At 46.6% G+C, this 110458-nt stretch overlaps 3 protein-coding genes and 1 long non-coding RNA gene across 14 annotated transcripts; 1 reads left to right on the top strand and 3 right to left on the bottom strand.

The window, feature by feature from the left end:
- Nucleotides 1–3369: 3369 nt before the first annotated feature.
- On the bottom strand, nt 3370–17297 carry LOC116939978 (uncharacterized). 3 transcript variants are annotated; one of them, XR_012941170.1, is made up of 5 exons: nt 17212–17297; nt 12879–12977; nt 9430–9985; nt 8012–8096; nt 3370–3462 (listed from the first exon to the last, which is right to left on the bottom strand). It is a non-coding gene; the product is annotated as an uncharacterized LOC116939978 (long non-coding RNA). The 3 variants fall into 3 exon arrangements; XR_012941169.1 differs by lacking the exon at nt 17212–17297 and adding an exon at nt 14347–14507; XR_004402488.2 differs by lacking the exon at nt 17212–17297 and adding an exon at nt 13309–13404.
- LOC116939976 (uncharacterized) lies at nt 9497–66933 on the top strand. 2 transcript variants are annotated; one of them, XM_076065379.1, is made up of 14 exons: nt 9497–9569; nt 24288–24358; nt 30222–30307; nt 36657–36696; nt 38129–38209; nt 39806–39913; nt 44808–44917; nt 45115–45163; nt 48787–48907; nt 51574–51668; nt 52921–52986; nt 55823–55922; nt 57379–57531; nt 60118–66933. In XM_076065379.1, the coding sequence occupies exons 1-14, from the start codon at nt 9566–9568 to the stop codon at nt 62127–62129; spliced, it is 3096 nt and encodes a 1031-aa protein (XP_075921494.1). In that variant the 5' UTR covers nt 9497–9565; the 3' UTR covers nt 62130–66933. The 2 variants fall into 2 exon arrangements, with proteins under 2 accessions (XP_075921494.1, XP_032804997.2); XM_032949106.2 differs by lacking the exon at nt 9497–9569 and adding an exon at nt 17167–17594.
- A 1967-nt stretch (nt 66934–68900) lies between these two features.
- Nucleotides 68901–98079, bottom strand: LOC116939975 (switch-associated protein 70-like). Its single transcript, XM_032949105.2, has 12 exons — nt 97769–98079; nt 85429–85569; nt 79359–79544; nt 77254–77481; nt 76544–76690; nt 75608–75716; nt 75032–75201; nt 74303–74410; nt 72880–73046; nt 72561–72759; nt 71378–71483; nt 68901–70373 (listed from the first exon to the last, which is right to left on the bottom strand). The coding sequence occupies exons 1-12, from the start codon at nt 97862–97864 to the stop codon at nt 70222–70224; spliced, it is 1809 nt and encodes a 602-aa protein (XP_032804996.2). The 5' UTR covers nt 97865–98079; the 3' UTR covers nt 68901–70221.
- Nucleotides 98080–100210: 2131 nt separating this feature from the next.
- Nucleotides 100211–109436, bottom strand: LOC116939974 (zinc finger protein 76-like). 8 transcript variants are annotated; one of them, XM_076065380.1, is made up of 15 exons: nt 109313–109436; nt 106574–106682; nt 106176–106262; nt 105967–106044; nt 105684–105856; nt 105182–105244; nt 104912–105016; nt 104638–104713; nt 104415–104540; nt 104122–104306; nt 103781–104003; nt 103084–103229; nt 101730–101876; nt 101259–101399; nt 100211–101112 (listed from the first exon to the last, which is right to left on the bottom strand). In XM_076065380.1, exons 1-15 carry the CDS (start codon nt 109316–109318, stop codon nt 101092–101094), a joined length of 1686 nt encoding a protein of 561 aa, XP_075921495.1. In that variant the 5' UTR covers nt 109319–109436; the 3' UTR covers nt 100211–101091. The 8 variants fall into 8 exon arrangements, with proteins under 8 accessions (XP_075921495.1, XP_075921498.1, XP_075921497.1 ...); XM_076065383.1 differs by lacking the exon at nt 109313–109436 and adding an exon at nt 109041–109285; XM_076065382.1 differs by lacking the exon at nt 109313–109436 and adding an exon at nt 109106–109285.
- Between the last annotated feature and the right edge of the window lie 1022 nt (nt 109437–110458).

Genomic DNA, 110458 nt, shown 5'->3' with positions numbered 1-110458 from the left:
CATCGGCTGAGTGAACCGCGGGCTCTAAAAAAAGTTTGAGAAACTCTGCGCTCTTAGGGGGCCTTTAATCTCCACGTTCCAGAGCCACGGGACTTCGGGCGGCAACAGCAGGCGGCGGTAGCGCGCTGCACGTGGCGTCCGCACAGGTGCGGCCACAGCCTGTCAGAGACACCTCCCCTGCCCCATCACCCCAGCTGGGCCGGTCTCTCGCGATTGTCCCAGGGGGTCGTCCCCCCCCCCCTCTCTCTCCGCCGCTGTGCAGTGGGGCACACGAGTCGCCTGGAGGTGCTGTGTCCCCACGCACCGATCGCGTGAGGTCGCGACACACAACAACAACTGCTGCTGTAAGGTGGCGGAGTGTTGGGTGTTGGTGGTGGGGGTGGAACAACCCCGGAAGTTTGGGGCTTCATCTGGACCACCCCCCACACACACACTTTTGGTGACAGGATCGGTGGAGGGGGGGGGTCAGTTGCCGCTGGTGCGCGACAGTGGGTCACGCCGGTGGTGTCTCAAGTGACAAAACCACCGCGGCGACGTCAACAAAATCCGAGTCGAGATTGCGGACAGCGGGCGGGTGGGGTGGGGGGTTGGCAGATCGTCGTCGTCGACGAGGGCGACCGTTCCTGTCGCGAGTTTGTCCTCACCCGTTGGAAGTCGCGGCTTGAGATGAAGCACTCAGCCGCTGGGATTTACTGAGTTTCGCCGGTGCCGGCACTGCCAAGGTACGTTCAAGGTACGTTCAAGTGGATCGCGCTGGCTGGCTGGATAGCTACGGGCGCGGTGATTTCGTGCGCTTGAACCTCCCCCCCGCACCCTCCAACACCCCCAAACCACCAAGACGCTGAGTTCGACTCCCCCGTTCCACGGCGTTCGTTACATAACGTCAGTGGAGCGTGATCTGAACCGCTCCTGGCTGGGTCAGTATTCCACCGCTTCACCCCCCCCCCCCCCCAGATACTTCACTAATCCGCATTGGCCAGTAACGGGTGAAGTATGGTCAAACGAACCCGTCCAGCACTGGATGGACAGACGGTTGTCATTTTTTCGTGGGAGAAACCGCCGGTTGAGATGGGAAGTTTTCGTTCTTTTTGACGAGAGGGTTGTGACGGATTCCCACCGTCATCCCAGTCCGGTGTGTGCAGATTTAACCCAGAGATATAATGTGATCGCATCCTTTGCGCCGAAACTTGTGTTCGTATCCGGCGTAGATTGAGAGCACTGTATCCAACGTGATGAAGCAATACCTACTCTCGTTCTGTACACACCACACGCTACCCCTTAGAGCTCGTTACTCTTTACATAATCAACCGCGAAGTGCAGTTTTAACAGTCGAAGCCGGTGAAACTTACTAGACTTTTACTCTTTAAGTTCTTTCGGTAAAAGTCACGTGGGTAGAACAATCATATATCACGACGTTTCGATAGCAACGCAAGCCATTTGTCCTCAGGTGGAACAATACAGCAGGCGGACTGCTGAATTGTTTTTTATTGCGCAATACCGATGTATACACAGTACGTGATATTTAAGTTGTAGTTTGTGACATCCTAATCGACGTAAATAAAAAAAAAACTTCGTTTATCCAAATATTCGGGGTCATTAACTGGGGGATTCGTTTAGGGGCCGTCCATAAATGACGTCACGCACCTGGGGGGGTGGGGGGGGCAGACGTTTGTGACGATGTGTGACGAGGGGGGAGGGAGTGAGAAATGTGACGTCACATCAAAATGCGCAACTTTAAATAAATATAGACAACACGTTCTACTTAATTAAATAGACTTTTTAATACATGTTTACTCCTACAACATCAGAGTGCAGCGCCACATTAAATATGTACTACAATGACAATAGTTTAAAGCGATTTGAAGCATGTTTTTATATGGGGGGAGGGGCAGAGCTTTGTGACGTCATATTTGAGGGGGGGTCTGACTTTTTGTGATGCCGTGTGACGAGGGGGGGGGGTCAAAAATCGTCCAAAATCGCGTGACGTCATTTATGGACGGCCCCTTATCCGTCGAGCGTGATCAGGGAACGGATAGTGGGAATAATTTGCCGAATAACTCCATGTATCCGTGGTCCCGACCCCTGGATGAACGAATTAACCCGAATAATCGCGTCATGTGTAGCTTAAAGAATTAATGGTGATCATTATAACAATCAAATGTACAACCTTTTGTTAAATATGCTGCTAGATTAAGGCGTCCAAATGACGTGGCGTGGGAGGGGGGGGTGTGCCTGACCATACTTCACCACGCTGGTCAGTGCGGCTTAGTGAATGGGGGGGGGGGCGGGTAGGAGGGGATGTGATATAGCCATAGTCATGTATCGAACTCAGGGGGCCGTGTTCACAACGTACTACTATGCAAAACAAACGACTGCACTGCGACTGTACAAAGTGTAATTTAATAAGTGCGTGAACATTGATTAACAAAGGTTTTGTGCAATTTTCAGCCGATCGATCTTTTTATTATTATTTTTTCTAAAATTCGTTTAATATGAATGTATATGTGGCCTCGACGTGTGTCAACTAAAGCAAGCAGTAAATCTTGAAAAATGCATCCATTACCTCTTGTGAGCGTGTGAGACGCATCGGAGGCAAGTCTACTGCAAAACTTTCTGAACAAAATACGGGAGCAAAACTTTACACCATGACAATGTTGACCAATTAAATCCCATTCGATCATCAACCCGCACGGACCAGCTTGGTGAAGTATGTTAAGCAACCCCCGTGACCAACAAAGCAACACTTGGTGTGGAGCAATCAGTTTCAAGGACAATGCATATATTATAGTATGTTTTTTTGTTTGCATTTTGACTGCAGGTATTGTGGTTAATGCAGCAACATGAATCCTCGTAAAAAAAGGTTTCAGTTTTGTCGCCAGAAAATGGGGAAAACCCCTATTATTACAACACTTCCTGTGGATGCTTTTTGTTTACACGCCTTCATTTAACTCACTCTGTTGTTGTCGTATCCTCAAATCTTGTAACTCAATTTTAACCCACTTCCCAATGTGGTATCGACTGCAAACTTGGTATACTTATGTCATACTGATGACAATACTATATCATAATAAAACAATGTTACATTAGTTTTTACATGTTATGTTTCGGCTTGGCTCTAATTGTCCACGCTCAACTGACGTTGACTGGAATTGGCCACGGCCCCCTTACGTTGTGGCAAGCTTCGGGGCCACTTCCTGGAGTCGTGGAGTTCTGTCATTACGAGTAGGGTACATTTCATTAAAGCGTGTTTTTTTTTAAATATTACTTATTTTAGTATCCAACAGTGGATTGATTGAGAAACGTTTGCGAAAGCTCCACCAGCATGCCGTGTGTATTGTAACGAACAAAGAATGCGCAGCTCGTGGGATGCAGAGATAAGGAGGCATTTATTTCCACATTCAACTGCGGCCCATTTGCTGCCTGGCAGAATGCGACACTTGTTTTTCCTGCTCCTTGGCGAACCTGTGCAACCACAAAGATTAGAATGGCAACCTGAGGAACGAAGACAAGAAAGCGTAACACTGCTTACCGTATTCTCCCGATTCGACAGACGCACCCATTTCCCTGCACTTTAAAGTCAAACGCGTGTGTGTGTGTGGGTGAGTGGATGCGGGTTCGTCCTCTAATCCGGAAGGTGTGTGTGCGTGCGCGTGTGACCAGATTGGTATAGAGTAACTTTATTGACACCCAGGCACACGTTTATGGTGCGTCTTATAATCCCGGAAAATACGGTCGAACCAACTCATCACTGGGGGTGAAATGATTAACAAACCACCCCGATTGTAAGACAAGTCAGTGCGGCTTGGACAGGTGACGTCCCCTAGAATGGATGATGGCCGGTTGGGTCAAGAATCGTAACGCGGGGGCAGCCAAGGAATGGAACGCGTCCGAGAGGAAGGCCCTTGACGGGGAGATGGAGCGATGAAATCAGCTTGCATCCCTGCGCCGGGGTGGACCATTAAAACGCGGGATCGTGAGAGAGGTGGCGGCGGATTTGGGGAATCCTTAATCCAGCAGTGGATTGAGCACGGTTGATGATTATCATGAATCAAGTGAATGCTGTGGCCTCGAGTGGCTAGAGGGATCGTGTGAATGTGTTGACGTGAACGTGATTTCTTGCTCAAATGAGCCAGTGGTGGAAATTCCAAATGTATCTGGGTGCCACAAGGTGGTTTATTTATTGTATTGAACCCGGAGGGATAATGGGCTGAGTCAACAACCTCCAACCAGGATTTGAACTTCCGATTGCGAGCCACCCGGCCAGACTACAAAACACACCCAAACCCATTACATACAGAATACATTAGCAGAGAACCATCCATTCTTACAAATGAGTTCAGATGCACATATCGTGAGCTTAAATAATCAATATGAATCTATTGATCGGTGTTTGCTCTCCTACCCATCCACATTCGTGGCAATCCGGAAAAAAAACACTTCAACATAGTTTAGCGGTGGTTGTTTTGCTGTGAGCATTTTTATTTATATATTTTGTAATGACGCATCTGCATAATTTCTATTTCCTGCCAAATCACATTGCGTAATTACACGTACATCCCTTGCATCGAGTGAATGTTTAGATGACCATACTTCACCGCGCTGGTCAATGCGGGGTGGTAAAGGCGTGGGAACATAGACTTGGGAGAAGAGTACCGAGTTTTTTGTTTGTTGCTAAAATAACATAAACTAACGCTAAATCTACATAACACGTAGGCTTTCGCGACCAATATTATCCACAATAGAGGTTTTTGGGTTAGATCGCGTAAATATAAATGTGTCGCTAAATCCGCCACCACCCGACAGCCAACTAGTAAGGTTTGTCACGTAAACAGAACATGCCAATTCGTCACTAGTACAGCACACCGGTGTGTTGGAGAGTAAATCCACAACATCTACAATTCGAGTACGACGTTTCGCTGGTAATTACAGCCAGCATCATCAGGCGACAGCCAGAGTTATGGAGAAATGTTTTAGTTTCTGTCTTGGAGTGATAATTATTTATTTATATTCACGTGATCTAATCCAAAATCCTCTATTATGGATTAAATCTACATACTCAGAATGCATTTTGTGGAGCTCAGCCCCAGACGGCTCCAGCTGAGACCAAGAGCATGCTATACCGTACAGTGTACCCTATTAAAAGCCACCGATAATAACTCATGGAAACGACATTTAACAAAAACAATAATTAAACCCGTGATGCAATAGCGTTGTGCGCACCTGAACACCGTTCACCACTGCGAGCCGTTCATTACCAACTCACTGGATATAAAGGGGGCAGATACTTTAGTCAGATCATAAACGAAAACTGTCTTTTACGAGCTAAAGAGACATTCATTCTGTTGTATTTAACAGCAGCATGTCTCATCTCGCCGGCCTTATCTCGTTTGGCAGCCAAACTCGTGATTCAGTCCCAATGTGTCACGCGGTGTTTTGTCCGCATCCTGTGCGTCTGTGACGTCGAGATTGCCATCTTTGTCACCTGTTCAGAATCGGAATTTTTAGACTGGAGGAATCCGATGAGCTACAAAGCTCTTTTTTCACACATGTGTTCCAGTCTTTTTCACAGATGCCCACCTCTTGAGGAGCCTCTTAAGAATGTCAAACCCTGGCTCGAGTCTCGCATTCACTTCGTATTCACAAATTAAACCGTTCACGTGTTGGTTTAATTTTTCTCCCCTTTACCGCAACGGTGACAACGCGACGTTCGTTTTTGGCGTGTTAAGAACGGTAGCCATAACCTACAGTCCCTTCGTCAAGTCACTTCCCGCAGCCCGAAGCCTCTCTCCCCCCACTTGCCGTGTCAGACAAACGAGCTGCTTGAGACCGCGCGTCAGCACGCTTGGGTCAGTGCGGGTGGGTGAAGGTTTTGGCCCCAGGATCGGTTCGCCACCGGCCAGGAAATGATCTCTGGCTGCCCGTGGGTCACAGCTCAGTGCAATAAGTCACTACGCCACTTCCTCCCATTGCCCTTCGCTGTCCGTGTGTATATCATCATCACAGCCACGATGAATTCACTGCTAGAGTTTATATGAAGATGGAACGTAGCATGAACAAAAACACCAGGAATTGATATTATCCCCTGATATATACACGTCATTTGTTGTAGTGAGGTTAAATCAGATAATACACCTGTTGGGCTTTTGAGAAGCTTTTATCTTTGACTTTCAAACTTTATTTGAGTACGCCTTGCGTGCGTGACCTCGTCATCAGTTGTGGCTTTTTAACGTTGCCCTCCTTCCACTTGGTCTCTGTCGACCACAAAGGCAAGCAGAGCGAATTTGGGAGTGGGAATTTAACTCGACGATAATTGTCACCAGTGAGTGCATGCTGTCGTGCTCACAGGGATTGCGTCGTTTCCATGAGTTATTATCGGTGTGTTTTAATGGGGTACACTGGACGACATAGCATGTTCTTGGTCTCAGCTGGAGCCATCTGGGGCTGAGCTCCGTAAAATGCATTCTGAGTATGTAGATTTAGTCCGTAATAGAGGGTTTTGGGTTAGATCGTGTGATTATGAATGCCATTATCCCTCTATTTAAGACCGCGAAACAGGAAGATTTCTCCACAACTCTGGCTGCCGCCTGATGATGCTGGTTGTAATTATCGGCGAAACGTTCTACGCGAATTGTGTATGTTGTGGATTTACTCTGTAACACACCGGTGTGCTGTACTAGCAACGAATTGGCATGTTTTATTTACGTGACAAACCTTACTAATTGGCTGTGTCGGACGGCGGCGGGGGTTAACGCGGTCTAACCTCCCCCCCCTCCCCCCTTCTATTGTGGGCAAAGCAGCTTTGTTTACTTGAGCGGTGTGACACCGCGCACCCATAAGTGTGTGCGGAAGAGAGGCCTGACCGGCACTGGAGGAATGCGAACCTCGGGGAGTGGCTGATCCTGCCTCACCAGTTTTTAAATCGCCACCCTGGTTTTGGCTCCGTGAACCACAGTGCACAGTTGCACCGTGACGCAGCCCCTGGAATGAGTTACGTTCGAAAACTGGAATTTTTGCAATCGTGTGCCATGGAGCCATTATTAAAACTGATCGTAAACGCATATACTGCATGTTATTAGCATGTAGAGAACTGTACTGAACTTTAAACATTAGCCGTAGACTCTAACCCTGGGCTGAAAATCACACGTGACACATGATCATATGCCTCTATTCCTGCCGAAGCACGCTGACGTGGACAATAAGGAAACATAAATTAAAATGTACAGACTATTGTAAATCTACTGCTACTACATGTCAATCACGTATGACCATACTTCACCACACTGGTTAGTGTGAGCTGGTGATGTGATGTGCCCAGGACCAGTTCTTGTATCACTTGCCACTGTTGTTAGCTATAACAGGGAATCAAACAGATGGTTGGGTTCAAAGTGCAGTGCGCTAACCATTGAACATATATTACATGTCTCAAATGTTTTTGGAAATATGAGTAGTGTTCAGTAAATAAGTGACCTTCAGTCCAGCGGTAACTTTATTTTACCAGGTAAGGCCCACTGAGCTATGTAGCTTTTTTTCAGAATTGACGTGGCCACAAATGATAGGCCAACGAAGTGGCTTTTCCTGTGGAAATATATAGCAGCCAAATACTCCAAACGAATATTTCTAAATGTGGAGGGGAAAAACCAGAGGGCCCGGAGAAAAATCTACGCGACTACGGAGAGAACATGCAAACTCCAAATATACAGGTGTCAGGGATTGAACGCACGAACCCCCTGTATATCAGGCAAGGGACAGAACATCTTGCCACTGCGGAGTCTGTTTCGTAAACATTTAAGAGGAGGAAGAATGGTCTTCGTGGATATACATTGCAGTGTGACATTGCTACTGAAATAGAATCAGATAATATCAGTGTCCCTCGCACTTTAACACTTTGGGCAGCGCTCATCTGTACATTGTCTCTTGTTGGTTTTTTTGAGTGATTGGTACCAGTTCCTCGTTCTTTGCGGTGAGGCTCTTGCCCTTTCACAGGACACCCATTGATGGTGGGTTTACTCACCAGATTTGGCTCACTTTACTGGCTTGGGAGGAAAGACGTACTGAGAAGACCACGTCTGGTATTTGACCTCGAGATAAAATGGCCTCTTGTCCAACGTTAAACCAAGTTGAGCCATGTCACACGTGAAAATATCCAGAACACACGTATAGTCAGAGATTAATTGCTTGACTCTGCAAACATGCCATGCATTTCTTGACAAAGAATTAGCTATTTTCAGAGCGGAAGTGTGATGAGATGAGTTGATGAGAAGGATGGTAGTACATTAATATGATTATGCATGAAATAAACGATGATGAAAGTGACAATGAGTGAGTGTGATGAATGGGGAGGGAAGTTGGGAAGAGGGATGGAGTTTATGGTGGAGAAGGGACGGGGGAGAAGAGTTTGGGTAAGCGAGGGAGTCTTAAGGGACCAACGAAAAATGTACAGTAAATCTGATCCTTTGTATGTATCTACAACTTGTTTCGCACCGCACATAGACAACCGTGCTAACTGGAGGTGCGGGGGAAGGACAACAAACTGACATACATCTGTCCTGGTGTCAAAGGCTGTCTCAGAAACCTAAACCACCAGCTATGTAACCCTAGCCGGTGGAACATCAAGTTGATTGTCTCCTATTGAAGTTGCCGTTCGCTCGGCCCCCATGTAGCACCCTCCAGACACCGAACAGCGATCCCAATCGACAAACGCTGGCTCCAGAAGCGTGGGGGTCAAAGTCAAGCATCAGTAGAGTGGGTCCTCGAAATAACTTTCGCAGATTTACCGGCTTCCGCATTCAACGGGGGGGGGGGTGTGTGGATGGGGCTTTTTTGGGGGCACTCAGAAATGTAGAAAAAGGCTGAAAACCTTTATCGAATCGCACCCGTAAAGCTCACGAATGTCTCGGACTCGTTATAAACTGCGTCTCCATGCTGCGCAGAAACGCCATGTGCCAGGCGGTGGTCAGATTAGTACAGCACAGTAACCACTGCTTACGATATGTTCATTTTAAGTTACGTTATACCTTAACGTTGTGTTTTACTATAACATGTCGGGAGTACTCAAAGGTAAAAACGACAAGCTGTAAACTGAATCAATTTGGTGTCCGCAAAAATAACGGGGTTTTAATTCTGCTCAGGTTTTTCTCCGCGAGTTTACTGAACAGCTCTCCCGTCTGTGTCTGTCCGGGCCCGGGCCGCGTGTCTCTGCTCAGCTCCACGTGCTGCAAAGCTCCCAGCAGCACGTGGAGTTAAACACCAGACATCTCGCCACGCAACATGCATTGGAATCCGAACTCACACCGGAAAAGCTAAAAGCGGGTTTTGTAAAATAAACAACAACAACAACAACGGGTAAACTGGGGGCAACCTCATTCCTGGTATTTTTAATAAGATGCGCTGAACTTGGCCACTGGGCCATACACCGAGTCCCCTGTTTACCGGTCGGCGTGTCGATGCGAGCGCGGTGGTGATCTCGCGTCCCGGCTCGTTGCCTTGGCAGGTGCGCGGGACATGCTGGTGCCCTGGCGGCGGAGGCACGACCGTCCGGGCGGGATCGCAGACCGCTCTCGCTGACATGAGTAAGGCTGCAACCACCACCACTGCTCGCCACCAATTCCCAGCGCCCCAATGTCCACCGCACGTTTCCACGTTTCATTTGGATTGCGCTTGTACCGGGGGGTCGTGTAACGGAGGCGTTTATATCGTCGGTGCTTCGACTCACGATGTGTAGCATTCGTGGAGGCGTGCGCTCGAAATTGGCTACTTCCGGTGTGTGCCGATGAAATACTCGTGCCACGCATCGGTGGCCCGGCGGGCAGAGTGAGCGGCTCGCAATGGGAAAGTTGCGATTTTAAATCCCGGTTGAGGATCGACTCAGTCTATCATCCCTTCGGGGGTCGATGAATTGAGGATCGCTTTACGTGGGAGTCAATTTCCGCCACTGACTTAGGGCCGCGAAGAGGAGACGAGTGCCACCTGAATGCTGGGAATTGCACTGAGACAGAAAGAGAAACGGGTCGATGAGAGAACGAACACATATTAGGGACATCGCCTTGACCCTTAAGAGAAATGAATGTGGTGTGGTTACGACACATCACTTGCGGGAACGACGGCTGAGACCGATGATGGAATGGCACCCATAAGAGGCAACACGCCGGAGAGGGCGACAACTGCGAAGGTGGAGCGATGCGACCGCGATGGATTGTGGCACAGCAAGCCCGAGAGGGACGGCAAAGATACCGGGGGCCTTCTTCCAGCAGTGGATAGAACATGGCTGCTGCTGCTGATGATGACGATGATGATGATGATTTAATCGTTTTTTTGGGTGTGAAAATGTACAGTGACAAAGACCGTGTGTGGTGTCGTGACACCAATTTTGAAACAGACTTAGGGGTTTTATATTTGTTGCAAATGTAACGCCGCGTTTTAAGCTTCGCAATGAAAAAATACATGGAAGTGACGTTAATGGAGTAACTGTAACGAGTAGTTTCTCTCCCAATTTTTCAATGACTGAAAAGCTATTATTACTGCGTGAAGTGTGTGAGCGATACACTGAATATAAAGATACTGAGATGAATATCTCTACTTAAGCCCTATATGCCAAGGAAGCTGTTTAATATTGCTCCAGTATATCTCACGCTTCTATTATAGCCCAGGGAAGAGAAAGGAGAGAAAAAAAATACATTTGAAGGCAGAGAGAGCGGAATTGGTTTGATGCCAGAAAATGTCAACATGACTCGTTTTCATACACAGTTGAGACATTGCATTTATCCCAGCATATGTATTATGCATGTAAAGAGGCATGCATAGTCTTCAACGATTTTTTTAACATCTAAATTGAAAACTCATTTTTTTAGAACTGATTTTTTGTGTTCAGTTTGTTGTCCTTCCCCCGCACCTCCGATTAACACGGTTGTCTACGTACGGTGCAAAAGAAGTTCAACTTACGTACAACTAATTGAACACCGCAGATTTGAACCTGGGCACCAACCCACGTGATGTGCAGTATTACTTGTCAAAGCACTTGCAAATGATTGCAATACACGAGTAAGGTGTGTACTGACGTTCATTCAACAATATGAAGTTTAATTCTGTTTTTTTATATTTATCCATTTATTTATAAGGTATATATATTTTTAAGTGGTAACCGATTCGTTTTTCTTGGTTCTTTCGGTAAAGTCACGTAGAAGGGAAACAATAAAATCATACAAATATAAAACAATAAAATTATCACGACGTTTCGACTGCAACACAAGCAATCATCATCAGGTTGTGAAAGCCACAGTCGAAACGTCGTGTGAATTTTATCGTTTTATATTTTTATTATTTTATTGTTTCCCTTCTACGTGACTTTACCGAAAGAACCAAGAATATTAATCCCTGCAGTCACGAAAGCTTTAAATCAAAATGGTAACCGATTGTTATTTTAATATTTTAGTTCGATGCAGAATACTCTTTTGTGTGGGTTAGTCGTTTTGTAGGTTACCTCCTGGGATCCACGGATGGACTCTACATCTGCTCTCTGTTCCAAAGCAGATTGCACAAATAATTTCCTGATGCTGCATTGGCAGTGGTGCACAAGCACAATTAACAAACACCTCAATACACACAATCGCTTTTCTTCACATCACATGTATGTACAATAAAAACTTGGATTGCGAGCATAATTCGTTCCGGAAACGTGTTTGCAATCCAAAGCACTCGTATATCAAAGCACTTGTATATCAGTTGTGATCACGTGACGCTCGGCAGACAAAGCGTATACGTACTACTCGTATTGCAAGACCTCGCTCGTTTATCAAATTAATATTTATTTAAAAATTTTGCTCGTCTTGCAAAACACTCGCAGACCAAGTTACTCGCCGCACATAGCCAACCGTGCTAATCGGAGGTGGGAGGGAAGGACAGCAAACTAAACACAAAACATCAGTTCTAAAGAAATTCGTTTTCAATCTAGGGCATTGGTGGAAACGTAGCAGGTTATTTATGTTTTCTTTTAAGGCCACAGTGATGTTGATGAGTGTGCCAAAATAGATTTACTGTCGTTTGAGAAATGCAAACGTCTTTTTTTAATCATTCTCAGAAAAAAACTTTTTTTGGCTAACGCAAGTGCTTTCACTTTCTAAGATGTGATATGAATGTGTCAGTAACACCAGAACGTTTGGCAATGCACACGAGACAATTGAAAGAGCGACACATTTTTTTTTTTAAATCTGGTACCGCGCGTGATTGTCACTGCAGTCATTACGCTTGCATGGCTCGCCAGGGATCCGTAAATACGATTTCACATATTTTGACGTGAGGTTTCCAATTACAGAACGCAGGGTGGCCATTTTACTTGCCGGACAGAGAGAAAGATTACGGTCTTGCGCCGAGACCGGGGCTACGCGAACAATAAAAGGGACTGAGCTATTGAGGTGGCGTGAATTCCTGACACGAGCGTCCCACACTAACCCCGCGATCGCGTAACAAGCTCGTCAAAGTGAGCCCGATGCATCGGCCTGGAATTTCTCTGCGTTGATGCACGCTGTGTCACAGGAAAAGGAATAAAAACAACCTCTGTAGGAATCCAATTTTGTTAGCGCTTCGTGAAAAGTTTGGGGGTCGCTGTGAGAAGAACATTTTTGACAATATATCGACGTAACTGGTGGAATCTGCAGAAAGTAAAGTCTAGACGAATATAAAACAAATTAAATTTAAAGTTTATACATTTGCAACCCTAACTTAATCCACTGCTAAATGAAGGTCTCCCCCCCCCCCCCCGTGCCATGTGGGGTCACGCAGGGTTGTTTGACCGTGCTTCACCACGCTGGTCAATAAGTATTGGTGAAGGTTTAATAAGGCTGTGTCGGTCGTGGTGGGGTTGTGTCCATGCAGAAGTCACTCACCACTCACGTCAGCTGTGGCTGGTAATCGACATCGGGTGGCCCGGTCCAGAGTGCAGTTCGACAATCACTGCACTCATGCTCCTCCATATGCACGTGTAGCTTAATAAACATAATCACATACATTATACACACGTGAATACCCCATGCCAGGTTGCTTAAATGCAGATCATTTATACTGTACACATGCATCATTGATTAGCAGTTGGCTCTCTCTCTGTCTTGGCCTGACAAAGCACAACTCGCAATCAGCTTTTTCAAACTGCAGTGCCCTCGATCCCACCCCCACAAACTCATGGTGCAGCTTTCCGTGATTACTGATCTGTTACATTCATAAGTAAACACAAAGCTGGCAGTAGTGCACGCTGCAACAACAACACACTTGTATTCGACAACAGCGGCGGTGACAACGACCACAATAGCACCATCTTACGGGCGGCAAAGTACGCAGAAAAGGGCTGACGTTTCAGGCAAACGGCCCTTGTTCGGAGCAGCTCTCGGAAATTTTCCGAGAAAGGACCCCAACCTCAAGGGGATGGAACGATAGCTGCGAGAAAGGGAGCTGTCTCCGCTCCGAGGAAGAGTGCTTGCTCATTCATATGCAGATGAAGCCACGGAGAACACCGCTTGTACCTAACGGTCAGCAATCGTGCAATGCTGCACCAGAGGGGGTCGTAAGGACGCGGGTGGAGATGCACGGCTCGCGATGATTATTCCTCATTTGCATTAAACGTGACGCTCGAGGTGAGGCCCCGTATTTAATGTTACAGCGGCGGAGCAGCGGGGAACACAATTAGCTTAGAACCCAGGGACTTAAGTTTGATTCGCGGCCACGGCTAACATCAGTGGTGAATCGTAGCTGAGCCGGTTCTCAACCTGCCCCTCCCCCCCTCCTTCACTAACAGCCTGGTGAAGTATGGTCAAATAACGTCTGTCTGACACGTCCTGCGGAGGTCTGCATCTGGAAGTCGATTTACTAAGTGCCGTACATAATTGTTATTTTTTTTTTAAACTGACAGCCGTGAGAGCATATTACATTTTTCTCAATTAATGTTTTTAGTCTTTAAGCAAATCGGTACTCAAGAAATAAGACGTCCACCTCCTGCAGCCAGTGTTGTTCTTCGCTACAAACATCGACGTTCATTATTTAATTCCGTCTTACGCCGACTGTTCGTTATTTCCAAGCAGCGCCTAAATTCGAGGTGGAGAACGGCCCGTTAACTGCACTGCACGACCCGCGCTCTTCGAAGCTGGGGAAAAACCCCGCGGTAATATCAACAAGCACATCGCTCAAACTTTGAACGCATCAACGGCTCGCCCTAGAATGACGACGACGGTTGAACGTTGGATTGAACCACCGATTTAATGACCGGACCGAGCAACTTACGGACGGCAACAGCAACAACAACAACCGCAACAAAACAAAGTGAAATTGTGTTCGTGGCCCCAGCAAGGAGACGAAGCTTGACACCTGTCGGAGACGTTGCCACAGACAGCCCGGCGGGTGCCATGCATTGCAGAATTTCTCTGCGCGTCTTCGAAGCCTTGAGCAGTCCGAGCTCGTTTGTTCTAGCTCTTAGACACCGTTCTCTGGGCTGTCGGCAGCTATCGTCATGCCATGAAGAAAATAAATAAAAAACACCCCGCTCTCTCCGCTTGCTCCTATTATAGATATGGAATTAAAGCGAACAGAGCATTAAAAAAAATAGTGGCTTTGGCATTTACAGTTTAATTTGAACATATCCAAAAAAATATCGTTTCAGCCTGAAATTACTTTCTTTGAGTGTGATTCGATACCGATGAATGCAAATTGCATCAGCCGTCTCACGACTAGTTGTGTCATAAGCGAAGTAGCAAGTTCTTTAAAATGTGAGGATTCGATAATGTTGTGAGCCTGGTTTATATGTTTCCACCATGAAATATACGCAAGAGATAGCCGACAAAATAGAGTATAGCTCTTCTTTGGAGGTTCACTGCTTTCCAGATAAGTGCGAAATATCCCAATTCTGAAAGGGCCTATCCCTCAATAATAATTACTCACATGTCTAAGGCGCAATCCATTCAGGGATCTCAGTGTGCCATGCACGAAGTTGGGAAATATAAATGCTGTCCTTTATCCTAACCCTACTACTGACAACTAACACTGACTGTAACCTTATAACCTTAAGACAGACCCTCACCTGACCCCAGCTTGATCCTGACCCTAAACCCTAACCCATGAATCCCAACCCAACGCTAACCCTAGTCCTCCCCCTCAACCCTACTCATCCCTAAGCCTAGTCCATGACCTTAACCAAAACTCCTATCCCTAGTTCCTAATTCCACCCATACCTATAACATTACAACCCCAACCCTAACCCTGTTTACCCTAACTCCCAGCCCAGGGGTCGGCCACCGGAATAACAAGAAGCGACATTTTTTTCCTTCGAATTCAGTTTAAAAAAAAATCAATATATATCAAGAGCCGCAATGCACTGTGGTGGTGAATACGAGACAGTGGTGGTCCTTCATAAATAACGGTCACGTAGCAGCAGTCCTTTAAAGAGCCGCAGGTTGGTGACCGCTGCCCAAGCCTTAAACACAGTCATCCCTTATTCTTTGGGTCTTTCGGTAAAGTCACGTAGATAGGTTCCAATTAATACAAATAAAATAAACAAAAACTACGACGTTTCGATCAAAACACAAGCGATCGTCATCCTGATGACGGTCACTTGCGTTTATTTTTATTAATTGGAACCTATCTCCGTGACTTTACCGAAAAACCCAAAGACTATGAATTCCTGCAGTCACGAAAGCTTTAAGTCAAGATTTACAGTCCTCCCTTATCCTGATTCTGGCCAGGAATTATTATTAAACCGGCATCAATATGCCGCACGTGGCAACGGCACTGCCCCTCGGTCACTCGGACACGTGACACGTCCATCCCAGAGAAACAACCGGACCACAACACGTTTCTATTCGAGGATGGAATGAGTCACCAGCACCACTGCCCCCCCCCCACCACCGCCTCCTCGCAGGTAATCCATTGCAATGCATTGAACGGTCACGATTTGGTCACGCTTCGATGAAAGAATCGATACGTAGAGCTCTTTCACTTTGGAGAGAAATGTAGCGCTTCGTGTGGCTGCGGCGGCGACAGTCACAATTAGATCAAAGCACATGAATTCTTAAACACGCGGGTCGATGCCTACATTGTGAACTTAAGAGTCAATATTTCATCGACGCGTCTCTCCACCCCGAATTTCCCACCGATTATCTCGACTTTACTTAGAAATAAATTCGAACCCCTTCACATGACATAGCGCGTGAAGGTTGCCCCGCACCGTGTCGCTCCCGGGGGGGTTTGTTTGACCGTGTTCCGCCACCTTGGTGAGCACGGGTTGATGGAAAGGGGGGGGGGGCACCCAGAACTAATTTGCACGTCGCTCGCCAGTGACGTTAGCCGCGGCCAGGAATCAAAGCCCGGTCGCCGTGTTCATCGTGCGGTGCGCGTCAACCGCTCCACCGTCCACCAGGTGGACTAAAATCTACGTGGTTTGGCAGGGTGAGAAAGCGCGTGGCGGGTTGTTAAAATAGATAGCTGTTTAACGCGTATATATGTAAGCACGTGGCTTTTTTGCACGTGGTGACATACCCACTGCAGTCAGGTTCGTGCGAGTTTGCCGCTACAATGCGCTCGCTCACTTTGCCCGCCTTTCACCAAAAATCCCGCGACGCCGAGTGCAACCTGACTCATCGGGTCACGTCATGCTAATGAGGGGCGAGGGTTGCCTTTGCAATGAGCCTCCGAGCCCTGAAATCAGCCGTCCCAACTCCCAGAGGAGGTGCGAGGTAGAAGTGAGTTAACCCACACGCAGCTCGCCTCACACGTCCGGCCTTTTGCTGAATTTCCACAACAGTTTGGCCTGAAATACAAATGAAGAGCATCTCATCGTGAACGATTAAATATTCAACACATGCCGGCGGTGTTTTTTTTATCATCAACCTTCTTTGTTTCTCACCACCGCCGCGTGCGTTACCTTTTCTTCAACGGGATTCGTTCACATTGGTGGGTAACCCGTCAGCCCTCCAAATGGAACACGAATCTAATTAAATTACGCGCAAAAAAATCTCGCAGGCTCGTGGCCCTCCTGCACACGTGTCAATTCACTACCTACGACCGTGCCTCAATTTCTCGTGGAATATTTTCTGGGGACTGCCCCCCCTTTCCCCCCTCCCCTCCTTTCCCCCCCCCCCCTTCCCCCCAGGAGATCAGAGAGATATTTTCTAGAGCTCAGCCCCAGGCAGCAGCAGCAGCAGCAGCAGCTCCGGTTAAGCCTCCGATGATGACACTTACGGCGTAGAGAGCGGTGGCATCGGGACCTCGGCGTGTGGGCGCGTGCTCGGGCTAGCGCTGGGCGAAGTGGAAGGGGTTACTTCCCCCGCGCTGCACGCTCACCGCGCTCCGCTTGCTGGAGACGCGGCGCTCTACAGGGCGGGGGGGGGGGACGACTCGCGTCGCCGCTCGGCAGTAAGCGCTGTCCCGAGCGCGTCCTCACGGGAGTGCGTGCGTGCACTCGTACGTACGGGCGAGCGGGCACGAACCCACCGGGAGCGATGGCCACCGTTGTGTGCGAGGCCGGCACCTGAATGAAACCGACGGCGGGCAGGAAGCCATGCAAGTCCTTCAGATTGTGCGCGACTTGGTTTCTCCGTCCAAGAAGGAAACGGAGTTTAGCGGTAAGCTCGGCATTCGTCGATTCTTTCACACAGCGTGGGCTCTGCGCGTCTCCGTCACGGCGGTAACGACAAAGCACCGTGGAGACCACGTGTGAATTGATCGTTCATCGTTTTGTTCATTTTCTTATAATCGACCTTAAATATTCGGTCAACTGTCGAAGGGCTTTTCATTTGAAAGTTGCTGTAACGAGGCGCGTTAAGCTACGTGCGTGCTTTGCAGCAGCGTCCATCGCGAGCGGTTTCGACGGCGGTATTTTGAGTGCCTGTGTTTTTGTGGCGACTGCGGGAATGGATTTTGAGGATAAGTTTGGCAGCCCCATTATGCCGCGATGTGAGCGACCAGGTTGTGCGGTGCAAGCGCACGCACGCGTGCACTCTCGTTTGCTTGCGTACGGACGTACGGATGGATGTTTAACTTCTTTTGCGCCGTACGTAGCCAAACGTGCTAATCGGGGGTGCCGGGGGGGGGGGGTGGTGGGGGGAAGGACGGCAAAACTAAACGCAAAAAGCATTCCTAAAGAAACGAGTCTTCAATCGAGATTCATTTAAAAGTGCACCGCCCCAGCGGCTTCCTGTGCACACGCGCGCCGTGTGTGAAGGTCGCGTTGACGCGCACGTCGAGAGGGTGCCGGGGAAAAGGGCAAAGGGAGCGTGGCGCGAGCCTCGTTGCTCTGCAGACGCATTTGGCAAAGGCTGTCACGAGGCTTCGTGTTGGGAGGCAACTCATCCGTAAAAAATATATATAATACTCTTAAAGCTGTACCGAGTGTGTGTGTAGTATAGTGTCCTTAAATGTGACCTCGAGGGCGTATTTGCTGGGATGGATATAGTTAACATTAATCCATTGCTCCCGTGCGACCGTTTAAAGGGGGTGATGCCCCGTGCACATTCGAGAGGCCGAACCTGTGAGGATTTGCAGCCACTAAACAAAACAGTGTTCAATACAGAATGCAATAACAATTTACAGCCGCTCTCTCAATCCATTGCTGTGTTGGGTCATGGGGCTTACTTGACCATACTTCACCATGTGGGTTGGTGAAGGGCAGGGGGGAGACAGAACCGGTTTTAATAATACTCGCCACTGACGTTTGCCATGGCCGGGAATTTAATTCAGGTAGCCGGATTCATAATTCACTGCGCAAACCACTGCATCCTTTACAATAAACTATACACGTGAGTATAATGCATCAGCAAAATAACTTATTCATGTAACAACTATCTGATTAGTGCGGGTTTGTGGATGGGAGTGGGAGCCCAGGACCCGTTGATGTTTGCCGTGGCCAGTAATTGAACCTCAGGTTTCGTAGTGAGCTAACCGCAGCGCCACCACTCCACCACCTCCTCACATTTAAACGCGATGTAAATCCAAACCGCGTTACGTTACAGTTTCGTGAAAGGAACGACGGGTGACGAGGGATGGGACAGACCCGGTGGAGTGTGGGGTAGCTCCCGCTCGCCGCTCTGCGCTCCTCAAACGTTAAGGACTCCCGCGCTGTGATTGCGAAACGTAACGGCGACTGACAGCAGCGCGGTGTCCAAGTGACGTACTGTCCGTCTTCTCGTGATTAACACGCCGAGAAGCTCGGTGTCGTTGGACTCCGGCAGTGGTTTTTGAGAAGCTCATTGAAGTCGTCGTTCGTGTCACAATGCGGCGTGCGGGTTTCCCTGTCGGGGAGCAGACACAGATGATTCTGCTCACGAAGCGCTGCCCTCCCCACCTGTGAGCACGGCGGTGCTTATACCGCTGCAGCTCGCTTCAGGGTCTGGTGGTTTGACTCGGGTGCCCTGCTTTATTTGTCTTTGACACGTCCCTTCACGTGCCGCTCCGTGTGCCACACACACTAAAACTATTTTTCATTTTACCAGGTAAGGCCCACTTAAGCTTTACAGCTCTTTTTTTCAGAAGCGTAGCTCGCCACAAATGATATAGCTCATTGGGGTTGCTTATAATGTGGAAATTTATAGTAGCCAAAGACTCCAAACGCATGCTTCTTAATGTGGAGGGAAAAACTGGAGGACCCGGAGAAAAATCCACGCGACCACGGGGAGAGAGACATGCAAACTCGAAATATCAAAGCGTCAGCGTCGGGATCTAACCCACGACCTCCTGCATACAAGGCGAGGTAGTTAACATCTCCTAGCCACCACGGCGCCTCCCCACACACACACTTACAGCCTCGAGTGCTTGGCCAGATCACATGACACGATCGTCTCTCGCCCTTTGCAACAAATGTCCCAGCTAAGTCTCTTAAAAGATGTCCTTCTTACGAGATACCCTGCAATGTACGCGTCACGTAAATTAGTGCTTGCCAGCGACACGTGTTGAATAAAAGGGCTCAGGAGAGCTGTGGGATTAAAGGGGGGGTGGGGGGTTGGCTTATCCCCCCATAAGACCCCTCACTGCCCACGACTGAACGGGTTACTCGTCTTTGATGCAATGTCGTGCCGTTACGGTACAAGCTGCACCTGATACGCCAACGCACGGACACGTAATGATAGCTGACCGCCAGTCACCGTCACAATGCAGAGACGTCGCACCGGTATTTTGCAAATGCCACGTCGAAGCCCGGCGGCGGGACGTCTTTACTGGCGCGTCGCTATAGCTCGCCCCGCACGAGGTGCGACGTGGATGGAAGAACCGTCGCGGTCGGGGAAAAATTATCGCTCTCGCCCATCCGATAACGTGCCAGTGTGTGATCCCCCGCGCAATGAAACGCAATGAAATCCCAAGCGCGCGTGGCATGTCACGTCTCTCCGTTTCTTTCCTTCGATGTGCTTGGGCATTTGTAAAATGCCCGTCGTTGTTGTTTTGTTGCGAGGTGTGTTCGATCGATGGCCCGATTCGTCCGCTGCGTCACGGACTTTCACAACAAGTGCAGTGTCCAGCCGAGGGGAGTGGGCGGGGGGGGGCGAGGAGGCACCGGGTGTGAATTTTGAGAAATGCGACGTCACATCAAAATGCGCAACTTTAAATAAATACACGCTCTACTGAATTAAATAGACTTTTTAACAAATGTTTTCTCCTACAACATCAGAGTGCAGCGCCGCAATAAATACGCACTACAATGACAATAGTTAAAAGCGATTTGAAGCATGTTTTATTTGTTGTTTTTTTTTGGGGGGGGGGGCAGAGCTTTGTGACGTCATATTTGAGGGGGGGTTCTGATTTTTTTGTGACGCCGCGTGACGAAGAGGAGGGGGGGTGGGGGGGGGGGTCAAAAATCGTCCAAACTCGCGTGACGTCATTTATGGACGTCCCCTCGGTTCGTCCTCACGTTGTGCCGGTGCGGTTGGATGAGTGGCGGGGAAATAAATTCCCAGCCGCGTCGCTCGTCCAGGACGGACCTGGCCATCGTCCTCGAGGGCTGCAGGGATAAACGCCGCGCGGCATTCGGGACGATCTCGTTGTGGAGCGCAGGACGGCGATGCACTTCGAAGTGGGGGGGGGGGGGGCGCGGGGGGGGCAGCGCGATACAAATAAATTCTGTTCTCAATTCGCACGCACGCACGCACGCACGCACGCGTGTTTATACATCGCGGGACAGAATACAACCGGAATATCGAGCAGCAGCAGCGGCAGCGGACTCTCTCCGTGGCGGAGAAACGCATTTAGTCGGGAAAGCGAATGTCTCTGTAGATATGGCGGAGAGGGTGACACATTCATTTTCGTCCCAAATTTGCCGGCGCAAATCAACGGGGGGAGGGGGGGGGGCGGTGTTTATATCGCGGACTCCTGACCAATGACAAAGCGGTCTCAAGGAAGCAGGTGACACGTCAAGGTAGCTGAGAAAGAAATTGAGAATAGCCGAGGTGGGGGTGGGTGAAGGGGGGGGGGCTGGGGGGGGGTTGCCACTGGATAACAATCACGTGGAGGAGGGGGGGGGGGGTCTCCATCCAACGCACAAATGAAACGCGCGTCAGAGTTCACACCGATAAATCTTTCGTTGCTATGGCGATATTTAACTGTGTCTTCGTTGAAAAGGGAGGCGGAGCGCGAAAGGGGGGCTGGGGAAACGTGAGGCTTCTGGAAATGTACGCACACTTCCGTTATACCTCGAGGAGGGAGCCTTGCGGTGCATGGGAAATCTGGACGTCTCATCTGCCAAAGAGCGTCTGTTGCCATGGCTATAACGCATGGGGCGCAGCAGCGACGGCGGCTTAACCCTTTATCTCTCAGAATTAGAAACGCGATAGCAGCGAGAGCTCGGTTTCATTGCGTTCGCCGACCGCTACTGCCGCGGGGGGGGGGGGGGGGGGGTGAGATAAATATTCAGGTAAATATCGATGAGCTCTGGCGTAATTGATTAGGGACTACGGTAAGCTTTGCTGATGGACCGGTGGCGCAGCGGTTAAGCCGCCGCGCTATGAATCTGGTGGAGCTGAGTTCTATTCCTGGCATCAGCTAACTGCACCAACCCAAGCTGACTGGTGTGGTGAAGTGTTGTCTAACAACCCCCCCCCCACCACCTGTGTTTGACAAAGCTTGGTAAGGGAGGTCTTAATCCAGCAGTGAATCGAGAAAGGGCTGTAAAATAGCCTTTCGCTGGATTTCGTTCGGTGCCAGCGAATCCTCACAAATGTGAAACGGGGTTTCTCCCAGTTAAACTTTTCCAAAGGGACAATCCATCTACCTATCTATGTTGAACTCCTTTCGCACCATGCGTAGCCAACCGTGATAATCGGAGGTGCGGGTGGAAGGACAACAAACTAAACACAAAAAGCAGTTCTAAAGAAAATGAGTTTTCAATTGAGATTTAAAAGTGCATGGCTCAAGTGGCTTCCTAATATCGGAAGGAAGAGCGTTCCAGACGGCCGCAGAAGCGCATCTGAAAGCGCGCGGTGCAACGAACGTCTTTGGACAACAAATCACAAATCACTTTGTTATACCTCCTTTCTCTGAGTTGTGCTGCAGAGGGATTTATTAATTATGTGGAGTAAAAAAAATGGTGCTCAATATTTTTAAACAGATTCGGTTACGTGAGATGACGCGTATACAATTATCAGCTGGAGCGCTCAGCCTAGGGACACTTATGACAAGAAAACAACACACGGCAATTCCATAAAATAACTAAATAAATAAACTTTTAATACATTGATAAAACTAACAATCATCAAATATAGTCATACTATTTGCCAGAGCGGGTTAAAAATATCGAAGGTAGAACAATTTGGTCGACCGTATGTTACTAAAAACTAAACTAAAACTTTATTTTACCAGATAAGGCCCACTGAGCTTTATAGCTCTTTTTCCACAGCAACTGGCCACAAGTGATAGCTCAACGAAGTGGCTTATCATCTGGAAATGTATAGCAGCCAAATACTCTTAAACACTAAATCTGGAGGGAATAACCGGAGGAAACGGAGGAAAAATCTACGCAACCACGGGGAGAACACGCAAACTGCAAATTTACAGCAGGCGTCAGGGGCAGGATCGAACCCATGACCTCGTGTATACCAGGCGAGGTAGTTAACATCTCGCCACTGTTGCGTCCCACGGTGGCTTTCCTATTTAATCTCATCCACACTGTGGCCAACCACACACACTGCAGGTCCAAGACCTTCTCTACCTTCATCTTCCCGTGTTCGATTCAAAAATCCCTTCAATCCCTCACCAATTACAACTTTTCATTGTGCCGTTTGTTGCTGACGCTCGACGTTCTGGGCCATTGAGCCTGTGCTCAGCAACTGCGTTTAAAGATAAAAAGTAAAATAAACTGAAAGGTCTTTGCATGTATATTGAACTTCTTTCGCACCGTACCGTAGCCAACCGTGCCAATCAGAGGTGCTTGGAAATATCGGTGTTCATTGTTGAGTTAAGTTTTATTTCGTTTAACCAGCTGACAACTCAAAAAGACTAGGAGGAATCCCATTTGCAAGAGTGGCCTTGGGAAACCATTACGAGAAAGGCAATAACATAAAAAGTACAGCCATGAAGCAAATAAAGAGGTCAAAAAACGCCGTCGTGCAATAATTCTACGGCAGCTTGGGAAGGCCTTCATCCAGCAGCGTATTGTCCGTGGCTGCTGACGATGATTATGACAATGGTGATTGCTTTGCAATGAAAATAAAAGTGAGCAACGAAAAAAAAAGGGGGGACAGCGTTGAAAGACGTCGCGGCACTAAAACCGCAGTTGTACCGATAGGTCAAGGGTCACGTACGGGCAGTGGGGGTCGTTTGCTAGTCGACTGGATAAACATCGTTCATAATGGCCGGCCTCAGGAAGAGAGCGGACGACTGCACTCCTTCGCGTTCGCCGTATATGGTTATACTCGGACGGCGAGAGCCCAATCTTGCTGATGTTTTCCTGTGGCTCAGCGCAGAGGCTCCCTGAATCTGGGTTATTTCTGTAAACCCCGCGGTTATAAATAGGATTGCAACGCAGAGCACGGGTGTGGAACAGACGTCACTGTCGCAAGGCGCTCTACATGGGCATTGTCCGGAAGTCACTGATCAGCTTAAGATCATCGCTACCCGACTGCGTCTAAGTCACTGAACCTGTTACATGTGAGGCCATATGATGAGTGTGCCCCATGAATCTGTCCATTGCCGTCCTTTTGCAAGGTTGTGGCTGCCACCGTAACGCTCGTTGTTGCTGTCGCTGTCTTGTTGATGTTTGTAATTGTAGTGTTTTTCCCTCCTCCTCCTCTGTCTCTCTCTTCTCCTTGCATCGTCTCTCTCTTTATCCGCACCAGCCAGGGACGAGAGAGAGGCAGCAGCTCAGCTGGCTCGAGAGGCTGTCGCTATTGTGGCCAAGTACGACAAGGTAGGAAGCGACGGTGCCTTTGCAAGAAGAAAGTGACATTTCACAAACTGCTTTTGCCTGCCATACATGCTGTTGAATAGTCCTGCACATTCCACCAACTCGCACTCGAGCACAAAGGCAAACAGAGAGATCCTCTTCAGGGTAATTATACGTGCAAAGGGTTATTGCTATATAGCAGAGACGAATGGATTGGTCCTCCCCATCATGCCTTGCATGCCATGTGATATCACCGCACTGCATGCAAACAAATGCACACACGGCCTTGATTTAGGCCGCCAATTCAGGAGTCAAACTTGTGGCGAACATCAGTCGCTCCCTTTTCGCCGGCGACAAATCGCCTCTTCCCGCCCGACGAGACTTCTCGCCGTTTACAGAAGGGCGTGGGAATGAATGTGAAAGGGGTGCCGTTGTTGGCCTGAGTGAGCTGCGCGAGGAAGGCAAGTGCATGGACACTTCCCGGCCAACTTATCGCGGCCGCCACGGCACGCGTTCGGGTGGCGTGGCCAACGGCACTCCCAGAGCTCCGCTGTCAATGTGCTTGCGCACGAAAAATGCGAGCGTTTGTTTCGGGGCCGCGATCACCAATGACACTGCTCACACAAGGCACGGGCCGTAATTGAATTACTTCGGGATGTGCGTGCGTAAGCGTTTAAGCCACGTCGCCGGGATTACATCGCGAGCATCTAATATTCACTCCCGGTGTCATTGCTGCTCGCGTGCAGGGGAAGCTGGAAGGTTGTCGAATATTACTCACTCATCCATTGCACAGACAGAAGCAAACACGTCTCGTCCGCTCAGTTGTCAGCGCATTGGGAGTTTTTTTGGTTTGTTGTTGATGCCTTGTGAGGTAATGGATTTTTTGAAGCGGCTGCCAGTGCTCGTGAAGTTTTGCCCGTGCGAGCTCGTACCGCGTGAGTCATGCAATTGGCAAGGACAAGAGACTATAACTGCCCGAGCCCAGAGGACTTTGTAGCTTCACAGTGTTGTGTTTTAAAGGCAGCCACACTGATTGGTCTCCCATAAAAAAAATGAAATTAATTAATAGCCATTATTACAGCAATTTGGATGTCTATAGCATCCAAATGCAACAGCCTCACAAGACAATAAAGATAACATGAGAGGTGTCCATTATGGGGAACACAACGGTAGAAATGTGCATGCATATATCATTATTCACAGATCCTTTTGTCAATCCACTTCTGGATGAAGGCCTCCTCTCACATCTTTCAGTCGGGCGGATTTTTTCACCACGGTTGGTCATTTGGGTTGGTGAAATTGAGGGGATCAAAAAAGCCAGTCTAGGTATCAATTGCCGCCAATCGACAATCAGCCCCGGTCAGGAATCAAACTGAGGTCGCCTGGGTTTACATCGCGGCATGCTTAACCACTGCACCGCCCCTTCGCTTACATATGCGCCGTGTTACATTTTACGTAAGGGACAGGGCAGTGACGAGCGATAAGAGAAGGGAAAGGCCTTGAACCCGAATGCGAACAGTGGCAGGGAGTTTTGACGTCTTTGCTTGTCCTGGTAAAGTAAAAAAACACCATTGCTACCCACAACTGAGTGGCCCCATCCCTTGAGGCTGGGAGGAGTTGTGTGGGAAACTTTCCGTATGCCACAATTTTACGGTCCAGCTACCATTGCAATTCCCCTGCCCCGCCGCACTGTATTTCACCAACCATGGCAGCCAGCCAACTAGCGAGAATGCATATTGACGATCGTCCGTCAGCAACATTAATGCCCTCATCCGGACTTCCTGTTCTTCATTCGACACACTCCTTTATAAACAGGACAAATTTCCTTTAATGAAGAGACTCGGCGGGGGATAAATGACACGCACGCGCAAATGCCAAGACGTGTACATGTATTATAAATTCGATTTCGGCGGATTTCATTGGATTTAGAGGACTTCATTTTTCTCGCTTTGTCAGTCCATAAAAAAAACACGATGAAGCCAGAATATGACCGAAGTTTGTGTTTAAACCGATGTTGAAATCCACGTTTGCGCATGCAATGTGACGGTGGGACAAATGCAAAGCAAACTCGGATAATAATTCTGTATAATAATGACCTTTACCTGGCAAGAGCCTCACTGCATTTTCAGGAAGGTTTCTGCTGTGGGGCATGTATGGAAAATTACACAAATTGGAAGGAAAGCAGAATAGCCGGAGCAAACCCACGTGTGTTTGGGGTTAACACTTGGAAGCTCCGCACGGATGGATTCAATCCACCTAAACTGTCATCTTTGAGCCACGTCGTATCCCATTGAGTTTGGCCATTTTACAATTCTGTGCAATGCACCAACCCTCACCTGCGCGTGCCGTCGCGACCGGCTCGTCGTTACGTGGAGGGACCGCGTTTTAGAGATTGGCAGGAAATCGCTGCCTGTGTGACAGATGACAGATGGCAGTGCACCTTGTGATTGACTGCATTACATTCCATCGCCTTGCCCACGCACGTGACTGTGACAGAGTGCATCGATTTGGCGATTAATATCAGTTATTTTGCTCACAATGCCCACGTGTGAGAAAAAATATGGTTAAATAAAAATGCAAATAACGTGATATCGTTCAATTTAGGCTCATAAAAAGCCAACAAAGTTGCATAAACGAGACGGTGAAAATGGGTGGAAAACTTAGGATTTTTCAATATCATTGCACTCCCGTATCGCGACAATCCATTGAATCTCCAAGGGTCAGGGTGGTGGGTGGGGAGCGGGAGTTGTCACATGCCTGAAGCACGCGGTCACACGTACACGCACAACTCACATCACGAAACCGACATTCCTTCCACGGTCAAAACTGAATGCACAACCGTGCAAATAGTTTTTTTCGGTGTTACCGTGTTAATTCACTAAATGTAAGTGTGAAGCATTGATACAGCAACACTAATGGGGCAGACGTTTATTTTTTAATCCTAAAATACCTCGACAAGTGTAAAGTTATGCCAACAAGTGATTCATTATCTGTATCGGCGGCGGCGACGGCCGCTCCATCTGAAATGCACTCCCAAGCCAGTGGCCTGGGCTCATTTCCACCGCCCCCTCTCACTTGCCACTAATCCTTGTTGGTTCCTGCATTCTTTTCATTCTTCACCAATAGCTACATCGGATACATCGTGCAGTATTTATATATATTTAGAGAGAGGGGTCTCCCACGAGCAGCACTCTTCTGCCCATACACGACGCATTATCTGTTAAGATGATAAAGTCAAAAGGTGGAACTGTCCCGCCACGGTGCATTCCTCACGCGTCGCTCTGTGTCCCACGGTAAACACTGCGACTGGGGTCGTTGCCGTTTTGCACCGCAGTTTGCTCACTACCGTCCCATCCTTAAACGATTCTTCAATGCAGCTTTATTTTCGCGTTTGCGGGCTCCTGTGTTGAACGGAGGCTACCACAGACGCAACGTCGTCGTCTTGGTCAACGATGACGGCGTGCAAATTCCACCGCGCGACTTCGAATTTTGGAGTCTCAAGCAACGGAGCGATGATTTATAAACCCGGGGCTCACGCCAGCCGTGCAAAAATCAAGACATTCCACGTCCATTCAAAACAAGTCCACGAGGACTGGCCCAATTTGACTAAACTGTAAACATTGTGTGCCAGGGTCAGTGTTCTTCCCTTTAATGAACTCAACAGACTCCGGCACTCCGTGTGCAGATGGAGACAACCGGACCGTAAGTGAATGTGGCGTGGCGTTGACGGGGTGTTCTGTCCGAGCTCTCGCCCCCGCGCCGTTATTTTTAGGGGTGCTCGCGATGCGACCCCTGACACATGAAAGATGTGCGTGCCCACCCAGAAGACGCAGGTCTGGGACGAAGCATGGTGACCTTGTCCGTCACCGCTGCAGCCCGGTTAGGCGAAGGCAGATTTCGCACAGCCCGAGAAATTAAAGCACTCGGGCGTTAGGTTTTTTTTTTTGCAAAGCGTGAAATGAAGTTGGAAAATGCGTTCCGACAGGTTAGTTACCCCAAAAAACCCCACTGGAATTTGATCGGCACAGACATTTTTTTCTTCCCCCCCCCCCCCCTTAAACAGCTTTACAAGATGGTTAAAATGAAGAGTGTGAGCTGAAGACGGCGATGAACAGGCCAGATGTGGGCACAGCTTGCCTTGGTGATTGAATGCCCAAATGCGTTTCATTTATATGATTATTTTTGTTATTTTGAAATTCTGCATTGGTGTCATGGTTAGCACACTGGACTTGCAAATCCAGAATTCGCTGGGTTAAATTTCCCGGCGCTACAGTTTGAAGCAACGGACATGTGTACTCAAATTCCCCAAACCTTCTGGCCAGGTGTGGGAAGAGCGGGCCTAATTCCCTCTCGAAGGGGTTCCTCCCTAGTGGAGACTGTCCTGTCAGCAGTGGCATAAGCAATCAACTGCAAGGCTGCACCTCTACCTGTTTATTATGACTGTAGCGTCATGATTATTATTGAGTGCTGGCTCCTCGTGAGGAGCGAGCGAGCGCGGTGGCTCGGGCGGGAGGTGGAGTCTTTTTTTGGCGAGTGGCCGCTCACACAATGCGGGCACAGTGCAGGTGATAGGGGTCCATTCTTAGTGTGGATCACACAGGTGCCATGGCAACGCTTGGCAGGTATTTATGGTGTGCAGTATTCATTAATTAATACCTTGGGCAAGCGATGACGTGCTTTACAATGCAAGGCATTGTGGCATAAGCCACACGTTGTTCGCTTGGTGTAACTCGAAACGAGGGGCAATGGCAAATCCCTGGACGGATAAAAAAAAAAATCGTTGGTGAATAACAAAAAGTCAAGAAATAACCAAAACATTAGTTGCGTGTAGTTTGGTGGAAATGTTTTTTTTCCTTTCCAAAAATGTAATTTACAGCCCCAGAATTAATATATTTTCATCCTTTTTACAAATCTTTATCCATAAAAAGAACCCAATAAGTTGTACGCTTTCGGCGGTGATTTGCGACACGCAATCACTGGAGTCAACATCGTGATTGTAATTGTTACTTGTGCAAGTAAAAAAATTGAGCACTGGCTGTCCCCGAAACCGTTCTCATGGCGAAATGTCCATCCGGTGATGTTCACAACTCTTAAAGTGGAGCAATTTGGCTTGTTTGAAAATGGCATCTTTGATGTATTCTACACAGGAGAATATGGCATTTCTTCCTCTCTTTGAGATACATTTTTGATTTGCACCCTTTTTTATCTACAAGAAGGATTCTATTTTTAATGACACATCTTTGCATTCTCACCCAAACGTGTACAAATAAAAATTTTGTCTAGATTTTTGTGCTAATTTTTGGAAGCTAATTAAAAGCAGGACACACGCAAACAAAGGGGTCAGAAACATGGGTGCTGCCCCTACAAATGTTTGCTCGCACACTTTCTGGTGGAAGAGCCTCCAACTAGACAGAGCTCGAGAAAGCCTCTGTGGAGGGTATTTGGCCTACTCCTTCACGCTGCGTGGACAGAGGCCGAGGGATTAAAAATAAAACTTGCCCATTGTCTCAACTTGCCACGCGGGGAGAGTAAATCGAACTGGTGACCTCTGGACTGCAAGTTCAGCGTGCTAACCACTACACCACAGCAACATCCAATAAAAATAGAGAACGGGAGAATTAAATAATGAAAATACCCTTCATTACAACAAGTTGAGGCATACCAGCCTCGATTTTAATAAAATATCATCCCAGCCACCTCACGAGTGTTCTGAATACAAAGTGCTCTTTCACACTTTTCCGTTGCTATGAAATGTTTCACATCGTTAGCAATGGATTTGTTGCCGATGGCTATTGGCCGTTCACGCCGTGGGATTCCAGCCGGAAAGCATGGCCCCGGGAAGCAGTGACACCGTGATGACACCGCTGCCTGTTTGTGCGCGTGGCAGGGCCGTGAGGACGGAGTGGAAATCGACCCGTGGGAAGATGCCGACTTCCGGATCTATAGAGTCACCGATCGCTTTGGATTCCTCCAGTGAGACCCTGCCCTCCCTTCTCGCACCCGCAAGGGACTTCTCCCCAATGCGGTCACACGATCACGGTGCAACACAACGAGCTGTTCTGGGTTGTTGTTTTTTTCGCTCTCATATGTTAAGCTCCCCATAATACGGCTGGCTTGTTGCGGATGGGGGTCCAATGTTTTACAAGGAAGGAAGGAAGGATGTTGGGAACGAGGCCAAGAGGCAGAATAAGAAATATGCTGTTTGGTGATTTGAAGGAAGTGGAACCTCGTGGAGCGAAATGAAGAAGAAAGTTCAATATCAAACAGGATGGATGGCTTTTTGAGGCATGGACCTGCAAATGGACAGAGGACTAAATAAGGATGAAGTTTAAAGTCTTCTTCATGCCTCAGGCCTCTAAAGTAGTTTGTATACTAAATGGTAAAATGTTTTATCTGATCTTACATAATGAACTTAGTTTCATCAAGTATTCTACAGTGACATTCTTCTTATCTGAGCTGATGTGGGGAGCACTATTAGCACATCCTATTACCCACAATTATTCGCGAGAATTACTCTCATATCCACACAGCTACCCGTGGGCTATAATATAATAAGTCACGATATGTGGGTTACCGCTCATAATTCATAGATGAGCACGGACAATGGAATCGATGTGTGAACATTACGATTTTATGCTGATTGATTCTGAGCGCAGGTAATTGGGAGCATAGGTAGTTGTAGTCTCACTGAAAGTTTTTTAATCAGCAGGCATAAGCTTTCATCTGGAAACAAAATGTAGTTGTTTATGTATTGTATTGCGTTACCCTGAGTAACCACAGCCAAGATGGAGGGCAGCCAGGCGGTAAACAGGAACTACCAACGATTAGTTGTCCATGCGTTGCAATCCCCTGTATAATAAGACGTTTACAGCCAATTACTGAGTGTTTGTACCTGTTTAGTACTCCACTCTGTGCCATGCAGAGTTACGTAGTACCATCCTCCCAGTATTCTATTGAATCTCAAATTGAGTTGTATCTTCAATGATAGTGAAGGATTTAAACGAATTGAATGGAGAGCCACATATAAGCCTGACCATAACACATACCTGTACTTACATTGCCGATAAACTTACGCATGAAATGTTGGTATTTAAAAAACCAAAATCCCCAAAACATGTTCTGAATATAAAATCCGATTTGCCTACGTCGCCACCACACCAGGAAGGCCTTAAGCCTGTTCCCAGCCACCACCTTGCCAGGGGGCCCCTCTGTGGTGGGCCACTGTAAACACCACGTGTATGAATACCGTCCTCACAAGCTCAATTAACACGCTAATCTGGTTTGTACGTGGGCCCACTGTACGCGTACTTCGACTCGTGAGAGCGGCGCTGCACTCAACATTGTTTTTGTCTTGCAGCCACGTGTGCGTTACGCCCTCGTTGGCGCGTTCATGGGCTTTCCACTTACCGCAGTGTCAAATTTACTGCTTTGGAGGTCGTTGAGACAATGGTTACTCTTTAACTTTCCGTTATATATGTTAGGCTAGTAAGCTAGTCCAGGTTATTCTCATTCTGGGTATGCATTATTGGGGCTTGTCAGGGTTTGTAGCAATGCCAGAGCAACAACCTGGCTTCAAATTGCATTAAACGATGGGCATCTTTGATATTCCTATGTATGCATACCTGTCAACCCCTTATCAGTGCCTACCTTATTACAGACCAATTCAGACCTTAGTGGTCACCCCGTGCCCTTATAAATCTCAACATCCATCCTACAAAGCTCCATCACAAGGGAGAAACACAAACAAATAGACAAAAAAATGTTTTACTCAATTTCCCTGGACAAGAATACGTGTAAACCATATGGGTTGACAGGTATGTTGAACTTCTTTCGCGCCGTACAGAGACAACTGCACTAATCGCAAGTGCTGGGGAAGGACAACAAACAAACTAAACACAAAAAGCAGTTCTAAAGATATGTACTTTCAATCTAGAATAAAATTTTCAAAGTTCCAGTGGCTTCCGAATATTCGTGGCATTGTTTTAGCGCAAGACTTACACAGGGGCACTACGTTTCACAAGCAATTATAGTCTGCAGTAGTTTAACAGTAATTTGCACTTTTGCCATGTACTGCATTACCCAATTGGCCAATTTGCAAGTAATCTGCAAATATGGCACAATTTGTGGACTGTGATGCTAGCACACGTGGCCTACTCTTTTTCGAATGATGTCACAGGATCTGAACTGTCCGCTGTGAAGCAGACTGCATATGACCACGAACCTTTGCGCTCCGAGGCTTCAGGGCTCCCCCATTGTTAGCCGTGATGAAGTCCGGGCTGACCTGAGGCCGAAGTGAACTCAACTCTTCAATTACCCAGCAACCAAATCATTGATGTTGCTCGTAAGGCCCCATAAAATCAGAGGCAGGGGATTATATAGGAATGTGAACATAGGCGTGGGAACCCAAGATAAGGTCCTGGCTCAAAGCCCAAGGGTGACCATAATCCTGGCCTGGTTATCAGAATTGGTATGCACTTCAGTCCGGTGACCTCAGTGCCAGCCAAAAATTGCTCTCATCAGTTAATATCTCGCCTCGTGAAGCATTTCGGAAATGCCTATTCTTGGAGTTGGAAAAGGAATCGTGTCATTCTTACGGATACAGTGGCAATACTTAAAGTGTGTTGAGCAATATGACCGTCGAGAAAGCCACTCCTTGGAGAACACTCTCTCGACTGTTTGAATGAATGTGGGACATGTGGGGCCCAGATTAAAGTTTCGTATTGCTCATTTACTCGCGAGTGATAAAGCCATGCTCAAGTTCGCTAATCAAAAATATGCGAAGGCGAATTCTCGGTATCTGGATGCTACACATTTAGTAAATATGCTGACTTGTACATAGTTAAGTGTAAAGAGACGATATGTACATGGATGTGTTTTTGAACAGGATATTTATACACGTACACACAATGAAACATTTTAGAAATGCACTTCGATGAATGACTCGTTTTCCTGAGGAAGAGCACGGCAGTAGAATATTAAATTACAAATCAAATATATATTAACAAAGAAAACAATAGCTGCCCAATGGTAATCAATGCAACAAATGGTATTTCAGGAAAAATAATTTTTTGAAGGCGATTCAGCAGTGGATCGACAACGGGATGTCAATTATTTATTGTTATACTGTAGTTATATAATAAAGAGATTCACATAAAGCATGTGATTACAACGTTTTTTTAACGCATATAACCAGTTGAGCAAGACAAATGAGTTTCTGATAGGGGATCACAAAAGTCTCCCTGAATCTATGCCAATTAAATCAACGTGCGCGCTTGTTTACCCAACGTGATCTTCATGCAAAGGAATGGGGAGCACTTTTACTGAACAGTTTAAATTGTACGAAAAAAACCCATCAACATTTTAATAGCCATAATTTTCAGGGAAGCCAAAGGCACACAGAATTGGAATTTTAAAACAATCATAGGAAAGAAATTACTTTGGAAGGAACACCACACATATAGTCTGAGGGCATCGCAAGCTGCCATAGCCTGGCTGCCCAAGCACAATAAATATCATGTTTGGCCCTGCCAGAGACAGACTCGATGCCAGAGACAAACCCCAATAGCACTATGCACGTACAAACAAAAATAGTCAACATGATTTCCTGCTCAAATGAGCAGTGAGGGTGCTCAACTCCCATTTACGGCCCTGAGACAGTGGCGGATATTCCACATTCCTATGACGGCGATGGGAATCTGTAAAAGACAACTGCTGTTGACTTCCGCCACAGAGTAGTACCAACTGTATCCACCTTGGAGGGATGATGGGCCGTGTCAACCTCAAACCAGGATTTGAACGCGGAAACCTTTCGGTCGTGAACCGCGTGCTCTAACCGCCAAGCCACCTGGTCCACCAACAAAAAAACTAAAGTCATTAGGCTGGTGTTTGCCACGGTCTCGGCGATTAAGATGCAGGAAATTGGTTATAATTTCCTGTTGGCGTGTGGTAAATCCTGGCGGGATTCGGGTTACCACTGCAGGGCATAATTCAGTTGCCTAAAGAACCTGCCAGGGATAGATCGCATTCTTCTGCAATCTGAGCACGGGGCACGCTTACACTATTACGTTGAGCGGGCCGGCAACACGATAAATTATGCATGGCAGCGCTTTCAAAATAGCGACGACCGCACGCGCGTCAGGATGTGAACCCCATTGCTTCAACGACGACTCTAAGATTTTGTAGGCGACCCGCGGGCTGAGCGGCAACGTTCGCCGCCTCGCGATTGGCAACGCAGCCGCTCGAAACGGCGCCCCAGTGGATCGCGTCCGATGTCTGGGCGGAACCGCAAGTGGACATTTACGCTCCCGTGCCCGTCCCCCTACAATCCCCCCTTTGTGTAGCTCGGTGCGAAACAGAAAATCTTGATTCGTGCGTCGCGCACACACAACACGCTCCGTCCTCGAGTTCGCTGGAAGGTGCCCCCCCCCCTCCACGCCAACCGCTGGTGGAGGAAGGTGCCCCCCAACTAGAGGATAGTTCCACAGATCCTAGAGCAGGGGCCGCCAACCAATCAACGAGAAGAAGAGACACTTTTTTCTTAATGATTCGGTGAAAGAAAACAAAAAAATCGATATTTCAAGAGCCGCAATGCGCATGGATATATACGAGACGGCCTTTCCTGAATGAAATAACTTCGCGAAGCTGTCCTTGAAGAGCTGCGTGCGTCTCCGGAGACACATTGTCCGCCGGCCTCTGTCCTCGAGAGGGGCCTTACTCTTCCACGCAGGGCAGACGCCTTGAAAGAGGCGGGAGTACCCACACTTTATCGCCCCACGGACACACGCGACCTGCCGATCGACTGACTGTGGTGTATTCATCATTAGACCTCCTTTGCCAGTACCAAAATATAATAATAGGGGTTTTCCTCTTTTTTCTGGCAACAAAACTGAAACCTTTTTACGAGGATTCATGTCTGCATTAACCACAATACCTGCAGTCAAAATGCAAACAAAAAACATACTATGATAGTATATGCATTGTCCTTGAAACTGATTGGTCCACACCAAGGGACGGCTTTCTTTTGAGCCTCGACCCAATTGGTGCTCGACCAGATGACGCCAAAAAGCGTCACACAGCTCAAAGACAATGCACTATCAAATTAATGAGGGCTCGGGGTGAGCATCTACATCATTAGACCTCCTTGTCCAGTACCAAAATATAATAATAGGGTTTTTCCCCTTTTTTCTCATTACTTTGATAGTGCATTGTCTTTGAGCTGTACGCCTTTTGGCGTCATCTGGTCGAGCACCAATTGGGTCGAGGCTCAAAAGAAAGCCGTCCCTTGGTGTGGACCAATCAGTTTCAAGGACAATGCATATATTATCATAGTATGTTTTTTTGTTTGCATTTTGACTGCAGGTATTTTGGTTAATGCAGACATAAATCCTTGTAAAAAGGTTTCAGTATTGTTGCCAGAAAAAAAGGGGAAAAACCCTATTATTGTGGTGTATTCGTTCTTACTGCTGCGTGGACCTAGACGGTTCACTGTGATGTATGTAGAGTACGCGTGTATATATAAATATAAACGTGTGTTCACGGCACCAATGCAAGTGCACTTGGTGGTCGCGTTAAAGATGTGAGCGACGTGCCGCTCATTCACGTGGGCACCTGCGCCGCACAATTCTGCGAGCACGTCGTGCTTTGGTTTGACGTGAAACTCCCAACGACAGAAAGGCAGCAGCAGTGCAACGTGACCTGACATGGACCACATGAACTTCACTCGTGCGGCTTGTTCATTTCAATTACAATACAGTATAATAGAACGACACATTTATATTTGCGTGATCTAACCCCCCCCAAAAAAAAACCCTCTTACGGGATAATATCGGTTGCGAAAGGCTACGTGTTGCAATGCAGTACTTGAACTTTGCACCTCCGATTAGCACGGTTGGCTACGTGCGGTGCGAAAGAAGTGCAACGTACATACACACAACATTTCGGATTCTGTCTAAAATAAACCGTGAGCTGTAGGGGGACAAAACGGAATGCATACTTCTTTTATTTTTTGAGTGATGAGACAATCATTAGAAAGGGAGAAGAAAAATATCTTAATGAGCCTGAAACTTAAAAAGGAGTCAACAGAACGGATAGCCGGGTGGGAGGGAGATGCAGAAGATAGAGCCTCATAGAACAGAAGGCGTCTTCTGATCGGCTCTGCTTCCGGAGCATTTGAGAAGTCGTGGAGGAAGAACGACCTCCTTCGTACGGGAGGGATTTATCCACAAACTCCATAAACGATCCCTTTTGAGCCCTGCCTCTCTGAACACTGTGGCAGCCTCCACAGCCAGCAGTGTTAACACGTTCGCCTTGGTTTCTTTTGCAGCAACGAAGACCTACCAGTTCCAGATGCACTGGAGGAGAAGGTAAGTGATTCATCGATGAGATGCAGCCGCACTTTGGCCGGCAGGTGTTAATCTCGGCGAAAGTTGTTTTCAACATGCGCTAGCTTTTTCCCCTCCGGTCATCTCGTTGACACTGGCTCCAGAGTTGAATTGGCTTTGGTCAACACTATCCTGCTTTAAATGGGCACTAGTGAAGTTGCAAAGCATATTTATACAGGATGTTCACACTCACAGGTCAAGCTCCTTGGCTGAGCCCTGCGTACATTTATGCAGCCGTTGTCAAAGCTCAGCCTGTGGGTTTCACGCTGGTCACACTTGTTCACCTGCCGATTGTCACCTATAAATATGGAATAGAATGATAAATACCACGCAAAATGTTTAATAGTAGTACACAGGAAGCTTCCCTCAAAATGACTACCGAAAGACATTTTGTCTCAACAAAGGGAAATAATGACAAGCTCCTTCTAATTATCTTTTGAGTTAAATGAGCTCATCGAGATCTGGGTTTTAAGCTCACTGGCCATCATGGGTACATCTCTGTGATTTGATGATTTGTCAAGAATCCCAGTCATGGTTCGATTCACAAGTTATATATTTTTGAATTATAAGAATGTCCTTGTGGCAGTGAAATACTGTACTCGCATGAACATACATGGATTGTTATCACACTTTACATGTAATCTGGAGGTCGCCGGTTTGTTTTCCGGCACGGCAGTTGAAACAATGGCACAAGTCTTGCTCTCCCCGCCTCTGTCCACCCGGCAGTATAAATGGGCGCGTGGGGTAAAGAGTCTGGGTAACCTTCTTGCGAAAGGCGCCTGGTCAGTGTGGAAGCTAAGACCAAAAACTCCTCCCCCCCCCCCCCCCCACAATAGGGGGCTCTCTGGAGCCTCCTTTACTTGTGGGGGGCGCCGTGGTGGTCAGTGATTAACTCCCTCGCCTGGTATGCGGGAGGTCGTGGGTCCGATCCCGACCCTGACGACGCCTGCTGTATATTTGGAGTTTGCTTGTGTGTCTCTCTCTCCCCGTGGTCGAGTGCATGTTTCTCTGGACTCGCCGGTTTTCCCCTCCACATTTATAAACATGCGTTTAAGAGTTTTTGGCTGCTATAAATTTGCACGTGATAAGCCACTTAATGAGGCTATAATTTGTGACGTGGTCACTTGTGAAAAGAGCTATATAGTTCAGTGGGCCTTACCTGGTAGAATAAAAAAAAATGTTTAATAGTAGTTTCGTTTTCGGCAGGCAGTGGCGTGAGCTCGCAATTGCAGTGCTGCACCTCCATGAGTGTACACACGGATTGTAAACAAACCGAATCTTGCACGCAGATTTTTTTGGGGGGGACGTGTCGAACGCAAGAACCGATTTCGAACCGATCGTTGCGTTCCCCCCACCCCCCCACCCCCCCCCCCACCGTGCTAAACGCCTCGCGCTGCCTCGTTTATTCGTGCAGCAAAAGCTGTTGGAGATCGAGCGGACAAACAAGTGGCTGAAAATGCTCAAGACCTGGGACAAGTACCGGAACAGCGACAAGGTTGTGGCAGAGTCCCCTGCGGGTGGCGCTTTGTTTCTCCACAGCACCGTGGACACTTCCCCCCCCCCTCCCCCCCCCCAAAAAAAACCAGGCGTCTGAGTCCAGCCTCGCTCTTCCTCTCATTGTTTCCACCGTCCGCCCGCGCTCGCTGTTTCGCCGCTCGCCACTGCGTTTCCCCGCTGGCTTCCACGCTCGCCGGCATGCCGCTGTCGCCGCACGCTTATTATTTATGAACGCGTGCGGTGCTGCACCGCCACAGCTGCAAATTGCGGAAAAGGGGTTTCTCGTGTGTGTTTGTGTTCGTATACAATTGTAATTACTTTATTTTTTTTTACGGGAAACGCATTTTATTGCTGTATTATTATTTGCAAGAATGTAACGTATTCCTACCAAAACAGGTGGGGGTTGGCGAATGGTGTATGACAGAATTTAAATATTTGGCAGTGATATAAATGGAGGGGGGAGAAATTGGTTCCATAATAATGTAAATGCTTTTTGCGTACAAACCGTAATATAAATTACAATGGACGCACGTGTGTAATATATTTTTTTCACTCTTTTGAAATATCAATTGAGTGTCATCGCTGCCTGGGTGGCAATCATTCTTTGGTGTCATCCATAGACTGGCTCATTGTGTTCACGGAGCACGGAAACAATGGGACGCCCATGACAATAATACACAATTGGCTTTTCCATTGTCGAGCAGATGACCAGGTCGCCTGGAATGCACCCAATCTCTTCAGATTTTGGAAGCTAAAGCAGAGTTGTACCTGCATGGAGGCGCTTTTCAATGGGCGACCGCATGACTGCATGCATAGCAAACATTATGGGCTGTGGGCCTACGTTGTAAGCAGCGGAGGGCACTCCAGCAAAATACATTGCTGTAGTGTACTCAGCTTTCAACCAACCCACGCTGTCCAGTGTGATGAAGTATAGTCAACATAATCCCCACAAGCCACACTGCGGTAGGAGGCCCTCATCCAGCAGTGGATTGACAAATAAAATGGGATGCAGCTGTGTTGCTACACCCAGCCGAATATAGATGTCTATGCAACCACTTTTTACTTCCCTGTTTTAGCCTATCAAGACGAGCAACTGATGAATAGAAAATAAACTGTCTAGCGTAAGTTGTGCATCTCCAGGATTTCAAGGCACTGAAGTAATCTAAATTAGAAAGTATTCCAGTGTAGAGTATTAAAATGCCCCATTAATTAATAGCCATTCACAGCCCTTTTCCTATCCACTGCTGGATGAAGTCCTCTGCAAGCTTTGTCGCCTATCGGGGTTATGAGACCATGCGCCACAACGCTGGTCAATGTGGGTTAATGAAATACGGAAAAAAGCTGATGCGGTGAAAAGCATTTGAAATTGAACGTCGGTGCTTTGGGCAGTGTTAGCCTTGGCCGGGAATCGAAGCCCCGTTCGCCAGGTTCATAGCGTAGTGCGTGAACCAGTGCGCCTCCGCTCCACCCAGTTGACCACGGGCGAAATGGCCACGTAAATGTAAAAAGTAAAAATAACAAAAACATAACAATCAGCGGTAGAAAAACAGTTTCGTCCGAGCGGCGGAGTAATCGTCGTCTGGTGTTCCGACAGCTGTCCCGGAGGGTGTACAAGGGTGTTCCGCTGCAGCTCAGAGGAAAGTTGTGGTTGCTGCTGCTAGAGGTGACACGTGCTCACTCCGACAACAAAGGCGTCTACGAGGTTTGCTACTGCTCCAAGCGCTGGCCACAAACCCCGTGCTGAAAGCGAGTGCTGTTCATAATAAAAAAAATTATGTGGCGGTGGTGGCGCAGGGCATGTCCGGCTGAGAAGCAGCCACGCCGCGGTGAATTTTGTGTCGCGTTTTAAGTTTTGATTGACAAAACAATGGGATGTTGCCCTGGTGTGATTGTCAACATGCTAGACTAGTATTCCGGAGGTCAGCGTTTTTTTTTTCCATCATCAACAGAGTGAGCGAAGGAACAAAATGTTCCCTCTTCAAAGGCCCACATCCAGATCGGTATTTTAAGCTCACTGAACACTCGGGGATGGATGCATCCCTGTGATTTGATAAACTGTCAAGAATTTTTAGTCACGATGTGATTCACAACTATATGTTTTTCTTTATGATTACGGTATGTCGTTGCGGTGGTGGGATACTTTGCATGAACACTCGACTTGCCATCCAAAGGTCAACACCGATTGGATCTACCGCTACAGCAGTCGAAGCGATGAGGAACTGTTCCTTAAATCCTCCCTGGCCCTGTCCGCCCTGGGGTACAAATGGGTACGCTCCCGTTCGCCGATCGGTGGGTCGTGTGCAGTGGGGTAAAGTGTGGGTACTCCAAACTCTTCCAAGATGATGAGGCCACCGTGGAAGAGTAGGGGCTGTCTCTCGAGAGCTCCCTCTTACTAGCGTTTGCAAGCAGTTGAAGATTCACACCTTTGCTGAACCAAAACAAAATTTTCATACGGCAGCGTGGATGTTTTAAGTTTAAACAAAAATAAAGCTTCACACTTTCATCATATTATAACACAAAATGTGCATTCGGAATACCCCCCCCCCCCCTCCTCCCCCCGTAAGAGAGCAACCCTGCTTTGCCAGAGAGTGGCACGTGGAAGCAGATTTTTCAAAGCAACGTCTTTCCCAAGATCTCTTGGAGTGACACTTGATCCACGTGCTACGGGGCGTACTTTCCCACACGCGCCCCACAATGCGAGATGTCGTTTCGTTGACAACGGTCAACCAAATCTTTTGTAATACTCAACCTGGCACTTGGCTAAACTACAGATAAAACTATTACTATTTAAACACATTTATTTAACCAGGTAAGGCCTACTTAGCAATATAGTTTTTTTTTTTTTTTTAGATGCGACCTGGCCACGAATGAAAGCTCAACGAAGTGGCTTATTGTGTGGAAATTTACAGCAGCCAAATACTCAGAACACGCGTTTCTAAATGTGGTGGGAAAAACCGGAAAAACCGGAGTACCCGGAGAAAAATCCACACGAACACGGGAAGAACACGCAAACTCCATATATACAGGCGTCAGGGTCGGGATCGAACTCACGACCCCCTATGTACCGGGCGATGTAGTTGAGACCAATCAACTACATTTGAGAACCCAGTTTAATCACGCGTGGGCATTACCCACATTCACATCCAGGGCCTCGGCGGTGTCTGCTCAAATTCTACGACCCCTGAGCCACCAGGACACCTTTCTGAAACCTCGTCGTGATTGCTTTGCACACCTGCCAACGTCCATCGGCTTAAACATTGCCGCCTTCCCGTGCGCACGGTGCCTGGTGACAGTTTGTGTTAATATGTGCGGGGATGATAGCGGAGCGACGTCTCTACCGCAGTGGAACTATAGCGGTGCTTAGCACAAATCTCTTGCACCCTTTTTTCTCCTTTCTCATTAATGAAGCTGCAAAATTGCGCTCGCCTGCGAAATACGGTCTAGGTACGCGATTAGGAGATAGATTTTAATTCCCTCCCACCGTCTATAATTCCAACGTGCTTGTAACCTTGCTTGATTGAACAAACGTGTTAATTGTTATCTACGACACCATCAACCAGTGAAGTTTGTCGCTGGCCACTTGTCGTTTTGAGCCTGTGCCCAGCGACTGTGTTTCAAAAAACATAAACAAGATGTGTTTATTTTTTGGGTCGTGTCTCTCTTTAAGCCGTATGTATCTTGAACTTCTTTAGCACCGTACGTAGCCAACCGTGCTAATCGGAGGTGCGGGAGAAGGACAACAAACTAAACACAAAAAGTTGTCTAGAGAAATGAGTTTTCAATTTCGATTTCAAAGTGCATGGTTCCAGTGGCTTCCTAATATCGGAAGGAAGAGCGTTCCAGATGTCCGCAGATGTGCATCTGGAAGCACGCGATGCAGTGACCGTCTGCGAGGATGACCGGGGTTCGTGTGATGATGGTTTATGCTCCTTGATGAGAAGTGGAGGTGCAACGACTTATGCCGACTGCTCAAAAAGAAGGCAGTGCCGGTGACATTGGCGATTGTAGTTATGCCGTAATTGTAGAACCCTCGCTGAAACTGAAAGATATGACTAAAAGTCCAAAAAAATATATTTTCATGATCATTACAACCATCATCAGCCCCTTGTGCATCCATTGCTGGATGAAGGTTTTCCCCACATTACCATCCCTCACAGTTGTACGATGCTCACAATCCATCTCACTTCATGCACGCACACACATGAGCCTATTCCTTTTTTTCCATCATCCTGACACTGACAAAAAGAGTCCCATAGAAATAGTAATTTTAACTTAACATGAAACGTAAACTCACGTACATCAACTGGCATAACAATTGCTTGCCGAGGCCATGGAGTTCAATCGTTGATTGAAAAGCAATGGCCTGTGTTCAGTTACAATTTTTATATTTGCCAAAAGGCATAAAGCAGTCTGTTATCCCATTTAGAAAACCATTTTTTAAATGTTCTTTTATGTTGATACTTACTATCAATGGGTCGCAATCATCAACGATGGGCAGCCGGGGCTCAGTAAAATATTTGGGTTGACTTGCAGAGTCAGTGATCATCAGCGATGATCTAGCCACTGCTGGCTGAAGGTCTCCCCAAGCTGTCGCCATCTCTCGTAGTCTTGCGATGCAACAATCCGCCTTGCTTGTGCACAAGTGCCGATCCCATCGCTCCATCTCCACGGCGGGCGCACCTCTCCAGTATTCTCCCTCCTTTGGCTGCCACTCCATTGTTCGTCTCAACCATCGACCATCATCCTCTTGAGTGGTGTGACTCATCAACGCCGACATTATTTGTTCAACAGTCAACAATACGACGTCTTTGACTTGCATATGTCCCTCCGATCCGTGTGTTCCTTCTGTTTCTTCGTGCAATTTCACGCATGCACATCTCTACGCATCATTGCCTACCTCCAGCTCTTCGTTCGAACGCCAGTGTGTGTCAGATCCACACGTCATAGCTGGGAAAGTTTATTCTCTTTGGCACGTTGGTTATTTTGCTTTTGATTCTCAAGTTCACTTCTCCAAAAGGCACTGCCACTTGCTCTCATCCTCTCTCTTATTTCATTAAGTTTTGATCCCTGTCCACCTTCAACGACTGCTCGTAGGTAAATATACTCTTCAGTGTTTTTTTTTCCATTTGTGTGCCCTCCAACAGACGTATCTCCATTTGTTTGGTCCGCTTTCCGTCCGCCCGAGTCTGGCTTTGCTCGTATATTTATTTTGAGCTCAGATTTACAGCTTTCTTTATTACCTTCTTCCGAGAGACAATGCTGATCAAAATTCAACTGGAAGCTCAGCACATTCTTCAATAACATCTCCTTAAAATGGAAATATATAAGCGTAGCAAATTTCTCGTGTAATAATATTGGCCTACGAAAACCAATCTTTTATCTCATTACTTTATTTCAACGATTTCTTTCTCTCCCTCGTAGGGTTCCAGATGTGATTCGCAGATAGCCAAAATGTGTATATAAAAAGGCAAGATTTATTGTATATGTAATGAAAAAACAAAAGACTGAATATTATATTCTTGGTTCTTTCGGTAAAGTCACGTTGAAGGGAAACAAAATAATAAAATATATAAAACAATAAAATTCTCACGACGTTTCGACTGCAACACAAGCAGTCATCATCAGGTGTATATGTGGATAGCCTCATGAACGAGGCTATCCACATATACAAACACAGAGACAATTTTAACCGAGAAGATGGATTCTGGTTTAGCAATCATTGGAAGGATTTGATAAACCATTTCGGGTCTTAATTGATTGTTCATGCTTACGGTGGCTTTCAGACAGCATACATTAAATTTTCGTCTCCCCCCTCCTCTTTTCCGAACATAGATGGACTCGTCCACGTAAACAAACTGTCAAATCGCTCTCCGTGGTGCTAACGTTTATAAATTAATAAATAAATACAAACCGCCACTTCTTTCAAATGTTCTTGCCGTTGGTTTTCACACCTAATGATGACTGCTTGTGTTGCAGTCTAAACGTCGTGAGAATTTTATTGTTTTATATATATTTTATTATTTTATTGTTTCCCTTCAACGTGACTTTACCGAAAGAACCAAGAATATGAATCACTGCAGTCACGAAAGCTTTAAATCAAAACTTAATATTATGTTTTGACTGGGATAATTGTAGGCACAAGAAGCCTAGGAAGATGCCACATTGAGTTCAGAAGCAATTTGAACAATTTGGATGCAACTCGGAGGAGTATGGAATGCAAACTTCTTCAGCAAATATGTACAGGGCGAAATGGAAGGCCATGACCGCCGATGTTGTTCAAAAAGGACATGGCACATGCAGAGAGACATATATAAAACATTTATTTTTCCCATTCAAGGCGGCGTTGTTGACGAATGTGCCGAGTTGCTCGCTGTTATTTCTGCTGTGCACAGCACTGCCAACGCGGCGGCAGCAGCAGCAGCATCACGACCGAATCTAAATTGAAGACGCATTTCGTTAGAACTGCTTTTTGAGTTTAGTTTGTTGTTCTTCCCCCCGCACGTCCGGTTGACTACGTACGGTGCGAAATAAGTTCACCGATACATGCATGCATGCGTCACTTGTTGAAAATTGACTTGCGCTCGCATCTTTCACAGAGGATGCGGAGGCAGGCACGGGAGCGCTCTCCCGACCTTCGGCAAATTGACCTCGACGTCAACCGGACGTTCCGCAACCACATCATGTTCCGCGAGCGCTACGGGGTCAAGTAAGGCCCAGGGAGAGAGAGAGAGAGATTCGTTCGCCCCCCCAGCAAGCACTGAAATTTTTGTTTTTTCCACCAAGTGGGGGGAGGGGGGGGAGTGCGCCAATACGCTGAGCTTCATTGGGCTCGTGAAAACAATTATCAGCAGCCGCGCATTCTCGGTTTTGATTATTATTGTTCCCCCCCCCCTCCTTTTACAGGCAGCAAGAACTTTTCCACGTGCTGGCGGCGTACTCCGTTTACAATTCGGTGAGTCGGGGCGTGTGTATTTTTCTTTGTTTGGCAGTACTGGGCCGGTTTGGGTTGCCTTCGTTTACAGAAAGAGCTGTAAATGGAATTTAAATTGAACTATAAATAAACATGCAAGGAGCGAGCGATAAAACCTTATGACACCGCATGTATAGAAAGCAGGGAGGTAGGCATGCACACAACCAAGGCATATGATCTATTATTTTTTTATTCGTATTTTTTACGTTTAAGTCCAAATGTCAGCTTTTAGCCCTTGAGTTAATGCTGCAGGCTCTAAGGAGGTAAAATAAGTCTCGATTGACACTTTAAACTGCTGGGAATAATAATTCAATTCTTAGCTCTTTCGGTAAAGTCACATTGAAGGGAAACAATACTGTAGTCACGAAAGCTTTAAATCAAAATAATTCAATTCTAGCCCTTCACTGCTGGATGGAAACCTCTCCATTATGTGTCGGTCATGGAGAGTTTGTTGACCGTGCATTATAATTGTGGTCAGTGCAGGTTGGTAAAGTGTTGGCCTAGCACTGGTTGAGATTTCATTCGCCACTGATGTTGGCCGTGGTTATGAATTGAACTTAAGCCACCACTCCTCCAATTTATTTTAAGAATTATAATAATTCGCAGCTAATTTTATATGTAGGGCCTCATGACAAATATGATTCGTAATTAGTTTCATTTGGGTTAAATCCTGAAGTTATAATACCTACACGATTTAACCCAAAATAAACTAATCATGAATCAGTATTAACAGATATGCCACTGCTGGATGAAGGCCTCTCCACATTATTGTTACGCATGGTGGTTGTTTGGCCTAAGTATTTTACTAAACTGGACCACTGCAAGGTTGGTGATGGTGCGGAGGGGGTACCCTGGTTCATATTATCACTCGCCACTGATGTTAGCCGTGACCACGAATTGAAATTCGGGTCACCACTTCCCCCCCCTCCCCCCGAGTTATTTTGATACGAGCTATAAACACCCTTCTCTTTCACAAGGCAATTAAAGATCAGTTGAGGTCGCCCGTAACCGCGATGTGGGAGCCGACGCAGCGAGCAGTAGTTTACATCGATTGGCAATGCTTCGAGGCAGCGTTGATGCAGCCCGAAGTATCGACCCACGAGCCAACGGGGTGTGCAGAATTGCAGAGGAGTTGGGCAATAACCCACGAAGAGGTGGCCGGGTGCCTCGTGGGTCAGAACGCCGAGTTGGTGCCGCCCGGGGAAGGATCCTGGGTTTCAACCTGGGTCTCCCCAAGTGCAGTGAGCCGATGGTCTCGGCCTCGTTGCCAGCAAACCCATCGGATTTGGTTTTAACCCAGCTCTGAGAATTAAAAAAAACACGAACACTTTTCGACGGGCATGCAACGGACGCTCTTTGCAGGACGTATATAAAAGGTGTGATGCCCCTCTTGCGGACACGAAGAGGCCAAGTCGCGTGATTTCAGAAGCGGCTTCTGGGACATCATCTTCGGGGGGGGGCGGGGGGGGAGTGGGGGGGGAGCATTGACGCAGCAGGCTAGTGCTCTGCTAGCCACGAAAGCTCTGAGCCGACACGTCCACGTCTCGTGACACGTGACACGATGCTCGTTAACATAATTGGGATATAATTGTGGAGGGGGAAAACACAAAATTGTAAAGCAAAAAAAACAGCATGAGAAAGAGTACCCCTTTAATGATCGCTGCATGGCTCTAAACCAAAGGTAGCCCTGTAAACAGATTTAATCTCTCTTCAGCTGCCATGAGCCACTCATAATTGTCTGAAAAAAACGCACGTGCACACAATTACCCGTTCTGCTTTTGCTTATTTTAACGTCGAGTATGGTAGAGCACAACAAAAAAAACAACAAGGGCCGTCTCGATTTATACAGAGTCTACATGTGACCGGGCATGTCAAGATCTTTTCACGTACGTGAGAGACAGCGTCAAAGAAGAAGGATAAATGGGAAGGGGGTGGAGGGGGTGAGAGCGAGGCCACTTGGAAGAGGGGGAGATCTAACGAGCCCGAGGTAGGGTTCGTGGAAGAGCGTGGAAATGGTGGTCTGCGTGAGGAGACGCGAATTTGACGGACGGCGAGGTGGTGGCAATGTGTTTTTTATTTGACCACGTAAGGCCCTCTGAGCTAATATAGCTCTTTCTTTCGTAGAAGCGGCTCGGATATCACAAATTATACCTCCACGAAGTGGGATATCATGTGGATTTTTGTAGCAGCCAAATGCTGTACTCGAAACGCATCTTTGTAAATGTGGAGGGGAAAACCGGAGGACCCAGAGAAATATCCACACCACCACAGGGAGAACACGCAAACTCCAAATATACAGGAGGCGTCAGGGTCGGGATCGAACCCACGACCTCCTGTATACCAGACGAGATAGTTAACATCTCCGAGCCACCGCGGCGCCCCTGAATCAGTACAGCAAGTAGGTTTATGACTGCATTAATTACTGTCAAAATCACAATATGCAAGAATTCAGTACTTTACAAAGTACATAAATACTCGTTTTTTATTGTAACCACATCAATAACTTTCAGTAGATTCCACCAGTCACATTGGCTTGATAGCATTTAGGTGCAAATGACTAACGTTTTGTTATTTGTGCATGAGTACATTAGAGTGAAACGTTGTTATGTCACCATTATGTGCGCAAACCCTCGACCTAACTTCCCATTTTCAAGTCCCAATTTCTTTCAGATGTTTTTGTTAGGTTAACGGCATGAAACAGAATGGGTTGATTAAGAGTGCAGTTAATTGCTGTAGAATCCCATGGCCTGTCCGTGAGGCAATGAGCGGCGGCGTTGTGGAAGGGGACTGCGTGGACAGCCGAAATTTTTTCCCCCCGTTCAGTAAATCCACCACAAAGCTTCGGATTAATTACTTACGCAAACAATCACGCCCGTTGTTTTTGGCGTTCTCCGTGAGCTCGCATTGGTCATGGTGGAAAAGGTCTCACGACGTAGCTTCTCGCCCCGAGCTATAATTTTCTGACACGTGCATTGTCTTTGTACTGTTCGCCTTTTGGCGTTCTCTGGTCTAACAGGTTGAGATTAGGCCATAAAGAAGGCTGTCTTTGGCGTAGGCCAATCAGTTTCAAAGACAATGCCATACATTATCGGAGTACAGTACAACAATGGATTTTGCTGCACTCCCCTCTGCTGCCTACCGTGTGGTCTTGACCCCACGAGTCACTGGCTACACATTTCAGCCTTGCGCTGTCAAAAGCTCTGCATTCGGAACGTTCGCCACATTGCGCTTTTCTCCCCATCAAAGGTCTCTCACTTCAGCTCGCGGCGATCTCAGCTCTGTCAGAATCTAAATTTGTAATTCACCCTGGAGAAATCCGATGAGCCGTGAAGCTCTTTTTCACAGATGTCCAGTCGTTCACAGATCTCTGTCTGGGTGAGTGGTGAAGGAGAGCTAGTTGCGTTGACCTCGTCAATTAGGGGTGCCACGGTGGCTAGGAGACGTTTTTTCCCTCCGCATTGGCCGTTGAGATATAATTTGTGAGAGCCAGTTCGCTTCTGAAAAAGAGCGCTACAGCTCGGTGGGCCTCACCTGTTAAAATAAAAAGTTTGACAGTAAATGGTAACTCGCCTGCCCCCCTCCATCTCTCACCCTTCCCCCGGCAGGACGTGGGCTACTGCCAGGGCATGAGCCAGGTCGGCGCGCTGCTGCTGATGTTCCTTGGGGAGGAGGATGCCTTCTGGGCCCTCGTCCGTCTCATGAGCAGCAACAGGCACACCATGCAGGGTACCACCCCCCCCCACCCCCCTCTCTTTGTCCCCACCCACTGCACCCCGTCACACACAGGAGGGCCCTTCACTGGTTGTTTGCACACGCATGCTGCTGCTGTTGCTGCGTGGCACTCGGTGGCCAATGCGAAGTGGGCGACAAGTAGGGCTTTGCTTTGCGCCACGGATTGGCGTTTGCGTTGGAACATTCGGCAATGCGACGATGCGCTGCCAGCTCACCGCCACCCCAGTGGTTATGTACAGTTTGGTGAGGCGATTCGAATCAGTTGAAGATTTTGCTTACGTTTTGTTTCGTTTTTACTCCCTCCTATCGATACGCATTTCGTTTTGCCTCGTTTCCACGGTAACATTAGCCACGTGATTCAAATGTAATTCGCGGAATTAAAAAAAAAATCATACATTCTCACGCACATGCTTCAAACGCATGTGATGTCGCGGGATGAAGAATCATTTTATTCATCAATGCACAATTTGTTGTGGAAATTAAAGGCAGTTGACTAATAGGCTGAACTGCTGCAGGTTAATGGCGTTTGGATGCTGAACTAATCTAAACTTTTTTTGTCGCATCTTAATTTGCTAATACATCATCGCGCCCTAGAGATTGCTCCAAGCTACCGATGCAGAACACAGCGACCATTTACACAAAGCTTGGGAGTTTAAAAATGCTTTTTATCACACTGCATCTTACTAATGGAAAACTAAATTTTGATTTAAAGCTTTCGTGACTGCAGTAATTCATATTCTTAGTTCTTTCGGTAAAGTCACGTTGAAGGGAAACAACATTATTATTTTGTTGTTTCCCTTCAACGTGACTTTACCGAAAGAACTAAGAAAATGGAAAACTAGTATTTGGTTTTCGTGATTTCTACATAAATATTGCATTGCATAATGCTCATGCAATACAAACATTGAATTAATTAATTAAAGATGTTAACCTTGATTCTAACTGGTAGATATGTTGCAAGCTTCCACTTTTCAGGATCAACACCATGTCCCATGAAGCCTGTGACCTGGAGTAATATGTTTAATTTAAAGCGAGTGGATGATGAACACAAAATTCCTAAATGGACACTGCTGGCTCCTGGTTGAACTCAGATTAAGGGGAGGTGGCCGGGCAGATCAGAGTGCTAATCCTGTGGCAGGTCACCCCGAGCCGGCCTCCATCGAGAGCCTGGGTTTGAATCCAGGCAGCTGCACGTGATTAAACCAGGCTCTGGAGTGTTAACACATTGTATGGCATCAGTCCGGTTTGCCAAATGACTGCACAAATACAATTATATATATTTTTTGTTATGTATTAATTTAATTGGCTTCTACAGGCATGGACAATTAAACTGTGTGATTAACATGCTACAAACCCTCTTTGAACATTTCATCTCATTACATTACATAATGATGTCGATAGCACAGTTGGCATATAATTGCAGAGAAAAACAAGAGACATTAAAGTAAAATCAAGAGGCTCTGGAAATAAATAAATAAATATGACAAGTATCAGGTGCGGTTACACTCCTGCGTGCATTTTGGCCGTTCTGTTGTATAACACTCCGCTGTGTATTCGGGTTGCACCACGGGTTGTTCAGCACAATGTCCGACGTTTCGTGCCCATGGAGCTTCTTCAGGAACGGAAGCTCCCAGGACGCGGAGCGAAAACACCGGACGTCGTGCCGAACAACCCGACAGCACACGCCAGACAGCTCCGAGATGCAGTCCCCCCCCCCGTAGTTAATAAGAAAAACAGTCAGAAGATCTGATGAGTTCGACGACATTTTTCACGTCAACTATACGCAACAGCCACCTCTCGCGTTTTCCCACGCGCGTGTCGGGGCACGTTTGTGTTTCAATCGCAGCAGTTTAGCTCCGTCGCATTCTCGCCACACCTCTCCATCTCCAGGTTGCCATCAAAATATGGGGGGGGGGGAGGGGGGGGTGTACTTTGCACTCCAGGCGGGGTAAAGGTCACCGTGTAACGATTGCCGTAGCAAGTCGTATTGCCCTGTTGTTTCCGTGTATGTATGTCGAACTTAGTCCGCACCGCACGTAGCCAACCGTGGTAATCGGAGGTGCCGGGGGAAGGACGACAAACTAGACACAAAAATCGGTTCTAAAGGAATTAGTTTTCAGACTAGATGATTTAAAATGACATAGCTCCAGTGGGTTTCCGAATGTTAGAAGGAAGAGCGTTTCAGACGGCCGCAGAAGCGCATTTGAAAGCGCGCGATGCAGTGGCCGTCTCTTTTTTTCGATGGTTAGAAAAAAGCCGTTGCTGTGATGATGACCGGAGTTTGTGTGAGGGTTAATGCTCCTTGACGAGATCACCAAGGTATTGTAGTTTATTTGTGGCAAGCACTCTATGTGTAATGAGTGCGTGAGTTATATGTGCAGCACACCCGGGTCTCACTGAATATTTTCTGGGCCGCTTGTAGTCTGGAGTAGGTTGCACATGACTAACTAAGCGACCACAGCCATAGTGAGAGGTAAACTTGATGTGGTGTGCCCGGTGCAAAAGTATTTTCCGAACTCCAGACAGACCCGGCTAAAGGTAAGCCCTAGGTACACTGTACAGTGTATGCAAAGTAGGAATAGCAATAGGATGAAGCAAGCATTTAGAAATACACCCCTCAATTAGCGGTGAATTGCGTTTCTCTCTCTCTCTCTGCGTAGGTCTCTTCATGCCAGGGTTTCCCAAGCTCCTTCGGTTTCAGGAGCACCACGACCGCATCCTGAAGAAGCTCCTGCCCAAGCTCAAGAAGCACCTCGTAAGTCACGTGCAGCCGCCAGCCTGCCGGGCCACGCTCGCTCGCAACTCCATCGGAGCTCCCATCATAGCCTCGCGCGTGTTAACATTTAGCGATTCACCATCCCAAATGATTTATTTTCCACGATTCGGGGCGGGGTGGGGGGAGTAACGATCTGATTCAAGAATCGGTTCTCTCTACCCCACGCTTACCATTCTTGTTTGTATTGTTGCTCTATTTTCTGTATCCGTAGAGTGTTGTCCACCCCCATCGTCCTGAGTGTAACACGAGAATATTCTTCGCATATACTCTGCATAAATTGCAAACGACCTTTGCTCAAGCGCACAGATCAATGCACACGTCACATCGCGAGTGTAAGAATCCTGACTCGTTGCGTCGTCACGTTTGCGGTGGTTGAAAGCTGGCGGAGCACGCAGAATCAGCGACTTAGGGATCCCACTGATCCACCGGAGGGCCATTTGTCTTCCAGTGTTGGGATTTGCCTGTAGTCCGTTCCCCTTGTTGTGGCTACCACTGGAGCCTCGTGCACCTTTGGCAATTGCACAGGAGTGCAATTTGGGACCCTTGATCCTAATTTTAACACGTAGGCTTTTGCGACCAATATGATCCATAATACAGGTTTATTTTTTTGTGTTAGATCGCGCAAATATAAATGTGTCGTTAAACCGGCCACCACCCCGACACCTGTATTATGCAAAATCCTTGTGTTTGCTGCCCATTTCTCACGATGACATAAGGGCCCTGGATTAGGCAGCTTCCACAGGCTGTGGTGAGAGTTGCATAAGTTGCGCGTTCCCGCCAGCTCAGGGTGTAACGATTTGCGCCTCTCGCGATTCCGTTGTCACGAATCGAAGTCGATGGACGAATGCGTCAATTTGTTTACGTTGCCGTGAACACGGCGGCCACGAGCGGCTGCAAGGGAGCCAACGTGGACCCGCGAGAGAAATGAATCGACGGGCATCAATTGTCACCTGGAGGGACGCGCATCCTGCACACAACGATCGATGTTAACCTCGCGCATTGTTACGCCCCCGTCAGCGCAACGCCGCGAACAGGAGGAGGACTTGGAGGCATTTTAAACTTGGCGCACCTCGGGGCCCCGTGCACCGTCGGGGCATCGACTCGCTCTGCCAACGTGCGTGGCCGGCGGTGGGTCGTCACGGCGGCCGCAGCAACCGGGGCGCGCTCGCCGCGGTCCCTCGTGTAAGGGGTTTCTCGTCGTGAGGCTCCTTTCGTCTCTCTGCGCTTGCAGGACTCGGAGGAGATGTACACGACTCTCTACAGCACCAAGTGGTTCCTGCAGTGCTTCCTCGACAGAGTGAGTGCGGCGAAGAACGAAAGGTGGCGGCGGTAGCAGCGACGGTGGTGGCCACGGCGGGAGTTCGGGGACGAGCGTGCTGGCGGGTTCAACGGGGTCGCGGGGAAACACCCGACATGTGTAATCGTTCCGATTACATATGTGTACGTCATCGGTCTGTCTTCAGGTTCCTTTCCGATGACGTACGTGTACGACTGTGTAACGGACGCGTACGACTGTGTAACGTACGTCGTCAGAACGGAATCAGAAGTAAAAGGCCGTGCGGGAGGGCGTATGGCACAGTATGGCGCCGGCTATCTTAGCGCGCGGTCGTGTCGCTACAGTTCTCTGCGGTGAGTGCAATGTCTTTAATATCAACGGCGCTACGCCCCTTTCTAAGTAAAATGAACGCCAACCGCTCGCGCGTTCCGGGATTCAGCGGTGAACGGGATCCCCAACCCTGCAGCTTGCAGACGTCTCGGAATGGGAAAGGGTTACAGCAGCCAGCATTGTCCGTCCACAAACGCCATACAGGGCCCCACGACGCGCACTTGGAAAGACCGCCGACCGCTTGGTGATCGTCGAAATAAATAAACGTGTGAAGTCTTTCTGAAAAACTAGCCGTGGACCAGTTTACAGAGTTCATTTATAAACAGAGTACATCGACTGTATAATATGGGTGGAGTCACGGCGCATTAGTTAGCGCACTGTGCTTTTAAGTCTGGCAACCCAAGGTGGATTTCCGGGCCGCGGCTAATGGCGAGTGGGGCGAGCGATATCGAAGCCGATCGCCCGCCCGATCGGAGTCGCGAAGTAAATACAAACAACCTCCGTGATTAACACGGCGCGGGGAAACCTTCATCCAGAAGTGGACTAAAAAAAGGGCTGTAGATCATTAAACGCTCAATCATTGCATGTGCATATTTATTTCTGACATCTGAACTGGTCCTATGTCTTCGCTTCATTAACCCGCACTGACAGGCACGGTGGACTTGGGCTGAACGACCCCTCAGATCGACGTCGAATGGGGGGGGGAGTTTTCGTCCGACAGTGCATTGTCAAAATGACTTAATTATTATTTAATATTGCTGATATCCAAGCAGAACAAAACACCCAGAACATTTTGTCAGCCACTGATCAGAACTCATAAATATGCAGTCTCGGAGCATTCCTTACGAAGTGACACATCATTTGACCCTTGTATCTTATTACTGACTTGAAATTACAAAACTCGATCGGCTAGAATTTCTCAGCTCAGCATCGTGTATGAACCACGGTGGCAGTCAACACACGAGCGCGCGAACAGAGTATGTACTACTGTACGGTCTGGTCTGGCTCGTTTTGCCCGGTACCCTGCCAATCGTCATCAAACTCTGAATATCACCAGTTGCCAAAACACAAGTGCAGTTTGGGGGTAATTACACCTGGGTGGGCCAATTCTTTTACAGCCTCTAGTCGTGGAGATGGGTGTGGTTGGGGGGGTTGGCATTGTGCCTCAACAGGTTGTTCCAGAGTGCATGTTGTGTCAGGAACGAAAAGCGAGATTACAATGTAGGCTCACAACGTACCAAACAGTGCCATCTTCTGGTCTAACTCTTACATGGACGAAATGCAACAGACAACCGCTCAACATTCAGTCGATGTGGGCACAGGCAAAATATTTTTGAAAAGTTGCTACCCAATCCGACATGGAACAAAAATAATTGTTATAATTGTCAATAAAGGTGAATTTTGCGATAATCCAATGTAATTAATATGTTTTTTCATAATCCATTTTTACCAGCCAAAGTACATTATCTGTTCTCCCGAAATATATACTTCTAGTGGTACCAAATTTTGCTCTGGCCCATGGAACCAGATGCTGTTTTGGGTCTTTGAGTACATTAACCTCAAATTTGAACACCATGTGAGTACAATGCATATTCAGGAGATAAAATGCAATATTACCTCGAAGTCAAGAGATTGAGATGAACGCGGTACAGTGTTTAACGCTAAGGTATGGCGGTTATGCATTAACTAGACTCTATTTCAGCTGCCTGCACCGTTACTTTGAGTTATTTGACGAAAGCTTGCAACGATTGTACAAAGACTCGACCTTGCGAAGCGCTTGAAGTTTATTCGTGAAGATTTTTTTTCTGTCCCCAAAATGCTTCGTTCTTTCAACGCGTCTAAAACAACGACCCCCCACAACGCGGCCTATGGGCGCACGTTGCGGAACGCCGACCCGCAGGTCGCGAGGGTCACCTGACCGCTCCCGCGCCTCCCGTGACCCCTTTCTCGTCAATCTAACTCGGGCCGTGCGTGCAAACCTTCTACGTCTTTCTTTTCGCTCTGTACGCATCGCATTTCTACGCGACGCGCACGGTGACTCTCATTCGTAAATGGATACAAGTGCCCCGTACGTGCGCAGCTTTATCTGTAGAGCGTGCCGATTGTGACCGCGATAAACACGAGAAGCGCTTTTCAAGATAAAGGGGTTGGCCTCTTTTAGGGCGGCGCTGCCGCGGTTGTAATGGGTTCAGCGCGGTTCGATGCGTCGGCGCCGCAGTTGAATCAGTGGTGCAAAAGCTTCCTAGACCGCCTTCCGCCTCCGTCCACCCAGAGGTATAAAATGGGTTCGCCGCGGTTAGTCGATCGTCGGGGTCGCGTGTCGCGAGGCAAAGCGTGGGTACTCCCACCATCTTCCCCACGGTTTCTGGATGGCGTTAAGGAGTCGGCCAACACACCTCCTGCGCAGGGGCTCTCCAGGGCTCTGCCTAATGGAGGCCAATCCTGCCGACAGTGGCGTGAGCAGGAAATCGCAACGCCGCACTTTTACGTTTGATGCAATGCACCTGCCCGCCGCCCCCACAAACAGACCCCGTTCACGCTGGCGCTGCGGCTCTGGGACGCTTATATCCTGGAGGGCGACCGCGTCATGACAGCGATGGCCTACACGACGCTCAAGCTGCACAAGAGTGAGTAGCAGGGCCCCATGGGAAATGTATTTTGTCCGGTCCGACTGCCACTGTCAACCGCGTATTGAAATACAGTAAAATGCCAACCTCGTTCATGATACATGATTCTACGATAAAAAAGAATCTATTCCTCGAGTTTCCTGGCTGGCTGGGCTCCTCTCTACCCCAACAGTAACTGTTGTTGGTGGCTGCGGGCCATTGCCACCAAAACTCGCTGGGTAACTGGCTGAACCGGATATCCCGTGTAACAAACATTGATTTGAAACGACGGAAGGAGCTCAGAAGACATAATAAGGGGTTGGTACCATTTGTTCTCAATAACAAGACTTCATTCTGAAATATTTATATATGGAATTCCCTCCCTTCTATTTTCCAATCTTGCAACAAACGATGACAACTTAGATAGTGCTGTTTGTTGCTGGCCGCTTAAAGTTTTAGGACTTTGAGCCTGCGCTTGGTCACTGTGTTTAAAATATATCCACGTGTCATCTATGACCAGCAAAGCACCGCTACCGCGGTGTTGCACGGAGGGGCGCAGACCATCACAGCTGAGTTTCCATTTTCAGCATTGCTGCACGACATGGCTTTGAGACTTCCCAGTTAATATGCTTTGGCGGACGGGGTCCGTGGCATTCATCCGCGATGACCTCTACGTGTGACCTCGTCCAAGGCAGTAGCCGTCCATCGCACGGCAGATGCGGCTGTATTTTACACCAGCGAAATAATTACGAACATCCCACAGTCGCCAATCTCGTACCACGGACCACATATTTACGCCGTTGCCCGCTTCGCTCATTCTCCGGCGGCATTTCAGATATTAAACAGGCCACTGCCGAAGCTGTCCACTGGCTCACCAACCTTCCACGTGAACATGTAAAACAGTTCAGTTCATTTTTTTGTGGTACAGCCCTGTGAGCCATTCGGCTCTTGAATCGGGGTACAAACACAACAAACAAAAAAACAAAAACACGAACAAGAAAAACATCTTAAATTGACTATGTGACTGTGCAAACAGAAAATCCATGGAAAAAAACAGCAAAATATTCCTGAAAAAAGCACCGTACACCAACGCTGTGTGCAAAAAATCCCAGTGGGATGCAAGTCAAACAACAACCACAAGAAAACTTAGATTAAGGCCATCAGTCTAACTCCGTACTACAACAAAACAAACATGTCCAAACCAAAAAACGTTTTCGAAATCACCAAAAAATAAAGCCATAATTGCAACGTAACAAGGTCATTGTCGGCAGTAATGGTGTTTCACGTGTCTCAATTGCGTTTAATTCATCTCCTGGTCAAATAAATTATATTGACTGTTCAACCCCCACCAGAGAAAAGAAGTAGCAGCAAGCGAGTTATTTTCAATCTCATGCGACACCCCCCCCCCCACCATCCATTTGTTTCCCGCATGCGTCACACTGGCCGCGTGCGTTGCGTGCGTGCCTTTGTTTGCCAGAGCGGCTGATGACCATGGGCATGGAGGACCTCATGGAGTACCTGCAGGACAGCCTGACGCAAGACTTCATGTACGAAGACGACTTTGTCCTGGACCAGCTGCAGCTGTCGGTGACGGAGCTGCGCCGGATGAAACTCGACGTCCCTCCCCCAGGTGACCCCCTTCCCCCTCGACCCGAGCCGCCCCCCCAGCCCGCTACAACCCTTCACACCATCACGCCACCTTCCATTCCTTCACGCTCGCTCTCTCGCTCACTCGCACGCTTGACGTTAAACCAACATCCACCCTCGAGGAGTCGTTCACGTGTCAATTCATATATTAGGGCGCCGCGCTGGAGAGACGTTAACTCCATCAGCAGGTATGCAGGAGGTTGTGGGTTCGACCCTGACCCTGACGCCTGCTGTATATTTAGAGTTTGCGTGTCTGACTCTCTCTTTCTCTCCCCGTGGTCGCGTGGATTATTCTCCTGTTGCTGCCGGTTTTCCCTCCACATTGAGAACCAATGTATTTGGCCTCTATAAATGTCCACGTGATAAGCCACTTCGTTGAGCTATTTTTGTGGCCAGGACACTTGGTAAAATACAAAATTGTTTAGTTTAGTTTTAGTAAAAATTTAAATAGTTTAGTTTTATAGTTTAATTTACCTATTGGACTGCATTGGCAGTGGTGCGTAAACACAAGACTCAACGTAGCCCGCCTTCGCAATCGTTTCACACCGCCTTGTGACTGAATGATGCACATGAAATATTTTCGAAGGTATCCTATCATACATTTTTAAAGAATTCTAATTATACAGCAGTTGCAGCAAGGCCAAGCAAACTATACACACACTCACTGTGAAGTGTGAAGATCTGAAGATCACGGAAGCTTTTCGTCTCTTGGAATGCACTTCACCTTTCACGTCACTCAAACATTCAACGGCACAGCTCAAACCGCCGTCTAATTATCATTCATTAATAGTGTATGGTAACCTTCGTGGACGTTCTGTGTATTTTTCAGTTTAACAGCATATTTGATGACGAGGGTGGTAGGGTTATTAGAAGCACGTCCACCGTGGAGATAGAGCGATGAAATCAGCTCATGTGCAGGTGCTTGGGTGGATCGTTACATCGCAGAAACGTGATAGAGGTGACGACGATTTGGGGAGGCTTTAATCCACCATTAGATTGACCGTGGCTGACGATGACGATGATGACGACGACGACGGCGGCGATGATGAAATAGACTGCGGTAACATTCCTAAACACGAAGGCAGCACAATGCGTTCACGCCATTGCAGGGTTTTCTCAGTGTAACACTCTGGGGCAGGACAACAGCGCCCGGTGGTTTGTGAACACTTCGTCAAACTCACATTCGAGGCGGAAAGATGCCAAGTCGTACGAACCGCCATTCGTCGGCGGTTGACAGCATTACGAGGTCACCGGGTGCATTATTTTTCTTTAATACACACGCATCGATAACAGCTCAATGCTGCGAATTTGCGTCAAGCATTGCCACCTTTACTCCGGTCACTTCGGTGCTTTGCTTTCGCGGTGTCTAAAATTAACCTCACTCGCGCCCTTCTTCTGTTTGCACAAACAGTCAGCAGGCTCTTGACCCTGCCCCGTGTTCTCTGCCGACGTTACAGCTTTGGCTGGTGGTAACGAACCTTTCTCAAAAATCACTCTTCCCTTTCCCGTTCCTCTAACGCTCGTGGGTCTTTCTCCCCCCCCCGCCGCCCCCACAACCGCCGCCCCCACAACCGCCACCCCCACAACCGCCACCCCCCGTGTGGCTTGGGGGGGGGGGGTTCATGGACATGCAATGTCCGAACCTCGCCGCGAGTTTGGCCCGAGCTGACTTTCTCCTCCTCGCATCTCTTCTCCCCCTTTTTGCTCTTCTCGCATGCTGTCTTGACGGCTTGTCCGGCTCCCCTAGTTGGCGGATCGACCGCCCCCAAGGTCACTAGTGTTTAAATCGCAGGAGTCCTTTGCGCGCAAGGTATTCCCAAACGCTTCTCACAAGCTGTTTTTTTTTGTTTTACTTCGGCGGCACAAACTAACATAAATGTATGTTTTATACGTAACGTGCATGATTTTTAGTTTTTTTGTTTCGTTGACATTGTGCTCCATGGTTTGCGCTGAGGTGAAGGGGCAGTTCCACAAATTCGGCAAGCTCAAGTTAAAATGTAACAATAATTTAAATAACACATTAGGGGAATCATTTTGAAGGTAAATATTGAGAGTTTTAGGAAACGGCTCGTTGATGGAATAAGTCGATGAAACCGAACGCACCGGCATCATCACGGTGTGGATAAAAAAAAAATCTTGTCCGAGTACGTCCGACTCTGCGATGTTTTTAATGAGGATTTTTCCCCTTCTCGGAAGAGGTTGACAAGTGATTTCTACACAGTCCTATTTGGTTGACAGACCTGGTGGCCCAAGTGAGAAAAACCAATTAATTCGTAAAATAATGATTACCGACATTGGTAGTTTGAAATGTACAACCGAAATAAACATGGAACTGCTCTTGAATGGGAACGATTCATCTACTGCATGATGAAATCAACATTTACGTATATGACACCATTGTCTGAGGTGTATTTGCCATCTCTGAAATAATTAGCATTCACGATATAACGTCCGCATGACATTTTTTGCTGATAACACTGTTTGTGAAGCACGCCGTAAAAGCGAACGTAAAATTGATTCAAGAGCCTCCAAATCATCTCAACTGCTTTGCCCTCACCATCGTTTGCAGGTAAAGTGGAAGACGGGTCGATTAAGTCGCGTCAGAAGGACGGCACGCAGCCGTCGAGCGACTCGGTGAGACGAGAAGAAAATGGGAAGAGCAAGTCCGTGAAGGCATCGTCTCGACAGCCCCGCAGTCCCTCTGCGCAAAAAGAGGGGCCTTTGGAGAAGAGGTTGAGCAAACAGAAATCCGCGCGTGGAAAACCAAACAAACCGCCTGGTCAGCGCCAGGAGGAGGCCTCGGAGGAAGCGACCGCGAACAAGGCGTCGGCGGGCGACAGGCCACCCAGGGAGCACACGGCGGCGTCGAGAACAAACCGCGACCGGAGCGACGAACGTGCGCCGGAGCCCGCGGCCAAAAAGCCGGCGGAGAGCTTCGTCATGCGATCCTTCCGGCGCCGGAAGCCTAGCGCCACACAGAGGGAGAACGGCGCGCAGGATATGGGGCCAGGAGCAGCAGGAGGAGGAGGAGAACAAGATGCCAAAAACGCCGACTTCGTTGCCCCCAGCTGGAAGAAGCCCGTGGCCGGAAGCGCCGGCACGCGAGGTCCTGGGGCGCGCTCCGGGCCGGAGAACGGCGCGGTCGTGAACGGGAGGCCGCCTGCCGGTGGCGGCGCGTCCACCGCGAGGCAGCCCCTGCACCCCAGGGCGGTGGTGTCCGTCGACTCAATCCGTCGGCAGAAGGAGCAGCGCAAGGATAACGTCTCCTATTACGACAATTTGACGGAGGGCGAGGCGGCCGTTATAGACAAGCGGCGAGCGCGCATTTACTCCAGCGATTGGTCCGTGAACGATGACCTACACGAGGGAGAAGGAGACAGGAAAGAGAACCGGCTGTCTGGACATTACGGGAGAGAGGCCCAGCCCGTGGATGCCAGTCCTGAAAATCATCACGCTCCGCGTAACACGTGGATGCAGAATGGGGATGACCTCTTCCCAGGGAGTTCTCGCAGGAGGCAGCCACCGCCGTATGAGAAAGCACCCTTCGCAGGCAGTGAGAACATGCCAACGAGTCCACGGTTAGCCTCGGGCGACTTAACTCTCCCAGGAGCTCAGTGGAATTCAAATAGTAATTTAGCCGTTCATCAGGAGGGCCCCTTGCAAAGGCCACAGGTGATTTCAAATGGTCCTTCGAGCCCCAGGTCACCTGGAATGTATGGGAAAACAGCTTACGCTGAATACCCAGACAGCACCCTGGCAGGTAACCAGCGAACCAGCAGACCGCCTCCTTCCTATCCACACCAACATCACCAATACCCCCAATACCACAATCCACAGACATCTGTCAGACATCCGCCGGCATATAAGGACGCGCGAGGCGTGCAAGGCGCAGCCAATCAGGTACCCTACAACCACGCCGACATCATTACCCCTGCGGGCTCCACATCCAACCTGCGGCCCCAAGGGCGGCAACTGCCGATCTACCAAACACCGCCGGGTTACCACACCAAGGAGGCGATACCGCGGGATCTGGCGCCGCCACCGCCTTCGGATTCGACCGTCACCTCCGCCGCCGTAGCCGTGGGGGGAACTCGCCAGTCCAAGCAGGACAACATCTCCTCGTACATGGCAGCGGCGGCGGCGTCGGCGTCACGATCGCCACGGGAATTTCCCCTGCCACCGGCGGGCACACTCGCGGACAATCGTCAACCCCCGTCTCTCCGGTACTCACGGCACATGGCGGCACGCTCCCCGACCGGGGGGCCGCCCATGTTCCACCAGCCGCAGCCGCAGCAGCAGCAGCAGCAGCAGCCGCTCGTCGCTCACGGCGCCCGGGGCCAGCGGCCGCGTCTCGCCGACGCCCCGCGGTCTCCCGGCGTCGATCAGCGGGCATGGGGGGGCGGCGGTGGCGGCGCGGGGTTCTACCAGCCTCCGCCAAGCCCGCAGAGGCCACCGCCGTTGCCTTGGGCGCACGAGCAGGGTCGACGCGGCCCGGCACAAAGAAAGGCCGTGCCTGCCCGTAACTCGGCAGAGCCGATCGCCGTCAAGTCCGCGGGCTCTGTTGAATCCCTGCTGATATAGAGCGACGACGTGCAGTTTGCCCGCGGTAGAGGTGTTTTTGTTTTGTTAAAGCAACGTTTGCGGCAAGAGTCGCCACCTTTTTGAGGTACAAAAAGAAAACTGGTACATACCATAGGAAGGGGGTGGTTTTTCTCAATACCGAAAGGGAGAACTATAATACATAAATGCATTGTCTTGAGTGGTGCATTATTACACAGCTGAAGACTTTGCCCGATTTCCCAAGACGACTACCTCAGTAAGAGGATGTCCTGGGAAAACCAGGACAGGAAAACCAGGATAGGTGGCAACCCTCCTGTGTGTATGTGCCTTGCAGAAGTTGTGGCTGCCCTGTGGTCTGTTTGAAAGTGACTTTGTGCTGAGGGATTTCTGCTGCTTCAGATATCAGTTCGTTTGGCTCTGCTGCGGATAACAATGGTGGGGGTTTTTTAAATTCAAATTCGCGGTGACTCATTCGCTTGGAACGACAAACGCAGCGATTGGAGGGAGAGGGTGGGGGTCTATGACGTCATCACGAAAGTGTTAAATATCCCACGAAGCCTGGTGTCCCTGACTAACTTGGGATTAAGAAAAGAGACTCCGAAATTAACCCGTGTTTTAAATTTTTATCTGGACACGTGAATGTCACGTGTGAAACGCGGGTAACACGTGTAAATTGAAGAGTTTATTTTTAAATACTTTTGTAAAATGTTGGAAATAAAATGTAAAAATTTGCATTTTGTTTACATTATAGTTAACCTGTGGTCTGTTTTGGAGAGAGAAAAAACACTTTTTAAACTCTAAAATAATCATTGTTTTAAATTTTGGAATGGGTGTAAAAAGATTGTATTTTTCACGTACTACCTGTGTACACTGGAATTGTGCATAAACTGTATTTATTGTATAATACTATATGCAAATGATAACAATTGTGTCACTTTCTGCTAAAGTTTCTAACTTGCACATCATTTACGGTGCAGCAGTGGCTGAATTTATTTTTGCAAAATAATAAGTTGATTGTACGTATTACCGTCGCTACGTTTGACTCTCGTTAATGGTTATCAGTTACTCCAGGGTTTTTTTTCCAAACTGTTGGATACATTTCCATCATCGGACGTGTTCCATTTCAAAAGAGATGTCTAGAATATTCAACAAGAATGTTTTTTTTTCTATCAAGCCTATGTGCAACCTTCATAATTGTTAAAATATAAAGCGTGTACAATTACAATTGTGTTTGAGTCCGTCAAGATTACCATCAGCAAATGTTTTAAAGCAAGCAAACTCTCTTGACCGGTTTTAACCTTCTGGGTCTCATCAGCAGTGAGACATCTTCATTGTTTCTGAATTGCGAAATGTTATTTTGCAAAATATGACACTCCATTTTTGAGCCACAATTGCATAAAACATCTGAAGTAACATTTCCCTTGACACGGATTTAAATAGCAGCTCAGGGAATTAAGGCGTTATATCCAACTGGCCACAGATTATTTGGACTTTAGGCTAAACAATACTGGAAATATATTGTAGCTCCAGGCAGGCTTCGAGGCACCAGAGCAGAATCCGGATCTTCTGGGACATCAGACCCCTTGCATAAACTAATTTAGCAGAGCATGAGCTAATAATAATTATAATTTACAGCTGCTAGTCAATCCACTGTTAAGATAACACTCGGCACTGATGTAAGTACGGATCTACAATTCCATGATTCACACTCATTGCAAGCGATAGAGCGGGCATGCAGTAAATCTACTTTAATAACCACTTTATATGTCACTGCGTGATTTGTTACAAATCAAATATCCGTGCAAAAATACATGTAGTTTAAGCACACTCAATCAACGGTGTATGCTAGGCTCAACAAACACCCCGCTGCACAATATGGATTTTAAAAAAGTACACGATATACGTACAATTTAACCCACGTGTATTCCTCAAAATTGCTCCACACGCCCAATAAAATATATCCGGGTAAGGCGGCAGCGTTGCACAACTGATCGTCGTGCGGTAATGATGGAGGAGGAGCAAAACTGCACGCGCTCTTTCCCAAAGCCCTCTCGTGGCGAACAGACCTCGACAGTGGCATTGGACTCTTGAACATACTTCTGCGAAATGCAATAGAATTAAGCAGACAACAAATCATGATTCATAATAAAGGTTTTTGGGTTAGATCGCGTTATTGATAAATGTGTCGTAACCCTCCACCACCCGACACGGCCAATCAGCAAAAAAAGTGTCACGTTGACAAAAGACAAATAATTCACTACTTTAGCCCACCGGTGTGTTGAAGAGTGAATCCACAACATTTACAGTTTGAGTACGACGTTTCGCTGGTAATTACATCCAGCATCATCGGGCAATTCGCCAGAATGGTAAAGCCCTCGCTTGCTCTCGGTCTTAAATAGAGCAGCAGGGTGACGTCATCATTTAACTCATTTCAGGTGCAGTGATTTGAGGTGGAGGGGGGGGAGTATTGTAATTATGTAATCGATTAGTAATCAGTCAATGGTTATGATTAGTAATGAGTTGTAGATTAGTAATTAGTTGTAATGTGTGTTAGTGATTATATGCTATGTTAGTAATCCGTTAATTAGTATGTGTTTCCCCTATAAGGAATTGTAATATGTATTATTTAATAATACGCTTCCAGGACGCACTAAGCCTATAGCTGTCAGAGCGATTAAAGTTATTTCTATTCCTCTCAATTTCAATGGATTCTCTAATTAGTCTTTGCAAGTAATAATTAGTTTTACACAACACTTCAACGTTATCAAAATCAATTGAGTGTCCTTGTTGACAAGCATGTTCTGCCACTGCCGACAGTTGTGTTTGAGATAATTTAATATTTCTTTGATGTTCTTTTAGTCTTACGCTGATGTTACGTCCCGTCTGTCCAATATAGCATCTGCCACATAAACAATTAATCCGATATACACCTTCTGTATTATTAAATAATACATATTACAATTCCTTATAGGGGAAACACATACTAATTAACGGATTACTAACATATCATATAATCACTAACACACATTACAACTAATTACTAATCTACAACTCATTACTAATCATAACCATTGACTGATTACTAATCGATTACATAATTACAATACCCCCCCCACCTCAAATCACTGCACCTGAAATTAGTTAAATGATGACGTCACCCTGCTGCTCTATTTAAGACCGGGAGCAAGCGAGGGCTTTACCATTCTGGCGAATTGCCCGATGATGCTGGATGTAATTACCAGCGAAACGTCGTACTCAAACTGTAAGTGTTGTGGATTCACTCTTCAACACACCGGTGGGCTAAAGTAGTGAACTAATTGTCTTTTGTCAACGTGACACTTTTTTTGCTGATTGGCCGTGTCGGGTGGTGGAGGGTTACGACACATTTATAATTAATGCGATCTAACCCAAAAACCTTTATTATGAATAATATTGGTCGCGAAAGCGTGCTACGTGTTAAACTAACAAATCATGATCTTGCCACGTGGAGGCGCTGTAGCTTACGGGGTAGGACTCGAAGCAGATGCATTTGATCTTCAAGTGTCTGAACTAGATTTGAAGCTTTCGTGACTGCAACGATTCATACTCTGTTTTTTTCGCTAAAGTCACGTAGGTAAAAAATAAAAGATAAATAAATGAAAAACAACTAAATTATTTATTTTTTTACCTACGTGACTTTACCGAAAAAAACAAAGAATATGTCTGAACTATTTAAACTAAACTTTATTTTTTTACCAGGTAAGGAACCACTGGGCGATGTAATTATTTGTTAGAAGCGACCTGGCCACAAATGATAGCCCAATGAAGTGGCGTATCAAGTGCAAATGTATAGCAGCCACAAACTCTAAACGCATGTGGATTCTATATGTGGAGGGTAAAACCGGGGGACTCTGAGAACAATCTACGCGACCGCGGGGAGAGAGACACGCGAACCCCAAATCTACAGCAGGCGTCAGGGTCGGGATCGAACCCACGACCTCCTGTACACCAGGCGAGGTAGTTAACATCTCGCCACCACAGCGCCCTGAATAATTTTGCTTGAGGAATGCTGTTTGCATGTGTAAAGTAGTGTAGCTGCCTTGAGGGCGAAGCGTAAAAGACAAAGGTGCGACCCTGCAACTGCTTGCGTACGTCACTGCTGGCACAAGGAGCTTCTCTGAATTGATAAGTTAATTGGTCTACTCTTCCATGCTGGATATACGTCTTAGACGAGGTGGGAGTACCCACACTTGACCCCACCTCACACGCGACCATTACGTTTTGCACGTGTAACACGCAGACCGAAAACATGAAGGCTTCTTCACAATTCCAGCAAATCGCCAGCGAAACGTCGTACTCAAATTGTCAATATTGTGAGTTTACTCTCCCAGCACACCGGTGTGCTGAAGTAGAAACTAATTGGCACTTTTTTGTCGTTTGTCAGCGTGACACTTTTTTTTACTGATTGGCCGTGTCGGGTGGTAGAGAGTTGCGACACATTTATAAATAACGCGATCTAACCCAAAAACCTTTATTATGAATAATATTGGTCGCGAAAGCCTACGTGTTAAACTGGCACTTTTTGTTTACGTGACAAATTTGACTAATTGGCTGTGTCGGGTGGTGGCAGGTTCACGACACATTCATATTTACGCGATCTAAACCCCCCCAAAAAACCCCATTGTGGCATCGCCTCTGGCTGAACGTGACAAGGCGTGCGAGTCGATGGTGGTGGTGCTTGTGGAACAATGCTGAACGAGCTACATCCTGGGACCCTCCCTGGCCCAGTATATCAAAATATAGGAATAGGTTTTACCCTTTCTGGCAATAAAACACCAAACTTAAACCTTTTGCAAGGAATCGTGTCTACATTAACCACACATGCTTGTTGGTGAACATGCCACCAACGAGTCTGTTGAGGTCAGACGGACAAATCTCTGTCTTGTTGACAGCTTGGAGTGTCGTGCGTTCGGTTCGCTCGTCCAGGGTGTCGTTTCTTTCAGAGGTAGGACGGAAGGATATCAAACCAAAACCTTCGGCGTGACCTTGTGTAAGACAGAGGCGTGGGGGGGGGGAGCCCACAGGGCAGCGTTAAACAAACATTACACCGAACACGGAAACAATAACCAACCGGTGGGCTCTATATTTGACTGTCATGAATTTGGCTCTCGTTCGGTGGTTCTTTTAAGGCCCGGGAGCCAGTGGCGACCCCCCCCCCCCCCCTCACAATACACAAAGAGTGAAAACCACCCCGCCATCATCATCATCATCGTGCTGCTGCTGCTGCTGCTGTCAGCACGTAACCTGTTTGTGTGTATCTGTGTGGCGCATTTTCCACAATGAGGTGTCGCAAGCCACTCAAATGGTCCCAAATGTGTGGCGGCCCTCGCACTGCTGATGTCTTATCACTGCTCTAGTGCTAGAAACGGCCGTGTCAACCTCACCCTTGACTTAAGAGTTTAGAAGACTGGGCAACAGGATGCTTATTAGTCGGGGGGGGCTCAGCACTCCCCAAGATCCCCCCCCCCCGCCACCTTTCCTCATTTTCCACTCAAAAGAAAAATCACGCAATTGCCGGCAATGAACCTGACATTTCATACAGGCCACGAGATAAAAGTTGGAATTTAAACGGCACATAACTCGTTTGTGTGTGTGTATATAGTCAGGCGTGGTGCTGGCCACCCAGCCCCTCGTGTGCCGTTCCGGCCTTAACAGGTGCTCGCTAACAGCACCCAAGTCTGTAAAGGCTATATAGTGGGAATCTGTGTGCGTATGAAGTGGTGGGGAGCGGTAGCGTAGCGGTTAGAGCGCTGCGCTACTGAACCTGGCGACCCGGGTTCGATTCCCACTCACGGCCAACACCGGTGACGATCATCAGAACCTTGTCCTGGACCTCCCCTAGGTCGACTCAGCCGAAAATGAGTACCTGGTGCGGTGTGTAGTAAACATCGCCACTGGGGAGACAAAGGCGGCCGGGCGTGATGTGTGCGACCCACCTACTCGCGTACCACAGTGCCGGCCTTCATCACTGCTACCCTGACAGCACTTGCCCCAGAAGTCTGTTAAGAGGCTCTTTGTCTGTGTGTGTATATATATCCGTCGCGCATGTTACACAATGAGGTTGCCACAAAGCCGCTCCCAGAGTAAGAGACGCTCGCACGCACAAAGCATCCCCAACGCTGTACATGACCGACTGCGTCACTTGGAATTTGGACCCGGGCAGCAGCGCACAATGGGGGTGGGAGGCCTACAGCACTTGCGGTACGAATTGGTTTTGTTTTGTTAACATCCACCGCGGAATGTGTGCAGGAGATGGCGCAACACCCCCCACCCCCCCCCCCCGTCTTACAGGGAAATGTCAAACTCCACTTCTTGCCACCCTCACACCACGCAGGTTTTGTCGATAGCAAGAAGGAGTTTTGGGGGCAAGTGATATTAAGAGAGCAGTTTTTAAGAAAATACCAAGGCAAGATTTCCCCCCCCCGCCTCCCTCCCCCCATAGTCTTAAGAGACTGTTGGGGCAAGTGCTGTTGGCGAGTAGCAACCTATGAAGGCCAACACGGCAGAAGAGGGAGGTGGGTGACCGGCGTGACGCGCGGCCGCCGATGTCTTCCCAGTGCTGATGTTTTATACACACTGCACCAGGTACACATTGACTGGGGGGGGATCCCTTGGACTGGTTCAAGTATGTATCGCCAAGGTTGGGCTGTGAGCTGCAATCGAACTCGGGTCGCTGGGTGTGTAGCGCGGTGCGCTAACCATCGCACACCGACCGCTCACCACTATTAAGGCATCACACAAGCAGACGCATGATTTTAAAACTAAAAAAAACAACTTTAATGTACATATACATCATTGGAGTACATAGGGACAAAAACAAAACATTCACAAAAAAGACTGTTGAAATATGTATTAAATGACACCTCTATATAACCTCCAGACCAACGTGGCAGCTTGTTTTATATGTCTAAAAAAAATTTGAGTAACTAAATTAAATCCTACACGTACCACGAAAACCGATCACAAATTATAATTCTCATAAAAGTAATCATTTCACGTGAAGGACAAATGTAACGAGACACTGGGGAATTACAGTTGGACCACAAGTAATTAAATGCGTGCAGACGGCATGAAATGTTAAGCACAGTTCAGACATATCTATCAAAAAAGTACCAACGCTTCTCGGCAGTCAACTCAACAGCATCCGTGAACATAAATAACTGAAGCCGAACCTGATGTTGTCTAGGTGTGTAATTATTCACCCTCTCCCTCCCCCTTCCTCCAAACCTCCAGCGACTTGATAAATTGTTAGGATTCTGGTTCACGATTCAATTCAAGAATAGATTTTTGTCGTCTGGTTTTGACCGTCTCGTTTTCAGTTTCGTTTGCCCCATTAGCCTAAATTTAACAATGGTACACATCACTTGCACATCATAAATGCTAGATAGATGGTTTTCACACGCGAGTCAATGCTTGTGTTGAGCTTAATACAGTATTCTCTCGTTGTTCATGAATTTTGCTATCCGCGATTTTGTCCATCTGCACATTGAAATTCTACACGACTGCATCGAGAGAGATAAAGTGATGAAATGATTCATTGATGAGCGATAAAGTGATGAGAGAGAATGTAATGTGAGAAAGTTACATAAGATAAAGTTACAATATGTTTTCGTCGGCCAATATCATCCGCAAATATTATATTCACGAGCATCTGCGGAAAGTATCCCTCGTAAATAACGAGGGAATACCGTAATCTATATTAATCGGTGAAGAGTTGCAAACTTACATGTCTAAAGAATTAATTTTTTGAAACTCATCTTGAACCACACAAGAGGCCAGTAGCTCTAGACGAGCCTATATCCACTCCGTACACGTTTTTGCGGTTGCGCTGGAAAATAACTATCTAGCGTGTTGCTCCGCACGATGTCCGACGTTTCTGTTTATTTGCCGACAAGCTTCTTTCCGGAACTTAATTTCCCGAAGAAGCTTCCAGCACGTTGAGCGAAATGTCGTAACACCGTGCCGAACACGACGTGCCAAAACCAACCAGACACACCACATCGGAGAGCCCATACCCCCACCCCCCCGCCGGCACGGTCACGCACGTGCTCATCGGGAACGGGGCCACACGACGTCACGGCGCTTTGCCGGATCCCACATGCAGCGCCGACATGCCGTCGGCGACCTGCTGATCCTCCGCCTTCTTCCTTGGCGTCTCCCTGGGAGCCTTCTGCGGTGGGAATGCGCCCAGGCCCCGGTGCGAGCTCATCGCCACGTCCTTGTGCCCTGCACGAGGACAGAGAAATGTGCGGCATGTTAGCAGTTGTTTGCCAAAGTCCATAAGTTAACAATAAGTCACTTAATATCTGACTGTGACATATCCACGCTTGGCCAAATTAACTGCCCACAAGGAGTGTAGTTGTTTGTGTGAAGTGCAAGTATCCTTTTTTTTTATTTAGATGTTCACGTATCCGACCTTTGTTGCATATCCCCAGCGGGTCAGATATGCGACGTTTTACTGTATGAACCCATGACAGCCTCACTGAGTCTCAAGCCTCCTTGCTTTTAGGCGAGTCCTGCTGAGGTTGCTTGGCCAATGTCTCCTATTTTTGTTTATATTTGAATGAATGTATGTTGAATTTCTTTCGCACCGTACATAGCCAACCGTGCTAATCGGAGGTGTGGTGGAAGGACAGATAGCTCACTGCAGAGATAGGTCTTTACATTGAACTTTTCGTAATAAATATGAATCCGGTACGTAATGTAAAAAGATAAAACATTTACGGGTCTTGACAGGGAGGATATAATAGAATGTGATGCTTTCGTGGCCACAAATTTTTCATTTTATTTCACATTCACAGCAGTGCAGCTCTTTTATACAAATTATACCGAACAATACAGGGCAATCCATTTTTAATAGATACCTCAACGAAACCAATAAAGATACACCATAGGGAAAACAACAGTTATTTTCAAATCCTCCTCACCAATCTCACACACATTAAAATGTTAACCCTCTTAAAAGCTTCTTAAGTGCAACCCGCCTTTTGAGTGTGAAAAAACCGAGGGTAATTGGATATCACTGGATCATCTATAAATGGATCGCCACCCTGCAAGAGAGAGGAAGGAGTACATCCGCCAGGGAGACGGAGCGATGAAATCAACGTACGACCACGATGGGGTAGCCTCGGCAGATTGGCGAGGCCATCATCCAGCAGTGGACTGACCGTGGCTGACGATGACGACAATGATGATGATGAATAAAATGGTGGGACTTCACGGCCACTCACCCGGCTGGATGGGGCGGAGAAGCCCGATCTGGCGTTCCTGCTCCATCACGCGCTCCCGCCAGCTCTTGGCGTTGCCGCGAGCATTCTCCAGCCGCGTGGAGGCCAGCTGAAAAACCACACCCCCCCCAAACGCCATGGTAAATGGCAATATTTGCTTTCATATGAGGACACACCAAAATAGCTTCAATGCTACACTTTGGCTTGATAAACAAACCAACATAAATGGCGTTGATGAGACTAATGGGTTCCTAATAAAGTTGTAAAAAAAAAAAACCTCCTCGGTGCATCTGTAATTGCTGTGCAAATTATGTCAGCTGGGTATCTGCTGTACCTGTGTTAATCCCTTGGTTTTAGTAAACTCCCTTCAGGATAATATAAGCTTGTATAAGTTAAAATGATATTGGCAAGAGTATATTTTGCAGAAGGATACACTCTAGAACTACATCTCAGATTCTGTCAAATGATCTCTTATCCACTCTTAATAGTGCTATACTTTGTACCATGTGCAAAGTATAACACTTTAATTCTCAGAGCTTGTATATTTGCCAAATTTCGTGAAAACCCAAATATGGGTTTTTTTATAGTCATTGGCAGTGGTTATTTCCTTAACTGTTCCTGAAGTCTTACACCCCTTTGGTTCTAAATCGTAAAAAGATGTATGTTAATAAATACATATGGTTTGATTAAACAAAGTAGTTGTACTTATGTGCCCGTACTTAATTTGTGTTTCGATGATTTACCCTCTAAAAAAATGTGGCCATGTCTCGCACCCCCAGAAAGGGCATCTTGCACGCCTTGCGGGTGCGTGCACCCCAGATTAAGAACCACTGGTCATTGCTAACCTGGCTGAGACAGGTGGCTGAAACCCGGATTAAATTCCCGGAGCAGTGCCCCCTCAGAGCACCGCCCGCCCACCGAGCCACCCGGCGCCACATCCAAGGTGGTCCCCGTTTCATGAACCGCTTTTACGAATCGCTTCAAGGTTGCCAAAATCCACTTCGGATTCAGTCAGAAGCCTATTTCCCGAGCAGAGCCCACTGAGCTACGCAGCGCTCTTTACCAGGGGGCGACTCGGCCGGCCAGGAGACAACAGAGCGGCGCCTCAAGTCGGACAAAAGCGGCGACCGGCGGGCAAATGGCCTTGGGAAGGCGCAGGGGGATCGGTGCGAGCGACGGCACTCGCCTCGTACTTCTCCACGGCTTCGCGTCGGTCTTGCTCCAGCTGCTCCAGATGCACGACCACCGAGCGCAGCGCCAGCTCCGTGTCGTTGCGCTCCTGCTCCAGCACCCGCCGCTCCTCGCGCGCCTCCACGATGAGCTGCGTCTGCTCCTGCCTCAGCTGCTCCAGCTCCCGCCGCTTCAACCCCTCCTCCTCGAGCAGCCTGCATGCGGGTGTTCACGCGTCTATTTCAAAAAGGCTGCTAGGGTCGGCAATACGACGAGCCGCGCGTGCGGGCAACGCGATCGCCGCGCTGCCGGTAACGCGATCGCCACCGCCGGACCTGGCCTGGTGTAATCGCGCCTGTTCCTCCTCCAGCTTGGCACGTTTCTCCACCTCCAGCGCGGCGCACAGCTGGTCGTACATCTCCTCCAACTCGCGGATGCGCCTCTGGTAGTAATGCGATTCGGCCGTCTTCTGCGCAATCTGCTCCTCCATGTCGACGCGCGCCTGTTCGTGCGAGAGGTGGGGGTGGGGGTGGGGGGGGGGGAGGGCCAGCGTTGGTTTCGTCGCTCGTCACCCCACCGTAGGAAAGAAGGGGATTGTTGTGGCTCCGTACTGCTCCGTGCACAATGGGGAGTTGTTTCTTTTCTCCCCATGGCTATGGCCAAGTCATTGAGAACAGCAGCTGAGATGCACACTTGAATTTGTCACTAAAGTCCATTCATTTTCACTATTACTTAAACATACATCAACTCGTGGCAATTTAATAAATGTACATGGACATATGCATGAACATGTACAGCCCGTTTGTCAATCCACCACTCACGAGGGCCTCCCTATGCCCTGTAGGTCGTGGGGGATATTTGACCATATTTCACCACGTCAGTACAGGGTGGTGATTGTGGGGTACATCGACGTTAGATCATGGTACAGTAAAAAAAAATGTATTTCACTGTACTGTCCCTCTGCTGACAATGCAGTCCCACAGCAGCTTATGCGACTCCTGTATTGTACAGGTGGTTGCCGGTGCAAAACATTGTCCAGGCGAAATCCGGCTTAGCTGCAGGGATCATGTGAACCAATCACATACAACTAATACAAATAACCGATTCTGTTTCGTAAGCCAATAATTGCTGTATCATTACACGGCATATAACAATCACCCTCGCAACGATTTGTGATCCTGGGGGGTCATGATTTGGGGTTATGGTTAAATTTAGGAATCTACTTTTGTTATATTCATCATCTCATTTGCATTGTTTCTTATTTGTCTGGTTTCTACCATACTGTTTTATTTACCATTAATTAGCCTAAAGGCAACAGATGCACATCACTTGCATATAATCTGTACAAAAAAAATCTAAACGAATTAATGCTCACGATCACCGCTCTGCCGCACGCATTGCAAGCGTAAAAATTCATTCAACCAACAAATCGACGCACCAATACATGTCCGCTGTCTCTTCGAGCACGGCACTGGTAACTTTATGATGTATGTTGAACTTCTTTTGCACAGTACGTAGCCAACCGTGCTTATCGGAGGGTACGGCGGGGGAAGGACAACAAACTAAACACAAAAAGCAGTTTTAAATCGAGATTTAAAAGTGCATAACTCCCAGTGGCTTCCCCATATCGGAAGGAAGAGCGTTCCAGACAGCCGCAGAAGCGCGTCTAAAAGCGACGCGCGATGCGATGACCACCGTCTTTGTTCGACAAGTGCCACGAGGCAGAGCGAGGCCGTGAATTAAGTGAACGGCACAAACCAGTTTCTCGCGCTCCAGCTCCCGCTTGTAGTGCTCCTGCATCTCCTCTTGCGAGCGCATCCGCTTGCTCTCCGCCTGCGTCGCACGCTCCTCCGCCTCCAGTCGCTCCTGTCACCCGTCGCGCACGCGCGTGGCGGTATGGATTTAGTCCGTGTTCTTAAAATTGTATTTATGTATGTACGTTGAACGTCTTTCGCACCGTACATTTTCCAACCGTGCTCATTGGATAGCCTGCAACTCCTTCTGTCTGAGTCAGTGGATTTTATTGAGTCTAATTGGTTCCTTTCAGTTATGAAATATCAGTGTGAGGGGCATGCAAATTTTTACCCCCGCAACATCATCAGATCAATCAATCGGTGAACTCAGTAAATATTTGTTATATACACATATGGACTTTCTCCGTACACTGCATCTATAATGATGTTCATAAAATCCCTTTAAGTGACCTATTATCCACAGTAGCAGCAGAGACGGAAGCGACTTGGTTCACAAAAATTAGCAACACATTGTTTCCAGGTCGAAATTATTCCCCTTTGCGCACCTGAAAAATTTGGCTAAGATGCCTATAGTGATACATAAATATCGTTCGAGGGCCATTGCAGAGCACTAGGCCTCAAATCTGCTGCGGGCCGTTGTGAGATGACGTCAAGGGCCGTAGGTTTCCCACCCCCCTTCAACAAGCGAGGCCGCCCCCCCGTTGCGGCACTACGGGGTCCCCCCCCCCTCCACCTGCTCGAGTCGCTTCAGCTCGCGCTGCCTGCTCTCCTGCTGCTGCTGCATGCGGTACAGCTCCTCGCGCTCCGCTTGCTTGTAGGCACGCTCCTCGCGCCACCGCTGCCTCTGCTCATGCGCCACCGAGCGCTTGCCCTCCTGCTGCATCCGCAGGGTGAGCTGGATCACTGCGGGTGGCATCCGACGCACGTCCGAAAATTGAGAGGACAGCTGTGAATATTGGCGTAGCACGGTTGGCATTGCTCTCCCGTACAATTGTTTCACCACCTTCGTAGTCCGGCGTGCCTGGGCATCCCCGGCTCGTGGGCCGCGGTGCTATTGCACCGCCTGCACACTCAATAGTTCCGAAACTTGCTTCGAGTCATTGAAAACATTGGTCCAGAAGACAAAAAGGCTGATGCTCTGCTATGTAATTTAATTCACGTTTTTCACAGTTAGACAGAAACTCCGAAGTCAATTGTTGTGTTTTGATGAGTGGCATTAGCGTTCCCTCGTTTATTTACCTCTGAAGTATCTCAAGTCAAGTCAAGTATTTTCATTTAATTTATTTGGCTATTTTTTTTTATGTTGTACCTGAAAGCCACTCTTGTCGCCTCCGAGCATCCTCTACCCCAACGTCGAAAGATTTGTCGGGGCACCTGATGACAAAAAAACATCTCCTTCCATCTCGCTCTGGGAGGACCTAAAAAACCCGACAAACACAAAGGCAGTGCACTTTAAGCAATACTACCACAGTACACGAGTATTTATTTTACATAGTTTTCAAGGTGGCAGAAAAGTAAAAAAAAACATTGAAATGAAAATAGCAAAGGAAGAAAAAATTAACAAAGTTCAGCACAGACTGACTAAATGGACTGTTTCATTTCTACTGTGTTCAACCACCACACTGTCGGTCGAATTACATTTCCTCTTCTTTCCTCGCACGACTCGAATTTTGAACTCCCTCCAATCATCTCTTTTCTCGAGTTCTCAAAACCTTACTAATTTTAAGAAACATGTTATAGTTTTTGAGCAAAGTATTTTGGACCTTTGCTCAGAAACTACAATAAAAAAAAAACACTTGACCAGTGGCCATATCTGCACCACAAAAGGTATGCTGCTGCCTGCTGCACATTTGATTTTGCATTATCTTAAAGCAACTGAACAGTTCAACCTCTATAGGCACCAGCCCTTCCCCTTTGGGCCCCATTCCTTCCTGGTTAGGCCCTGCCTCTTTCTCTTTGGGCTCTGCTCCTTTCCTTTTTAGGCCCTGCCCCTTTAAGCCCCGCCTCACTCTGCTTAGGCTCCGCCCCTCCCCAGACACAGGATTGGACTTGTTTGGGTAGTGGTTGGTGTTGCGAAAGGGTGAGGGGGGGAGGGGGCAGTGTCTGTGTGCAGCAGAAGGCAGTGGTGGGCAGGGATAGTAGAGGTTGGAATGGGGTGGGCTTAGCGACAAGCTAAATTCCCTCTCCCAGCGGTACATTCGTAGATTAGGCAGGGTTGTGTTTTATGTTAGCTTGTTGCCATTACCTCGACAGAGCAGCCCTTTTCTAGGACGACCTCCCCTTTCTTGTCCTTCATGTCCTCGGCAGTATAGTAAGACAGGATATTGTTCCGCAGTACGAACCACCGCTCGTTCCAGTTCTTCCTCTTGTGCCCCTTCTTCAACAAGTAACCCTTGATGGAAATGGACACAGTGATGCAAAATGTTTAAACGTGCTGAACTGTGAACATATAAGTGTACTTTTATTTTGCTCTATAAACACCTTCATTTGCTAATGGCGCAGCCAAGGGGAAACCACAAAATTTTTTTGAAAATGTGAACAAATTAAACTGCAGTGGTACAACGTGAATTAGTGTGCTGAAAATAACAAGGGGTGGATTCAAGAGGGATCGGCGTATGGATAGATCCTTCACAAAGCTTCCCCTTTTACCAGCTCACATATGGCACGCAAAAATTGTTCCAAACATTTTTGTGTTTAAAGTCAAAGACGAATGTGGTTATGTGGCTCAGAGGCCAGAGCACTGGGCCAACGCTGCTCAGCTCCTGCGGTCAAAACCAGGCATTCACCCGTTACTAAACCGAGTCAAGTGCACGGAGAATTTATGGTCTCAACCTATTCGGTAATGACTGCATAAATGAAATAAGCATTGTATTAACTACACAGCTATGAATTCAGCGTGACAGCATGCCAGTTCATCTTAATAACAATATTACAAACAAACAAAAAAGGCAGCACCTTTTTGGTGATGTTAAGGACCAGCTCGTTGTAAACATCATCTATCGCCAAGGCGAGGGAGGGGAAGTCGAAACCAGCTGGCAGTGGGCTCTGAAAGAGGCGGATGAACTGCCAGACTGAGATGCCCGGCCCTTCCAGGGCCTCATTCTTGCCGACCAATTCTTCAAAGTCCTGCGACCTCCAGTCCAGCCCAATAGCTTCTGCCAGCTTCTTCATCAGGGAGTCCACCTAGTGCATAGGAGCGGGAGAATCGACAGTGTCCTTCCTTAACTGCGCATACACAATCACCTGCGTGTGGAGCTCTGAGTACACGGGGAGCATCGTGGCGTCCAACATGCCAGATGACCATAAGCTTGCGCAGATATGAAAATATGGGTGAATAAAATCCTATTGTGCTTTTGCACAAAAGAACCACAGACTGCAAGTATTTTATTGTTTCATTATCACACTCACGTTCATTAAAGGGTTTAATGGGAGGGGGTGTAAAATATCAGTTGTTATTCCGTTAAGAGTTTGTTGTTGTTGTCGTTGAAATGAACTTATATGTGACCCCATTCCAGTTCTGTAACCTTGCACAAATATTTATCATGCAATAATTCTTCAGTCAACAGATTTTCCATGGGGACAAGATGTTCTCTGGGTTTCAAAAATAATGTAAAAATATAAACAATGTATGTGACAACCGTAGCTTGTGGAATAAACATTCATTTGTGCCAAGAAATCCTCTTTCACAAAATGTCGTTATCCATCATTTACGTGCAGATACACACAGTGTAGTGTATTAGACCGACAAAACAACGTCACAGAAACAGTTCATAACCTCTATAGAAGAAATATTTGCCCATGCTCAACTACGTGTTTATGCGGAATACTCTCTCGCTCCCACTACCCCACCAAGTGGCATTGCTTGGCACGTTTAAAGTAAAAACAAAATGGCTTTCGATAGTCCATGTGCATCTGGGTGCAGATCAGACCATGTTACAACTGCCACTGAAAATTCGATTAGGATTATCAGCACATGTGCCAATCAGTTAAAGGGTTTTCTCCACTCCGTCACTTTCCATGGCAACATCACGTGTCGCGCTGAGGCCGCACAGCGCCCAACCACAGGGAAAGAAAAAAAAACCCCTCAGGACTAAGTCAGCAGCACAAAGAGCCTCAGTAAAGTGGGACAAAAAACGCATTTACATTTTACAGTGCTCTTTGTGAATATCACACGCACACACACACACAAATAATTTTCATTCAAGTCATCTTTCTTCCACCATAGTGTGGTTGCATGGGTTATAGGATTAAATGCCGTAACCTTCGAAACATAGCTTTCTTTTCAATTTCAGTGACATATTTTTAAAAAGAAAGCGATGCCTCTAGTGGGTAAAATGGCAAAGTAGGTTGGCGACTTTTCTGTGCCAAGTTTAGGTATGTGTGGGTGTTTAATGCGTGGTCTGGTTTACTCCCAGGCACTAAAGTCAAGTGGCCAAAAGTAAAAAAAAAAATGTTCTTAATAATATTTTATACAGCACCATCCATTCAAATGACGGGCATGTAAAACGACAGACTGGCAATATGGTAGCCGCAAAACCACTGCCAACAACTGCCCAAGCTCTGTGATCCTATATTAGGATATTTGGTCAACTCCAAAGTTTCAAACCACTGCTAGTTGAAGGCCTTACCATGCCATCTTAGTCATGATGGTTGTTTGACCATACTTCACCAGCTGGACAGTGCAGATTGGAGAAGGGAAGACCCCAGGAGTGGTTCAGATGTCACTCACAACTCACGTTAACCGAGCACAGGAATCCAACTCAGGTGACCAGATTGATAGTGCAGTGTGCATACAACTGCGTCATCGCTACATAACTGTCACTTCATTATGAATCGTTCATTTTCCTTTTTTGCGATTCTCATCTTATTTTCACTAAATTTCCATAATATCCGCAGCAAGGCCAGATAACATTTAGGAAAAAAACATATACTGTATATGTAAAAAGAAAAATCTTATATTCTATTACTGAATGTCTTTTTTTCTTTAATATCTTAAGTGGATATTTGCGAGAGGTGTTAAAATCTACGATGTGGGGCGAGCGTGCCCCCGTCGCTCCCACCTCCTCGGGAACGATGACGAGAGGATACGACTCCTCCGACAGGAAGTTGAAGAGGCACCACAGGTGGAAGGCCTGCCTGTCGTCCAGACGGCTGTTACGCCGCTCCTCCACCGGGTAATTCTTCTTGGCACTGATCATCCAGCACACCTCGTCAAACTGGCTTTTGTCGAACGTGTCAGGCTTCACCTAGAAAAGACCGCGCGACGTGCAGACAATGTTGCACAGTGAGCCAGTCGTCATTTTGTGCAGGAGATGAAATTCGAGATCAAGATATCGTCAGGGCCAAAGCTGGTGATGCCTCCACACCTAAGCAATGCTTATTACCCTCTGCCAGACACAATTGGGCACTGAGAAATACCAAACATGGTAATTGGCTATTAACTGGGCTTAATTGTTCACTCGATATGTTTAATAAATGCTGCTAGGCTGGCTTGGAGTATGGATTAGAAGCATAACACACTGCCACTAAAGTACCAGGGTTTCCTTGCAACATTAATACTACGTTACCTGTCACTTATTTTAAAAAATCATATGAACACGATGGGTTCTTTTAAGGACAATGTGGTGTGCCAAAATAATTGTTGGAAAAACAATCTGGAATGTTTTGGCTGAAATTATGCACCAGCTAGAGTGAGGGAAATAAGTATTTGATCCCCTGCTGATTTTGTACGTTTGCCCACTGACAAAGAAATGATCAGTCTATAATTTAATGGTAGGTTTATTTGAACAGTGAGAGACAGAATAACAACAACAAAATCCAGAAAAACGCATGTAAAAAATGTTATAAATTGATTTGCATTTAAATGAGGGAAATAATTATTTGACCCCTCTGCAAAACATGACTTAGTTCTTGGTGGCAAAACCCTTGTTGGCAATCACAGAGGTCAGACGTTTCTTGTAGTTGGCCACCAGGTTTGCACACATCTCAGGAGGGATTTTGTCCCACTCCTCTTTGCAGATCTTCTCCAAGTCATTAAGGTTTCGAGGCTGAAGTTTGGCAACTCTAACCTTCAGCTCCCTCCACAGATTTTCTATGGGATTAAGGTCTGGAGTCTGGCTAGGCCACTCCAGGACCTTAATGTGCTTCTTCTTGAGCCACTCCTTTGTTGCCTTGGCTGTGTTTTGGGTCATTGTCATGCTGGAATACCCATCCACGACCCATTTTCAATGCCCTGGCTGAGGAAAGGAGGTTCTCACCCAAGATTTGACGGTACATGGCCCCGTCCATCGTCCCTTTGATGCGGTGAACTTGTCCTGTCCCCTCATCAGAAAAACACCCCCAAAGCATAATGTTTCCACCTCTATGTTTGACGGTGGGGATGGTGTTCTTGGGGTCATAGGCAGCATTCCTCCTCCTCCAAACACGGCGAGTTGAGTTGATGCCAAAGAGCTCCATTTTGGTCTCATCTGACCACAACACTTTCACCCTGTTGTCCTCTGAATCATTCAGATGTTCATTGGCAAACTTCAGACGGGCATGTATATGTGCTTTCTTGAGCAGGGGGACCTTGCGGGCACTGCAGGATTTCAGTCCTTCACAGCGTAGTGTGTTAGCAATTGTTTTCTTGGTGACTATGGTCCCAGCTGCCTTGAGATCATTGACAAGATCCTCCCGTGTAGTTCTGGGCTGATTCCTCACCGTTCTCATGATCATTGCAACTCCACGAGGTGAGATCTTGCATGGAGCCCCAGGCTGTGGGAGATTGACAGTTCTTTTGTGTTTCTTCCATTTGCAAATAATCGCACCAACTGTTGTCACCTTCTCACCAAGCTGCTTGGCAATGGTCGTGTAGCCCATTCCAGCCTTGTGTAGGTCTACAATCTTGTTCCTGACATCCTTGGAGAGCTCTTTGGTCTTGGCCATGGTGGAGAGTTTGGAATCTGATTGATTGATTGCTTCTGTGGACAGGTGTCTTTTATACAGGTACCAAGCTGAGATTAGGAGCACTCCCTTTAAGAGTGCTCCTAATCTCAGCTCGTTACCTGTATAAAAGACACCTGGGAGCCAGAAATCTTTCTGATTGAGAGGGGGTCAAATACTTATTTCCCTCATTAAAATGCAAATCAATTCATAACATTTTTGACGTGCATTTTCTTGATTTTTTTGTTGTTATTCTGTCTCTCACTGTTCAAATAAACCTACCGTTAAAATTATAGACTAATCATTTCTTTGTCAGTGGGCAAACGTACAAAATCAGCAGGGGATCAAATACTTTTTTCCCTCACTGTATATACACATTAAAATACATTTACAGAGAACAATAATGAGCCGACCTGATGATATTGGTGTTGGGGGGGGGGGGGGATTACACACCCCTCACACCAACATTTAATCATCACGAGTGGACAAATCTTTGACTGTTTTAGTGGACTAGACAAGGAGAATTAAAGCCACAGACTAAGACTTTGAGTAACGTTCTCAGGCCGGTGTGTCACAGAGAATGTCCGTTCCTCTATACTATGCATCGTAACTCCAAGACGAATTTTTTTTTTACTTTAAACTTTCGTGACTGCAGGAATTCATATTCTTGGTTCTTTTGGTAAAGTCACGTCCGTCTGATGAAGACCGCTTGTGTTGCGATCGAAACGTCATGGTTTTTTTTGCTTTTATTATTTTAAATTTGTTCTTTTGATTTGTATAATTTTTATTTTTTTCCAAGAGGAAAGGTACGAAAGAATGCAATTCTCAACTAATGTGAAGCAACCCATGACTTAGCAGGAACAACTGGTAAGGTGAACCTCAGGCAGCAAGGACGCACATTGAACTGTGCTTCAATTAATTGATGTATTTTAAAAAGGTACCGTGTTTAGCACTGTTGTTTCCTGTTCCATTCTTAACAAGCCAACCATTAAATGCTGTCGAACACAAATGCACAGTCCCGTTGCGAACAGCGAACACACTGCTGGAATTAGGCCTCCCCATGCTGTGGTGATCACGGAGGGTTGTTTTTCCATTGCTTGATGACCATGCTGGCCAATGTGGGTTGGTGAAGGGTTGGGGGGAGAGACACTAAGACCGGTTTTGGATATAACTCGCTACTGATGTCGGCCCATGGTCGGGAATCGAACTCGGCTCACCAATGTCATAGTACATCTGCAAACTACGGCACTTACTGCCCCACCCCAAATACCGCTAATAGTACACGTGGCATACACAAACCTTTTGTTTGTCCGCTGCTAGATGAGGGCCTATCGTCATGGGGGTTGTTTGACCCCACGTCACCATGCTAGTCGTTGCGGATTGAAGGCATAATTCAGTATCACTATTCAATCTTACATAGCAAATTAATGACAACCCTTTTGTTTTTTAGATGTTTTCCTCAGAGTGCGCAACAGATACACAATGTTTACAATGCGGAAATGTAGCCGACGCTGCAATATTTTTGGGCAACGCGCACCAGATACAAACTCAACAAAACTAACGGCTACGTAAAATCCCACACTTACGTGTAGCGGTCAAAGCGATGAATTATTTGCATTTTTTCTTTACCTCCGCTCAATTCAAACGGAGCTCACACTTTATCAGCCAAAGGCACCACACGTGCTTTTTCCACGCTCGAGTGGAGGAAGATGCAAGATTACACATGTGCGTGTACCAATGCCTCTCTGCGGTGCACTGTGCAGCTGTGAGTTATGGGCAACGTTGATTATTAACAGCGATATGGAATGGAAAACCCACATTTTCTACAAGACACCTGCGGAGTTCCGTGTTACCACTCCCAACACAGATGACACAGCTCAGAACCATCATGCAATCATTTACACGCGATAGATTAACTGGGGAGAAAAACCCCCCCCCAAAAAATGCTGCCACCAAAGAAGAGAACTGTATGCCTGATATTCTAAAGCCTGCTGTGTGTAGAAAATGCTAAGCAGATGCAATTTTAACAAAAGCCATTACAAACGTGACATTTGTGCATGACTTGCATGCGTCCTACACCAAGAATTACCAACCCCCGTGCAGGCACATGAAACCTGAAGTTAAGCATTAGCCTTGCAGCCATTTCTGTGAAATGCTTTCACAGAAGAGAAAGGTTGATCCACCAGAATCTGTAGCACTAAGAGATACGATGCAACCCGGATTTTGCTAGCCATCTAAATTCTGCGGCATCTCAAGATTCTGCAATGAAAACAGTACCTTTTCCCCAGCATCGCCATACTCGCAATTTGATTAACTGTCACGATTCTGGCTTGGGATTTGAAGCTAGAATTGTTTGTAAATCTAGGAGACGCTCTTGTATTATATCAAAGGTCATGCTAACCCAATGCATGTAAGATATATGAATGGAAAATAATCGATGAACACGTACACGACTCGATGCATGTATTATGAAATTGAAAAGACAAATGTATGCATTGTTTACACCGCCAAATTTCCATATACTCCAGTATCCCATTAAACCGCTTGTATGAATCTATAAGTCAACAGCTGTTATGAGTACTTTGTAATAGGCGACCACATGTTTGGTAATTTATCAATCAACCAGTGTCGTAAATTGAAAAAAAGGGTATCACCAATAACTCAAGCTGTAAAGTCAATTTCCTTTCCACAAAAATGTTAAGCACACATGACTGGACATCCCAAGAGGAAGGCGATTTTCCGCATGACCTTTGCAAAAACATTTGCGATGACTAAACCGTAGCTTCCTTCCGTCCCACTGGCGATGTCTGCTGACTAACAAGAAAGATGAGTATAGCATTAGATTTCCTGTTCAATTACATTCAACCAAGACGACTGACAATAGATATTTCAATGCATTGGGTCTAAAGCCAAGGTCAGCATATGGAATAACGTTCACTTTTTCTTTTTAAATCAAAAGCAGAGTGGAGCTACATATTCAAACTGAACAAGGATGCACCCATATTGCCCCCCCAATAGCAAATGCCTCCTGCAAGATTTTAGCAGTCGGCATACCCCAACACCGCCTTCCTCTTTATGTGGGTTGATGAAGGGAGGCGTTGGGAGGATTCTCTTGAAAGTGGAATTAATAGCCCAGGCACGTATATGTGAATAGCTGCTCGCATTTGTGAGCGGTCCAACTGGGCGGTGGGGTCAATCACAAAGCAAAGCAAAAAGCACCGCTCTCTCTGCCCGTTTTAACAATTCAACGTTTAGCTGGGCACGAAGCGCCAGAGGTTTGCAACTCCTGCTCTCGGCAAAATAAGGTGAAACTAAAGTGTGGCGAAGAAAATTAAATGATATAAAGCTAGACTTATGTAGGCCAGAAATCAGGGTTAGCTGAAAAGGCTCACGAAATGTTGAATATTTAAGCGAAGTAGAATATGGTGTGTGCGCACTACCAATTCTAAGCGCTTTAATATTCTGTTGTATGGGATTCATTGAAACGTATATATACAATTTTAAATAATCGGTTATATGTTAAGTATTACTTAAATGTATTCTTTGGGTCTTTCGGTAAAGTCATGTAGAGATAGGTTTAAAGAAAATAACAACCTATTTACGTGACTTCACCGAAAGACCCAAAGAATATGAATTCCTGCAGTCACGAAAGCTTTAAGTCAAGATTTATTACTTAAATGTATTGGGTATTACTTGTGTGATTAAAACTTGGAATTAATCATTCATTATTTGCAGTATGTCAGACATCCCATGTAACGGGAAGGGCTCATGCAACAATTAGTCCAGAATCGAGACGTATTACCAGGCCAGGCAGGTGGATCAGCAGTGGAGAAAGCGGCTCGTGATTGCAAGGTTGAAAATTGCTATCCTGGTGGGGGGGGGGGGTGGGGGCGGGGTTGACTCAGCCCATCATCCCTCTAGAGTGAATAAAATTAGTACCACTTTGCAGAGAAATTTACAGTGATTGTCTGATGGGATAGACTTGGACCCATCACAGAAATGTAGAATTTCCACCACTGCCTCAGGGCTCTACACTGGAGACAGGAGATGAGCAACGCCTCAATGCTCATTTCAGCAGGAGATTGCTTTCACTTTTGACCTGCTCTTTATGTTCAACTTATTTTGCACCGTACATAGCCAACCGTGCGGGGGATACAAACAGCATACACCTGCAGGACTGAGGGAGTGGGGGGTGTGGGTGGCTCTTACCTTGTCCAGGATGTAGGTGTTGAGGTATGGCATGTATCCATGGCTGGATACAGGGCCCTGGTCGTCATCTCTGAAGTGCTCCTCCAGCGCCACGGGGTCGTGCGGCACATGCAGCACCGTGCACAGGTTGTGCGACAGCACCTGCGTGGCACAACAACGGCGGTACAGGAGACCGCAACCGTTCATCACGCTCGTCACAATACCGGCGCCCATCGCCAGTGCTGGAACACGCTTGAAGCAGACTTCTTTCCCCAATTTTGAAAGGGGTCTGGGCTGTTTCATCGTAGGGCCTGCGGGTTGGTCCATTAAAAGGGATTCTGCTACGGCGCAATGAGCTTGCAATTCCAGAGGTCACCGTGTTCGATTCAATCTCCCGGAGTGACAGTTGAAACAATGTGGGATTTTCTCAAATCCCCCATCCCGCCTTTGTCCACCCAGCAACATGAATGGATACGCCACAGTTAGTCGATTGGCAGGTCAATCGGGGTAGAGCAGAGCGCGGGTATCCCCACCTCTTCCGAGATGTCTGGCCAGCATTAAAAAGTGGGCCAAATACTCTATAGAGGGGCTCTCTAGAGCCACCAGCAGTGAGTGGCCTGAGCAAGACATTAGAGGGATGCACATTTACATTTTTTACTTTTGGGCGCAGTGGTGCTGCTGTGGTTCGCACACTGCCTTTATGTGAACCTGGCCACCCAAGTTTGAATCCCTGTCACGGCTAACATCAGTGGCAAGTGGTATCTGAACCGGTCCTGGGTCCCGCCCCCCCTTCACCAACCGTCACTGAGCAGCGTGATGTACGGTCAAACAACCCTCATAAGCAACATGGTTGTGGGGAGGCCTGATAGTGGATTCACGATAATTGTCGGAAACATTTGTAGCTCAATTCAAGTATTTGTCAAATATTTTGCTCGGTAGGCACGAAGGATCGTGTCTGTTTTGATGCGTTTTTGACGCGTTTTCGCCATTTTGTTCAGAACTTGGCCCTTGAAATTTTGGTCAAGTTTAAGCAATTCATATTAACAAGCCCACTGCTGAAAGACACGAAATGACGCCAGGGCTTGTTACATGTCAGTCATTATGCCGCCACAAAGTTCAAAGTCTACCATTCCTACTAGTCAATAGACGCGTTCTATGTAGTATCATTTGGCCAATTTATATTTTTTTATTTTAAAAAAAATTGGGAGTGTGATAAGATCAACAGTGGGCCTATGCGAGAATTGCCATTTTAGCACGACAGCGCTAAAATTGCAGTTCAATAACGCAAATCAAAGTCCAGGGTAAGCAGCGAATTGGCAGGTTGAGTAATCAATAAACAGACTTAGGAAAGGGGTTTCTGTAATGGCTCCGGAGTGGATATTACAAAAAGCCACTTGTGAAAAAACCTAATCACAAGACTATTGAAAAAAAGAACTTCAAGTCATTGTGAGATTTTTACCCTTGGTTTCATTTGTAAAACATGTCGCGGCAATGGGGTTTTGGCACCGATGGACACCACCGCACGCGGCAGTCAGTGTGACTTCACAACAGGAAAGCTGCTTCTGGTGAGCACAGCCAATTTCAGTACAACGCCTCTCCTATTTCCTCTCCAAGTTTTCCACAACTCCCACCACTGCCTTCCCACAATAAGATTAAATTAATCATGAAGCTGGGGGAAAGTCTCTGACGGCCCGTGCCCATTGGGTGTTTGCTTTGCAGGGTGTTACTAAAAAAAAAAACCTGTTTTTACAGTCACACATTCTAGAACACACCCTTATCCCAGGCACCAATCATGAAAAGGCAAGACCACAAGGTATAAATCAACACACCGCAGGTTCAAACACACGTAATTCCACGTCATAAAAAAATGGCTCCATTGGCCACCTGCCTGTACACAATTGCTGACTTATCGCAAACCATACCAAAGGCCCAAAAAAATGCTTATCGCAAAAGATTGCATGGCAATTTTGTTGACAATATGAATACGTCTAACACCTAGGGCAATCATTGAGCGTGAAGTTGGTTCAAAACAATTAGGGATCAGAATAAGAGCAGCATAGAGAGTGTATTCGGAACTTTGAGCATGATAGTGTGCTCTGATTCAACTTACCTGGGGAGTTGTGCAGGTGGGTAGAGTAGTGCTCATCATAGGTGCTCGCTAAAAGCACTGTGTGCCAACAGTCAACGTTGGCTATAGGAGGAATATTTTGCCTTTTGTCTGTTTGCTTAATAAACCTACCAGCAAACGTTTATCAGTACTTTGTAATCTCATTCTAATTAGTCAGAAAAACAACACGAGAGGCATACCTTAAATTTGGATGATCTTCCCACATGCGGAGTCTGGCAATTATGTCCCCTCAGATAACCATCAAATTCAAAGATCTCCCTCGGGTTGCTCATGCCCATCATTATTGATCCGTTCAAATCCACGTCTTTAGCTTTCAATTGATGAAACATAAAAATATAAAGGGATGCCACTTAAATATTTTCGTATAGGTGCCGGGGTTTGGATTGGGCTTAGGAGTTAAGGACTGCAGTGCCTAAGAGTGCTTTATTTGCCCTGCATTTGTGGGGACAGTAGCCATATTTACATACCTATCAACCCTTATCAGTGCCTACCTTATTACAGCCCAATTCAGACCTTATTGGTCACCCCGTGCCCTTATAAATCTCAACGTTCATCCTACAAAGTCCCATCACAAGGGAGAAACACAAACAAAGACAAATAAAATGTTTGCCCGTATTGAAACGGCTGTACGCTAAACCTGAAAACTCAATTTCCCTGTACAAGAATACGTGGTAAACCGTATGGGGTTGGCAGGTACGTATTTATATTTGTAACAATATCACAGCGCTGACTGACCAGAACTTGTTTTCTTGCAGTCAAGTGCGCCGGTACGTCAGATAAAAGTACAATGCTGCTTATTTTGCACTTACGATAATCACGCTAACCTTTCTATTAAGCCAAAGACAGATTGACAAATAGCCACCACCATCACCACCCTCCATTATCGCTCGGGTTGCCATACATACAGAATGACTGTACCATGGACAGTACATATTTTTAATACGAAATAAATAATTTGGTAATACAGTACTGCGTTTGTCAGCGGTTAAGATAATAACTAAAACTGAACACATTCGTCAACAACACTTAAAAGGAGAAAATATATCAGTCACGCTACAGGAAATGGCCATTCATAGCAAACAGAGACGCCTCAGAGGATGAAAGTCGGAGATTGAACTTTGTAACTTGGGGCCTGAAATAAAAGTAAAAAAATGTTTCGTGATCAACCGTTTTTAAATTGGCCGATGAATAATTGTATATTATTAACTAATTCAGTAACAAACACACAATTCAATAACCAAACAGTATAGATTTAAAGCTTTTCGTGACTGCAGGGATTCATATTCTTGGTTCTTTTCTTGCTGTGGTTTTCACACCTGATGATGATTGCTTGTGTTGCAGTCGAAACGTCGTGAGAATTTTATTGTTTTATATTTTTATTATTTTTCCCTTCTACGTGACTTTACCGAAAGAACCAAGAATATAACCAAACAGTATTTATACATTAACTCATTTTTGTTAAAAAGCTTAATTATAAAATGCTAATGGTATATTGCGTTTACCAGTTTTCTCCAATGCAGTGGCAGCTACATTGTTTGCACTTGATGCAATAAACCAGATTAGTGGAGGTACATGTAAATCTATGGTGAATCACGAATGATGCTCTTTGGGTTTTTTTCATCGGTGTATCAGTTGATGTGAAGATACACGGTTTGTAACTTCTCCGATTACACGGGACGGTGCCTGATATGTCATTGCCGGCCTTTCGCATTGAGCTGTGTACTAGCAGCTCCCTGAGATTTGCATTTTCTGCGAAACGCACATAGAGTTGGTCTCTGAACAAATGGTGGCAGCATTCGTGTCACGTCATGAGATTTTTTTTTAATAGCCAGATGTAATTGATAGTATGTCAGGAACAACGAGCACCCTGTCCTGTGTCTTTCCGTTGACCGGTGGCATAGTTGCTTTATGGTCCCCCGATAAGGCACATTGGAAGGCAACGTCAACCACCTTTAAGAGTAAAAAAATATATACTAAAACTTTGATTTAAAGCTTTCGTGACTGCAGGGATTCATATTCTTGGTTCTTTCGGTAAAGTCACGTAGAAGGGAAACAATAAAATAATAAAAATATAAAACAATAAAATTCTCACGTTTCGACTGCAACACAAACAATCATCATCATGTGTGAAAACCACAGTAAGAAAATTTGAAAAAAGTGACGTTTTTTTAACGTTAGCACCACGGAGAGCGATTTGGCAGTTATTCAGATGGACGAGTCCATCTATGTTCGGAAAAGAGGAGGGGGGAGACGCAAATAATGGATGCAGTCTGAAAGCCACCGTAAGCGTGAACAATCAATTAAGACCCGAAATGGTTTATCAAATCCTTCCAATGATTGCTAAGCCAGAATCAATCTTCTCGGTTGAAATTGTCTCTGTGTTTGTATATGTGGATAGCCTCATGAACGAATCTCTCATGGTAGCCAGATGGCTTGCAAATAACCTCTGTCTTGGAGATGTCAATGTCATGTGAGCCTACTGAATTATAACAGTGATCTGCCACGGCTGAGATGTTGGTCCTACCGTGTTTTAGGTCTGCTTTGTGTTCACGAATGTGGTCCGAGACATGTCGTTTGGTTTCTCCAATGTAACTACTACCACAGAGGCAATTTAGTTTGTAGACGCCAGCGTACTGTATGTCCGGAATCACATATTTTACAGACGGAACCAGATCACGGATTTTATGTGTGTTGAATCGGACCTGGAACTTGTGTTTATTCAATATTTTGGAGATCTTTTTTGTGATCCCCACAATGTAGGGTAAAGTGATGGTTTGGAAAGGCTCTTCAAGAGGGTCCTTCTTCATGGTTGGAGTAATAGCTTTGCGGATTGTGTAGTCGGAGTAACCATTAGCCTTAAGAGCTTGGTGCACGTGCTTGAGTTCACTGGCTATGTGTTCCTGGTCGGATATGCATTGGGCTCTATGGTGCAGAGTCTTTATGAGGGAATTCTTCTGGGATGGATGGTGGTGGGAATCCGGTTTCAGGTAAGCATCCGTATGGGTAGCTTTCCTGTAGATAGAGTGGCTCATTGAACCATCAGGTCTCTTTTTTATTAGGACATCCAAAAAAGGTAGCTTGCCATCTTGTCCGACTTCCATGGTAAATCTGATGGCTGGGTGTATGGAATTTATGTGGTCGAGGAATTGGTCTAGAGCAGGCCGGCCATGTGGCCAGATGACAAAAGTGTCATCCACGTACCTCTTCCATAAGGTTGGGCGCAGAGTGGCAGTCTGGATGGCGTCAGTCTCGAATTTCTCCATGAAAATGTTGGCTACAACCAGAGATAGGGGGGAGCCCATTGGGGTGCCCTCAGTTTGTTTGTAGAAAGTTCCATTCCAAGTGAAGTATGTATTGGTTAAGCAGTGTCTCACCAGGGGGGGTACCTCAGTGTTTAGTCCTTGATGAACCAAGTCTTCAATGATTGCGATGGTGTCAGGTACTGGAACTTTGGTAAATAAGAAATTACATCAAAACTGACAAGCAGGTCGTCTGAGGACAGGGAAATACCCGTGATTGTCGATACCAGGTGAGTAGAATTTTGTACCGCAGAGGTGGTTTTTCCAGTGAAAGGCCACATGATTTCTGACAGAAAACGAGCCAGTTTGTAGGTGGGGGAGTTGATAGTAGAGACGATGGGACGAAGGGGTGTATCTACTTTATGTATTTTTGGTAAGCCGTATAATCTTGGTGGCCTGGCAGTAGAAGGTTTCAACGAGAACTGTTTGGTTTGATCAATTAATGCGGCTGAATCAGAAATGATTTTGTTGGTTTGTATGACGAGGCTGTTGGTGGGATCTCTTTTTATTTTTGTATAGCTGCCACCGAAAGAACCAAGAATATACTAAAACTATTTTTTATTTTACCAGGTATAGCCCAATGAGCTACAAATCTCTTATTCAGAAGCAACCTGGCCCGAAATTATAGCTTAATGAAGTGGCTTATCATTCGGAAATTTATAGCAGCCAAATACTCGAAACGCAAGTTTCTAAATGTGGAGGGAAAAACCAGAGGACCACGGGGAGATCATGTAAACGCCAAATGTACAGGCGTCAGGGTCGAGATCGAACCCACGACCTCCTCCTGCATCCCAGGTGAGGTTGTTTCTGAGCAAAGGTCTCACAACATTATTGTTTACAACTCTTTAAATCGTTTGCATGATTTGACGTAGTTTTTCAAAACACCTCGTTATTTGTCAGAATATATGACCTTTAAGTACAGTACACCAATTTTGTGGGTGGATCTTTGGCCATGTTGTGTTACATTCATAGTTTTAAACCCAGAATTATCATGTTTGTGTTGTATATAAACTGCACAGCCATAGAAATACCAGCTTTATGTGCAAGTGCCAAGGTAGATAACATCGTGGGTATGTGAAAGATGGCAGTGGCTTGATGATGATGGCATATATCACATCACAGTACAGTACTGTAACACAGTGTCTACCGCTAATCTTCTGAGCTGCATTTTTTTACATTGCGAAAATTTCACCACCCAACGTTTCCAGCAATAGCCCAGGGGCAAGAAGGAACGTTTGAACAGCTATGAAAAAAGTATCCAACTGTTGGTTGTATATTGGCAATATATCAATGCCATTCGGTCATGCTTTTTGTTTTAGGTTTCTCAGTACATTGCCGCAACATGTCGTCAGCAGTGTCGAAGAAGAGCGAACAATACGATGCACTACAAGTGTCAACAAACGTATGAACCTTGTACTGTGGACCCTATGAATACTACTACAAGTTAAATACTGAATATTCACGATAAAAAAAGCCCGGCATGTTCTGGAATGTAAAACAACAGATTTGTTAACAAAAATATTCTTCTTAATTCCATTGGAATTACACAGAGGCAGAAAGAGGCGGTCATTGAGGTTTCGGCCAACAGGCCTTCTTCAGGCCAACAGGCCTTCTTCAGGAAAGAGTTTTAGATTATTGGAGGGTATTCATCTGTCCACGCATACTGTAAGACACTCACTGAAAATCTGAATACAGTGTTTCCTCAAAAAAGCCAGTCAACTGAAACGTCGATCCGTTCCTTTTGTGTCGGTGGAAGAAAAAAAATGATTAACTAAAGTAATATACTCTTTGGTTCTTTCGGTAAAGTCACAAAGACATAAAATAAAATAGATTAAATCACGACGTTTCGATTGCAACACAAGCAATTATCATCAGGTGGCAAAACGACAGCAATATTTTTTTTTCAACTTCAAATCTAGATTAAAGTAATATCTTGTGTTACGTGAAGTTATGGGACTTTACGATTTACACATCCGTTGTTAACAGTGTTTGACCCCGTGATAAGAGTAACTGATGTTACCAATGTGCGTTTCAACGAAACCAGAGCATGTGTCGTTCGTGCCAAATTGTACACATGTCCACAGCAAATTTGCCAATCCGCTGCTGGATGAGGTCCTCGCCGATGCATCATGCTCACGCAGCATGGGTTGGTAATTGTGTTGAGCAGAGAGGTTGGCTGGAGCTCAGAAGTAGAGTACAACAATGGATGTTGCCGCACTGCCCCTCTGCTGCCCACCACATAGCCCTCACGGCCAGCCCTCTATGAATGTTGACCATGGCAGTCTCCCACTATCCAAGCTCTAAACCCCTTGCTTGGCTTTCAAAATGTGACGCATTCCGAATGATTGGGTTCACAGGCATACTCCACTTACTGCACTGTAATGCACTAGAATTTCGTTTAGATTTAATTTTTCTCATTATCATGTCAGGTTTGAAATCCCACAGTTCCTCAAACTATATTTAACAATGTTATTCCCATTCATAGTAAAGCCATTCATTCATCTGCTTGGCACAACCCTCATATGACCTGTGATGGCATGGTTATGTCACAAATCTAAGGAGGCATCGAAGCTTGATTTACTTTTCGGTGGCAAGGGTCTTCATCTCTAACTCCGAACACGTATCAATGCTAGACGTTCGGCCAAGTAGAATTCCTGTTGTGATATCTGGGGTGGAGGGCCCAGTTCCTACCTCACTACCGACGTTCATCATCATCTCTGTGGCCTCTCTGTTATAAAAGGGCCAGTGCCCCAAAACGTTACCTATTATATATATTCTTCCTCTTTGGTTCTTTCGGTAAAGTCACGTAGAAATTTGTTTAATTAAATAATAGCATACGATGTTTTCGATTGCAACACAAGCAATCATCATCAGGCACATATGAAAGAGAAAACCCAGCAAACCCAGAAATATAATGTAATACAACACAGAGTATCTTTCATGATGATGATTGCTTGTGTTGATCGAAACGTCGCATGCTATTATTCAATTTATTTTTTCTTTCTACGTGACTTTACCAAAAGAACCAAAGAGTAATTCCTGCAGTCACGAAAGCTCCAAATCAAGTTATATTCTTCCTCTTAAGGCAACTTCATTGAAGAGTGTTCAGTTGTTTGCTTTGTTTTGTGTGCCGTGCCCCCACTGCCAACGCTGTATCGCCAAGTAATGTTTTATTGTGCATTGATTACCCAGCCACTCCACCGATTCACTCCAGCCACTCGTTCACCAGCGGTTCGGCAAACGAATTGGCCACGTTCTGTTTACGTGACAACCCTTACTAATCGGCTGTGTCGGGTGGTGGCTGGTTTTTTTAAATATTTACGCGATCTAAACCCCCAAAAAATTGTTTTACGGAGTTGATTTGAGTTTACTTAAACTGTGGCTGCATCGGCGTTTTTGGTGCGTGCAGGTACTCTGTTTGATTCCCGTTCACGGTCAACATCAGCGACGAATATTCTACCGCTACTTTCCATGGTTTTTTTGTTTCCGTGAACATTCACGCATCGATTCCTCCCAGCCACGTTGAGTATTCGGTCTGCCAGACTGTTTCATCCCCACCCGCACGTTCAACCACCACACAACACTGCAAGGTCACCCCACGCGTTCTGGCACGATACTGGCTTTGAAATTCACCGCCCACGGTCGATGTACCCCCGGCAGTCTGATAATAAATAACCTCGTCCACATCAAGAGGCGTGTGAACTCTGCTCTATTGCCACCACTTTAATAGCACCGTTTGACGATTCGGGCATGTGCTTAGCAACTTGCGTGTTTATATATTGTTTCTTTTGCCGACATTAAGCCCTGAAGAGTGCAGTTGAACTACTGGAAAAGTTACCGTGCTTGCCTCGTCTTAATAAATAATACAAACTAGGTATTAAACCTCAAACCACTACCTTTGCCTATGTAAAATGATCGAATGAGACCGTGTGTTATCATCAAACTCCGTCACAAAGATCCCCAGTTATTTCGTCTGTTTGGTCGGCACCACGCCCGGCCGCCTTTGTCTCCCTTCGCGGCGATGTTTACACATCGCACCAGGTACATTGCACCATTTAAGGTCGAGTATACCTCGGGGAGGCACAGGACCTGTTTAGATATTCGTCGTTGATGTTGACCGTGAACGGGAATCAAACAGAGTACCTGCACGCACCAAAACGCTGATGCAGCCACACAGTTTAAGTAAACTCAAATAAACTCCATGAAACAAGTTTTTTGGTCGGGTTAGATCGCGTAAATATATCAATGTGTCGTTAAACCCGCCACCACCTGACACAGCCAACTGGTAAGTGTTGTCATATAAACAGAACGTGACAATTCGTCACGAGTACAGCACTAGCGTGTAGTGTAGTGTATAGTGTAGTGTATAGTGTAGTGTATAGTAGTGTATAGTGTAGTATACTAGTACAGCACACCGGTGCGTTGGAGAGCCAAGCCACAACATTTACAATATGAGTACGACGTTTCGTCAGTAATTACAACTAGCTTCATCAGGGTTGTCACATAAACAGAACAGAAACGTAAACGGAACATAAACAGGTGGACGTCTCCACAAATCTGGCTGTCGCCTGATGAAGCTAGTTGTAATTACTGGCGAAACGTCGTACTCAGGTTGTAAATGTTGTGGCTTGGCTCTCCAACACACCGGTGTGCTGCACTAGTATACTGCACTATACACTACACTACTATACACTACACTATACACTACACTACTATACGCTACACTATACACTACACTACTATACACTACACTATACACTACACACTACACTATACGCTAGTGCTGTACTAGTGACGAATTGTCACGTTCTGATTATATGACAACACTCACTAGCTGGCTGTGTCGGGTGGTGGCGGGTTTAACGACACATTAATATATTTACGCGATCTAAACCCAAAACAGCTTGTATTATGGATGATATTGGTCGCGAAGGCATACGTGTTAAACTCAAATAAACTCTACTCATTATCCGTTACCCGCCACTTCTCTTTGTCAATCCCAATTATCCCCTTATAAGTGGAGTAAAATAGCGGATAATAATTGATCTGCGATGACGGTCTCACCAACAGGTCACCACGGATAGATTGAGAAACTTTAAATTTCTATTGAACTGCGTTTTGAGTTCAATTTGTTGTCCTTAACCCCCCCCCCCCAGCTACGTACGGTGCGAAAGAAGTTCAACATATTATTGGTTCTTTCTGTAAAGTCACGTAGAAGGGAAACAATAAAAATATAAAACAATAAAATTATCACGACGTTTCGACTGCAACGCAAGCAATCGTCATCAGGTGTGAAAACCACAGCAAGAAAATTTGTGTCACCGCCACTTGTTTCAAATTTTCTTGCTGTGGTTTTCACACCTGATGACGATTGCTTGTGTTGCAGTCGAAACGTCGTGAGAATTGTATTGTTTTATATTTGTATTATTTTATTGTTTCCCTTCTACGTGGTGACTTTACCGAAAGAACCAAGCATATGAATCCCTGCAGTCACGAAAGCTTTAAATCAGAAAGTCCAACATACATACACACACAAGAGGGGGGGGGGAGGGGAGGAGGTTTCTGTTATTCTATTTGACTCAGGATCCGTCTTTATTAACGAAACGAATGGTCCAAATGTGTGTTAAACTATTCAGCATTAACAAGTCAGAACGGGTGGTGTGTGTGGTGGTGTGTGTGTGGTGGTGGTTTTGGCCGCCAGGGGAACAAGAACGCCGTCATTTTTCGATTTAAAGCGTTCGTGACTGCTGGGATTCATCTTCTTGGTGCTTTCGGTAAAGTCACCACGTCGAATGGAAATACAATAAAATAAAAATGAGAATTTTACTTTATTAGTATTGTTTCATTTCCATTCTACGTGACTTTAACGAAAGAACCAAGAAGGGGAATAACACCGTAGTCGCCGTCGTCCATTCATCCCCAGCAAGTTTTACAACAAGGAGAATAAGGAAGTTTCCGTCTCCCGACATTCATCGATTACGTTACTTAAAAAAAACCGTACACACACGCACAGCTTATATAAGACAACAACATCAACAAAACACACTACACGTGAAGGAAGCCCTTCAAGAGACTTGCTTAGGACGAAGACGATGGGACAAAGTGCTGTGAGAGCGAGCCAACTCATCTTAACCCGGGAGCCGCCACTAAACACGATGATGTTTGTGGTTCGTCGCCGATCGCAGCCGCCTTTGTCTTTCTCTCCCCCACAGTGCTGATATAATTACCCAGTCACAAAGAAAGTTAAGCAATTATAAAGCGAGGTTGAGCTAAAGGGGGGTGGGTGGTGGTGGAGGGTTCTAACACCAAGTTTGTTGGTCGTGGCCGTAGAGTCGAACTCTGTGGCCGCTGTCTAAGCAGGAGCTTCTGCGTGAAACTACTACGTAGTTTCGTGTGTACAGACTACAACATTACAACAACAACTAACAAACAACAAACAACAAACAAAATCAAGGCGAGCGGGTTGCCCTGTAGTTACGAACCACCACTTCACTACCGAGGACAACGCCAGTCTTGTCACACAAACTTCAGCAACACGGCATGGCACACCTCATGGCACACACGAGGAATGTACTATGTATAATATAGAACTCACATCGTGCGCTGTAAAACACAAACGCCACTCGATTTAAAGCTTTCGTGACTGCAGGGATTCATATTCTTGGTTCTTTCGGTAAAGTCACGTAGAAGGGAAAAAAATTCTATATTATTTAATATATATATTTTTTCCCTTCTACGTGACTTTACCGAAAGAACCAAGAATATAATAGTTACGTACGCCAACCCTGTGACCACAAAAAAATACACCTCGTTGTGTATAAAAAGATAACCCCCCCACACACACACGTTTGCAGTTTCCCACGAGGCTCCCCCGTCGCACGCAACCCACGATCTTGCAACAACAACAAGTCGCCTCTTTACACTCTCCACTCACCTTCAGCTGAGACTTCGACACCTTTCCACTCTTCTCGGTGTCCAGGGCTGTGAAGGCATGCCACACGGACTTGAGGAGCTCGCTTCTCAAGGCCATGCTTCCAGGAGAGGGGGGGGGTTGTTATTTTTATTTCTCCACTTGCCCCCCCACCCAACTTTCCCCTCTCTACCACGACTTTGGCACGGTTGTGGTGCCTGTGGTGTGGCTGGTTCAGTGGCTGGGCTTGTTTCCTTCACGTTTCTCGCCCTGCCCCTTTACTCACTCACCCACTCACTCACCCACCCACGTGTAATCCGCCTTCACCCTCTCGACGGTACGGACACGCCGCAGCCACCCGTGGCTCGGGCGACTTTGTCACGGGCTGCTTGGAGCCGGTGAAGGGGAGGAGATAGAGCAGGAGGTGGAGCAGGAGGAGCAGCAGGAGGAGGAGCAAGAGGAGGAGGAGCAGGAGGTGGAGCAGGAGGAGGAGGTGCAGGAGCAGGAGGTGGTGGAGCAAGAGGAGGAGCAGGAGGTGGAGCAGGAGCAGGAGGTGGAGGAGCAGGAGGTGGAGCAGGAGCAAGAGGAGGTGGAGCAGGAGGTGGAGCAGGAGCAAGAGGAGGTGGAGCAGAAGGTGAAGCAGGAGGAGGAGCAAGAGGAGGAGGAGGTGCAGGAGCAGGAGGTGGTGGAGCAAGAGGAGGAGCAGGAGGTGGAGGAGCAGGAGGTGGAGCAGGAGCAGGAGGTGGAGGAGCAGGAGGTGGAGCAAGAGCAAGCGGAGGTGGAGCAGGAGCAAGCGGAGGTGGAGCAGGAGGTGAAGCAGGAGGAGGTGGAGCAGAAGGTGAAGCAGGAGGAGGAGCAAGAGGAGGAGGAGGAGCAAGAGGAGGTGGAGCAGGAGGAGGAGGTGGAGCAGGAGGAGGAGGTGGAGCAGGAGGAGGAGGTGGAGCAGGAGGAGGAGGTGGGGCAGGGCTAACTCCGGCTACGCCCACACACACCCCCAAAGCCACTCATTAATTTATTAACGAGTTTATGACATTGCTGGAGCGTGACCTTAAGGGTGCTGGCACGACACAATGTTAAACTTTAAACATATGCTCAACGCTAAAACAAGAATGAACAACGATGCAGTGCTGGATTATCCGAGTAGCAAAAATAGCATGTGCTACACTTTCAAGCTATCAATGCCGGTTCAGTGATTCTGCACTTGCTCTATTACTATAGTACTATACTGCCTTCAACTTTGACGAACGACTGGGTGTTTAAAGTTAGCGATTTGTCGTATTATCTGGCTGTATCGCAAATGAAAAATACAATTACTTTACTGTGCAAGTAAAAAATGAATGTTTTAATATTTTTTAAAAAATGTAGGGCCCCTTTATAACATATCCTACAGGCCCTGCACTAGCTTAATCCGGCAATGCAACGATGGTATTGTCTATCACGCATTCTGCTTACGCTGTATTCCAAAGCTGCATTGGCCATTGCTTAAATATACTATTCTTCGCATATTATTTTTGTTAGTTTGCTAAACACGAACCGGTTTATGATATTCTTCAAAAACTTGCTGAGCTCCCATCATTAATGTAGTATGCTGTCATACGTTTTAAATACATGTCCATGGAAATCACTTGAAATGTTTAAGGTTGCGTTGAGGAAATTCATGTCGACTGCCTGAAAGTTTAATTTTGAATGTCCAAAGAAATCAATAGCAAAGTGGACTAAAAATAGTCTATTTGTCAGTACAGCTAGAATATTTTGTAGCTAAAAAACCCCATAAAATTACACAATCGCCAACCCTAACTTAAGTGGCCGATTTTTTTTACTACTTCACTGCATACCGATATTGAACGCTTTCTAAAAAGTGTAAAATTTTTATGGACATAATTTTAGCATTTTTTTTTTACACATTGGGCCTGCCAAGTAACTGTATAGTAATAGAACCTTCTAAAGCAGTTCGGAATACAGTATTTAAATACTGTACTTATAAACTATTTAATGTCGTTATAATTGCATTTGGGCAGGGCATTAAAAGCTTGTATTTTTATATAACATCCTTTACTTCCGTTTATTATATACCAATGCATTTTTGCATAGTTGGTTTTGAAATTAATCTAGAACTGCACTAATTTGTCGGGGCATGCACCAGCGTACCTTTTTTTTATATATAGAAAACATTTATTTGGTGATGCTGCGTTGGCAGTGATGCACAATAATGTACTAAAAAGGCACATTTGTTAATAACTGCCCTAAGAGAAAAAAAATATATCGGTTACTTTACAGGCAATGAACCTAAGAATATTCTTTATTTAAAAAAATGTTGACAATATGGCATTTAGTCACGTCGAATTCAAAGAGAACAAAAATAAGTTCACAAACTTGCATCAACTGCCAAAGTTGTTGGCAAAAAGTATGGATAGTTACAATGTAATTATCAATGCTTACATTTTATGAGTAATATTCATAGACACATTTGCACACTTGATATTTCATTTTATTGGCAAGGCATTGTACAAAATAAACCCTTAGCAAACAGCATTTTACCAAAAAATGAATAATCATTCAAGGAAAAAATGCAAATTCGGGATATTCACAGTGACACTCGAGTCTGTGACATGGCTAAATACACTAATTCTATACTGGTATCGACTACCATTTGGTAAAATTAGCATTTTTTCCTGGCAAAACCAAGCATTTCTCAACGAAAAATGATGGCAAATGTTGTCCTTTAAGCTTTTTCATCCGCACAGCGATTTAGTCTGAAAACTACCCACAAAAAGGATATTTATAGCAAATATAACCCCATGAGCTGCATAACGATAGCTGCTGAAGCAGCCTAATTCTTGTGCTAACGCCATCTTCAGGTCATGTAGGTAAAATACATGTTGTCACCCTGAGGTTCTTTTAAATGTATTAAACAAGTCCATGAACAAAGCTATATGGTAACATGTTGTGAAAACTTTAAGTCATCGCGACATGGGAATAATAGAGCATCCGTCACTTTATTATAGACATTTCGTATGTAGCAGCCACACCAATCGCACGAGTGATTGGGAAGTACCAGTGTTCATTTGCACTGCTTTAAAATCCCATTTTACACAATTTTTAAAAACCACATCTTATATATGCACCGATATTCCAGATGTCCAAATAACTTCCTTCTTCCCGTGGAACTAGAATATTGCAGACCAGTCTTAACTTTCGTGCAATTCACAGCCAACAACAGATTTCTTCTGTATTCTTTTTTGAAGCTGGTACAACCGCTGTCCACCATCTGGCTCATGGCTTCTCATAACACTTCTAGTGAAATTAATTCTGCAGGCATAGGCATTTCATCACTTCCCGTGCAGTCCTCAGGACTGGGAATCTTCAAGCTAAAAAAGAGAAAAGTGTAAAAATTAACAAGACAATTACATTAATGTGGCTGTGGACTCGATTTAGCGTTCACATTAATATATACATGCTTCATTTGCTAAAATTTGAAAGATCGGTAGGTGCAGGATGTATCATCTTTAGGCACCTGAACGGCAATCTGTGTGCCATTAGTTGTTGCAACAAGGCGGACGGAAGGCGAGCCATCTCTGATGACAATCTTGTCCACATTGTTGGAGTTCATGCTGGTTATCGATGGGTCTAACAATCCTTCTGTCACAATTGTTACCTACAATAGAAAAAAAAACACGTCTTCATTGTGCTCTCATTTTTAACCTTCATCACAAACATTAACAAAACATTTCTATATTGATATTTGGCATTATGTGCATAAACTGTACATTTTAACAAGTATGTTATAATGGTAACAAATAACTTTTTTGTTACTTAAAAAAATATACGTTTAAGTATACTAAACATGGCTTGCCATGTAAGAATATAACGTAATATTTGTAAATTGACTGTTGTATTGTTGCTTTGCTATATTCCGCACACGGATCTCATTGATGTTACCTCCTAGCTGTAACAAAACTCTCATACAACATCAGTCTGCCATTACCTGTTGCGACTCGGAACCCTCGGAGACCATGGTGACAGCATCCGTCATGCTAGGGCTGTGTGATGGCATAGTGATAGTGGTCCCATCCTGCGTTACCATTGCAATAGCAGTTCCCAAGGCCTGTAGGTCAGCCTGTGAAAGGTTCACCTGCAAGGAAGGATGTACACAAATACTCAAAACTTAAGGTGGTACTACAACAGTAGTATTACATTGCCAAAAAGTGTATTCCTTTTTAAGTGTTTGTGTTTATTGAAAGCCCTCTTACTAAACTTCCATACAACATGCCAAAGACTACCCTTGCATTTTATATAATCACCAGGAACCCACACGTCCTTGGGACATGACTGTCCGTCTGTCCCTCCCAGCCAGCCTTTTTTTTTCATTTAGAGCCCCATCTCTCTCGACCTTTCTCTTGCCTTCTCTGTACTTTGTATCCCAAATTATCTTGATGTATTGCTTTGTCTGTTTCTATCCGTTTCTCTATTCCCGTCCCCTCATCTACCTCTTACTCCCTCTATATTCCTCTCCTCCCGCCATTGTATCTCACCCACTTCCCTGCCCCCTCTCCCTGTTCATCTCTCACCGATCATCCTCACTTTACCGATTCCCACCTCTCCCTTTCCTGTCTCAACCAATCTTGCCTCTCCACCTAATCCTCCCACCCATTGCTTGTCACTTTCCCTGACTCTCTTCTTTCCGTTTTGCTCTCTCTTTCCTCTCCGTTTTAAGCAATTTCACTCTCTCCCTGCCGTTCTCCTCTCTGTTCCTCTCCATCTCGTCCTCTCTTCTCTATCTCCCTCACCTATCTCCTCTATTTCATTTACATGAGATACACATCCGGGATGAAGGGTAGATGGATGCAGGCATGACGTCAGCAACCATGAACCGCGGCTCAGTGGTGTGGGATGCGGTGACATCATCCTGCAGATGTGCGTGATGATATCACTACTGCAAATGAGCACAAGTCAGTCAGCCAGCCAGGCAACCATGAATCCAGCGAGAAACAGTATAACATATATGATTGCAAGGCTTTCCAAAACTTCAGTCCTTGCGACCCATGGAAGTACATATCAAAATACAAATAATACATTACATGCTGCACACGTCTGCTGATTGCTAACCTTGACGTAGTTAACGCTAATTTAAACAGTTTAAATTCGAATCAGCACATGATAATACATTTCCAGTAGTGTACATCATGTTACAACAATTTACATGTTAATGCAGATGACACTTAAAGCAGGAAAGGGCTGACCGTGATGGGTATTGAAGCTTGCAATTTGGGAAACGCTGGTATATACCAAAGGTGAGCAATAATATAAAAGCACCATATTGGCAGTGTACAATTACAGACCTGCTGTGTTCCATCTTGTGTAATGAGTGCCACTTGTGGGGTGAGGCCGTCGTGCGTCACCACAGCAACTTGGGCAGTGATCCCATCCTCCCCTTCCACACCGGTCAAGTAAGCAATTCTCTGCCGTTTGCTCGGAACATCCCCACCTAGTGCACGCAGCAAGCACCACAGGTCGGCCTCATCAATAACCTTCACCCATTAGCAAGCACATTATGAAGAATTACATTTTCCATGTGTAGGCTGGATTTTTATGTTTGCTGATCAAGGAAACACGTTTCTTGAAATAGACCTGGGACACATTTTCACAAAAATGTTGTCTTTAACGAATCAGGAGATAGATGGGGCCACTGCTGTGAAAAGTTACCTAACAATGTTTCCTGACACGTTTACTTGTATGTGCTCGGATTTAGACAATTGCACACACATTCACAACATAAATATATTTCTTTAAACTTTTGGCTAAAAAGGTCAGCATTACATCAGACACATGAGTTAAGTATACAAATGTTGTACTGTACTTCAATGACCACTCATTTGTGCTCCCTCACCAAACTGCACTGACCAGACCAGGGTGAAGCATAGTCAACCCTCAATGCACGTGGAGTTGGGAGGCACTGTTTCAGCGATGGATTCACAAAACGGCTGTGCATGTCCTTTAAATCCACAAGGGCAAATTTAGTTAAACATTAACACTTGCCCTGTTGCTGCTCATAGCGTGCCCGCTCGCTCTCCTCCGTAGCTTCCATGTCACCGTGTGCGGAGCGCTTGTGTGTGGCCAGAGTGGACGGCTGCCGATACGTCTTGCTGCAGTTGCTACAGCTGTAGGGCTTGACTGGTGTGTGCACGACCTGGTGCTTATAGAGACTCGAGTACTCGGTGAAGCGCTTGCCACAGCCCGGCACCGTGCACACATAGGGTTTCTCGCCTGCGGATATCACAAATGACTCAATTACGTTTCGCTGTACTCACTATCAGGGCATAGTTACACAACAGCGTAGGTATGTTATCAAAATTTGTTGAAAGTGCACACAACACAACCTTGCCTGTGTGAATGCGGACGTGGTTTTTGTAGTTAGTGGCACTGGAGAAGCCCCTGCCACAACCTGGCTCTGGGCAGAGGTATGGCCGCTCTCCTGTGTGTGTTCGAATGTGAACCTTGCGGATATTCGATGTTGTGAAGGATCTCCCACAGCCTTCAAATGGACATTTAAATGGCTTTTCACCTACAGAAAAAAGCGATTTTACTTGACACGTGTTGGAATATCAGTCACAATGAAATATTTCACCAATGTGACTTTTAAATAAACTTTTTCAAACAATTATTAACATACCTGTGTGAGTACGGATATGCTTCTGAAGATCCCCCGAGGTTTTAAATCCTTTCCGACACGTCTCGTCTGGACACAGGTAGGGCTTCTCTCCCGTGTGTGTTCGCAAGTGGCTTTTTAAACCATACCCTGCAAAGTTTTCAAACAAGCGCTCCATAACCCTCGTTGTAAAACTCCAGTTTGCTATGCCAAAAGCGGTTTAAGAACGTTAATCTTTAGACGGTACCTGTCGAGAAGGCCTTCCCACAGCATGGCTGGTTGCAACGATATGGTCGATCGCCAGTGTGAGCTCTCTCATGTACCTGCCAATGACAAGAATAAATATTTACAATAAGTTGTTTTTAACATTTCTATTATTTTGTTTCTCTTTTGAGGCGTATATTATTAGAAAATTGCAAATGCAAAACTTCAGCACATTAATCACAGCTTTGAGAACACAAGTTAAATACAAGATTTTCATCATGCCAATTAAAGGGATAAAAAGCATATTCTCCCTGGACCTTCAAATGGTGTGCAGTCGTGTAGAGCCTTCCACAACCTTCGTAACGGCAGTGGAATGCTTTTTCACCCGATGGCTGTCCTGAACTGCTGGCTCTGTTCATACTCTGGCAAAAGTGTTGAAAAAAATCTATAGTTAACAATACAGTCAGGTGATGGCCACACATTCATGTATGCTTCTTACACACGACCAAGTTCGTTTTGTTTCACCTCCATAAACTGTGTGCAGACAAAATAGCTACATAAGGATTTATTTAAAGAAACCCAATTACCTTTTTGATTTTGATGTCTGACATCAAGCCCTCTGAACTATTACCATCATTCTCCCCTGTTACCTGAAGCATACAGAAAGAGGATTGTGATGAAATAACCAATTTAATGAGCAGCACAACACAGGAGAGTGGGATACAGTACAGTATGCAATGCTGAAATTACCATTCACAATTATTCAATTGCACACACTGTGAACAATAAGAGTTGGGAAACTTAGGACTCCAGGCAAATACTTTCACTTTATGGCCCTGCCTCACATGACCACACTGGGAAACAATGAACTAGCTTGGCAAGTTTGACAAACCAAGATGCGGTTTCAAGTCAAGTTCAGTGTTATGAAAGTATATAATGTAAAAAACAAATTACATCATCTATATATATTTAAAAAACTGAAATAGGAATAAACATAAATCAATACCCGGCAAAGAATATCAGTGACATCGATTGTTAAGCGATAATTGTTTTACTGCAGATATTGAAATGGCACGTTAGAAGACTCACAACAGAAGCGTACTGCTCAAGAACGCTAATGGCCTCGACGTCTGTTGTGTCAGGTCCCTCCGCATCCTCGGATCCCTCGACCCGGATAGCCCCATCAGGGCCTGCGTGGTGGATGTACGCCGTGGTCCCATCCTCCAACTGCACGGCCTGTACCAGGTTTTGGTCGTAGCCCTCTGCATGTGAAAACAACACAAGTTTTAGCACGGGCCTAAAAACATGATGGCATGTTTGTGTTCATCAATACCGCATATAACATTTCACATGTTTAACATAGGTTAGAGACCTTTGACTGTGTAGTAGATGAATGCTGTTGTTCCATCTTCCAGCTGCACGGCCTGCCCATCTTCAAACCGCATGCTTTCTGAAATTATAACAATTCAAACACCTTTTCTGGTTTTATGGGAAAATAATACACATCAAGAATCTCTACATTGTGCATGCATTAAACCAATGTATGCCAACTTTTGTGTTACACATCTCTTACAGAAGTACCTTCATTTCCTTGGGACATGTCCCCAGAGCTCACTGGGAAGTTGTCAGTGGCATCAATTTCTTGGTTAGACTGGGCTATGAGCAAGCCTGCCAGAACACAATATCAGGTGTATGGCAGTAGAACATAAACAAATTGGCAGGTAACTAATGCAAGCCTTGTAGCATCAGTAGGCAAATTCGTTTACTTTTCATATGCTCACTGAGCCAAAATAGGCATTGCACAGAACCAACATCAAGTGTGGAAAATATAAATTTAATCTGCCATAAATCCACTGCGGACTTTCATTTTGAAACACTTTGAACAAACAAAAAAGCTCTCGAGCATTCATCAATTGTCATGTGTAAATTGGTGTTCATATTTGTAATTTTCATAAAATATTTATTCAAGTATACTTTACCTATCACTTCCTGGTCACTTGTTGCAATATCCGTGGCACTCAATCGCTTGTGCCCATCACTCGCGTCTTGTAGTGTGCCGCTGGGATCCATTGTGCCAGGTTGTATTCGCTGTTACCACAATGTGGCATGAACAACAAATCACGATTACACTGGTGGCTGCACAGATTTAACAAAACATTGTACCAAATGCTCATGGCTTTGCATGCGTATGATGACTATGTACTAGTTTACTTTAATTACTTCTGAGCTTGTGACCTTTGTTTTGTACTTTGTTACAGATTTGCATTAATATACAACGGTTTTAGTTCAGCTAGCTTTCAAAAAATTACCATTAACACAGGGTGATCCATACAGTATAGACATGGTACTGCTTTGACCCAATTACTTAATTCTCTAAAAGCGACTTAATATTGTGAAAGTAATGGCTCCATATCTAACAGATGAATGTTAAACGATTCAAAATGTGTACCGATATTGGTCGAAGCCATATCATAAACTGCTTTATAATTGCTCATTATTTTAGTGGGGTGTCCATAAATGTATGTCTATAAATGTATCACATGGGACTTGATGACGTTTCTAAAACGGCAATTAACTATAGTTTCACTTGAAACAAAGCAATGTGCGGAGTCACTTCGGTTCATTTTGCTTACACAATACTTTATTTAAAAAAAATTGTGACATGGAGTATACCTTTTACCTAGACAAGATGTAACAATGCGATGTGCAGAAGTCACATCGTAAACAATTACAATAAAAACATACCATGCCTACAAAACATTCTTAAAGTCTGCAGACTATTTGTGGGCGCCTGATCTTATCAGATGTCAGAAGCTAAGTAGATTTAAAACCTGGACAATTAATTATTGAATGCTCCAACACCATGAAATGTTACTGTTGCAGGCTACCAGCAGCAGAGGGCAGTGCAATAAAAATGTAAGCTCCAACGGTGGATTGATAAATTGAACGCGTAGGCTTTCGGAACCAATATCATCCATTATATATAGAGGGGGGGAGGGGTTGGGTGAGATCACATGATTATAAATGTGTCGTCAAACCCGCCACCACTCAACACGGACAATTAGTAAGGTTTGTCAAGTGAAACAGAGCATGCCAATTTGTTACTAGTACAGCAACACCGGTGTGTTGGAGAGAAAATCCACAATTATAATCTTGAGTACGACGTTTCGCCAGTAATTACAACTAGCATCATCAGGCGGACAGCAAAAGGAACCCATATGAAGGGATTGATCAGTTTAACAACTAGGCTTTCGCGACCAATATCATCCATAATGCAGGTTTTTTTGGGGTTAGATCGCGTAAATGTCTTAAACCCGCCACCACTCGACATCCAATTAGTAACGTGTGTCACGTAAACGAAACGTACCCCCATTGTAAATGTTGTGGATTTACTCTCCAACACACCGGTGTGCTGTACTAGCAACGAATTGGCATGTTCTGATTCACTTGACAAACCTCACTAATTGTCCGTGTCGGGTGGCCGAGGGTTTAACGACACATTCATCTTTGTGATCTATCCCCACCCCCCAAAAAAAGGACCATTATGGAGTGTCTTGATCAAGGGGTGATAATTATTCTCCAACGTCTTACGATCGGCTTCGTCACTCACATTGACCGAAGTGATGAAGTATGTTCAAAACGACCCCTGTGACCTACGTGGCATTGGGGGGGGGGGAGACCCCCCCTCCCTCTCATTCAGCAGCTAATTGCCTAACGGGTGTACATTTACAATGTGTGAGAGTTGCCGTGGTCGTGTAAGAACACGATCGATGGTCGAATGAAAGACACGCATTGACAAGAGTCACAATGCAACACCCGCAGCAAATGCTGTGTGGTTTGCCGGGCAGTCGCAACAGAGCAAGCGGCCTAGACGGTGCAATCATCAATCCTCCACGTAGTCCAACGCAGCATAAATGTGCGCCTTGCCTTGTTGTTCGTTACACTGCAACTGTACGAAACGAGGGCGTAAACAACGCGGAAACAATTACATTTGCACCTCGCAAAGATATAAATATATATTTTTTAAACCCCACACTATAGCCACACATGACACAAGCCCAAACTAGGCCTAGCCTAAACCCAACGCGCTCTCAGCCGCTTTGAGGGCAAAGCAATTAAGCCAATTTAAGAAAAATAAAACCTACCGCACCAACACCCCCCCCCCCACAGCAAGCGGCACCTTCATCGCATATTTAATTTAAAACAATAAACAACCAGCGACAAGTCTCCTAATGCGGACAAGCCCACGAGAGACGTCAACTGGGCCGAGCGAGCGAGCGAGCGGCCTCTCTCTGCCCGTGTGTTTGTGTTTGTGTGTCCAGCGTGTTGTTAGCTGCCCTCTGCGCTCGTTAGTTCTCTCGCCAACGATATACAAGACGACGATCTGTTTCGTTTCGTTTGCTCGCCTCCCAACCACCAGCACCACCCTCACGCTTCTCCCCGTACAGCAGCAGCAGCCGCCGCCGCAGAGTAAGAAACCAGCGCGGCTTTGCGGGCCCCACGCCACTTGCCGGGGCCACCCCGCTCGGTGCCCCATAACCGCGGCCGGGCTAAGAGGGCCAGGCGAGGGCCACGCTGGCGGGCGAGGGTCGTGGTGGTGGTGGTGGTCGTGGTGGTGATGGGAGACCCCACGAAGCTCGCACGCTCGTCTACGTGCGGCGCGGTGCGAGCGGGCGCGAGAGTTTTTTGTTTTCTACCAACAATTCCGTCTCTCTTACCGCCATGCACCAGGGCAGGAAGCAGCGAGGAGGAGCCGGGCGAACCCTGGGGCCGCGCTGTGCCGCGTGGGGCGGGGACCGCGGGGGGAGAGGAGGGAGGAGGAGGGGGGCACGGGGAGGGAGGAGGAGGGCACGGGGAGGGAGGAGGAGAGTACTGGGTGGGAGGGAGGGATGAGGAGGGAGAAGGGCACGGGGAGAGGAGGAGGGAGGAGGAGGGCACGGGGAGGGAGGAGGAGGAGGGAGGAGGAGGAGGGCACGGGGAGGGAGGAGGAGAGTACTGGGTGGGAGGGAGGGATGAGGAGGAGGGCACGGGGAGAGGAGGAGGAGGAGGGAGGGAGGAGGAGGGCATGGGGAGGGAGGAGGAGGGCACGGGGAGGGAGGAGGAGGGCACGGGGAGGGATGAGGAGGGCACGAGGAGGAAGGGAGGAGGAGGGCACGGAGAGGGAGGAGAGTACGGGGAGGGAGAAGGGCACGGGGAGAGGGGGGAGAGTACTGGGTGGGAGGGAGGGAGGGATGAGGAGGGAGAAGGGCACGGGGAGGGAGGGAGGAGGGCACGGGGAGAGGGAGGAGAGTACGGGGAGGGAGGGATGAGGACACGGGGAGGGAGAAGGGCACGAGGAGGGAGGGAGGAGGGCACGGGGAGAGGGAGAAGGGCACGGAGAGAGGGAGAAGGGCACGGGGAGAGGGAGAAGGGCACGGGGAGGGAGGAGGGCACGGGGAGGGAGAAGGGCACGAGGAGGGAGGGAGGAGGGCACGGGGAGAGGGAGAAGGGCACGGGGAGAGGGAGAAGGGCACGGGGAGAGGGAGAAGGGCACGGGGAGGGAGGGAGGAGGAGGGAGGGAGGAGGGCACGCGGCTCCCGCGCCAGCCACCCCACAGAGAGCGGCACACCCACACGCCCCCGCTGCTGTTGTCACGGTGCAAGTTCCGAGGCAATGTGGACAACGTGGGTTTACTTTTCTCTTCATCATCACGCGCCCTGCTCGTCTGCTCCTCGTCTCACCCCCACCACGCCTCCTCATCATCATTTACATTATTTTGCTCATATAAATTTCCGCATGATAGGCCACTTTATTAAGCTTTCATTTGTGGCCGGGTCGCTTCTGAACAATAAGCTAATACCTCAGTGCGCTTTACCTGGTAAGAA

This window comes from Petromyzon marinus, chromosome 7 (assembly GCF_048934315.1).
Source record: "Petromyzon marinus isolate PM22_M1 ecotype Great Lakes invasive population chromosome 7, UKy_Petmar_22M1.pri1.0, whole genome shotgun sequence".
NCBI classification, from domain to species: Eukaryota; Metazoa; Chordata; class Hyperoartia; order Petromyzontiformes; family Petromyzontidae; genus Petromyzon; species Petromyzon marinus.
The sequence above is the reverse complement of the archived record's forward strand: the minus strand, read 5'-3'. Positions and strand labels throughout refer to the sequence as shown.

Excerpts from the sequence above, each read along its gene's own strand:
- LOC116939976 (XM_032949106.2), top strand. The coding sequence starts at position 17,531 with ATGCAAGTCCTTCAGATTGTGCGCGACTTGGTTTCTCCGTCCAAGAAG. Across the intron at positions 17,595-24,287 it reads GAAGGAAACGGAGTTTAGCG|CCAGGGACGAGAGAGAGGCA; the intron begins GTAAGCTCGGCA and ends TATCCGCACCAG. Across the intron at positions 24,359-30,221 it reads TTGTGGCCAAGTACGACAAG|GGCCGTGAGGACGGAGTGGA; the intron begins GTAGGAAGCGAC and ends TGCGCGTGGCAG.
- LOC116939975 (XM_032949105.2), bottom strand. The coding sequence starts at position 97,864 with ATGGCCTTGAGAAGCGAGCTCCTCAAGTCCGTGTGGCATGCCTTCACA. Across the intron at positions 75,717-76,543 it reads AAAAGGGCTGCTCTGTCGAG|GTCCTCCCAGAGCGAGATGG; the intron begins GTAATGGCAACA and ends CGGGTTTTTTAG. Across the intron at positions 75,202-75,607 it reads GCGACAAGAGTGGCTTTCAG|TGATCCAGCTCACCCTGCGG; the intron begins GTACAACATAAA and ends TGCCACCCGCAG.
- LOC116939974 (XM_076065380.1), bottom strand. Across the intron at positions 105,857-105,966 it reads CATCTACTACACAGTCAAAG|AGGGCTACGACCAAAACCTG; the intron begins GTCTCTAACCTA and ends TTTCACATGCAG. Across the intron at positions 105,245-105,683 it reads TTGAGCAGTACGCTTCTGTT|GTAACAGGGGAGAATGATGG; the intron begins GTGAGTCTTCTA and ends TGTATGCTTCAG.